Source organism: Phascolarctos cinereus, unplaced genomic scaffold, assembly GCF_003287225.1.
Source record: "Phascolarctos cinereus isolate Bilbo 61053 unplaced genomic scaffold, phaCin_HiC Scaffold_9;HRSCAF=440, whole genome shotgun sequence".
NCBI classification, from domain to species: domain Eukaryota; kingdom Metazoa; phylum Chordata; class Mammalia; order Diprotodontia; family Phascolarctidae; genus Phascolarctos; species Phascolarctos cinereus.
Genome location: NW_027556402.1, coordinates 252,303,710 through 252,442,772, shown reverse-complemented (window position 1 = coordinate 252,442,772; position 139,063 = coordinate 252,303,710). Strand labels below are relative to the sequence as shown.

Sequence of the window (139,063 nt, the reverse complement as noted above, 5' to 3'; positions counted from 1 at the left end):
ACCCTCCAAGCCAAGCAAAGAGAATGTTACAGCAGTCACAGAAGGGGTGGTGGGTTTCGGAGGGCACATGGTGGACTTGGACGATCGCTGGCCTTGGAATCTGAAGCTCAGGGACCATATCTTGGCTTGGCCATTTCTTATCTCTCTATGACCTTGATCTGGCAAGACCCTTGACCTTTGGAGGGTTTTGGTTGGACTAGGTGACCTTCAAGGTGTTCCAGCTTGGACACCAGGTGGTGGTGTGACATGTAGAGTCTGAAGGGAATCCAGTGCTCCAGGGAGGGTCTGGCTGGGGCATGGAGAGGGGCTGTCACAAGAGGTGGTAAATTCCTCAGAGTGCAAACCTATGATAACTCATATTTAAATGTCACTTTCAGGTTTGCAAAACACTTTACATATATCATCTCATTTCATCCTCACAACAACCATGGGAGATAAGTGCTTTTATTATACCCATTTCATAGATGAGGAAACTAAGGTATACAGAAATTAAGCTAAACTACCAAAAGTCATCTAGGTAGTGCAATGGATAGAGAGCTAGACTTTGAGTCCAGAAGACCTGAGTTCAAATCCAGCCTCAGATACTTACTAGCTGTGTGGATCTGGGCAAACCACCTAACTTCTATCTGCCTCAGTTTCCACATCTGTAAAATGGAGATAATAATAGCACCTACCTCTCAGTTAGCATATATAAAGTGCTTTGCAAATCTTAAGGCACTATATAAATGCTAGCTAGCCTAATAATGACTTACCCAAGGTCACCCAGCCAGGAAGTATCTGAGGCCAGATTTGAACTCAGGCCTTCATGACTTATCAGGAATGTCCCACAGACCCAGATGTGAACTGATAGAGATAGAAGGGCCCTCAGCTGTCTCCTGGACAACTCTCCATGCTATGGAGGAGGAAACTGGAATCAAGCATGGGGCGGCAATGACCCAGGTCGCCCAGGCTAGTGAGCATCAGAGGCAGCATTAGAACTCCGCCTCTGAAACCCATACTCTGCATTTTAGGTCAGGGGCAGGGGAGAGAGGCTCATCCTGCAGGTAAGACCACTCCATAGGTTCCCTACAGCTCTGGAATTCTAGGGTTCAAGACTCCCAGGATGCACCAGTTCCATGCTTCTTCTAACCAGATATTTGAAAAGTAAAGCTTTCTTGTTTGCGCTGCCATCATTTCAGGTACCAGTCATTCCCCTTCGCACTCCTCCAGTGAGCTCTCCCTTACCACAAGGAAAAACAGCTAAGAAAAAGCAGTTGATACAGTGACAGTGTATGTGACATTCTGCACCTATAGACCCCCCCCCCCAAATCTTTCACCTAAAATTGATGGGATAGGGCTTCTCCCTTGTCTAAGCTTACCAGGCAGAGTGGCCCGGGACCCTGCCAGCTCCAGGTTAGGAGGCTGCTCCAGGGACTGGATCCTCTCTGAAGAAAAGCCTGGGAAGTCGGATCGAGGCAGCCTGCTGGTGGGACTGTTGCAGTAACCTTCCCCAGAAGATGTGCTGGACTCACTGCTGTGCCTCTGGTAATTCTGAGAGCTGGGGCAGGGGCATCTGCAATGCAAGGTCAAGATTGGGGGGGTTAGAATAGAGGGGGAGGAGAACTTTTCTGAGAACAGGAAAAGATGACCTGCAGTCAGTCAGTCAGTCAACGAGCATTTTATCAAGAAGACTTTAGGTTAATCTAAAAATGAAGAGACAAATAGACCTTTCTCAGGTCCATAGTGTTTAGAGATCAACTGATCTATCCCCCCAATTACTATTTGGGCAAACTGAGGCCCAGAAAGGAGACCAGTAACAATTCCCACCTGTGCAGTGCTTTAAGGCTTACAGAGCACTTTAAAAACCCAGCCTGTGAAGGGAGCAATCCAGCTGTTTCTGAGGCCCAGAGAATCAAAGCAATTTGTGAAAGGCTATATGGTTAAAAGTGGCACAGCTGAGATCTGAACCCAGGCGTTTTGACTCCAAACCCAAGGCTTTTCCCAGTACTCTAGTCAGCCCCTGCTTACATGGTGGGTTGGTGAGAGAAGCTGCTGCTGGAGCATCTCAGGGTGAGCTGAGTCTCCAAGGGGGTCCTAGTGCCCCTCCCCCACCCATTCACCACGAAAGCTTCCCTCCTCACCCTCCTGCAGCGGGGGCATCCTGAATCTGTTCTGCTGGGCCATGTCCTCAGTCACCCGGTGCTTCTGGGAGTCTGAAAGCAGAGTTCATGATGGGGATGACGTGGGGCCCCAGCAGCTCTACCCTGGGGCAGTGGTGGAGGGCAGAGGGGTCTCAGGGCTCTGCGACCAAGGCTAGTGGGGGTGGGGTTGGAGGATGAGCCCCAGAGATGCTGCAGAACACACTTGGAGTTGGTGAGAGAGACCTGGGTTTGAATCCTGCCTCCCTCTGAAACCTACAGCTGTGTGAACCTGGGTAAGTCACTTCCTCCTGTGAGTCCTAGCTTCCTCATCCGGAGGCTAAGACTGTGAAGGTGACAGAGAGAACTCCCAGTCCATGAAAGGCAGATGTAGGGGGATCCACAGGGCAGTCCTGAGTGAGTGTAGCTGGGGGCAGTTTCCAGTGGCCCCTGGCTGGAGGGAAGGCAGGACGGAGAAGCAGATCTAGAGTCTGGGCCCTGAGTTTGAACCCTGGGTCTGCCATTTCCTCCCTGAGTGACCTTGGACAAGTCACTTCCCTTTTCTGGCCTCATTTCCCTCATCTGTCAAATGAGGGACTCAATGGCCTCTGAGGTCTCTTCCAGTTCTAGATCTCTCATCTTATGAGGGGCCACCCTGTGCCCCTCTGGGAAGGTGGTAGAGAGAGAAAGATACCACCACTGGAGTAGGAGGACCTGGCTCAGAATGTCATTTCCGACACTTGGGACCTAAGGTAAGTCATTGACCCTCCCCAGAACCTCAGTTTCCTCATCTCCAAAAAAAAAGAGGGGGTTGGTCTGTGGCATCAAAGATGCTTCCAGGTTGTGAGTGAAAGGAATCAGCCTCTTGGCACTGTGAGTCCAAGTGTGGCCGCTCTCAGAAGCCCCCTTGGGGATCACTCCTCCACAAGAGATCAGCCACCCTACCTTAAACCCTAGTGTTCTATTTCCCACTTTGCCCCAACCTCAGGGCCCACAAGGAGTGTAGGGGGAGAGGGTTTGGGGAGACCAGGTAGAAGGGGCGTTGGCTGAGGCGGGTGGAGCGGCAGAGAGAGCCTGGGCTCTGAAGGAGCTATCCTTCCCTTCATCCATCTTGCCCTTTGAGTCTCTGTACAGTGGGCTGAGACTCCTAAGGAGGAGGGGGAGGGGAAAGGAAGACTGGGACAGAGACGCTGACGTCACCAGGGAGAAGGAGCAGTCCAGGGAGAGGGAGAATGCCCCTGACAAGGACCTATGCAAATTTGTCCCAGGACCTCAAAGCATTTAGCACCTGTGAACCTATTCCTTCTCCTCCTCTGTGCAAAAACAAGAAAGCTTTCTCCCATTTCACAGAAGGAATAAATGAGGCAGAGAGTGTCTAGGTCTCCCCAGGAGGCAGTGCTAAAACTTAACGGTGGAACCCAGGAGACCCATCTTCCAGCCTGGTGCCCATTTTATTCATCTCAAGCTCCCCAGGCCAAGGAGTCAGGCAGGGAGACACTCACTATAGAAGGTGGAGAGGGGCACTGGGGGCTGGGTGTGGAAATCATAGCGTTCAGAGTCCGAGTCGGAGTCGGAGTCCTTTGAGGGCGGGGCTTTCACGTGCAGGGAGGGCTTGGGTGCTGGGAAGAAAACAACAGAGTCAGGAAAGAAAGAGGGGGGAGGCAGATGGGCTAGTGCTTCAGAAAGACCGTTAGATTCAACACCATCCAGTGTGCGTTTATCAAATGCCTGCTGTGAGCCTGGCACTGTGCTGGGCACTGGGGAGACCAAGACAGAATAGAAATGGAAGCCCCCAAGAAGCCTGCGGGTCATTGGTTAGTGGCAAGGACCTGCTGACGTGGTGGGAAAGCATTGCATTTGAGCTCAGGACAAAGGTTCAAACCCAACCTCTGTTCTTACTACCTGTGGGACCTGGGGAAGGCCATCTATCCCCTATGGACTGTGGCTTCCCCAGCTGTAAAATGAGGGGGATGGGCTACCTCTAAGTCCTATGAGAAGAGAGGGGGAAGGTGTGCCAAAGAGGGCGCAGGGAACGTAGACCAAGAGCCAGAAGGGACCTTAGAAGTCACTTGGTTCTCATTTTATAGATGAGGGAACTGGAGTCAAACAACTTGCCCCAGGGCTCACAGGTAACGACTGAGGCAGGATTTGAACCCAGGCCCTTTCCACTGTACCATGAAGAAAGCAAAAGAAGAGAAAGCCAGGAAGGGAATAGGGAGTAGGGAGTGGGAGCCAGGAGGATCGGGAGTTGGTAGGGAGCTGATCGGCTGGTCCACTTGAGTGGTGACATTGCCACAAATGCCCTAGTCAATCAGCACAGTAAGTATTTGCTCTGGGAACAAAAGATTGCCCCTTCATGCCATGAGATGGATACTCTACACTCTCTTCCAGCACCTGGCTCCAGGAGCTGGCTTCCGAGCCCAGGGAAGCCGACGCTTCCTCAGGGACGAACGCTGCCTGCCCCATCCCCAGGCTCCAGCCCTCCAACCTCAAGGGGGATGGAATTCTACCTTCCTCTTTGGGGATGATGATAGAGACCTCCTGGTAGCTATTGTTGCCTCCGAGGGTGGCCGTGGATGTCCGCTGATTATGATTTTCCATGGTTGGGAGTGCTGAGGGTGGCGAGACACATAAGTAGTGGAAAGAGTTTGGGATTAAGAGTCTGAAGGCCTGGCTTCTGGTCTCAGGCTCCAGCCCTCACTAGCTTTGTGACTTTGGGCAAGTTATTTTTGCCTCTGGGCCTCAGTTTACCCAATTTGCTCCAGTGCTGTCAGGGGGTAAGCAGGCTAATCTCATACCCATCCTGGGAGAGCACATTCCTAGGGACTGACAGTGTACAGGACACTTACCATACTTTCCTTTAGCCTTCAGAAAGATGAAAGTCAGAGCAATGAGGGACACCAGGAGGAGAATTCCTAGGATGATGCAGAAGATGAGGAGGAGCTGCTCCCGAAGCTCCTTCTTTTGCATTCCAATGGGCACAAAGGATGCTACAAGCAATAGGTCCCATGTGAGTGAAGAGAAGAATATGTCGAAACTCAGGCCTCAGAGCTGGAAGGGACCCTGGAATGCTGACTGCCGGCCGCGGCTGAAATGGGCCACCCAAGTAGCCCTGGTCCAGAATCTTTATTTGCCTGCAAGGCTCCATCCAGGAGCCACCTTCTCCATGAAGGCTTCCTGGAGCCCCCTGGCTAAAGCTTGCTCCCTCCTCAGGTTAGGGGTTTCTGGGGGTCAGGAGTATTCTTAGTTTTGTCTTTCTCTCTTTAGCACCTGACACCCAGGAGTGTCCCTGAGAGAAGATGCATGCCTCCCCTCCGTTCCCAGCCAGCCCTGGAGATTGGAGATCCCTTCTTGGAAGACTCACCTGTTGTGGGTAACTGAGGACTTGAGGAGGTCTTGGGAATCAGTGACATATTAAAGGTCCGAGAGCCTGGCAGAGAGAGACCAAAGAGAGAACGTTCATGTCAACAACCAAACTGGGGCCCTTGGAGGGGGAAGAGACAGATAACGAAAGGCTGGGAGAATATGGCAGAGGCATGGAGTACGTTGCAGAGAGGATGAGGAGACATCGGGGCTAGGAGGTATGTGGTCTGAGAAGCAGTCCCAAAGAAGGGGTAGCTGGCCTGTCCTCCTCCTTCCGACCCATTCCCACTGCTACTAAGGGATGGCTGAGTGGTGATGGTGGCAGCAGCAGCCATGATTCTACACCTGCTGGCAATGCCTTTGACACTGGGAGGAGGTAAAATGAAGCTGGGGTACAAGGGGATGCTTGGGGTACTCCAGTGAAAAGAACACTGGGCCACAGACCCAGGCCATTCCGTCCCCTGAGGGCCAGCCAGAGTTGTGAGTGGCTCCTCAGCAGGTGAAGTGCAGAAGAATGAATTTCCCACCCCAGCAACACTCTGAGGCCATCTGCTAGGTCACTGGGGCTCCCTGTCTGCGGCAGCAGAGGGAGAACTCTGGCCAAGGAATCAAAGGCCCTTAGGTGTTGCTGTTCTGCCCCCAGCGCCTTCGCCACGGAGATCTCAGCTGGTGTTCCTCACACTGGTGCTTCTCTCCCCACCGAGTCATCCTGGATTTATTCTGCATGAACGTCTGTGTGTACATGTTACTGTCTCTATAGAACGTTAGCTTTTTGAGGGCAGGCACTGCTTCCTTTCTCTCTTTGTATCCCCAAAGCCTAGCATAGTGTCCTGTACCTAGTAGCCCCTGTTTGTTGAGATGAATTTGAATGTACCAATAGATGAAGATTATAGCATCATAGCATCAGAGACACCTGAGGGCACAGCAGAGAGACAGATGGGCCAGAGGACAGACCTGAGCAAACCACGCCAGCATCCTCCTTGTGACCGCAGTCATGGTTTCTCTGGGCCGGGCACTCCCACAGAGAGAGCTCACTCCCAGAGCAATTCACCTCATCCAGGTGGATGGGCCCTTCGCCCTTCTGGAAGTATGAGCCTTCCAGGGCCTCGACAGCCCAACCACAGCCAAGCTGCTTGCACACAACGTTTGCATCCGCCAGGTCCCAGGCATCGTCGCATGCAGTCCCCCAGGAGCCTTTGTCCTTCAACTCTACCCGACCTGCACAGCGATCACCTCCATCCACCAGCCTCACGGCGTGGACCTCTAGAATAGGAGAGAGACCGAGGGAGAGAGAGGGGATGAAGGGAAGGCATAAGGGAAGGGGAGGGGAGGGGAGGGGAGTGGAGGGGAGGGGAGAGAAGGGAAGAAGGAAGGAGAGGAGAAAAAGAGAGATAGACGACCAAGAGTGTGGTCAGCAGGGAGAGATGGAAATAGATACATTGGAAGGTATTTGAGAATCAAGTAAAAGATGGGCAATTGGAGCAGAGAAGTAAACAGAGAGAAAGGGAGAAGCAGATGTGGAGATGGAAGCAATTGGGAGAGTTGAGAAGAAGAGAAAGAAATGGAAAGACAGAAAAAAAGAGCTCATGAGAGAGAATACTTGATTATTCATTTACTAGAGATAATTCCCATCTGTGAGGAGTTCTGGTGAATGAAGTGCATCTCCCACTCTCTCTTCTTTTTTGAACTCCCCTCTCCTCCCCTCCCCTAACCTCCACTCCCCTCCCCTCCTTTCCCTTCCCCTTCCCTCCTCCCCTCCCCTCCTATCCACTCCCCTTCCCACCCCTTGTTGAGCCCGTCCTGAGTAGAGCCCTGATTCCCAAGGTTTGGTACAAAGGGAGCCGCAGAAGCTTTTCTGCCTCTGGGGCGACACGCCCCGTCAGGACGGTGGTGCTGAGGGAGGGTCCTCTCCTCACCTGCACAGTCGACCTTGGCTGATCTCCCGCTGGTGCATGCAGAGGGCTGTACCTGGCATCTTTCCCAGCCTCCCTGGTCGCAGAACACAGGCAGAGGGGAGCCCCAGGTGTCGTTGAGGAACTCACTCCTGTTCCCCACAGGGAGGTGCTCTGGTCTCTCTGGGGCTGGAGTCACAGTAGGCACCACTGGCTCCATCCTCACACAATTCAGCTCCCTGCAGACAGCGAGGCTGGCCCTGTTGCTCCAGAAGTCCTCACAGACAGGCTGCCAGGACCCTGACATCTTGACCTGCACCGCGCCACTGCAAAGGCCAGTCCTATTCACCAGACGGACAGGCTTCTTTCCTGGAAGGAGCACCACATGAGGCACTTGAGTGTTGTGGCTGATCTAAGAGCAGGGCCTTGGTGGGTGGGGGATGGGGCGAAGGTCAAGGCTCAGGACCCTCTCATGGTCTGGGATCTAAAGGGCAGCATGACCTCACAGCCAAGCCACTGGTCTGCAGACAGTACCAGGGATGCTGGATTTGGAATCCGAGCACCTGGGGCCAATTTCCAGCCCTGTCACTACCGTATGACTTTGAACTTTGCCTGTCTTGGCCTCATTTTCCTCATTTGTAAATCGACGCAGTTGATTTTGATAACCCTGAAGGTCAGTTCCAGCTCTAAACTATGGTCCTATCATCCTGTGAATGAATAAATCCAGGAGGGCCTGACATCAGGTCATCTAAACTCTTCTCAACACAATGACCACCCCCAGAACCGAGGCTGAAGCATGCTCTCCACCTCCTGGCAGAGAGGTGAGGGACTCAGGGTGCAATATGAGTCATATATTTTTTGGACATGGACAAAAAGGGAATCTATACTGCATATTTGTTACTAAGGTTTTGTTTTTCTCTCTTTTTATCAATGGGGGAAAGAGAAAAAACAAATTTCTATTCATCAAAAAAATTAATTTAAAAAACTTGAAAGGTGATCTGAGAAAGATCTGAGGGTTTAAGTGGATTGCAAGCTGAAAATACAGCAGCCAAAAAAAGCTAGTGCTGCCTTAGGAGGCAGGACTATCTCCCGACACTAAATCTGGAAGGATGGTGTGTTTAGTTCTAGATACTACAACTTGGGAAGGGTATTGACAAACAGGGGCATTCAGATGCAACTCAAGATGGTGGGAAGCCTTGAGACCAGGCCATTGGAGAATTGGTTGAAGGAGCTGGTAATGCTTAGCCTGGAGAAGAGAAGATTTAGGGGAACATGACCATTTTTTTGAAGTTTTTGAAAAGATGGTGTGTGGTGGAGGGATCTGGCTTGTCCTGCTAGCCTCAGAGGGCAGAGCCAGGAGAATATGTATTTTTTGTGTGTTGTCTTCTTCCCCCCCATACACACTTAGATTGTGAACTCCCTGAGGGCAAAGACTATCTTTCTTTTTCCTATTTGTACCCCCAGTGCTTAGCACAGAGCTGGGCACTTAATAAATGTTTATTGACTATTGGACAATGGGTATAGGTCACAAAGGGACAGATCTTGGCTCCATATAAGAAAACCTTTCCCAAAATTAGAATGGTCCAAAAGTGGAACATGTCATCTATGCCGCAATAGGTAGTGGGTTCTCCATCAATGGGATTTCATTGAGCAAAGGCTTAGATAACCACATGTCAGGTATGCCAGTGAGGAGACCTCTCTGCTCAGGTGCAGGTTAACCTAACTATCCTCAGAGGTCCCTTCCAATTCTGAAATTCTGGGGTTCTTGGACTGGTTACATAACTTGAGCAAGTCACTTTTCCTAAATCAGTGACTCAGTTTCCCCATATGTAAAATAGAAGGGTTGGTCACATGCCCATTACAATGGTCTTCAGTTTTGACATTTTGTGATTCTGTAGAAAATTCATGAACAGCTGACATGTGAAGTGCGAGACATTGAGCTAGGAGAGGTCTGTTGAGGGAGGAATGGATAGGAATGGTGGGTCTGATACTGTGACTTGAAGGGATGAGACCAATGTCTTCCTCCCCAAAGATGCTCTCATACAGTGGCATTTGGGATGCCCCCTAGACCGCCATGTATAAGCCCCACCCCAAATGAGCTGGTTAAGGAGCTCTCCTTGGCCCTCAAGCCACCCCTGAAAGGATGGGTGAAAAGATGCATAATCTCCCACCCACATCATTTCCTGCCTCCTGAACAAAATGTCACAGAGAGACGGGGCTCTTCTGCCCCCCTAGCAACATCCAAACCAGCCATAAACGGCCGCATCTCTAGTGAGGAGCCCTGGGGAGGAGCAGGATACAGGCTTGTCTGAGATGACGATCTCCTGCCAGGTGTGGGTCTCCCCACTTCTCTATCTTTGTTTTCTGGCTAGGAAGCAGCTTTCCCCACACTCCAACCCCTGTCTACCTTGCAGCATTGGTGACTAGGCAAAGCTGGTCTTCAGCACCTTCCAACTCACTTTCAGCCCCTTCCTGATGTCCTACTTCAGATAGATAGCATTTTGATAGAAGGCTCAGACTCCAAGGATTCATTAGATCTCTAACGGTAGCTCTTCAGACACTGGGACAGATTGGTGGAGGGAACCATCCGAGGCAGGGAGCCTTCTCGGTGCTCCCCCAGTCACCCCAAAGGCAGTCACCTACTTCATCTATTTGTGAGGCCAGCCACGTGCCCCTTCCCCCATCCCATTGGCCAGGGCTCTCACCAATATGTGATGTCAAGTTTCCCATGCTGTGGACATTGTCCAGTTTTTCAGATGAGGCAGGAAAGTTCAGAGTGGTCTGGCCTGAAAACAAATACAGAAGCCAAGAAAGGTAAGTGGGGAAAAAAAAGCAAACTATGGTATATGAACGCAATAGAACGTTATTGAGCCACCAGGAACGACAAAGTGGGGAGTTTCAGAGGAAACTGGATGGAGCTCAATGAATGGATGCAGATTAAAAACTGAAAGAGAAATATGGCGTAGTTCAAATCCCCATCCATTAGCTTTATACTGACCAGCGGGTCAGAGATAAAGGCATAGAAAATACAGAAGGGGTCCTTATCTAAGCCCCTCACTCCCAAGAAATGCATTCTTGCTCTAAGGAAAATGAAGAACTGTAAGTGTGTGAAGGGAAGACCTCTGGGGGCTTGTGTCAGGGAGGTCTACACACACACACACACATACACACACTGAAAAAGTGGTGAGGCTTCCTGATATAAAACATGAAGTAGAGATAGAGCCATTTGACGGAGTCACTCATGCTGTTCTTGGGTTTGTGATGGAAGTATATGGCCAGATACATTACGATTTGGGTGTGTCAGAGCCACTTTAAGACTCAGCTCTAGAGCTGAAAGAGACCTCGGACTATGTCTAGTCCAATCTCCTCCTTTTACAGATAAGGAAAATGAGGCTCAGGAATGGCATAGAATCATACGACCATAGACTTAGAATAGGAAGGGGCTTTAGAGGTTATCAAGTCTAACTCTCATTTTTCAAAGGAGGAAACTGAGGCAAAGAATGGTTACGTGACTTTCCCAATGTCACACAGCTAGTAAGTATCTAAGGTCAAATTTGAACTCTGATCCTCTGTCCCCTGATAAAGGGTTCTTTCCATAGTACCACACTTGGCTGGACCCAAAAGAGTATCAGCCTGGGAGGCAGTCTGCAGGGGAGTGCTTCAGGGCTCTCTTCTTGGCCTTGTGCTATTTAATTTTTTTATGTCTACAACTTGGATCAAGACAAAGATGGAAAGTTTGTAGAATTTGCAGATTACACAAAGTTGGGAATGTTACTTACCTAATGCTCTGAATAACAGGCTAGCTCCCAAAAGGTCTTGGTGGGCTAGAATATTGGATTAAATTAAATAAAATCAAACTGAACAGGGATGAATACCAAGTCTTATGTGAGTGAAAAAAGATTCGCTGTTAAGTACAAGATGGGAAAGCTGTGGCAAAGCAGGCCTGCCAGTGAAAAAGATCTGGGAATCTTAGTGGACTGCAAACTCAATGTGAGTTAGCACCATGGTACTACAGTCCCCCGTCCCCCAAAAAACCCCCAAATAACCACTAATGGTTCTTTGTTTGCCTTAAGAGAGAACTAGCCTGGGGAGTTGACCATTCAGCTGTCTTCTCCTCCCAATGAAACATCTGCTATTAGGCTGATTTCTGGGTGTCACATGCAGGAAGGACACTGAGAAGTCAAGAAGCATTTATTAAGCACCTCCTAGGTGCCAAACAAGGTGCTAAGTTCTGGAAACTGGAGAACATCTGAAAGGGGGACCAGGATAGTGAAGGACCTTGAAATCCTGCCCTATTAACATCTGTTGGAGAAACTGGGAATGTATAGTTTGGAGGAAAGAAGGCCCTGAGGAAACGTGAGAGTGAGCTGTCTCTCTAGTCTCTGGAGGACTCTGAATGAGAAAAGGGATTAGCTTTGTACCAGTAACCTCCAGAGGGCAGAACCAGAATCAGTTGGGGGATGGCACAGAGGCAGATGAAGGCTCCATATAAGGGAAAACATGCTAATAATTTCTGTTTTCTGAAAGTGGAGTGGGCTAGGGGGCAGCTCGGCAGCACAGTGGATAAAGCACTGGCCCTGGATTCAGGAGGACCCGAGTTCAAATCTGGCCTCAGACACATAACACTCACTAGCTGTGTGACCCTGGGCAAGTCACTTAACCCCATCGCCTAACACCCCCCCCAAAAAAAAGTGGAGTGGGATGCCGTGGGGCGGGGATCTGCCTCATCAGGGTTCTTCAAGAGAAGGCTGGATGCCCCCTGACCAGTCATATTTTGGAGGGAGATTCTTGTTCAGCATCACATCGGACAAGCTGGCCTCTGATTGGCAGAGCAGATGGGATACTGGACTATGAGTGGATAAAGTGCCTTCACATCTTGCCTCAGATACTGAACAAAACTTGCCCCAGGCAAGTCCCTAAACCTCTCCACGCCTGTTTCCTCGCCTATAAAACAGGGAGCTTTATCCAATTGCTTCTCTCGTCCTTTTCAGCTCTAGATGGATGACCTTAAGAAGGGGAAGGGAGCAAGCATTTATGAGGCACTACTCGTTCCGGGGCTGTGCTAAGCCCTTCCCCAATATTATCTCATTTCATAATCTTAGAACCTCACAGCCTCTTTGCCCCTTGGGTTTCTCATTTGTAAATGAAAGATTTGTACCTGATCGCCTGGGGGCAGGTGTTCTTAACCTTCGTCTGTGAATTTGTTTCTTTTTAAAAAATGATTCCAATATTGGTAGTTCTGTGTATTTTGTTTTGTCTTTAAAAACATTTTTTTTTCTGAGAAGGGCTCCATAAGGCTTCACCAGACTGCCAAAGGGCACATGATAGTCACGTTACAGTCTCTTCCGACTCTAAATCTGTGGTTCTATGCCTTCTCAGTGCCTCAGTTTCCTCATCTGTAATTCCTTTGTAATAATTGTAATTTCTTCAGGTCTCTTCCAACTCTAAATCTATGTCAATCGTTCTAAGAGTCAAACCCTTCTCCCTGCCTGGCTAAGATACTTGGAAGACCGTGGGAAGATAATTTGGTCCCTGGCTGGGCGGGCTATGAGCTTGGGTTTGCTAAAGCAAGAAGAGAGAATAATTCACAGCTAAGGACTGCTATGCCACCTCCTCCCCCTCTCCACACACCACTTTTGTTAACATTTAGGCACATTCATGCACATACACACAGCCCCTCCCCCAGAAGATTTCAACTCAACCCCCCCCCAACGATTCTTCCCACACACCACTGACTCACATTAACGTGCACACCCACATAGTCCTCCCAAGACTTCACACACACCATCAAGAAACACCACCACTTAACGCACATTAATGTGTACACACACACAAACACACACACAGAACCCTCTTATATAGACAGCCTGGGGGCCACTTCATCAACCTGAGAAAAAGCCATTGCAAGTCTAATTGCCAATCCAAGTAGAATCTTGGATTGGCCAGCGTATCTCCCTAAGGCAAAATGAACTCAGGATTCTGAGCACAGAGCTCTCTGTTGCTAATATGATATTCAGAGGGAGAATTCAGATTGCTCCACTTTCTGAGCCTCAGAATCCTGGTTCCCACAGCAACCAGCCCTGCTGCACCAAGGTGGTGTTTCATCTTTCTGGTCCTAACAAGATGAGGGCCAGGATGCCTGACTGCAGTGTATGCATGTGTGTATGTATGTATGTAGTGTGTACTGTATGACACATGTGCACATATGTGTTGTGTCTGTCTCTATACATGTGTGTCAGTGAGTACTTACATATGTTTGTGTATATGTATTATAGGTATGTAAATATATGTATGGATGTGTAATTGTGTATATGAATGATAGTACATATGTGTGGTGAGCATGTGTGAAATGGTGTGTGAATGTTTGTGGTGACTGAACATATGTGTATGTAAGGGTACACGTGGTTAAGTATGGGTTGGTAACTTAGCCAGTGAACAACTACATATTAAGTGCTTTGGGTGTTTAAACTCTTGATAAGTATTTTGATATTGGTAATCCTATGTATTTTGTTTTATGCATTTAAAAACATTTTAGGCCCCCAAACCCAAACAGGGTCATGAAGAGTCAGATGTGACTGAAATGACTAAACCACTATCACATGTGCCAGACACTGTACAAAGAAAGGCAAAAATGTGGCCCTGCCTTCAAGCAGCTCACAGTCTAATGGAGGAGACAACATGCAAAGAAGTCTGCTCATAGAAGTTGCACCCAGAGCAGATGGGAGGCAACCTCAGAGGGAAGGCACCAGCGGAGGTGGGAGGGAGACCGGAAAAGCTGCCTCCTGCCCCACCAAAGGTGATGTTTGAGCTGAGACCTGAGGGAAGCCAGGAAAACTGAGAGGAAGGTGTGAGGAAGGAAAACATCCCTGTGATGGAGGAGAGCCAGCAAAGGCAGGGAGGGAGCCCCTCAGGGTCATAGCGTGTGAGGACCAGCATGTAGCCCTCGGGAGCTAGAAGGGGAGAAGGAATGCAGGGAGCACAGCATAAGAATACCAGCAAGGTAGAAAGGGTTACAAAGGGCTTTAAATGCCCCAAAAGGGAACTTCATATTTTACCCTGGAAGTAATAGGGAGCTACTGAGGTTTATTGAGGAGGGAAGAGTGACATGGTCAGACCTCTGTTTGAAGAAAATCACCTTGGCAAGCTGAATACAGGATGGGTTGGAGAGACAAGGCAGATATCAATTAAAAGGTTAGCAGGCTAATCCTGCTATCACAGTGTAAGTAGAATGGGAGATCAGGGGAATCTTGTTGTTCTAGTACACTGAGATTTCAGTAAAGCATTTATTTGACAAGGTGTCTCCTGCTATCCCTGCAGGCTAGACAGTTAGGTACATTTAACTACTTTATACTTAGGTGGGTTTGACTGAATGACTAAACCCAAACAGTAATGACTGATGGTTTGATGTCACCTTGGAAGGGCATCTCTATTGGAACGCTGCAGGGACTTATGTGTGACCCTGTTCCATTGAACATTTTTATCAAAGATTTAGGCAAAGGCCCAGATGTCCTGCTTATTGAATTTGTAGATGACACAAGGCTGGAGGGCATGGTTATCATGGTTATACAAAAAGGTCTTGGCAGGCTAGAGTGTTGGACTAAATCAAACTGGTGAAATTTCATGGGGAGAGATAGAAAGTCATAGGTGGATTCAAAAAATCAACTTCGCAAGTACAAGATGGGCAAGGCATAGTTAAACAACAGCTCTGGGGACTTCAGGGAACTGAAAGATCAATGACTCAATTGTGTGACATGGCAGTCAACAATGGCTAATGTGATCAATAGATTTCCGTTCAAAGTGGCGTCCAAGTGTCCAAGACTGAAGAGGTGACACTGTGCTCCACAGTGATCAGGTGTCACCTAGGGTATTGTGCTCAGTTCTAGATATTATATTTTAGGAAGAATAACAGTAAGCTGGAGAATCTGTAGGAGGACAGCTGGGGTGGTAAAGGGCCTTGAGATCATGCTATATGAGAACGAGTTGAAAGAACTGGCCTGTTGGGTTAAGAGAAGACTAGGGGTGGGGGTGGGGGGACATAAGAGCAATCTACAGGTATTTGAAGGACTAACACTTGGAACAGGCAACTGGCTAACTGTGGAGCCTAGAGAGAAGAATTAGGAGTAAATGGTGGGAGATGCAGAAGCAGACTTGGAGCCGATGTCAGAAAAAACACCACAGTGATGAGAGCTATCCCAACCAAAGTGGAATAGGGTACCCTGAGAGGTGGTGGGCTCCTTCTCTCTAGAACTCACTAGGCAAAGTCTGAAGGACATCTCATTGGGGATATCATAGTAGGAATTCTTGTTCAAGTTAATGAGGTGCCCTAGACACAGGGTGAAGACTCTGAATATTGACCCAGAGGAGACAGCCCCATGGTGTCCCACAGAGTGTACTCCCTCATGTTTTTGGCAGAGAATAGGGGAAATTTCAGTGACTCACTTATGCTTGGGGGATATGGAATCTGTGAATAGAAGGGAAGCAGCTGCTTGGCCAAGTCCTTTCACTAGTAATAGCTATCTGCCAGAGCAGATGGCCCAGTGGATGGGTACTCAGAGCATGTCTCTGAAAGCCAGAACTCCCGTTCTTCCTGCCTCCATTGCCTGGATGGTCCAATGAGAAGGGAGCCCTCTGACCTTCCCTACCTTTGAGGAAATCCCCAAGTTCAATCGATACCAATCATTTGAGTAATGTTTTCCTAGTACCTTGGATAACTCCTCTAGATAAAGGCCATACCCAGAGTGAGGCACTATGGAACAAGGGACGAAATAAAGGACTGAGTCAGAGCTTCTGGGTCCAAATCCCGGTTCTGCTATTTATTACTCGGATGTGACCTCAGGCAAGCTATTTGTCCTCTCTTGGCCTGTGGTTTCCTCCTCTGTAAAATGAGGGGCGTGGAATAAGTGAGCTTTGAGATCCTTTCTGGCTAAGAATTTATCATTCTGGGTCAGTTCCTTCCCTTGTCTGGACCTCAGTTTCCTGTTCTATAAAATGAAGGGTTTGTACTAGACAGTCTTAAAGGTCCTTTCCACAGTCACTGAAATGGGAATATTGATCTCCCCCACATGTGCCTAGTACTGTTCAGTATACGCATTTGAAGAATCAGAGAAAAGTTGGGCTGCCTGGGACCTGAAAGGTCTTAAAGTTTAGTGACTCAGAGATTAGCAAAGGGAAATTCAAGATAATTCAGCCACGTTCCTCATTTTGACTGAGAGGGAAACTGAGGCCAAGAATGCTAAGCAATCGCCTTACACAGTGAGTAAGGAGCAGAACCAGGATTTGAGCTTGGATCTTCTGATTGAAAATCTGAGGTCTACTCACTGTACCATACTCCCTACAGTACAGAGTTCTCATTTTTAAAAGGAGGAAATTGAGGCCCAGAGAGGGAAAGGGACTTGCCCAAGGTCACACAACAAATTTGCATTTGTGGTTTCCTGAAAAAAAAAATCCTGTTTGGTTAAAGAAGGATGTGGGTGTGTGGCATTTGATACGGACATGCTACACGCATCTGCAACAAGCAGAGATGCTTCTCTGTGCATCTCTTCCCCACGGGAGGTCCTTAATAAGTGTGAATTGAGTCCAATGGGATGAAGCAGCTGGTTACAGCTCCATGCTGCTGAGGTCTGAGTTGGAGCCCTGAGGAAGCTGGGGAGTGTGGCTCTGCTCCAAGGCCGTCCTCCCTGCCTCACTCAAGCCGGCCTGCAAAGGTGTGCTGCTCACCCCAAGGGAGCTGGGAGAGAGCATGGACAAATCTGTCCCCCTTACAGGCCCAGTGATTCTGAGGGCAAGTCTTGTTGGTGCTTCGCATCTGCTAGTCACCCTGGGCAAATCACTTCACCCTGTTTGCCTCAATTTCCTCACCTGTAAAAAAAAGGAGCTGGAGAAGGAAATGACAAACCACTCCAGTATCTTTGCCAAGAAAACCCCAAATGGAGTCACTAAGAGTCAGACACAACTGAAAAATGACTGAACAACAAAAAGCACTTACAGTGGAGGCTGTTGGAAAGAGCTGCGGACTAGCCCTGGGCTCGGGTCCTGGCCATGACGTTAATTCCCTGTTTGACCCTGGACAAGTCATTTCCTTTCTTTGAGCCTTGGTTTTTCCTTCTGTAAAATGAACTAGTCTGACTAAATGATTTCTCAGGTCCTTCCTAGTTCTAACCTTCTGTGCTCTGAGAGAATAGTAGTTACAACAACAACACTTCAAAGTTTGCAAAATGTGTTACAAACATGATCTCCTTTGATCTCCGTAACAATCCTGGGATGTAGTGCTATTCTTATGCCCGCTTTGCAGAGGAAGAAGTTGCAACACCAAGAGGCTAACTGACTTGCCTGGGGTTACATAGCCAGTTAGTTCTAGAGGCTGAATTTGAACTCAGGTCCTAGACTCTAAGTACAGCCTTCTTTCCCACTTGTACTGCGCTGCTGCATTCTGGAGTCCCTATTAGGTATGGCATTCTGTGCTCCATCTTCTAAGGTCCCTTCTAGCTCTGCATTCTGGTTCTAAGTCCTTTACTTTCCAGGCATCCCATGTTTTAAGGTCCCTCTCAGCTTTCACCTTCTATTTTTGAAGGTCCTTCTCAGTGCTGACATTCTACGTGCAAAGCTCCATCCTGCAATTCTAGTATTATATGTTCTAAGATTCCTTCCAGCTCTGAATTTCTATATTCTAATGTCTTTCCCAGATCTCACATTCTCTGTTCTCTGTTCTAAGGTTCTCCCAACTCAAACATTCTATGTTCCAAGTTCCCTCCCAGTTCTAGCATATTAAATTGTGTGTTGTAAGCTCCCTGCCAGCTCTGACACCCTGTTCTATGTTCTTAGGATCCCTCCTCCTTGAGTTTTACCAAACTATCTTCTGGTCCTTATGTTCCCTCCTCTCCCTTCCCCTCAGCTCTGAGATTCTCTCTGAGACTCTCCAACTTCTCCAATATGAATCTTGGCTCGTGAAGGCAGGGCTGTTTCTGTCCTTCCTGCTGCTAATGATGATGGGGATGGTAACAGCTCCTAACAGTGCCCACGCTTCCTGAGAGTTTTGGTGGAGCCTGGTTGGGCAGTCACATGCCTACTTTCCCCAATCTGGACCCAAAGAACCAGATGGCTCCAGAAGGGCATGGTCCAGCAGATGGCCAGTTTCAAGTCTTCTTCACTCAGGTGACTATACCACAGGAGGCCAAACGAGTCTCTCTGTTTCCAGTTTTAATACCACAGTGACAAGAGATCTCTACACTTCTCAGGCTCAAAATATTTTTAGGTGCAGAAAGGAAGAAGAAAAGCTTGTTAGAGTCTCAAAGGGAGAAAGGGAGGGGCTAACAAGTTGCCTATCCCTCCACCTCCTGGCACCTGGGGAGCCCAAGGGAGACCCTTGAATCCTGGTGCCCAATTTGTCAATAAAGATATAAACTGGGGCCACTGACTTTTGATAAACCAGGGAAATCGCTAACATTCCTTCAAATTCCATAAAGTAATCAAGTTAGATATAGAATTCGTTGACATTTTTTAGAATTGTGTTGCAAAATGCTATGATAATAACAGCTAACATTTCTAGAATGCTTTAAGATTTGCAAATGACTTTACATGCATTATCTCATTTGAGATGCTCCCAAACCCTAGGAGAATGGGAGTTCCAGGCAGTGTTAACTCTATTTTATAGATGTAGAAATTGGTTCTAAGAGAAGTAAAACAAGTTCAAAGTCTAGTAAGTATGAGATGTGGATTTAAGCTGAAGTTGGCTTGGCTCCAAGTCCAATAATCTATCATAATGCTGTGCTTCCTCAAGTTAGTCGTGGTATACATAGCACAGAGCAGGCAGTTAGTAAGCGCTGAACTCACTCAGCATGTGATGATGGGGAAGTCGCTTCCCTTCACTAAGGACAACGGGACAAAGACATGGTGATGGGAGAGGGCAGGATGAGAAGGGAACAGGATGGGAAGCAAACTAGTCTGGCTGGCAGGAAGGGGAGGCGGGCAAGTCGAGGCTATAAGAGAGGTTGGCACCCAAATGGGCAGGGCTTAGAGCAACAGGCTTAGAAGTTTCTGCTCTCTTTGGTCGGCTTCTTGTTGATGTGATTTGTTTTTGTATCGCTTTCATTTCCCAGTGTGTCTCAAAGGACCTTATAACCAAGAGGAAAAAAGAGGGGTGGGGAGCAATTCAGGAAACTGAGCCCATTGAAAAAAGCGTAAAGCGTCTGGTATTGTTATTGTTGTTATTGTATTCACCTGGTTGACTCCTACTTACTTTGACTCCATGGTTAGAGCAATGAAAGTCTAGTAAGAAGAAGGTAGGACGTTGAAAGGTTGTCTTTCCTGTTCCTCAGTCCTTAGGAAGGACAGTACTCAAACCTTCTCAGAATGATGGCCACCTACTCTTTTTCAGAAAATCCCCCTTGTTCTTCCGAGGGTCTTTGCTCCTTCGGTCTCCCATGCTGGGAATGGGTACTCTGCTCCCCTGTCCATTACCTACCCAACTATTGGTCTTGGAGTAGGTTAACCCTGAGTTCTAATTCTGCCTCAGACACTTAGCAGCTGTATGAGTTACGTGAGTCACTCAATTTCTCCGTGTTTCCTCATCTATAAAATGAAGGGCTTGGAATTGGTGGCCTCCAAAGCCTGTGATCCCCTAACTCCCTTCAAGACCCAACTCACCTCCTCAATGCAGCCTTTCCTGAGTCTCCACCTCCCCATAAGAGATGATGACCTCTCCCTTCCCTGGAATCCTCCCAGCTCTTTCTCTTCCTTACATCATAGTTATTGGTGTATATGTTCTGTCTGCCTGATAAATTATGGTACCATTAGATTTAGAGGTGATTAGATGGAGAAAGCAACTAGTCTTCCCCTCCTCCTTATTTTACAGATAGGGAAACCGAGGCTCATGGCAGGGAAGTAAATTACTCAAAGTCATATAAGTGGTAAACAATAAAATGCAAAATCCTTAGCTCAATATCTAACATTTCCTCCCTGCCCCACTGGCTCCCACCTCCCTTTCCAGTCTTATTTCATATAATCCCCCTTCACTACTCTCCCTTCAGTTCCCCAGATGAAAAGGGGGAGGGGAAGAAGGAAATAAGTACCTATTATGTGCTAGGTACTGTGCTAAACACTTTATAAATATGACCTCATTTTATCCTCACAGAGATGTGCCGTTATCCCTATTTTACAGTTGGGAAACTGAGGCAGATGTGAAGTGACTTGCTCAGGGTCACACAGCTGGTAAGTGTCTGAGGTAGGATTTGAACTCAAGTCTTCTAGATTCCAGGCCCAATGCTGTGTCCACGGTGCTATCTAGCTGCCTCTAAATAAAACATTCTGTAGCCTCCCTTTGCTGTCTCCACTCGTCTATGGTCTCTGTCTCTGTCTCTCTCTGTCTCTGTCTCCTCACCCAGACGTGTTAGAATCCCTAATTCTCGGGCTACTTCCTACCCAAGGCCTTTCTCTTGCCTCCCTGGGCCTTTTTCTGACTCCTGAAATTACTTGGTGTTACTTTGTAGCACTTGCATGTTTATCTCCTTAGTAGTTTAATCTTCTTGAGCTAGCTCAGGGAGTGTTTTCATTTTTGCCTTTAAAGCCCCGGGGCTTGGCATAGTGCCTCACACATAGAAGGCACTTAATAATTGCTTGGTGAAAGCTTGGCCCCCAAACAAGATATAAGAAGACATCTCTTAATTGAATATGTCAGATTTTTTTTATGATTCTATTGATCATTTACTCGTTATATATTTTTTCATTAAAAAAACTTCATTCTGAGAGTTGACTGTGGGAAGAGGAGAGGAGAGAGACAAGAGAGAATTTAGTTGCTACAAAAACAAAAGATAGCAATAAAATTTTATCTAAATTTTTAAAGAATTGAGCTGCGGGTGCAGCCTCTGTTGGATTGAATATGGCATGTCCCAAGATGTTATTTCTAGAGGTTCCAGGAATGTTGATGATGAGAACACCAGGCTCTCATTCCATAGAGGTGATGAGGCTCAGCCAGAGGCCCAGGAGGGAGTACACTTGTGCTGGACTGGGGGTGGGGGACTGGTTTTAATTCCCAGATGGAATTTCTGGCAGCCAGACAGTGTGGCTATGGTCCCCCTCGGACCCAGAGGCAGATCCCCTGACTTATGCGATCTGCCTCATACTCTGGTGGGCAGTGTGCACAATGAGCTTCCCCCAGACACACACACACCCCTCTACAAAAGTAGGGTGAATTTTCAAGGAAAGTCTACTGTAAATAGTAACATGGTAAAGAAATGTCAACAAATAAAATATTATTATACTGTAACATGACAAAGGAGATGAAGGGAGGGTACTGAAACATTTTTGAAAGGCAGAAAAGAGAACAGAAGGAAATTCAAAAAGAGGAATAAACATGCAGGACATTTCTGAAAGTAACACATAGAATTTAAAATAGGCATTCTTTAAAAAGCAAGGTATAAAATGGCTATTCAAGGCCTCATACACAACCCTCTGTGTTCTACTGCATGTATTTAAAAGTTCTTTTGTGTTTCTTTTAAGTTCAGAATTTTAAAATTACTTTAAAAGGAAAAGGAAAATATAATGAGAGACAGAGAGAGAGAGAGAGAGAGAGAGAGAGAGAGAGAGAGAGAGAGAGAGAGAGAGAGAGAGAGAGAGAGAGAGGATCGATGCTGAATCATTATCTCCTGCCTCTTGGCAGGTAAAGTATGAGATATTCTATTTCCAGGCATGGCCAATGCGTTGATTTGTTTTGCCTGATTATAATTATTTGTTTATAAGAAGGGATCAAGCTAATGGGTAGTAAGAGAGAAGAAGAAAGAAAGAAAGAAAGAAAGAAAGAAAGAAAGAAAGAAAGAAAGAAAGAAAGAAAGAAAGAAAGAAAGAAAGAAAGAAAGAAAGAAAGAAGAGAGAGAGGGAGGGAGGGAGGAGAAGGAAGGAAGGAAGGAAGGAAGGAAGGAAGGAAGGAAGGAAGGAAGGAAAAAAAGAGAAAAAAAGCAAAAGAGAGAGAAGGAGGGAGGAGGAGGGGAGAGAGAGAGAGAGAGAGAGAGAGAGAGGAGAGGGAGGAGGAGGAGAAGGAACACAGAGAAGCAAAGAAAAAATTAAAGGCATGTAAGCAAAATATTTTTTTTAAATACGCAGAAAACAAAAATTATGTCAGAAGGGGACCGAAGTAAACAGAGCAATTTGCTACTCCTTTGTTAAAGTTAATGTACACTTAAAAGTCAAATAGTGCGCAACAAGTTTGTGAGTTTACGTACAATTCTGTCTGCTCTTTGTATATTGGGATGCTTGTGTCTCTTAATTTGTGCCTCTTTGTTTCATAATAAAAAAGAAAACTTGAAAAATAAATGTGAGCAATGATGATGGTCATCAAGAGGTCATCGGGCCCTGGGAAGAGGACAAGGTCCTGAGTTAGAAGAGCTGCCTTTGATTTCTGGTTCTGTCACTTATTGCCTGGGTCTACATCAGCCTCCTTGGGCCTTTATTTCCTCGTCTGTAAAATGAGGAGGTGGGTCTCTGCGCCATTGTCCCTGGTTCCTACCGGTTCTAAGTCCATGAGCCGACAATGGTGGCAATGGTAATGGTGGAGAAGGCAGTTGAAGCCCGTGTCATGGACAGAAGAAATTGCAGAAAGGTTGACCTTAGGGAACCCCAGCCTAGTGATGGACACAGATGATAAAAGCCAATGGGAGGTGGAGCTCAGCACATGACTGTGGGCTATAAATGTGAGCATCTACTAAATATGTTGGCGGCTAGAATGATCCAGCAGATGATCACTATTGTTCTTAGACTGACAGAGGACAATCCCAGTACTATGAATGTAGACCTTAAGATATCCTCAAAAACTCAGTCGATAATCTGTACTGGGAACAGAGGATCCTTGTAGACCCTAACAGTGATTCATAAAAACAAGTCAGTCAGTCAACAAGCATTTATTAAGCACCTACTCTATACCAGGCATTGTGCTAAGCTCTGAGGATACACAGAGAAGCAAGACCGTTCCGGCCTTCAAGCAGCTCACAGGAGACAACGCGTCAACAGCTGAGTAAGTACAAAAATATCTACAGGGTAAACGGGGCAGGGGTGTGAGGAATCTCAGCGAGAAGGCACTGGGGGTGGGGAGGCATAAGACAGGATTTAAGATGAGTCTTGAAAGGAGCCAGAGAAACCTCAAGGAGTTGGGGGTGAGGAGAGAGATGTCTCCGTGCCAAAGACCCCCATCTCCAAATAGATGGAATGAACCCAGTTCCTTGCAGTCTACCCCACACATTGCCTTACTATTAAATCTGTTTTTGTGATCTGTTGACTGGCCCTGATCTCCCAGCTGGCGCCTCGTGCCTTATCGGGCATGATTTTGTCAGCTCACCCTATAATAGAAGGGTTTCACAGATGAGTGAGGGCCTGAAGCATCTGGGGAGGGGAATTCTCAAAGTGGAGGACAGATCCTAGAAGAGACAAGGGTTCTATGGGGGATGGCTGTTCACCTGTGGCTGGGACTAGCTGATCTGTGAGGTTCCTTCTGGCTCAGGGATTCTGGGATTCTCGGATATGAAGGCCACCAGACATAAATGTGGGTCAGTTGTGCTCCCTACTAGCATGGTCCTGCCCATTCAAATGGAGTGTTCTGGACCTAACCACAACAGAGGCACTGGGGTGTAATTGAAAGAGAATTAGTATTGGAGTCAGAGGGCCTGGGTTCAAATCTCATTTCTGGCACTTACTACCCATGTAACTTTGGGTAAATCACCTCCTGAGCCTCAATTTCCTCAGCTGTCAAGGGAGGACAGTTGAACTAGGTGAGTCTCCTAAAGTCTCCTCCAGCTCGAACTATTTCAGACTGTGGGGCATCCAAATGCGCTCTCCCAATCTCTCTCTCTCTCTCTCTCTCTCTCTCTCTCTCTCTCTCTCTCTCTCTCTCTCTCTCCTCTCCCTCTCTCTCTCTCTCTCTCTCTCTCTCTCTCTCTCTCTCTCTCCCTCTCTCTCTCTCTCTCTCTCTCTCTCTCTCTCTCTCTCTCTCTCTCTCTCTCTCTCTCTCTCTCTCTCTCTCTCTCTCTCTCTCTTTCCTTCCCCCTCCCCATCCCCCTTTCACCTCAAAAGACACCTTCCATCTTCTAGGAACTGAGGTTGGAGCCTGTGAAACCCAAGGATAAAATTCCCTAGAGAGGCATGCTGGGAATAGCCCCAAGGCCAGAGCAGGAAGTTGCCCTGCATGGCCTAACACTATTTTGCAGTCCTGCCCCTCCCTTGGTCCACCCACACACAAAAACATCCTGACTCGTGCCTAGATCGTGGGTGGGGGGTGATGGGTGAGGATGAGGTGGCTTATTTCTGAGGGCCCCAGACTCTCCAAATGCTACTTATGCAGTGGTTCCAATAAGTCCTTAGCATGGGCCTACCTTAGAAATCCCCCTGGGGGTGTCAACAATATACTGCAGAGGTGGCACAATGCCAGAAATAAGATGCAGCCAAAGTTTTGTCCTTATGGGCAATAACTCTGGCCCGCCTCTCCCCCTCCAGAGGAGTGCAATCTGAGGCTCCGGGTAGTTCAGGTGAATAAGTAAAGGCACCAGCTGAGGACTCTAAGCTCTCTGACCTCCCACAACTGGCCCACGCCCACGCCCCCAATGTGGCCCAGATACCTGGGATCATCGCTACATGCCCCTCACCCTGCTCAGTGCTCACTGGAGCAGATCTCCTCTCCACGCTCCAGCGGCTTCCTCCCCACCCACCATCCTGAGTCAATTTAACATAGCATGTATTTCTTGAGCCCCCATCGCCCTCAGAACTGCGCCATTCATATTGCAGGTCTTTCACCCAGGGGTGTGAGATGCCCTCCAGAGAGCAGGCTTGGCAAACTCCTATGGTAGCCTCGTATGAGATAAATCATGGCTTACACTGATGGAGGAGCACTTGAAGCCTAGCAAAGCACTCCATATAGATTGTATATCATTTATATATATTATATGACAGTATATATATATATTATTTGTATATTCTATATCATATGTGTGTGTGTGTGTGTGTGTGTGTGTGTGTATTCCAGCATTTAAGTAGAGCTTTAAGGCTTGCAAAGCACTTTGCATGGTTTCTCAGTGATCCTCACAACAACCCGGGGAGAAGGTGCCGTTATCCCCAATTTACAGATAAAGAAACTGAGGCAGATAGAAGTTGAGTGACTTGCCCAGGGTCACACAAGGAAGTGTCTGAGACTAGTTTGAGCTGGAGTCTTGCTGGCTCCAGGCCCAGGATTCTCTCCACGATGCTCTATGCCACTCGGTTTCTTTGGTCATTTGCTGTTCCCCGGCTTCTCCTCACGGTTCATCTGGGGAATGTCACAGAGTCACCTCTTTTCCAGTGGGAATGGGACACAAAACCTAGACTGTTGGATGGTTCTTCTTTGTGTCCATAAGGATCACAATGGGCCCAGCTAAGTATTTGAGAAGAATACTCAGGTACTAGGACCATAGATCTGGAGCTGAAAGGGACCTCAGAGGCAAGCTAGTCCATCCAACCTGTTCATTTTACAGATGAGTAAACTGAGGCCTAAGTGAGACAGCAAGGGAGAGAGGAACAGCTCTAGTACTGGACAGGGGAGTCTAGGTGCCTGGGTTCTTGTCTCAGTGTGGCCAATGACTCACTGTTCGACCATGTGTAAGTCACATATCCTGTCTGAGACTCAGTGTCCTTCTCTGTAAAATGAGAGGTTTGCATCACTAAAATCCCTTCTAGTTTTGACATTCAACATTTTAAGGTCCTTCCTAGCTCTGACAGTCTATGTCCCACACTCTAATTGCTCTTGAGTGGATTCATCTGTGAGGGAATGCTCAGTCTTTGGTCTATTCTTTCTGGACTCACTTTCTTCCCTCCAAGATAAAGGGGTTGGAGAATTAACAACTTAAAAGTCCCTTCCAGCTCTAAATCCATAAAAAGAAGATGCAGTCTGGGCTTGGGGGTCATGGGAATTTGTCTGATTGCTCTTGTGAAGGTTGCCCTACCCTTGCTTGGGGGAAGACTTTTACCAGATCTCTTGGGCACTAGATCCTGACTGCGGTTTTTGGTTTTAAGTTCCTCCTCCTCTGCCCACTGACAACGTTACTTAACAAGATATAGATTTTGAACTGAAAGGGACTTCAGAGGTTATCTAGTAATTTTACAGATGGGGAAATTGAGGCCCAGAGACTTGCCCAAAGTAACAGGACTACACCTGGAACCCAGGTACTCCAAAACCTGTCTGTTTTTCCACTGTGCCACACAACAAGGTATTTTGTGAATTCCAGAGGAGAAGGACAGATGATTCTAGAGAGTTGAACAGAGATGGGGAAAGCAGCACCAAGAATCTCCCCTTAGAGGAGGGATGGAATTCCATTGACCCCTTGCCTGAGACTCCTTCCCATCCCAACTCCAACAGTCCTCCTGCCCTGGTTCTCAAAAATAAAGCCTCTGGGGCATATAGACTCATGGAAAACCCGTAGGATTTCTTGGAGGGCATGGAATCTCATCCACTCATTTTTCACTTGAAGAAATTGATGCTCAAGGAGGTGAAGAGATTTCAATCAAAAAGCAAAAATTAAGTACCTACCATGCACCAAGTCCTGCCAGTTAACAAGTATTTATGAAGTGCTTCCTTTGTGCCAGGCACTGTGCCAAGTGCTGGGAATGCCAAGAAAGGCAAAAACATGGTGTCTGCCATCAAGGAACACATGTTCTATTGATTTGTCCAAGGGCACCCACAACAAAAGAAAGGAGTGGTCTAAACTGCAAACCAGAACATCTGACTCCAAATCCAGAGCCCATTCCACTGCCCAAGTTGGCACGGGATGCGTATGCTTTCTCCTCAATCACTCTCTAACCTTCCTTGCTCTTCACGTGATCTAAGGAGTGAAGAAACAGGGTCAGGGTGAGGCCTCACCAAAATGGCAAAGTTGACAAAATATCTGTTCTGTCCAGCTAACCATCCCTCCACCCATCCATTCATTTATTCATCTATCCATCCATCCATTCACCCATTCATCCATCCATCCATCCATCAATCCATCCATCAATCCATCCATCCATCCATTCATACATTGATTCACGGATCCAGTCGTCCATTCCTTCAACAGCTACATATCAGCCGTTGACTATGCACAGAGCAGACCTTGTCCTGAGTCCTGGGGGAGAGTGAAAGTTCCGGTAAGGCAGGGCCCTTGGCCTCACAGTGCTCACACTCTACAAATCTAATAACAGAAGTTTCATTTCCGCTCCTTTAGGTAAACAAGCATGGTTGTAATTCCCTGGGGAGGGTCTCCAGGAAACTTCCCTTGCCTGGCCTTGCTTTCCAGTTCTTGGGCTTCCATCTTGTTGTTCCAACACAGATGCTTTCCTGCCATTGGGCTCTAGACTTGCCTAGGCTTCAGACTCTTTTCCCAGCTCTGTATGTCCCACAGGATGTACCAAGGGGTGAGTTTCATCACAACCAGTTAGGCTACTGAGAGTCCATATCTAGACAGTGCTTTCAGATTCACTGAGCAAACGTGGTCTGAGCCTCATTGCAACCCTGGGGGGGTGGGGGTGGGAGGATGTCGGTAGTTAGCGATGCAATTAGAGTTATACACATGAGCAAAATGGGGCTCAGAAAGACAAAGGGGACTTGCCCAACATCACACAGCTATTGAGTCTTCTGCCCCCAGACTGATGACTTGTCCATCTACCATGATGGAGTCCAGGAACAGAAATCATGACATCAAAATAGGAGGCAGGATGTGGTGAGTACCATGGGGGTAGGACCAACATCCCTGATAATCTCCCAGGGACAGTCAGGGATTTGGCTAGATGCTCAAGCCAGAAATGGCATATTACCTTCATTTTAGCAAATGGTAAGTGCTCAGAATGAGTAAGGCCCTATCTACTACAGTCTTGTCTCTATTTATGACAAGCACCTACCCACAAGTGTGCCAAGTCAAGCCAACAGCTATTTATTAAGCACCTACTACACTCCAAGTCAAGCCAACAATATTTCTTAAGCTCCACTTGTGAATTAAGCAAAGTCAAGCCAACATTCATTTATTGAGTGCCTACTGCGTGCCGGGCCCTGTGCTAAGCTTTGGGGATACAAAGAAAGAGAAAAACGGTCCTGAATCAAGGAACTCACTATCCATGGGTTGTGTGTTATCTATGCTGTGCTGAATCAATCACAGTGACAGATTCATAGCCTGTCAGAGCCAAAGGGGCTGCTTGGCCCACCATCTTATTTTACAGAGGAGGAAACTGAGGCTCAGAGGAGGAAAGAGACTTGCCTAAGTTCGTGCGAGATTCGATTTCAGGTCATAGGATCACATGCTCATGACTACAGAGTTGGGAAGGGTCTCAGAGGCCATCTAGTTCTACCCTTTCCTTTTGCATAGGAGGAAACTGAAACCCAGAGAGGGGACAGGAAGCAAAGTTGGGGCTCAAACCCCAATGATGTTGGTTGACTGAACACTCGTCGCATTATAGCCTGCTGCCTTCCTCCTCTTCCCCCATGACAGCCAATCTGAAAACCATTTCTGAGGCATCCACCTATAAAGGAGACAGGGCCATTTCATTTTAAAACTCCCTTCAAACCATGGCACCCCTTTCACACAGGAGGTGGAGGCAGCAAAGGGCGGGTCCATAAACAGCTCAACAGCCCACAGGGTCAAGATCCTGCTTTCCCACGCCTAACCACCCACACATACTCCCAGAGAGAGCCCAGAATGCCAGCCAGAACCAGACTGAGGAATGCATTTGGGAACGCCATGGGAAAGTAGAGCAGTCACCAAAGGGCAATGTAGACTATTCTACACATCCTGCCTTCTGCCCTTCCACTGATGAATCCAAAGCTGGCCTGTAAATTCCTTAGCCTGACAGGGAAGGGGCTCCTCACCTTTCTGGCTTTGTTCTACGACGGTCCCTTCACACAGTGGTCAGTCCAACAGAGGCTGGCCAGCCATTTACCAAAATTCCATCTCACACTGCCTTTGCCTAAGAGATGCCCAGAATACATTCCTTCCTCCTCTCTGCCTTGTGGAACCCCTCCTTCTTCTTTCAAAGCCAGCTCAGGCGCCATCTCCTACATGAAGCCTTCCCTGATTCCTCCCAGTTATTAGCACACTCTCTTTTTTGATACTGCTGTATTTACTTGCTGTTGTACATTGTATCCCCCTTCTGAGGGTAAGGACTATTTCTTTGGTTTGTTTGTTGAAGAGAGTTAAGCAGCATCTTCTTAATGTTCCTTAAACAACACTTTTTTAAACTTTTCATGAATTATTTTCTATGGAAAGGGTGCTTTCTAATGTTGATGTCTTCTTTTTCTTCTATAATTCATTAATATTGTTTGTGAAATTTAAATGCAAATGCAAAATTCACAAGTTTTTTAACCCTAATTACAAAGTCCTTTTTATGACTTCTCTTTTCTTATCAGAAAAACACTATTTCTTTTTGTCTAGTGAAAAACACCATAAAAAAATCCTCAACACAACTCCAAAAACAAAAAAATCAAAGGAATCATAGGGTCCTAGATTACAGCTGGAAGCATCATTAGAATTCATGCCATCCCACCCCGCTATTTTACTGAGGAAACTGAGAGTGTAAAGTGGTCAAGGTGTCTCAGGTAGCTAGGCATCAGAAGTGCCCATCTGCCTCCAGAGTCAGTGATCTCTTCACTATGCCACTCTGCACCCTAGGTGGGCATGGCTAAGACTAAGAAAACATTGGGATTTTGAGCTTCGTGTCCATAGAGCTTTATGCACGATAGCCCTGCGAGATGGATGCTGCAAGAATTATTGCTCCCATTTTATAGCAAGACACTGAAAACACCTGTGCAGAATCACAAAGCTAGTAAGTCATAGGGGAGGATTTGAACTCAAATCTTGGGACTTCAAGTGCAGCATGTCCTCCATTGATGTTTTAAAAAATATGTTGTCCTTCTCATAGGGCCATTATTTCCCACCCTCCTTTGGCAGGTTGAGTTGACTCAGTCCTGAGAGGAGCTGGGAAGCACTGATCCCTTTCTCTTGCTTCTCTCTCCCAACTGCGTGGCATCTCAGGGTTTCCCTTCCTACCTGTGAAACAAGGGGCCTGGATAAGATGATCTGGAAAGTTCTAAGTGGACATGTTGTCTTGGTCTAGAGACTTGAGGGCAGGGACCGTTTCATTTTGGAATTTATATCCCCAGCACCCAGGACGGTGTCTAGAGCTTCAGTACTTGTGACTAATTAGGTCCAGAGTCAGAATTTGAACTGGGTACCTCCGACACCAAGTTCAGCCCTTGTCTTACTGAGAACCACAGGACAGCCAGGAAGCACATCTATCAGTAACCATGGCATGTTTTTCCCTGATGCTGGACTCTTCTGACCTGGGCTCAAACCAATAAAAGTATCTTGGAAATAAAGACACCTTAGTCAGTCAATAAACATTAAGCACCTACTATGTGTCAGGTACTTACTAAGTGCTGAGGTCACAAGGAAAGGCAAAAAAACACCCTGCTGTCACAGCTCATGGTCTAATGGGGGAGAGGACACGCAAGCAGCTACAGATAAACAAGATATAGACAGGAGACACTGAGGATCCAGTCAGAGGGAAGGCACGGAGGCTGAGGAGGAGGCTTCTTATACAAGAAGGTAGGATTTTAACTGAGACAAAGGAAGCCGAGGAATGATCCAGTCTAGGGTTCTTACCCTTTTTTGTGCCGGGGACCCCTTGGCCATTCTAGTGAAGCCTCTAGACCTCTTCTTAGAATTGTGTTTTTTTAATGCTTAAAATAAAATGCGCAGGATTACAAAAACGCACAATTATCAAAATGTTAAACAAAAGAAAAGTTCACAGACGCCAAGGTAAGAATCTCTGATCTAGTCTAGCGCCCTCATTTTTATAGATGAGGAAACTGAGGCCCATAGACAGCTCCATTAATTTCAATTGAATCAACATTTATTAAGTGCTTACTATGTGCAGAGCACTGTCCTAGGCACTAAGAGAGATACAAAGCTTAAATGTTTTATTTTTATAGTCTCTATCCCGATGGAGCCGACAGTCCAATAATGATAATAACAACTCACATCTAAACCTCTTTTGCACAATATTTTTTCACACAGCCACCCCATGAGGTAGGTAGCGCAAGTATTTTAAAGATGGGGAAACTGAGGCCATGAGAGGTTAAGTGACTTGCCCATGGTCACACAGATAGTTGATGCCAAGGCAGATTCAAACTAAGATCTTCTGGCCCCTGCCTAGCCCTACCTTGTAGCCCATAAGGCTGATATGTTTGGAAACTTAATAAGAGAGCCACACAGACAAGAAAACACGTGTTGGGCCCTGGCAGGTTCCTGAAGCAGATGGGGAGACAGGGGAGTGCCAGATTGAAGCAACTGATGGGGCTGCATGTGCCTTCTTGAATATCCCAGAGAACTGGGCACTGATCACACTTTGGAACTGAGTCAGAAAGCAGCTCTCCTTCATACACTGAAAGGGACATTTAATGGTTAGGAGAAGCTTGGCTGAGAATCACCATGCTGTTCCCATGAGCAATGGGCCAATGAATCTGAGTATGAACGGAGGGCAGAGGCACTGGGCTGAGAGTCAGGGGGTCTGGTTCTACTACCAAATAGCTGGTCTCTCTCTCTCTCTCTCTCTCTCTCTCTCTCTCTCTCTCTCTCTCTCTCTGTCTGTCTGTCTCTCTGTCTCTGTCTCTCTCTCTCTCTCTCTCCCTCCCTCCCCCCATCTCTCTCTCTGTCTCTGTCTGTCTCTCTGTCTCTGTCTCTGTCTGTCTGTCTGTCTCTCTCAGGCACATAGCCCAACATCTCTGGGCCTCAATTTCTTTCTTTGTAAGGAAAGGTGAAAGGAAAAAGCATTTATTAACCACCTACTATGTGTCGGGCACTGTGATAAGCACTTTACTTATATAATTTGATCCTTGAAAACCCTATGAGGTAGGTGCTGTCATCCCATTTTACAGTTGAGGAAACTGAGGCAGATAGAGGTTAAGTGGCTTGCAAAGGGTCGCACAGCTAGTAAATATCTAAAACAAGATTGAAACTGAGGTCGACTTGAGAAGTCCAGTGCTCACAATCCCAGCCAACTTATTGCTGCTCATGGATGTCCGAAGCCTTCTCTCACCGTCCAGCCCTTTTGTGCCCTGTTCTTCACATCTGGGATGGTGTCCTTCTACTCCCCACCCTGTCCCATCTTTACCCACCGCTTCTAAGCCCACGGCTTCCCTGGTACCTCCAGCCAGAAGTGATCTCTTTGGAGGGGAATTCAGTAGGGGAGGTGGTATCGAATTAGAGCTTGTACTAGAGTTATTTGTGTGATTGTCTTACCAACTCAGTTATAAGATCCATAACGGAACAGTATCTTATTCCATCTTTGTACTCCCAGCACTGAGCACAGGACCCTCTAAAAAAATTTTTTTGGGGGGAGGTTCAGATCCAGTGTAGGGGACTCTTACTACAGGAACTCTTTTTCTTTCTTTCTTTCTTTCTTTCTTTCTTTCTTTCTTTCTTTCTTTCTTTCTTTCTTTCTTTCTTTCTTTCTTTCTTTCCTTCTTTCTTCCTTTCTTTCCTTCTTTCTTCTTCTTTCTTCCTTCTTTTTTTTTTTCTTTCTTCCTTCCTTCTCCTTTTTCCTTTCCTCCCTCTCTCTTCTTCCTTCCTTCCTTTTCCTCTTCCTTTTCCTTCCTTCCTTCCTCTTCCTTCTTTCCTTTCCTTCTTCCACATTCCTTCCTCTCTTTTTCTCTCCTCCTTTCTCCTTCCTCTCTCTTCCTTCCTTCCTTCTTTCCTTCCCTCTCTCTGTCTTGCTTGGACTGAAAGTGTAGTGGCCACTCATGGGCCTGACCTCAATGCTGATTGCTACAGAGTTTTAACCAGCTCCATTTCTCTTGACCTGGGTTGGCTCACCTCTCCACGGCCGGCCTGGAGGCTCAACATATTGGTACTGGGAACACCGAGGGAATGCACTTGGCAATCACCACACCACAGCTCAGAACGCCTGAACTCAAGTAATCCCCCAGCTTTCACTGGGGGTTTGGAGGATGATGCCCTCTCTCAACGCCCTAGGAGGCTGGAAACCCTCTCCGCTGATACCAGGGACAGTTATTCTCTAATCTAGTCTTAGAGAGATGCCTGGGGCGCTGGGAAGTTAAGCTTGCCCCGGAACCAGGGTTTCATAGCTAGGATGCGTCAGAAGCACGACTTGAACCCAGTTCTTCTCAGTTCCAAACTCTCTGTTTGCTCAATGGCCAAAACCTTGCTCCTAAGCAGAGCTTAATTCATTGTATGCTAAACTGGATTTAATTAAATTATTTAACCCCTCCTTCCTCAAGGCATGTGGATTTACCATTTCTTTCTTTTGAGAGCTTCAAAGAAATTCTTAAGTTAAGTGTGAAAAATCAATTACCTAAAAAACAAAGACTTGCTAATTGAAAAAATTCTCTTTTTAGGAAGAGAAAAGTTACCTACCAGGGGCCTCTTACTACACACCTGACCAAATTGACCACATTGCCCGAGCATTACCCTGGGCCTTTTCCCCAACTCCTACACTATCCTATAGGCCACGCCACCCACTCAAATCAAGAGTCAGCCAGTTTGTCTCCCCCCTCCTTTGGCGGTCTATCCCAGTGGCTGTCCCCACAGAGGCCTCAGCTTGGCTTCATGGCCCAGTGGGGCAACTGAAAAGTCACAGTCCAGGAGTTCTCATTTGCCCATGGCTCCTTGTGAATGGCGATAACACCCAGCACCTTGTTAAGCATCTTCATGCTTCAGTTTCCTTATCTGTAAAATGGGAAGAACCAGCTTTATACGATCATGAATTTAGAACTGGAAGGGACCTTAGAGAAGTCCGTCTCCCCAGACCAAAGTAAATATTCTTTTCTAAGTAATAATTAAATATCATCCTGGCTTAATCCAGATTTGCCTTATTGCTATTCCCGAAGCTTTCTCTCCTAAAGACCTAAACCTGTCCACCAAATGCTCGAACAGCAGCTCCAGCGCCCTCCATTTTCAAACAAAGGAAGAGGAGGCAGTAGGAGACTCCAAAATGGAGGACGGAAAACATGGCTACTCATATTAAAAAAAAAAAAATTTCTCCTCCTTTTTCTCCTTCAACTAACTCTGTCCCTCTTCATCACCCCTATGGTCTCCAACCCCTAGTCCTTGGCCCCGGGCCTCTCTCTGGGGGCTTTTGTGGGGCCTCAAGTCCAAATTCATCGAGGACGTGGGACAGACAGCCAATTGTACCAGTACGAGCCTGACTGATGGCAAGTCTGCGGGAACCGGCCCAGAATAAGAGATGAAACAGTGTGACGGGCGTGATAGTCAGACAATCCCCGATTTGTCCCCTGTACATATGAGGCCCCGTACGATGAGTGATGTGTAATGGCTGTTTGTTCTTAAGAGGGTTGCTCTCTTAAGAAGAGATAACACACATGAAAAAAGGTCCAGATAAATCTATCCCATCCCCCTGACAGCCAGCATCACATGTAGAGTTTACTGATGTGGTGGAGAGAACACAGGCTTCCCCTTGCCGCCATTAACTCTCTGGGTTGACTTTGAGTGAGTCACTCTTTTCTGAGGCTTCTATTTCCCAAAGCAGAATAAAGACATTGGACAAGATGTTCTAAGGTCCTTCCCAGCTCTGATATTCTTCAGTCCAGGTTCTCCCAGCTCTAGTATTCTCTGTTCTAAGGTCTTCGTCAGGTCTAGCACTCCCTGTTAACATTTGACATTCTATGTTCTTTCCAAAGGGCCAATTATGAAGCATGCTACCTACCTCCCGATAGAAAGGTGAATAGACTCAAGATACAGAATGAGGCGTTTATTTCTGGGCATGACCAATGCAGGAATCTTGTGTCATTTATCCTTGCATTTTTGTTACAAAGTTTTTATTTTGGGTTTTTTAATATGTATTTTTAATGTAGAGAAATAGAAGGGAAAGAAAATGAACTTGTACACATCATTGAACAAATCAAATCAATATTCTATATACTGAGGTCAATTCCATCTTGGACATTCTATACTCTAGGACCCCAGCCTAGATATCACTTCCAACTGCCCCATATCTCCCCCCTCCCCCATCTCAGAGATGTGGGAGTGAAAGAAATATGACTCCACAGTTAGTCCAAAAGGAAATATTCGGAGCTCAATTCACAGCAATTCTCTCATCTTGCTCTAGGGAAGCAGGGACGAGATTATCAGAGCTGGGGAGGTGTCTACGGTGCCAACTCTAACCTCTCTTGCCAGGCAATTCACCTGGACCCTTAGGGTTCACGATGGCTCAAGAACCCTTGCCAGAAAACACAATTTCTAACACCAATTGCCCTATAAATAATATATTTTCTTCATAGAAGACCCAAAGTCCCAAGGAGTGGGGACAAGGTAACTTTAATTCCATTGATGGGATATTTCTTTTTTTTTTTCCATGAATGAATGAATGAATTTTTCGTTTTCAACACTGCTTTTACGAAATTTTGAGTTCTAAATTCTGCCCCCCCTCTCCACTCCCCCCTCCACGAGATGGCATGCAATCTGGTGTAGGCTATACATGTATGATCATATTAAACATATTTCCACATTAGTCATGTTGTGAAAGAAGAACCAGAACAAAAGGGGAAAACCAAGAGAAAGAAAAAACAAAACAAAACAAAAGGTGAAAATAGTCTGCTTCGATCTGCACTCAGACTCCATAGTTCTTTGTCGATGTGGACAGTGTTTTCCATCATGAGTCTTTTGGAGCTATCTTAGACCGCTGCATTGCTCATGAGAGCTAAGTCTGACAAAGTGGGTCATCACACCATGGTGCCGTCACTGCGCACAGTGTTCTGATGGAATCTTTCTTGACGCCCAACTCTGTGTCAAGTATGGAGATAGATGCTCTTACCCTCGCCTTTCTCCCCAACTGAACCTGGATTTAACCACTGGCTCACGCAAGGTCCTCAGGGCCAGCAAGCTCCGGGGGGTGCCTGGTCATAAGGCTGAGTTTCAGGGGTGACAAAGCTACTGCTGTTCCCTTCCCGGTCACTTCAGATACCCACTAGGCAATGCGGAGCCCCCCACGGGCCCCCAGGCAAAGGCCTAGCAGCTTTCTGGGCTCAGCATTCAATCAGGACAGTTACAAACCTGGGGGAATCTCCAGGCAGATGGCACCGAGTGGGCTGAAGCTCAGGCTTCGAATTCTACCTGACAGAGCCCTAAACTAACCAAGTGAGCTCAGGCTACTCCCCTAACCTCTCTGAGCCTCAGTTTCTTCATATGCAAAGTTGGGGGAAGGGTGATAATCTTACATAGGAGCCAGTAGGAGAGACTGTAAAGGAAATGCCAGAAGGTTTTATTCCACATAGCAAAATCAGCACCAAATACTTCTTACCCAACAAGTCCCAATCACCAACCTCGTTAATGATTATTTTTGCCATTCATCACTCAAGGTTGCTTTATTAGCATAGCAACATATCTGTGAAGTCCTCCACAGTCCTCCTGTCTGCCGGTGTTAACCCCAGCCCGGCTCTAGCCAGGAAGAAAGAGGCTATATTTTCTCCCCAGTTGTCAGAGAAACTGAGGTACCGTTAATACTAACAACACCTATTTCTATATCACCTCGAGGCTTACAAAACACTTTCCTTACAACAGCCTTACAAGGTAAGGAGGGCAAATATTATCACCTCCTCTCCACTTTACAGGTGAGGAAACTGAGTCTCGGAGAGGGTGAGTGGTTTAGCTCGGTCCCGTAAGTAGCTAAGGAGACAAATTAGTCCTGGGTAGTCCCAGTATCAGACATACATTCGCCTGTGGGCCTCCTCTGAGGGAAGCCTCTGTCACTCCTTCTTAGTACTTCCTCATCACTCAGCTATGGCCAATTCTCACTCCAGCCCCATTTGAAAATTTAAATTCAACCGACTCATTTTGAGTGTCTACTAAACAAGGCCAGGAGGTGAGTAGTACCCGGGACACAGAGATGCATAAGAGAGCTCGATCCTTCAGGGTAAAAATACAAATTCAGAATGGAGACCATATGAGTCCAGGCAGGAAAGAGAAATGTCCTCTGGGGGCCAAGGCCCGTTGAGTGGGAAGATGAGGAGTGAATGGTTGGAGGAGAGTAGAGTAATGGAGGACAGAAGGCAGATGACAGCTTCTTAAAGAGCTAGCCAAGACCGAGGTCAGGCATCCGAGGGCTTGGTTACAAATGGTACTACTCAACTCGATACAACATGCCTTTACTGAGTGCCTATTATGCCCTAGGCCCCAAAGGCAGAAGAATCCGGGCCTTCAAGGGCTTACAGTCAACTGGGTGGGTGGATGTTGGGGAAGCAACACACAAATAGATGAATAAATAAATAAATAACTAAACAGCTAACTAACTAACTAAATAAACAAGCAAACAAACAAATAACTGAGTAAATATCTATATCTGTATCTATATATATCATGGAAATAGAAAGTTATTTCAGTACAGAGGGGATGGGGCAACAGGCGAACGTTTATGCCTGGAAGTCTTCCTGGGGGAAGTGGAATGGAGCCACAGATTCCAAGAGATTTGGGGGAGTATGGAAAACCCTCCAGGCATGGGGAGCAGACTGCAAAGGCCGAGGTGGGAGATAGAGTGTATGAACAGCAGCTGCAAGGCCTAGGGCCTCAGTGGGTCCTAATAAATGCTCATTAGATTGGACCAGTTTGGCTTGGCCTGCTATGCCCCCTAACCCAGCAAGGGGGCTGATCAGCCTGTATTAGAGAGCCTGGACGGCATTTTATCACGGAAGTTTCTTCTTCCTAATATGTCATGGAATGGCCAGGGGCTGTTTTCTCTTTTAGTTTTGTTTTCTGTAACTTGTATACACTGGAGGGGCTTCAGACCCGGCTCCCACAGAGAAGCCTGGATTCCCCATTCCTCTCCAGCTGGTGCCTCTCTGTCCCTGCTGCCCATGGACACATGCTGGGGATGCTTCTACCCCAACCTTGTTACACAGGCGTACACACACAACACACACACACACACACACACACACACACACAATTGGCTCCTCTCACAGGACACCTTTCATTTTCTCTTCTCACTCAGAACCCTCCATCCCTCTCCCACCCAAAGTGAAGACACATATTTGGCGAAAACAAACCCCAGGCCTGCAAATCGGATCTGCCCTATCTGCCTCCATCCTGCTATGAATATTGGTCCCTCCTAAGAACAAACTCTTTCTCTCTGACACTTCCTCAAGGGTCACCAAATCCATTAAGCTATCGCTTAAAGCCGGGGCCCAGAGGGACTGTCTTAGAATATCTCCAAGGCTTTTGTCTTGTACTGTGGGAGAAGCAGTGAGCAGGAGGGGCCAGGCAGAACCAGCAGTAACTGGAGAGGCCCCAGGTCTTACCGGCTCAGTGTCCTGGCTCTGATATCTGCCTCTCAGTACCCCTGTGATCCTAGGGCTCAGGCAGGAAAAATCCCCTCACATGCTAGAAGGGTCTGGAGAACCTCTTGACTCCATTTTATAGAGGAAGAACTTGAGGCAGAGAAATGGAGGAGCTGACCGAAGGTCACGAGCCAAAGAAGTGGCAAGGCCAGGATTCCAACCCAAGGCTTTTGACTCTGTGCTGGGCCCCCATGCCATGCTGCCTCTCCATGTTGGAGGCCTCCTCTCCCCGAGGCCCTCCATCATCTCCTCCATCTAGGAGGAGCAAAGAGAAACCTGGATCTTACAGCCAGAGAATTTTAGACCCCATCCTTGTAATTTAGGCCCTGTGTGGCTCAGGCTCTCCCGAACCTCATTAACAGCCCCGAAAATGATGGATTTAGGGGGGACCAGGCTTCCCAACCTACAGCCAGCCATAGTCCACAGCCTATCTATAATCAGACAGACCCTTCACCTTTTGTCCTTTCATATTTTCTCTATCGGCAGGCACTAAAAGTACACCTAACATTCAGTGGGGGCTCATGAAATTTTTCGAAATTAAAAAGAGGTCCTCATGCATGGAAAGGGTGAGCACCATTAGGCTAGAGATGACCACTAGGGTCAGTCAATCAGTTACCAAGTATTTCTTAGGCGCCTACCCTGGGCCAGGTCTGTGCTATAAGCTAGGATGCAAAGACAAAACTGAAACAGTCCCTGCCCTCAAGAAGCTTCTGTTCCAACATGGGAGGCAAGAGATACATATATGAACATATACATGGAGAAGAAAGATAAAGAGAACAAATGCTGTAACAAAAAAGATAATATAAATACTCTCAGATAAGGTACAAAGAATTGTGTAAACCTTCAAGGGGGTTGTTGTTGTTAGCATTTTTACTACTATTGCTATTTGCTGTTACTAGTATTGGCGGGCCCCTCGCAGCTCTGAGCCTCAGGGTCCATGCTGCCCTCCCTGGTCAGGCCAGCTGATGGAAGCTCCCGGCACCCCGCTGTTTCCTCTCCCAGGTTTCTCTCTCCCTTGCCTTTTTTCAACATTTCACTTCTTTCAGCTGTCTTGCATTGCCTTCCTCTCACCTTCGGTATAGCTAGGCCTAATAATAATAGTAATAATAATAATAATAATAATGATAATAGGCAAGGAGCTTCCTCCCATGGAAAGGGGGCAGGACAAGGGTAAGGGACTGGGAGGTTTTGAGGGATGAGAGAGCAAGGTTTCATCTGCCTGTTTCAGCTCGGGGACGGTGATGGAGCCCATCCTAGAAAACTTGTGTTGTCTGAAATGTTTCTTTATTAGGGCAACCGATCTGGCCCCCAAGAAGAATCAAAGCAAGGGCAGCCATCCTCCTGGGGCAGGCGAATGAATCTTTTCCATACCTAAAGATAAATTATCATTCCCTTCTAGGTCCCTAGGTGGCCAGGTTAAGTTCAGACTGGAGATAGTTGTAAGAGGGGCAGGGTAAGGGAAAGTCATTTTTTTGTCTCTTCCTCTTCCCTAAGTCCGCCTTGGGTCTCAGACATCCTGGGGGAGTCCCTGGCCCTTGCCGTGAGCAGGTGGCCCCTTGGTGCTAAGTTGTTGAGGGTCAGCAGTGGGGACGGGGTGTCTGCCAGCCCGTGGCTGATCTGGCACCTCCCCACTGGTTCAGCTCCCATTAGGACTTTGCTAAAGAGACTCTGCCCAGCCTTCCTTCTCCCTGGAGTAGAATGTCATTTCCCAAGAGAAGATACAAAACCCGCTAAAGAGGGAAGTTAGCCACACACGGAGCTTCGAAGCCTCCCTTCTCCCCAGGTCCCTCACAGAGGGGCAGAGGACAGGCTGCGCTGTGACTGTCTAAGGTGGCTCCTGTCCTAGGACGCCCGACAAACCAACCCCATCATCTTATCCTCTGAGAGTCACGAGCAGGGGCACACACAGCTTTGGAGAAAGAGGCGATGGGCGCAAAGGGAGAGAAAACCCGGGAGAATTGGGTACCTGAGATAGCAGCCGTCAGGCAGCCAATGACGGCCATGAGAAGCGGCATGTCTGGTCCCAGCTCAGTCATCCACACCGGCCGGAAAGATGAACCATCCTGAGGGCGATGGGCCCTTCCCTTCCTTCCTCTCCTTCACTCTCTCTGCCTCACTCTTCCTCTTTTTCTCTAGTTGCTTGCTCACTCTCTCTGCCTCAGTCTCTTTCTCATGCCTCTCGCTCTCTGGGCTTGTGGTTTTTTTGGTCTCCAGGAAGCTGAGTTGTTGACATACGGGAACCCCCACTCCGGCACTGCGCAGCTGCCCCAGAGCCCCAAGTGACTTGAGCTGCTCCAGGAGGCGGAGGCCAGGAAGGTGCATGGGGAGAAAGACCCAGGGGAAAAGGAAATATCTGAGTAGGGGGTGACAGAAAGAGAGGGGTTCGGATCCTGCCTCTGCTCCTTACTTGTCAACAGTCAACAGGCCTGTGTTACATGCTTCTTATGGGCCACCTACTGTGTGCTAAATGTGACCACACCCAAGTCATTTCCCCACTTTCAGCCTCCATTTCCACTTCTGAAAAGTGAAGGAGGATCCCAACATCTCTGACCCCTTTTCTCTGCCCCCGGGGGCACCATCCTAGTTCAAGATCCTCCTTCCCGGCCTCCCTCGAGTCCATCCTCCATCCTGCTGCGGGCCATCTTCTTAGAGTGCAGGCCTGACCTTGTCACTCCTTGAGTCAAGAAATTCCCCCGACAGAGCCTCCTTGAGAAGCCCTCCAACCCACCTTTCTATCTCTGTTCTACATTATTCCTCTCCAGTCCAGCCAAACTGGTGTTCTTGATGTTTCTCACACACACACGCTCCATTTCCCACCTCTGCACCTTTGCCCTGGCTGTTTCTAGTGCCTAGAGGGCCCACCTTCCTCACCTCTGCTTCTTAGAGTGTCTTGCTTCCTTCAGCTCAAGGGTCATTTTCTACAAGAAGCCTTTCCTCACCCCACCCTCAGCTTGTGGGGAGTGCCCTCATTCCCCAACCTTCCTTGATTTTATTTTACACATATCCTACAGAAACTTAAATATGTACAAATATGTCTCCATATGCTTCTTGAAGGCAGCAGGAAGTTTCCTCTTTGTTTTTGGGTCCCTAGCACACTGCCTTGCATGCAGTAGGTGCTTAGTAAATGCAGATTGATCGATTACCCTTCTTGTTCTTTATTTTCTGGCTACTGGAGCTATGGGCAGACCCCAGTTTCCCATGACATCCACCGTAACTGAAGGTTGAAGAAGGATGAGGATCCTGGGAAAGGCAGGGAATTCCCAAACTCTCTTGGTGGAGGCAGAGGACACAGTCCACGGCCCTTTTGCCTCAAAGCAGCCAAGAATACTCAAGCTTGAGCTTCCTGTTCGGATCAGTCCATTTGGGCGCAATGGCTGCTGGGAACCAGAAGGGGGCACTTTGTCTCCACGCCTTTGAGCAGAGGGCAATTCCCCAAGTTGGGCAGGGTCCCCCTGCAGTGTCCCCTTACTTTACTCATACAAGCCAGGAGACTGAGCCAGCTCTCTGAGCTTGAACTTCAGTGGGTGGACCACCTTGGAACACGTGTTGGAGTGTGGGAAGGAGGATGCAATTAAAAAGAAAAAAGCCCTAACCTTCTAATTGGGGGCCCTGGGTTCAAGTCTCAGCTCTGCCGCAGTCTCAGGGCAGCCTTGGGCCAGTTTCCTCTGACTGGGGGCCCTGGGTTCAAGTCTCAGCTCTGCCGCAGTCCCAGGGCAGCCTTGGGCCAGTTTCCTCTACTGCCACATGAGAAGTTGGACTATGTTTCTGCTCTGGGATTTGGGAACTCTGCGGATGAGTGTCCCCAAGCTGGGACACCCCCAGGCTTCCCAGGCCCCTACTCCAAAGGCATGGGGGAAGCCCACATCAAACAGTGAGGACAAATGCAGCACGGCCTGTAAGGAATCATGACGTCCTACCTCTGGAGCCAGAAGGGACCTTGAGGGTCATCCAGTCCAACCCCCGAGGCCCAGGGAGGGGATGCACTTTACTACAGTGGAAAGAATGCTGGGCTCTGGAGCGAGGAGATCTGGGTTCAAATCCCCCCTCAGACAGTGACTGCCTGCTGGACCTTGGGCAGCTCTAGCCTCCCTGGGTCTCGGTTCAGACGTCTATCAGAACGAGGGTGTTGGGCCAGACTGAGCTCTCGGGGCCCAATGCTTAGGACTGGGAGTCCAGATTCCCGGGCCATCTTCTTAGCTCTGTCTCCAAGGCATTTCAGAAACGCTCTCCCCACCTCTCCTCCACCTATGACGCAGGGACACCTCCTTTCCAAAGGGCGCCCAAGGAGGTCATCCCGAAGCCAGCTCCTCCCAAGGGCTCCAAGGGCTCAGGACATCATCCCTTTCTTCTTGGTGGTTGATTGATTTTTCTGATATGGCCTTAGTGACCAAGCCCTCAGCTGGCTTCCCATCTCTGACATTGGCGGGTGCTGCCCTCTAATGGACGAGAGCTCAAAACACAGGCCGCAGGAGTGCCCTGAAGGAGAGGAGAGACGGGTGCTGGGTGGGCATTAGGTCACCTATCACCCCTGGGGGCTGCGGGTGGGGCACAATGCCCAGCCAGGGACTCCCAATGCCCGGAACAAGACAAGAAATAGACCAGCTTCTCTTTTCCTACCTCTGGGGGTTGGGTAGCAGATAACACCTCTCTGGGCTCCAGTTTCCCCATCTGCAAGATGGGTACAATCACCTTTGTACTATGTACCTCGTAGGTGCCTAACTGTGAACTGCTTTCTAAACCTTTAAGCACTATAGACATGGGGATCATTAGCACAGAAGACTGTTTTCTCTTTAGGGACAAGTACTTTATATTCCCTTCAACGCCCAGCACAGTGCTCTGTAGGCAGGAACCACTTGTTGGTTGAATTGAATTATTATCAAAAAGAGCTAAGATTTAGATAGCATTTTAAGGTATGCAAAGCATTTCACGTATGTTTTCCTCATTTCATCTGATCAACAGCTGCGTGAAGTAAGTGGTATTATCTTCTCCATTTTAAGGATAAGAAGACTAGGCCTGAGAGAGACTTACCCAAGAGCACCCAGCAAGCAAGTATCTAAGGCAGGATTTGAACCCAGGCCTTCTAACTCCCTGTCCAGCATTCTCTTCACTAAACCCTGTGCCCCTACCCCTTGCTCCATGGTGGGGAGGGTCGGTGCAGTGGGCAAAATGCTGGATTGGTGTCAAAGGACCTGGGTTCCAATCTCTCTGTCACTCATTTTCTGTGTGACTTCAGCCTTCACCTCTCTGGCTCTCATCTGTAAAATGAAGGAGGGCCCTTCCTTTTCTAAATCCTATAACTGATTGGAATCAAACAAGATAAGGAACATAAAATCCTTTGTTTGAATACTATCTTATTTTTCCCCCAGTTATATATTAAGAAAAATTTTTGTCATTCATTTTTACAAGATTTTGAGTTCCTAATTTTTCTTTCTCCCTCCCTCCCCTCCCCTCTTCTGAAAAAGGTAGACAGTTTGATATAGTTTATACATATGCTGTCACGTAAAACATATTTCCACATTCATCACAGTTATGGAAGAAGAAACAGATAAAGAAATAAAACCATGAGAAAGAATAAAAAATAGGCTTCAATCTGCATTCTGAGTCCATCAGTTCTCCTAAAGTCCTTCGGAAACCTCCAGGTACTACAGGAATATCAGCTGTTGTCGTTATTCTAGACCATTCCTGGGATTACCCCCCTCCCACATATTCTCTCCTGGTCCCTCTGTCTCCAGTCTGTTGATCACTCTTTCAACCGGTCCATGTTTGCTCAGCCCAATTTGGCTCCCCCGGATTCTAGCTGACATCTTCTAAAGCATTTCCACATACGTGATCTCATTCAATACTCATGTGAGAAAATCAGCTCCGTGCTATTTTATACGCTTTGCAATTTGAAACAGCTTGGCCCAACAGATGCAAATCACAGAATTACAGATTCTGAGAGCTGGAAGGAGCCATTAAGTTCAATCTATATACAACATGAATTCCCATTATAACACGTCGAGCAACAGCCACATAGACACTGCCTGAAGAAATCAGGTGGGAAGAAGCCCCCATGCTTTCCAGCAGCCATTCCCTCGCTGGACAGCTCTCCCTGTAGGCCACCCCCCCCCCAAATCCAGCCTCACTTGGCCTTTTGGCAGCTCCCACGTGGAGCCTGGTTCTACCCTCTAGAGCCAGTGTGAGCTGGCTTCTGCGTGTCAGCCCCTCGAGTCCTTCGAGGCCCTGAGCAGATCCCTTCCAAATCTTCTCTTCTCTAGGCTAAACTTGCCAGTTCTTGATGCTATTCTCATAAGACACAAATTTCAGTCCTTTCACCACTGTGGTCATGCTGCTCTGGGGCAGTTAGGTGGCCAAGTGGACAGGGCCCCAGGCTGGAAATCAGAAAGACCTGAATTCAAACCTGGCCTCAGACACATACTAGCTGTGTAACCCTGGGCAAGTCACTGTTTGCCTCAGTTTCCTCATCTGTAAAATGGGGATAATTATAGCACCTACCTCACAGGACTGTGAGGATCAAAAGAGAATAATAATTGTAAAGCACTTACAACGTGCCAGGCATATAGCAAGCACTGCTTCATATACAGCAAATGTGAAGAATGATAAGAATGATATTATTATTCTCCACAAACCATGGTACCCAGAATTGAACATAATGCATCAGATGTGGTCTGACAACAGCAGCATTCAGTGGGGCTATCACAGGGGTATGCTGGTAAATGTTTAACAACTAGCTCTCTGGAGGGGAGGGAAATGCGTGAGAAGCATACTTTTAAGTTTAATTATGCTACACTATAAACTATAATGGTCATAAATAACTTAATTGTTTATAATTAATTTGATTAGTAATTTAACCATAACTTATAAGCATAAGTTTTATTACCATTTTCTCCATCACTTTCCAAGTCTACGCATCAATAAAGGAAAAAAACCAAGCCCCAACATGTAGCATTTGCTGATTTTTGTGATGTAAGTGCCCACATTGAAAATTTAACAATCATTTTTGTTATCACTTCCCTATTCCTGGAAGCTGCATCTTCTTAATTCAGCCCCAAATCAAATGAACTTTTTGGCTGCCACATTCTACTGCTGACTCATCTGGGGCTTATAAGTCACTAAAACCCCCTAGGTTTTTTTCAGAACCACGGCTGCCTAAGCAGGTCCCTCCTAACATGTACTTGCGAAGTTGACTTTCTCATGCCCAAGTGTAAGACTTTGCATTTATCCCTCTTGAATTCCATCTTATTCAATTCAGCCCCATGCTTTGGACTCAAGAACCTTTTAGACCCACTATGTCAGCCGTCCCTCTTCATGAGGATCATTCCATCTATGCCTTTACCCAAGTCATACTAAAAATGTTAATCGGCGAAGGACCAAGCACAAGTCTCTAGGACTGATTGGTTGGTTTTTGTCATTCTTTTTTTTTTTTTTAGCTAGGCAATGGGGTTAAGTGACTTGCCCAGGGTCACACAGCTAGTAAGCGTTCTGTGTCTGAGGCTTGAACTCAGGTCCTCCTGAATCCAGGGCCGGTCCTCTACTCACTGCGCCACCTCACTGCCCCTTTTGTCATTCATTCTTAAAGAGGACAAAAATCACCTCACCGTGTTGGAGTCAAGGTACAGCGTGTGCTACTGTGGCTGATCAGACCCATATGAACTCTAAACGCTCTACCACAGGTCAGGTACAAATAGTCCCCTCGAACATTTGGAGTGGAGATGGCTTTAGATCTGTGCACCTCACATTTCTTTTCAGCTACTGCAATTCTGCTTTGCTCACAGAGAGTAGCACCTTCTTCAACGTGGGCATGCCATGCTAGGTGGTCCCGTGCCAGTGTCTGTCATATCACACAATCTATGCTAAAGTTCTTCTGAATTTCCCCATCATTTTCACCAAGCCAGTCTTGATATTTGCAAGTGTTCTGACCCAGATGAGTAAAGGTGCTTCTGTACACCAAATCTCTGAAAGCTGCCCCCTCTTTTTCTCCTCCACTGTTGCCAACCATGTGTTGACTCAGCTTCCTCTCCAAGTTAGCAACAACCACTTCACTCCGAGAAATGCTCTCCTCTGTCGACACTGAGTCTTTTGCTAGTTGTTGCCTTAGGGCCACCATTTTTGTGGAATGCAGATATTTAGCTTGGAGAGGATAAGTCTATGATCAGTCTGGCACTTTGCATCACATGTTGCTTTCAATACTCTCACATCTTGTCTGTCTCTTCTCCTTACAATGACATAGTCTATTAAATGTCAGTGTTTGCTGCAATGAAGTTTTATTTCAGTTAGGTAAATGGAAGACAGTGTTGGTGATGAGGTCATGAGACAAACAAGTCCTCAATAGTAAGTGACTATTGTTTCTGGCTGTGTTCCTCCTAAGGAATGTCTCATAGTCTGTGCATACTCTGGCATTAAAGGCACCCAGAATTATAAGTTTGTCTTCTCTTCTTTTGGCACATTGATTATGAGGGTCTCCAGGTCTTCATAAAATTTTGCCTTGACCTCATCAGGGCTCATCATGGTGGGAGCATAGGCACTGACGATGGTGGTGTGGAGCTTTCCTGTAAGTGGCGATTACATTTTTGTGAACCTGTTGTTCATTCCTTTTGGGAGGCATACAAGCTTGTAGACTAGATTAGTTTTGATTGCAAAACCTACACCAGCTTCAGGGCACTTCCCATCACTGCGAACACTCCAGGAAAATGTGCATCCAAATCCAACTTTGTCAAGATAGCCTTCATTTGCCAGCCTTTTTTCACTCAGGGCTGCTATTAGATGTGATGCCTGCTAAGTTCTCTAGCAACAAGAGCTATTTGTTTTTCGGTCTACTGGATTTCATATTATCCATAAGAATGCACATATTTCTTTGCAAAAGTTTTTGTACTTTTTTGTGTGTTTTGACCACAGGGTGGGATCCCCACCTGCCATGGTGATCAGGTCAGGGTTGGGTAAGCAGACAATTTTCAGGGCACCTTTTCTAGCCCTAGCCATTCCTCACACCAGGAGATGAGCAGTATGAGCCTTAAAAGGCTTCTCAGACACCCAGGGGGCTGCCTAATCCCACTGTTGCTTCCAGTGAGAAGATGATCCTATGGCTTGGGCTACCTGGGTGCAGGGGTGTGACTACAGTCCTAGTGTATCTGCATCTGCTTTTTCATCACTTACCTGTCACCACATGACTTTGAGGTAGGAAAATAAATTGTAAAATGGTGCGAGTGATGACTTTTGATCCATGCATAAATTGGATTTAAGTAAGGCAGAGTTGCACAAAGTTGTTGGCATCAAAGTCCAGCGGCAAGACAAAAGTCAAGATGACTGGTGATGGCTCAGAATGTAGTGGATGACCTTGGTATTTTTGATTTCTAAGCACTCCACATCACCTTCTTCAGCCACTTTCCTGTCCGGTGGAACAAATTGTTCTCATCCACGTGTTCCAATGGGGTGGGTGGGTGGGGAATCTTCACATGCTTGGGGTAAACACACACCCCTAATGCACCAAAGGGTTTGAGACTAACCTTCAATCTGGTTTAGCCTGTCCGCCAAGATGATTTTATTGGGATGTGGCTGCTGTGCATGAGACAGCTTCTTGGAGACACAGGTAAGAGTTGGGTGAATCAAGTGGACATAAAAGGTGGAAAGCACCCTACATCCTAGTCCTTAGGACACTCTGCTGGAGACCTCTTTCCATGCTGACACTGAAGCATTAACTGACAGTCTTTGAGATGGATAACATCAAACCAGCTTTGAACCTACCTGCTCTGTTTAATATCACTCCATCTTCTTGGCAGTAACACTGTGAGATGTTTTATCAAAAGCTTTGGGCCATGGAAGAGCTCAAAAAAGGATTTTGAGAAGCAAATAAGAGAAGTAGAGGAAAAACTGGAAAGAGAAATGAGAGTGATGCAAGAACATAATGAAAAAACAAGTCAACAGCTTGCTAGAGGAGATGCAAAAAATCCTGAAGAAAATAACACCTTAAAAAATAGACTAATCCAAATGGCAAAAGAGGTCCAAAAAAGCCAGTGAGGAGAAGAATGCCTTAAAAAGGAGAATTGGCCAAGTGGATAAGGAAGTCCAAAAGCTCACTGAAGAAAATACTTTCTTAAAAATTAGAATGGAACAAATAGGAGCTAGTGACTTTTATGAGAAATCAAGACATTGTAAAACAAAACCAAAAGAATGAAAAAATAGAAGACAATGTGAAATATCTCATTGGAAAAACAACTGACCTGGAAAATAGATCCAGGAGAGATGATTTTAAAATTATTGGACTACTTGAAAGCCATGATCAAAAAAAGAGCCTAGACATCATCTTTCAAGAAATTATGAAGGAAAACTGCCTTGATATTCTAGAACCAGAGGGTAAAATAGATATTGAAAGAATCCACCCACCACCTCTTGAAAGAGATCCCCAAAGGAAAACTCCTAGGAATATTGTAGCCAAATTCCAGAGTTCTCAGGTCAAGGAGAAAATATTGCAAGCAGCCAGAAAGAAACAATTCAAGTATTGTAGAAACACAATCAGGGTAACATAAGATTTAGCAGCTTCTATATTAAGGGACTGGAGAGCTTGGAATATAATATTCTGAAGGGCAAAAAAGATAGGATTACAGCCAAGAATCACCTACCCAGCAAAACTGAGTATAATCCTTCAGGGGGAAAAAATGGATATTCAGTGAAATAGAGGACTTTCAAGCATTCTTGATGAAAAGATCAGAGCTGAATAGAAAATTTGACTTTCAAACACAAGACTCAAGAGAAGCATGAAGAAGGGCAGCCAGGTGGTGCAGTGGATAGAGCACCGGCCCTGGATTCAGGAGGACCTGAGTTAAAATCTGGCCTCAGACACGTAACACTTACTAGCTGTGTGACCCTGGGCAAGTCACTTAACCCCATTGCCTAACCAAAAAAAAAAGGGGGGGGAGAGAGAGAGAGAGGGAAGCATGAAGAGGTAAACAGGAAAGAGAAGTAATAAAGGACTTATTAAGGTTGAACTATTTACATTCCTGCATGGGAAGATGATATTTACAACTCATGAAACCTTTATCAGTATTAGGGTAGTTGGAGAGGGAAAAATTGTATGCATGTATGGAGAGAGAGAGAGAGAGAGAGAGAGAGAGAGAGAGAGAGAGAGAGAGAGAGAGAGAGAGATACATAGATGGCACAGGGTGAGTTGAAGATGAAGGAGTGATATAAGGAGAACAAATTAGGAGTGAGAGAGGATTATACTGGGAGAAGGAGAAAGGGAGAGGTAGAACTGGGTCAATTATCTCACATGAAACAAACAAGAAAAGGCTTTTATAGTAGAGGGGAAGTGGGGGAAGGTGAGAGGGAATGAGTGAATCTTATTCTCAACAGATTTGGCATAAGGAGGGAATAACATACACACTCAATTGGGTATGGAAATCTATCTTACCCTACAGGAAAATAGGGGGGAGAGGGATAAGGGGGGGGCAGGGAGGATGATAGAAGGGAGGACAGATTAGGGGAGGGGGTAGTCAGAAGGAAACACTTCTGAGGAGGGACAGAGTCAAAAGAGAATAGAATAAATGGGGGCAGGATAGGATGAAGGGAAATATAGTTAGTCATGACTACTACGGAAGTGTTTTGCATGACTACACATATATAACCTGTATCGAGTTGCTTGCCTTCTCAATGAGGGTGGGTGGTGAGGGAGGGATGGACAAAATTTGGAACCCAAAGTTTTAAAAACAAATGTTAAAAATTGTTTTCACATGCAACTGGGAAATAAGATATATAGGCAATGGGGCATAGAAATCTATCCTGCCTTATAGGAAAATAGAAGGGGAAGGGGGCAAGAAAAGGGGGAGGAGATAGAAAGGAGGGCAAATTAGGGGAAGGGGTATTCAGAATGCATGCTGTCTTGGGGTGGGGGGAGGGACAAGATGGGGAGAAAATTTGGAACTCAAAATCTTGTGGAAGTGAATGTTGAAAACTAAAAATAAATAAATTAATAAAAAAGTTTTGATAAAATCTGGGTAAACCATGCCCATAGCATTCTCCTCAAGGAAAACCTCTCTCCACTTACAAGTAATCTCATTCCATCCCATTGTCTCCAGTAGATTATCTCCTCTAATAAACCTACTCTCTCACTTAGCTTCAATTCAAACAGTGTTTACTGACTGTTAATGATTCCACACATGCCCATCTCTTCCCCATTCTCAAAAACCCTCAGTAGATCCAGCCACCCTGGCTAGCTATTGTCCCATACCTCTCATCCCCCACATCCAATATGATGCCATGGCTTGTCCATTCCACCTTAGCAGCATCTCGCCTATATCCCCCCTCCTTTCCTCTGATACTGCCAGCATCCTGGTGCAAGCCCTCATCACCACACACCTGGACTATGGCAATAAGGACCCTGTTGGGAGTTTGCATGCCTCCAGTCTCTTCCACTTCAATCAATCTTCCTTTTAGGCACTGGAGTGATTTTCCTAAAGTGCACCTCTCTTCCCATTAAACTCCAATGGCTCCCTATTGCCTCCAGGATCAAATATAAAATGCTCTGTTTGGTGTTCAAAGCCCTTCATAACCTGGCCCCTTCCTACCTTTCCAGTCTTCTTAAGTCTTACCCCAACATCTCCTAAGATCCAGTGACACTGGTCTCCTGGCTCCAACTCCTGATTCTGGGCATTTTTACTGGCCATCTCCCAGGCCTGGAAGATTCTTTCTCCTCTTCTCTACCTCCTGGCTTCCTCAATTCTTAGCTAAAATCCCATCTCCTCCAAGAAGCCTTTCCAGATCACCTCTCCCAATAGTGCCTTCTCTCTGGGATTACCTCCAATTCATCCTGCATATATCATGTTTATTCAGAGTTGTCTGCCTGTTGCCCACTCCCCACCCCACCTTAGACTGTGAGCAGAGACTGTCTCTGGTTGTATCCTCAGCACAGTGCTGCATACATTAGGTGCTTAACACATGATAATAAAGCAAAGACCTTTACACATGTTATCTCTGTTGATTCACTACCCTGGGAGGTAAGTGCTATTATTATTATTCCAGCTTCACAGATGAGGAAATTGAGGTTAAGTGACTTGCCGGAGTCTGAGGCTATGGCCCAGTGTTCTATCTACTGCACCACCTTCATTCACTGGTGGTGTAAACCTGTCCAAAAAAGAAATGAGGTCAGTCTGGCATGACTTTCTCTTGATGAAGCCGTGCTGACTCTAGGTAATAATCACCACTTCCCTTTTTTAGACAATTATCAACCAGCTCTCTGATGAGCCAGTCTAGCTCGTTCCTAGCCAGGAATCAAAGTCAAGTTCACTGACCTATAATTCACAGACTGCTCTCTTCCCTTTTTTGAAAATTGTGCCATTTGCCTTTCTCTAAACTGTGTGTTCGTTGCGCTGACCTCATTGTTTCATGCCTGTGAACCCTGGACAGTTTCCATCTTCCATTTTGAATCACTTCCATCTGAATTGTCTGAAGAAGATTCTGAAGATCGCCTGGCAAGATAAGGTACTGGACACTGAGGTCTTTTCTTGAGCTGAACTGACCAGCCTTCAAATTCTACTGCAGAGAGCAAAACTCTGATGGGCTGGCCATGTGATTTGAATGCCAACATACATTTGCCTAAAAGACTATTTTATGGAGAACTCACAAGGCAAGAGCTCACAGGGAGGTCAGAAGAAGCAATACAAGGACGCTCTCAAGGTCTCTCTAAAGAACTTTGGAGGGGCAGCTAGGTGGCACAGTGGATAGAACACCGGCTCTGGAGCCAGGAGGACCTGAGTTCAAATCCAGCCTCAGACACATAACACTCACTAGCTGTGACTCTGGGCAAGTCACTTAACCCCAATTGCCTCATTGAAAAAAAAAACAACTTTGGAGACATGAGAGACACTGGCACAGGACTGCCCAACATGGTGTGCCAGCATCAGAGAAGACATTGTGCTCTTTGAGCAAAGCAGAAGTAGCTCAAAAGAAACATAAGATGTGCACATTTAGAGACATCTCCACCTCAGATGTTCATATGGACAGATGTTTGTGCCTGACCTGTGGTAGAGCCTTCTGAGCTCTAGTGGCCTGATCAGCCACAGTCGGAGTCGGACACCCAGTACCTTGACCCCAGCCTAGTGATGTCATTTTGGTCCTCTTCGAGAAGGAAGGACAGCAGCCTTCTTAATGCACAGTGCCCCCCCTCCCCTTCCACCTTCCGCCACGTCTTCCTCTTCAGCTTAAGGCATACCCATGCAGAGCCATGAGGATTAAACTACCAAGGCTCATGGATGCTGCGAGGTCAAATTTGCCTCTGCATTCAGAACCCCAGTTTTTCTTATGTGTTGCCTAAAGCTTGGGTATTCGTGTGCAGATGTTTGAGGACAGAGGTTTTACTGCTGGCTTGTTTCTGGGATTTTGTCTCTGGAGAATCCCTGGGTGTCTCAAACGACATTCTTTTTCATTTGCAGCAACACTCTAAGGTAGGGGTTCTTAACCTGGGGTCTGTAAATTTGTTTTTAAGAAATATTTTGAAAACTATTTCAATAGAATTGGCTTCCTTTGTAATCCAACATATTTTAATTTTTGCATTTAAAAACTGTTATTCTGCAAAGGGGTCCCTGAGCTTCACCAGACAGACTGCCTAAGGGAACCACGATACGAAAAAGGCACCAACATTTGCCTATGTTATGGAAAGTGGGTATAGACAGTCTTCTCCTGCCCCCTTTTATTTTAAAGCCTTTCTATTAGATTAGATTTGTGAAACACTGGTCAAATGCACTCTTATCAGCCTTCCTTAGGAGCCCACAATCTCTGCCTAAGATCAGTTATCTCAATGCTCACACAAGGTCACAGCTAAAGTAAAGTTCCCCTGTTTTTTGCTGCCACCAGTGCCAGAAACCCATCAAACCTCCCAGAGCCCACAGCAACTGCTATTCCAACCTCTTCTCTCATGCCCTGACAGAATCAATTGAAGGCTAGAGCCAGGCACAGAAACCCTGGGTCCAGGTGATAGTGGCTATCTGCCCCTAGAGGATGCAGCTGGGTCCAGTGTGGGAACCTGTCTATGCAGGGTCACTGAACCCCCGGGTTTTAGTCAGCTTGTGCATGAGTGTATTGTGTGTGTGTGTGTGTGTGTGTGTGTGTGTGTGTGTGTGAGAGTGTATGTGTGTGTGAGAGTGTGTCTGTGTGTGTGTCTATGTGTGTGTGAGTGTGTGTGTGTGTTCACGTGGTGGGGGAGTGGAGGTGGAGCCAATTTCTACAGTCCTCTGATCAGCCAGGCATTTGATTCAATTCAGTGCCTTCCTAAGATATTTCTCATTCCCTGGGAGAGTGATGGGGCGCTGTCTGTCTCTTCTCACCTTGGATGGGATTGAACTGATTGTTTTTTAAAAATCCATCCTCTATTTCATGTCTGTCTGTGCTCTGAATATTGAGCAGGAAGCTGGTTCACAGCTGGTTGCTCTAATTAATTAGCTTGATTACATTTAATACGGTTGCAGTTGGGGCCTCTTGAACTCAATTTACAAGCTATAGGCAAACACAGTCTGAGAGCTAGATGGTGCTTCATTGCTGAAAGCCCAGACCATCTTAACAAATTGTGCTCCTTCCATGCACAACACACAGCAGGGAGCAGATAGGTGGAATATGGATGATTTATTCTGGGAATTCTAACTCAAAAGGAACTGGACCACACTTCTCTCATGCTGATGGGTTAGTCATTCAGTCAATAAACATTTATTAAGACCCTACTAGGGCAGCTAGGAGGTGAAATGGATAGAGTGCTGGGCCTGGAGTCAGGAAGACTCATCTTACTTGGTTCAAACCTGGTCTCAGACACTTACTGGCTGTGTGACCCTGGGCAAGTCATTTAACTCTGTTTGCCTCAGTTTCCTCATCTATAAAATGAGCTGGAGAAAGAAATGGCAAACTACACCAGGATGTTTGCAAAGAAACCCCAAATGGAGTCACAAAGAGTCAGATGCAACTAAAACCAACTGAACAAGTACCTCCTATGTGCCAGGCGCTCTGTCCTTCTGGTTCCTTCCCTCCCCTCCCCTCCCCTCTCCTTCTCTTCCTTTCCTTCTCATAGAATGTCAGTGTTGGAAAGCACATGTGCAAAGCACTTTGCAAAGCACTATATAAATGCTAGCTATTGCTGTCCCTGTTGTTGTTATCACTATCATTATTACCTCAGGGCCCAGCTGGTCCCACACACACCCATAGAAGTATTCCTATAACATCCTCAACAAGGGAGTAACCAGCTTTTGCTTGAAACCCCCCAACGCCACAGTGTTGGGAAACCCACCACCTCTCAGAGTTGCCCAATCCATTTCTAGATGCTTGGATTGCTAGGAATGTCTTTTTGACATCAAGCCTAAATTCATCTCTCTCTGCCTTTCCCTCACTGTTTCCTGTTCTCACCCATTCACATCATACACAACCTTCCAGGGACCTCTCCAATGTCATCTCCTTCCAGAGTCTTCCCTGGTCTTCAGAAAAGCTCTGCCTTGTCCTGGGCTCCACAAAGATGTTTGGTCCCTCAGGCCCTTCTCTCAAGCCCTGTTGTTGCTGCTGCTGCTAATGCTGGTCATTCATTTTCAAAGAAGACATCATAATATTGATGAGTGATGTTTCAACTTGTGTGTGAGTTGGACTTAAGTGAGGCAGAGTAGCACAAAGTTGTCAGCTTCACTCTCTCTTCCAGAGTCATCGAAATCCAGTGGAAGACAAAAGTCAAGATGGCTGGGATGCAGCAGATGACCTTGGCATCATCAGTGCCTGCCCCCACCACCACACCTGGAAAACTGGGACCTCATCGCTCAGCTGACATTGGTGTCTCACAACAACCTCTTCAATACAAGTCCAGGGGTCTTTTCTCAGTACTCTTTCTTCTTGAACTCGCTGCAGCATTGGATGTAACTGACCACTCCCTCCTTCTGGGTACTCTATGTATGGGTTTTCATGACTCTACCACTCCCATTCAGTCTCCTTTGCCCGATCGTCACCCATATCCAAACCCCTAACTGGTGTCGTATCCGACAGCTTCCTCCTTAGCAGTCTTCTCTCTCAGTATACACTCTTTCAGTGAGTTCATCCACTCCCAAGGAGGTCTTTATTCAGATGACTCCCAGATCTATGGATCCAACCGTAGCCTCTCTCCTGAATCCCATTCTTTCATTGTCGACTGCCTACTAGACATTCTAAACTAGAGATCCTGCAGATATCTCAAACTTAACACATCTGAAACCAAACTCATTTCACTCAATTCATTAAACTCCAAGGTACCCCTAGACTTCCAGTGTCCCAGGATAGCAATCTCTGCCAAACTCCCCTGTTTCTGATGAAGGCTCCCCTATCCATGGTGTACTGGATAGAGAACTGTTTTAGAAGCCAGAGAACCTGGGTTCAAATCTTGGCCCTTCCACTTACTACCTGTCTAACCTTGGGCAAGTCTCTTACACTCCTGGGGCTGTTTTTTCATCCCTAAAAAGAGGGGGTTGGACTTGGCCTTTGAGTCCATGATCCCATGATACTCCCAGCCCCCAAATCAATAACCCCCAGTCATCCTTGTCTCTTCCCTTCCCTGTACCCTCATAGCCAGCAGTCATCAGGTTTTGTCCATCTCGCCCCATACACCCCCTACAGCCATCCCCTTTCCTACCCTCACATGGCCATTCTGATCACCTCTTGCCTGGACTATAACAGCCTCTTATCTGCCTCTTCTCTCTCCCCTCCTCCCTTCTCTCGTCCACCCTCTGAGCACCTGCCAAAATAAGCTTCCTAAGGCACTTCACTCTCCTACCCAAAATCGTTCCACGGCTCTCCATGACCCACATGACTGAGTGAACTCCTGGTTGGCATTTATGTCCCTTTCCAGGCTGGCCCTGTTCTCTCTCATGCTATTCTCCTTAGGACTCGATGCTCCCCAGACCCAGCACTCCATCTGTCACTAGGCTGTACTTGCCAGACTGGGATTCCCTCCTCTCTGAATCCTTGGATTCCTTTAGGAAGTCTTCTGTGATTCTCTCCTTTCTCAATATAGAATATGCACATAGCTACCATGTTCATTTAGACACAAGTTCTATTCTTCCCTCCCCCCACCACAATCAGCTCCCTTTTACAGCCTCTTGCCGGCTTCCCTGCCTTATTCAGGACAACCCTCTTTTTCACCCCTTTCAAGCCCTGCATCCATAATCAAATCAATACTACCATTACTAGGAGTGCTGGTCTTGGAGTCAGGAAGACTTGGGTTTGAATCCTACCTCAGACATTTACTAGCTGTGTGTCTCTGGGCAAGTCACTTATCTGCCCTCTAAGCCTCAGTTTTCTCATCTGTAAAATGGGGATAATAAAAGCACCTACTCCCAGTGTTGTTGTGAAGATCAAATGATGTATTTGTAAAGCACTTTGCAAACCTTAATATGCTATATAAATGCCAACTATCATGATTGCTCTCGGGAAAAGCATGTCAATCTACCCCCCTAGGACTCCAGTCACATATTCCTGTGGCTTCCTAGACCAAAACACCCCATTCAGGCCACTACTCTCTCCTCCAGGTGATGTCTTTCTTGATTAGAAAGTAAAATCCTTGGAGCAGAGGCTCAGTTTTGTATCTGTGTCCTAGGCTCTTAGCACAGGGCTTGGCACACAGGGAGTGCTTAATAAATGCTTTATCATTCATTTGTTCTTTGAGGGCAAGGGACTGTTTCATTTTTATCTTTGTATGTTCCTGGAACATTGATGTGTTTAATGAATACTAGTTGAATTGCCTTGAGTGGTCATTATTTATGTCCTTGTCTTGTCTCTCCAGCAGAACTACTTGAGGACTGAACTTGTTTCTTACTCATCATCAACTCAATTCACAGGATCCTAGGATTTAGAACTGGAAGAGTTCTAGAAGAAGGAGGAAGAAGAAGAAGAACTGGAAGAAACCTAAGAGAGGTTTCCTAAGGGAATTCCCTCATTTTACAAAGATTGGCCGCTAGATGACGCTGCAATAGATAAAGCACAAGCCCTGGAAAGAGGAGGATCTGAGTTCAAATCAGACCTTAGACACTTACCAGTAAGTGTATAACCTTGGGCAAGTCACTGAACCCTGTTTGCCCCAGTTTCTTCCTCTAAAATAAGCTGGAGAAGGAAATGGCAAACCACTCCAGTATCTTTGCCAAGAAAACCCCAAATGGGGTCATGGAGGGTCGGACATGCCTGAAACAACTCAGCAGCAACGTTTTACAAAGAAGGTAACTGAGGCGCAGAGAGTAACTTACCCAATGTTGCAGAATTGATAAGTCACAAGCCCAGGATACTACCCTGGTCTTTGGACACCAAATCCAGTGACTTTTTCTGTACACTGTCCTAGACATGGTATCTCATTGAAATGAGATCACACTTGTAAAGCACAGTACCTGGTGTGTAAAAGGTACTTAAGAAATGCTTATTCCCAACCCCTCCTCCCCCACCTCATTCAAGTCAATAAATACTGATTAAAGGCTTTTTTGCACAAGGCACTCCGGGGGATACAAGGATGTTTCATCTTGTTTCCCCTTCTGTAGGGAGCCTAGAAGCCCTGCGAAGAGCACCTAGTAATAGCTATTGAAATGAATATCTTCCTGCCATAGCATCAGAGGCTTTAGGGCTGGATGGGACTTTAGGGATTGTCCAGTCCAACCTTCTTAATTTACTGGGGAGGAAACTGAGGCTGAGACTAACGGGATGGGACTGATTTGAAGCCATTAAAGGAGCAGCTGGAAGTAAGACCCTTCTGGAGATATTGTCTTATGTGTGACCAGTATTCTCTCCCTAAACAGGTACTACAGCTTAAGGACATCAATGCGATGGAGAGACACCAAAGAGGGTGACCAGGATGCCCTGTTAAAGGAACCAGGCATGTTTAACCTGCAGAAGAAAAGTCTGGGGTGGGGGAATGGAGAAGGGGAGGAATAAGATGGTTGCCTTTAAATATTTGAAGGGCTGCTATAGGGAGGAGGATCAGATGTATTCTGTCCTCAGTTCCAGGGGATGGAACCAGGAGGAATGGATGAACATCACAAGATGACCAGTTCAGGCAGAATGTCAGGGAAAACTTCTAAATGTTTGTTGTTGAATCATTTTTCAGTTGGGTTCAGACTTTTGGTGACCCCTTTTGGGGTTTTCTTGGCAAAGATCCTGGTTTGCCAATTCCTTCTCCAGTTCATTTTACAGATGAGGAAACTGAGGCAAAGAGGGTGAAGTGAATTGCCTGGGGTCATGCAGCTAGTAAACTTTTGAGGCCAGATTTGAACTCTGGAAGACGAGTCTTCCAGGCTCAGTGCTCTACCCACTGCACCACCTCCTGCTCTCCTAACAATGAGAGCTGTCCAAAATGGGCTGCCTGGAATAGGGGGTGGGTTCCTGGTCCTTTGGAGGTCTTCCTGGAGGACCAACCACTCGTAATCATGTGATAAAGGTGATTCCTTTGGTATGTGTGTTGGGCTAGATGCCCCTGAGGTCCTTTGCCACCCTCCAGTTCTGAGATTCTGTAACTCACGGCTTGAGCACCCAGCCTTGCTCTGAGTAGCTGGCAGACCTGTAATACTCACATGGCATTTTACGTGCACTACCTCATTGGATCCTCACAGCTCCCTGTGCCTTTGCATTTACAGGTGAGGAAACAGGCTCCCAGGAGCACCCAGCTTTTCTAAGTGCTAGAGCTGAGACTCAGGTCCAGAGCTTCCAACTCATCTTCCTGGCCCTGGGATCTCAGCAATCACCTGGGCCCTCCCGCCCTCCCCAGTGCCCACTTATTTCACAAAGGAGGAAATTGAAAAATCAGAGACAGGAAGCGATTTGCTCAAAATCACAAAGCTTTGACAGCAGGGGCCAAACTTAGCTCCTTCTCTCTTAATTAACCCTCTTTCCATTACGCCACACTCTTCCTCAAAAAGAAAGTTTGAGAAACCCACGGCTCCCTGATTTCCTCTCTCCCCTCTTAGTGCCTAACATAAGGCTAAACACACAGTCAGGGCATAGGATTTGAAAGGGGCGTTAGAGATTATCGGGTTCCAACCCACCATTTTACAGATAGGGAAATTGAGGCCCCAAGAAGGGAAGAAACATGCCTGAGGTTACACAGCTAGCAAATGGCTGAAGCAGAGCCCTCGGATTCCAGGGATACCTGCTCATTTTCATTGTGTGGGGTGGTGATTTGGGGAGAAATGAAAATGAATGAGGATAATTTGGCTTCCTAGCTCTTTGCAGCTGGGGAATGGGTGGGGGAGGAAGGGGGAAGCTGGGCAGGAAGGATTTAGAAGGCTGTATAGCACAGCACTGCTGGTCTTCGACTTTCATTTCTCGTAAGAGAATATCACGTGATGATAGTGGTCTGGGAGAGAAAGGGGAAGTGAGGAGAACACGGGGATAGAGAGTCTAGAGGGTCATAAAGTCATAGAGCTCAAGAGACAGTCCGGGGAGTGACCAGGGGGGAATCTAGACCGGGCTACAGGGATGGGGAGAAGAAAGAGGTGACAGAGAAGGAAGGAAGACAGACCGAGTGGGTGGGCTTGGGCCCAGAGCAGAGAGAAAGCCCCTGAGAAGGACTGTTAGACTAGAGGTGGGTGGGTGAGTATTTGGGTGGGAGAAACAGAAACGGAAAGGAGAGCTTTGGGGAGCAGGTGGAGGACAGAAAGAGTGCGAGAAGAGAGGAGGGAGAAAAGAGGGAAGAGGGAGGTGGGGGAAGGGAAAGGTGAAGAGAGGAGAGGAGAAGGGAAGCAGGGGGAAAGAAAGAGTGGGAAGAAGAGGGGAAGGAAGGGGAAGAGAGAAAAGCTGGTTAGAGGTGTTTAAGGTGAGGCAGAGAAGGGGCAGAAAGCCAGACTGAAGGATGAAAGGCTAGAAAGAAGTCAGTGGAGTGATGGATGGGGACGGAGTGCCTGGGGAGCAGAGGCCCCTTCTGGGCCCCAGCCAGAGGAGCCGCGGCCGAGTGGTCCAGGGACGGCGGCGGGCCGCCTGCACTGCGGTGCTCCTGGCTGAGATGCTGGAGCGAGCTGCCTTCTTTGCCATCTCCTCCAACCTCGTGCTCTACCTCAACAGTTTCAACTTCAACTGGGACGGTGAACAGGCAACTCGGGCTGCGCTGGTCTTTTTGGGGGCTTCCTACCTCCTGTCCCCCATTGGGGGGTGGCTGGCAGACGTCTACCTGGGCCGTTATGCCACCATCATCACCAGCCTCTTTCTCTATTTGGTCACCTCCTGTCTGTTGCCCATCACGGCCTTCTATGATGGCCGGAAGGCCTTCTGTGGGGAGATGCCCTCCTCCATCATCCAGCCTGGCTGCCCCACCGAGGACTGCCAAAGGGAGTCTCCCAGCCCCTACTGTGCCCCGACTATGTACGGGGGGCTTCTGCTGCTGGCCCTGGGCATCAGTTCAGTCAAGGCTAACCTCACATCTTTTGGTGCTGACCAGGTGAGTAGAATGTGCAGGGTCACAGTTGGGTTTGGGGGAAGCAGGAGACCAACTCCGTGGTCCATGGCCTATGTTTACTGAACATTTCTAGGAGATGTGGAAGGAAAGCAGCAGTCACCTGTGCCCCCAAGGCCTCCAGGCCCAGTGGCCTGGCACACTGAGTTGAGTTTGACCCACTCCACAGGAGAGACCAAGACAACGGTGGCCAGGTCTTAGTGATGTCAAGAACCTCTGGGGCTGGGGCTGTTTAGACCCCGCTGTGGAGTGGGAGGAGGTGAGAGATACTTGTTAAAAGGCTGAATTAGAGAGCCTCCTCAGGAGGGTATCAGTCCCACACCCACCTGCATCTTTGGGGTCCAAAGAAAAACTGGAAATGGTACACCCTGCAAAAAAGTGTTTTGTCTTCTCTGTGACATCTTTGTGGGGCTTCGGAGGAATGACTAAATGGGAGAATGTCCAGAAGTGGGCGGCCAGGACAATGAAGCATTCCAAGTCCAGGCCAAATGGGGGTCAGTGAAAAGAGCTGAAGAACAAGAGAGGACAGAGGGGAGATAGGAGTGTTGACCTCAAGGGCTCCAAGGGCTGGCCTACAAAGATGGGCAGACTTATTCTGCTTGGCCCCCAAAGCAAAACCTGAGCATCAGGAGGGGAAGTTGCAGCAAGGTGAACTTGGGCTAGAGGTCAAGAGGAAATTCTTGGTCATTGGAAATTCCTCAGTCCAAAAATGGAAATGGACTGCCGGGGGTCAGCAGGCCCCCTTGCCCTCACTGTGGGGTTTCGGGCCAACAGAAGATGCCCGTTTGCTGGGTATGTTTACAGAGATGTTTGTTCAGATACAAGTTGTGTTGGACAATCTCAGAAGCCCCTTCCAGCTCTGAAGGTCTGGGATTCTCTGAAAGGATGTTGCTTGAGAGCGGGGTTTGGTTCAGGTGGACTGGCCCAGCGATGCTAAGCAAGCTGGGGGGCCGTCCTCATAGCTCCCTCCCAGATCCCCTCTTCTGGGTTCTAAGGTCCTCCCTGCTCAGACAGTCCATGTTCTAAGGTCCTTCTGGCTCCAATATTTTGCTCTAGTTCTGACATACTGCATTCTAAGGTCTTCCCAGCTCAGACATCCTCTATGTTATGGTCCTTCTGGCCCTAGTATTTTGGGTTCTGAAGTACCCCCCATCTCTGAGGACTCTCCCCACTCTGACAGTCTGCAAGTTTCTATGTATTGTGTGATACAAAAGAGACAGAGACAGAGAGAGAGACAGGGAGAGAGAGAGAGAGACAAAGAGGGAGACAGAGAGAGAGATAAAGATAGAGAGACAGAGAGAGACAGAGACAGAGACAGAGAGAGAGAGAGAGAGAGAGAGAGAGAGAGAGAGAGAGAGAGAGAGAGAGAGAGACGGAGACAGAGAAAGAGAGAGAGATAGAGAGACAGAGAGAGAGACAGAAAGAGATAGAGACAAAAAGGGAGACAGAGAGAGAGATAGAAAGGTAGAGAGACAGAGAGAGAGAGAAAGAGACAGAGACAGAAAGAGATAGAGACAGAGAGGGAGACAGAGATAGAAAGATAGAGAGACAGAGAGAGACAGAGACAGAGAGAGACAGAGAGAGAGAGAGAGAGAGAAGAGAGAGAAAGATAGAGAGATAGAGAGACAGAGACAGAGAGAGGAGAGAGAGAGAGAGAGAGAGAGAGAGAGAGAGAGAGAGAGAGAGAGTTAGAAAGATAGAGAGATAGAGAGACAGAGAGAGAGATGGAGACAGAGAGAAAGAGAGAGATAGAGAGACAGAGAGAGAGAGACAGAAAGAGATAGAGACAAAAAGGGAGACACAGAGAGAGATAGAGAGAAAGAGAGGCAGAGAGAGAGATAGAGAAAAAGATAGAGAGAGAGAGACAGAGAGACAGAGACAGAGAGAGATAGAAAGATAGAGAGACAGAGAGAGAGAGGGAAAGAGACAGAGAGACAGAGAGAGAGAGAAAGAGATAGAGACAGAGAGGGAGACAGAGAGAGATAGAAAGATAGAGAGACAGAGAGAGATAGAGATAGAGAGAAAGATAGAGAGATAGAGAGACAGAGACAGAGAGAGGGAGAGACAGAAAGAGATAGAGACAAAGAGGGAGACAGAGAGAGAGAGAGAGAGAGAGAGAGAGAGAGAGAGAGAGAGAGAGAGAGAGAACATGAGAAGACATCCTGAGCTCAGAGATGAGCTGTATCAGAGGTCAGTGTGGTAAGAATCACTTTGTCAGACTCCTGGAGCAAAGCCAAAGACAGGAAGGAGGAAGTATTGAACAAAGATGGATATTCTGAAGCCTTGGCTTCCAGGCCCGGAACACTCAGCATGCCCAGAACTCTTCTGTTAAGTCAAGAGAGGGGGGGGGGGACCAGTAAAATTTCCCCAGTAGTCAGACCCTATAAATTCTAGTTCTCTCCTCTGCCATTAGTGCTTTGCTGTGTAGCTCTGGGTGAGTTGCTCCCTTTTTCTGGGCCACGGGAGACCCACTAGGCTATGACGTGCTAGATAATAGCAACCTGTCTCTCTGAGATAAGAACGGGGTTGAAGGAAAGGGCTAGGGTCTTCCCCCTTCTGAACTGGCTCAGGAATATCAGGAAGTAGTCTTCGGCAGCATAGAGATTTTAGAGGTGAACCAATAGGCCTGAAGACCTGTTGCAAATATGGCCCCAGCTTTTGAATGGAATAATTATTAGTGTGCATCAGTGTAACAATGGGTCCACTCCAGGAAGGTGGGGGAAGTGAGAACTGGGAGACTCACCCTCTCTCACTAGAGGTCCATCTGGGATCATTCAAGCTCAGCTCAGCCCTAGGGAAGCTTGACCTCTAAAGAGAGAGGTCTGGCTCTTTCTTGGTCTCTGGCTCCTGAGCCTGTGCCCGGGGAAATCACTCAAGTTTGCTTCATATCCAGGCTTTCCCCAAAAGGGAGGTAAAAGATACTCAATATACAATATAAGTCAGGTATAGGACAACTACTTTTTCACAAATACAAGACTGCTTATAACACAAAAGATTCATAAGTACACATCGACCAAGACTTAAATGGGGGAGAAGGGAATAAGCATTTATAGGACGCCTACTCTGTGCCAGGCATTATGCTAAGCACTTTGTACATACCATCTCGTCTGATCCTCACAACAACCCTGTGAGGTAGATACTGTTATTATTCCCATTTTACAGTTGAGGAGACTGAGGAAGACAAGTTAAATGACTTGCCCAGGGTCCCACAGCTAGTGCCTCAGGCACATTTGAACTCAGATCTTCCTGACTCCAGGTCCAATGTTTTATCCACTGTGCCACTCAAATGCCTCAAAACGTGATTCAGTAAAACAAGATACCATAACCTCTAATGCCTATACAGCAACCTATATACTTTTCTGGGAGGCTGATAATTACAATATTAAAACAACAAACACTTAATTAGATTGGTGAATAGACATTTCACTTTGATCTCATCTCAGTGTTACTGCCCAAATCCCTTAAAGTCCATGTCTTTTAGCGAGGCTATGGATGGCCATCTTCTCCTCTAAAGAGCATTGTAGTAGTTACAGGAAGCATCTCACCTAGCATGTCCAGCACTGAATGAGGGACCCGGGAGCTCCTTGAACCCAAGAAGTTGCCTCCCAGGCTGGAAACCTCCATCTGTGGCTCACTGTTTGGTCACCTATGTGCAGGGAAAGAAACACAAAGTGGAAGAGGCATTTCGGGCCTCTAATTCTCCACTCAGGCTCACCTAGCTCACATGCACTGCCAAGAACATGCTCTGGCTACCATATGTGAGCAATGGCCATAGGCGCTCCTCTCCCCCATGAGTGGTGAGAAAGAGAAGGGAAGAAGGGAGAGAGAAAGGGAAGGATAGATGAGATAGAAATGAGAGGAGGGAGAGAGACAGAGATGAACAAACTGAGAGAGAGAAGGGAGGGAGGGATAGAAGAGAGAGAAATGAAGGGAAGATGGAGAGACAGAGCGAGAGAAGGGAGGGAGAGAGAGGGAGAGATAGAAGAGAGAGAAATTAAGGGAGGAATGGGGAGAGAGAGAAGGAGAGAGAGAGAGAGAGAAGGGAGGGAGGGAGGAATAGAAGAGATAGAAATGAAAGGAAAGCTGGAGAGGGAGAGACAGACAGACACAGAGAGACAGAAACAGAAAGAGACAGAGAGAGATAGAGAGGAGAGATAGAGACAGAGAGAGGAGAGAATCCTACTTTCTGGAGGAAAGAACAAGAAAACAAGAGCAGAAATTCTCCCTTCATTTAAAATCTTCTGAGCGGGTTGCTCAATGCAGCCCTTACTGCTGTCACAAGACTGAGGGACCCAGAAGAAGGCTGCTTAGTCAGCCCAAAGCACGTGTTCTTCAACGCTATGTCACATATGTCACATGCGGCACTGGAAATTGGCAGGAGAGAATATGGAATTTGAGTGTGACCTCAGGGGACATCTAACCCAGTCTGTGCCTGACCGAGCAACCCTTCTGCAGCACATTCACTTGAAGAGCTCCACTGAAGAGAAATCCACCATCCCCCAAAGCAGCCCAGTCCCCTCTGCGCTGCTTCTGAGGAGCAGCCCGTTCTTCCTAACAGCCAGCCTAAATCTGCCTCTTTTCACACTCTCCTTTACTGTCTTCTGGGGCCAGGCAGAACAATGCTGATCCTTCTTCCAAAGGACAGTCCTTCAGATACTTGAAGACAGCAATCACATCCCTTCCAAGTCTTCTCTTCTCTGGGCTAAATATCCTTGGTTCCTCCTATGATCTGTTTAGGACCTTATAGACCTGGGCCTGTTCCTGGCCACCTTCTTCAACTGTTCCCCCAGCTCTTTCCTGTCTTTCTGAAAATAGTGTCTAGAACGGAAGTCATTCCAGAGCTATTAGCTAGATTCTCTCTGGATGGATCCAACCTGCAGTCTGGCACTGAATGTCCCTGGGTAGTTTAAACCAAACCCAAGGACTTAAGCAAATCTCTAAGGAATTATGAATCTGTAACCAGTGGTGGCAGGTATTAGCCTAAAAGTTCTATCAGAGACCAATTCAAGAGCCAGTGGGAAAAGAGAGAGTGGGACTTTGGGGATCAGAGCTGGGAGGGACCTTGAAGACTATCTAGGCCAAACCTGTCATTGTGCAGATGGGGACACTGGAGCTCAGAAAAAGAAAGGACTTGCTTACGTACCAATGCAAATACTAGTGTTAATAACAGTATTTCTAGAGTTGTTTAGATTTGATAAAGCTTTTTCCTCATTATAACCTAGTGAGGCATGGTGCAAGTTTTGCATGAAATTTGAGGAAGTCAGACCATAATCAGTGGTTGGAAGAATGATAACTGTCATTTTTGTGGTGCTAGAGTGTTTACGGAGTGGGAGTGAACCAGTCTGGGGTTCACCGAGGCAAGCATATGCTGATGATCACCATTGCCATGTGCCGCCATCAGCCCTGGGCTTTGGGGATGTTGGGAATCTGTCCAGCGCAGAAGCAATTTCTCCTCTTCTTATAGCCTACGGAGGGGGTGGCTCATGCTGACTCAGTTACCAAGAATTTTCAACATAGTCCTCTGGTCACCAGGGGCAATCGAGGATCCCAGAGCACAAGTGTTTTTCTGTTGAGACAGACCCTACATCCCTCCCCATGGAAACCGAGCTTGCCTCCTCGGCTCCTTGTGAGGCACACCCAGTGCAGCAGAACACGGCCCCCTCTGGGCATCCCCACTATACTTCTACAGCCCTTTTTCTCCCAACCACCCTCTGAAGTAGAAAGTGCAAAGACCGATTTTATAGAGGAGCCAATGAGGTCCAGGGCAGTGAAGCAATGTAACAGAAGTCACACAGGCAAGTGTCAGAGAGAGGATGCAGGTAGCTGGGACTTCGAGGCCAACACACTTCCCCATGCATCAGTGCTTCCCTTGTGGGCAGATTTGATCATCCCAATGGCCCAAACACCCTGAGGATGTGTTTTAGGGGAAACAACTGAAGACTTGGAGTCAGAAGCCCTGGGATCTAATCTTGGCTCCAGCAGTGATCAGCTGCGCAAGTCATTTCCCTTCCAGATCTCAGCTTCCTCATTTCTTAAATGGAGATAACAAGACAATGCTTTCACTGGGTTGCTGTAGGTCAAGGGGCTATAGTATTAGAAGTGTACCAGCTCTCAGCAGCAGCAGGGTCCCCATAATCTAGTCTTAGGGAGCAAAAGGATCCATGTTCTTTATGGAGGGATCTTCCTAAGAGTCTGAAAAGGTGGGGCAGTAGAAAGGTTGTAGGAAGGCTGGTATTAATAGCTGGACACAGTCACGTACTCAGAAGAGGAAGTTGGTCAGATAAGAACTAAGGGATGTGGCCCATGCCCTCCTCTCTGGCATAGGAAGGTACCTGCATGTAGCAGTGTCAAGATAACAGGCGACACAGTGGACAGAGCACCTGACCTAGAGTCAGGAAGGACTAAGTTTGAATCCGGCCTCAGACAAATACTAGCTGTGTGACCCTGAGGAAATGACTTACCCTCTCTTAGCCTCAGTTCCATCATCTACAAAATGGGGATAATCACAGGACCGCCTTCCCAGGGTGCTTGTGGGAATTGAGTGAGACAATATTTGTAGAGAGAGCTATCAAGGTGTTACCTGTTATAACAGCTGACATTTCAGTACAGGCTTTCCTACATGATCTCCTTGGAGATTCGTAACCGTATAAGGGGGGTCTTGCAGAGATTCTTAGCCTGGGTTTGCAGATGACGAAGGAGGCCCAGGGAGATTAAATGGTTTGCTTATGCACAGTGTATAGACAGTAGGTGTCAGAGGTAGGATTTGAACTCAGATCTTCTCACCTCCAGGTGCCAGATGTGGAGGTGCTACATAAATACTTTCCTAGTCTCCACGATATCACAAGGAACAAAGGTTGGAGGCGTGCAAGCTGGAGATGGGGGCTTCAAACTCTGTGAACTCCCACCCCCTCACATCTGCCTCCCTCGCTCTCTGGTAGGTGATGGACCTCGGCCGAGATGCCACCCGATGCTTTTTCAACTGGTTTTATTGGAGCATCAACCTGGGTGCGGTTCTGTCCCTGTTCCTGGTGGCCTTCATCCAGCAGAATATCAGTTTCCTGGTGGGCTACATCATCCCTGTGGCATGTGTTGGCCTCGCCCTGTCCGTCTTTCTCTGTGCAGGCCCTATTTTCATCACCAAGCCCCCCACGGGCAGCCAAGTGTCCTCCATGCTGAAGCTTGCCTTCCGAAAGTGCTGTCCTCAATGCTGCCTCTGTTTAGTCAGGTAAGGTGATCATTCCAGCAGCGATGATGAAGGTGGTGATGCCAAGGACCGCAGGATCGTAGCTGGAAGGGACCTCTGAGACCATCTAGTGTGACCTCCTTCGCTGGAAAGTGAGACCCGGGGAGCAGAAGGGACTCATGAGATCATAGACAGAGCTGGGAGGTACTTCTGAGGCTCTCTCAGACAAATCCCTTATTTGACAGAGGAAACCAAGTCCCAGAAAGGTTAAGCAACATACTAGGATAAGAATCAATCAACTGACAAGCATTTATTAAAGCACCTGCCATGTGCCAGACTCTGGGAATACAAAGACAGAAAGTGCAACTGTCTCAGCTCTCAAGGGCTGCCTGAATACAATGTATTCATAGTTCCTAGTCTGAAGTGTTTGGGATCTTATCTATCTAAATACTTCCCTGAAACATGGGCCAATCCAGAGTCCCTTTGGTGCTGGTGGAACCATTACAAATATATACATATACAAAAATAAACACAAGATCAATTTAAATTGATGTGGGTGGGCCCTAGCAGCTGGGGGCAGGGGGTGGGAGGCAGGAATCAGGAAAAGCCTCATGTATGTAGAAGGTGGTGACTGAACAGAGTTTTGAGGGAAACTAAGAGTTCTAAGGGGCACAGGTAAAGAAAAAATGAATTCTAGGCAGGGAGGACAGGCACAGATACCCAGGATGGGGAGTCATGTGTGAGGAGCAGAGAAAGCCAGTTTTGTTAAGCAGCAGGAAAGCAGTCTGTGTGAATCCGGAATGGTGGGTTAGAGCCAGGTTGGGAAGAGCTTTAAAGAGGAATCTGTCATTGACACTAGTGGCGATAGTGAACCACTGGATTTTATTGAAAAACTGGAAAATTGACAGTCATGTGAAAAATAGATTAAAAGTGGGGGAGGCAAGGAGACCAGTAAGGCAGCCATTGCAACAATCTAGGTAAGAAATAGTGAGGGTCTGAACAAGGGCGATGCCTATGTGAGTAGGGAGAAGGGAGATGTTTGTGAAGGTAGAAGTGCCAACATTGGATATATGCAGTGAGAGTGAAGAGTTGAAGATGGATGAGGTTGGGAACCTGGATGACTGAAGGACAGTGATGCCTTCAACAGAAACAGGAAACTTCAGGAAGGGATGGATACTTGGCAGGTAGATCTGGGGGCAGATGTCGTGAATTCTGTTGTGGAAACGTTGAGTTTGAGGTACCAGTGGGACATCCAACAAGCAGTCGCTCATATGGGAATGAAGCTCAGGAGAAAAGATGGTGGTGGTACATTAAATTTCATCTCCTACTTCCACACCTTTGTACAAATTCCGATGCCTGGAATGCACTCTCTCTTCACCTCTGCCTCTTACAATCCCCAGATCCCTTCAAAGCTCAGGTCCAGTGCCACCTCCTACACAAGGCCCATTCTGATACTTTCAGTCGATACCCCATCTTTAAAATACATATATTTTATATTTACTTATACGTGTTCGCGTGGTTTTCCTCCAGTAGACTGTAAGTCCTTGAAGGCAGGGACTGTTTTATTTTTGTCATTGAATCCTTCACACCTAGCACAGCACCTGGCACCTTGTAGACATTTAATAAATGTTTGCTGAATGAATGAATGGTGAGGATGAGGATGGGGAAGGGATGATGGAGATGGAGATGATGACTACTGCACACGGCTGCCCTTATAGACCCTCACAAGATGAGCTGCCTGGCAGGTTGTCCTTCTGGAGTACTTCCCACCACGAAGATGTAACCAACTTCCGGGTGCTGGTGAGGATCTTACCAGTGATGCTAACCCTGGTGCCTTACTGGATGGTGTATTTCCAGGTGAGCGTCCCCCATCCTCTTCCTCCTCTGCTGGGGAGCTCAGCACCTGTGTCTCCCCCGAGGGCCAGCTTTCAAGACAGAGTCCAGGGGTATGCGCAGGGCAGGAATGGGAGAGGCCAGGCAGTTCACTAGACAGTCTGGAATGTCCGATGCGGATGGTGACTGACATATCCTTACTCTTCACGAGTCACTGGATGCCAACGAAATGCTTTCATCTCCACTTTGTTTTATCCTTCAGCAATCCCATGGTGGGGGTTATTGTTGGTGGTGGTGGTCAATCGTTTTCAGTTATGTCTGACTCTCCGTGAGAGGCTTTGTTGGCAGAGATACTGGAGTGGTTTGCCATTTCCTTCTGTAGCTTATTTAACAGATGAGGATACTGAGGCAAACAGGGTTAAGGGACTTGCCCAGGGTCACACAGCTAAGAAGTGACTGAGGCTGGATTTGAACTCAGAGGGATGAGTCTTCCTGACTCCACACTCTGCGTTGTGCCGTGATGAGGGGTCGGGCATATATAACATCCTTTTTGAGAGCCAAGGCTCTGCTACAAACTGACTTGGGGGGGGGCATCTAGTCTGCTCCATACCTGAAAAAAATCCACCCTTCAATGTCCTTGACAAGAGGTCATTTATCCTTGGCCCTCCAGTGAAAGGGAAACTCACTAGTTCCCAAGACAGCTACCCACTCCATTTCTGGACAGCTGTAATCATTAAGAAGGTTTTCCCAATAACAGGCTGGCATTGGCCTCTGCACCTTCTACCCATTACTTCCCCTAGAGCAATGGAACAAGTCTAGTCTCTCCATACATGACGGGCCTGCAAATACTTGAAGATGGTCATCCTATCTCCCAAGTCTTCTCTTCCTCCCGCTAAAGGGCCCCAGTTCCTTCAATCGATTCTCATGTGACTTAGACTCAAGGCCCTTCACCACGCCCATGGCTCTCCTCTGGATACTCATCACCTCAGTAATGCTTTTCCTAAAATGTGTTGCCCAAAGCTAAATACAATATGTGCTCCAGATGGAGTCTGATCAGAGGCTGGCTTAGTGGGACGGTTGCCTCTTTTTTTTCTGGTTTTGGCTGCCACTTTCGGTTGCTGACTCATTTTGAGCTTGTGGTCCACTAAACCCCCCAGATCTTTTTCACAGGAGCTATCGTCTGGCCATGCATTCTCTACCTTGTACCTGTAAAGTTAATGTTTTGAACAAGTGTGAGATTTTACATTTATTCCTATAAACTTGTATCATATTTGATTCAGCCTAATCTCCTAGCTTGTCAAGATCCCTTTTGTCTATACATTCTGTCATTCAGTGTATAAGCTGTTCCTTCCGGCTTTGAGCCATGGCCCAATTTAATGGCTATGCCCTCAATGTCTTCATCTAAGTCATGGATAAACGTGATAAATGGCATAAGATCCCTGGGGCCCTCCACTGCAGACTTCTCTTTCCCTTAAGTTTCTCCTCTATAAAATGAAGGGGTTAGATTGGTGATCTCTTAAGCTCCCTTTCAGCACTACATAAATCCCTGAGATTAGGAGACAAAGGGCCAGAGACATTCTTCAGCTCATTTTACAGATAAGGAAACTGAGGCAAACTCATGAAACAAGTTGGAGGCAGAACTAGAAAGAGACTCAGGACCCCAGACTTCTCTCACAGTGTTCTTTCTGCTCCACTGCCCCCCCATTCATTTTTTGAACTTTTGAGTTTCAAATTCTCTCCCCCCCCCAATTCCTTGAGAAGGCAAGCAATTTGACGTAGATTATAAATGAGCAGTCATGCAAAACTTTCCATGTTAGCCATGCTTCAAAGGAAAAAGTAGACCAAAATAAATAAACAAAACCCAGCAATAATAAAGGAATTTTAAGTAGTCTGCTTCAATCTGCATTCAGACTCTATCAGTTTTTTTCTCTGGAGATGGATACCATTTTTCATCACAAGTCCTTCCGAATTGTTTTAGATCATTGTATTACTTAGAATAGCTAAGTCATTCATAGCTGATCATCATACAATATTGCTGCTACTATATAAAGTGGTGTGGTTCTACTCATTTCACTTTGCATCACTTTGCAGTCTTCCCAGGTTTTTCTAAAGCCATCCTACTCATAACTTTACACAATATTATTCCATCACAATCATATACCACAACTTGCTCAGTCATTCCCCAGTTGAAGGGCATCCCCTCAATTTCCAATTCTCAGCCATCATAAAAAGAACTGCTATGAATATTTTTGTATGTATTGGTCCTTTTCCTTTTTCTTTGATCTCTTTGGGGTACAAACCTAGTAGTGGTTTTGCTGAATCAAAGGATATGCACAGATTTATAGCCTTTTGGGCACAGTTCCAAATTGCTCTTCATAGTGGTTGGATCAGTTCACAACTCCACCAACAGTGCACTAGCATCCTTATTTTTACACATCCCTTCCAACATTTGTCATTTTTATTTTCTGTCATATTAGCCAATCTGATTGGTTTGAGGTATTACCTCAGGGCTGTTTTAATTTGCATTTGTCTAATCAATAGGGATTTAAAGCAGAAATGTATATTCATATGACTATAAGTAGCTTTGATTTCTATTTCCGAAAACTGCCTGTTCATTTTCTTTGATCATTTATCAATTGGAGAATGACTTGAATTGGGGCAGGTAGGTGACACAGTGGATAGAGCACTGGCCCTGAATTCAGAAGGACCTGAGTTCAAATCCAGCCTCAGACACCTAACACTTACTAGCTGTGTGACCCTTGGCAAGTCACTTAACCCCATTGCCTAGCCAAAAAAAACCCAAACAAACAAACCCAAAAAAGAGAATGACTTGTATTCTTATAAATTTAGTTCAAGCCTCTATATGGTTGAGAACTGAGGCCTTTATCAGAGAAACCACCTGTAAAAAATTTCCCCAGCTTCCTGCTTTTCCTTGTAATCTTGGCTGCATTGATTTTATTGTGTAAAACCTTTTTAATTTGATATAATCAAAATTATCCATTTTACATTCCATGATGCTTTCTATCTCTTGTCTGGTCATACATAAATTTGGCAGTAAAAAATATTCTGTGCTACCCTAATTTGCTTATGATATAATCCTTTGTGTCTAACTCATGTACCCATTTTGACCTTATCTTGGTGTGAGATATTGGTCTATACCTAGTTTCTACCAAACTGCTTTCCAGTTTTCCCAGCATTTTTTGTCCAATAGTGATTTCTTGTCCCAAAATCTTGGCTTTTGGGGTTTGTCATACACTAGATTACTATGGTCACTTACTACTGTGCGTTGTGTACCTAATCTATTCCATTCTCAGCTAGTACCAAACTGTTCTTCCTAGGACTTGGAAACATCCTCTTGACTCCTCGTGAATCTGTGGAAATCTGCTACCCTGACTCCTAGCCTGTCTCTGTCTCTACCCTAGATGCAGTCCACTTACGTCCTCCAGGGCTTGCACCTCCAAATCCCACATATTTTCCAGACCCACTCGGACAATAGCAGCAACAGTAGCAGCAAGCTTTCCCAGGACAGTAGCAGCTACAGGGTGAGACAAAGTCCTATCCTTTTGGGGGCAGCTGGCCCTGGAGTCAGGAGGACCTGAGTTCAAATCCGGCCTCAGACACATGAACACTTACTAGCTGTGTGACCCTGGGCAAGTCACTTAACCTCATTGCCTAGTCAAAAATTAAAAAAAAAGTAAGTCCTATCCTTTCTAACCGACCCTCCTCCTCCCCTCCCAAGACCAGGAACTGAAACAGCATTGCCTTGACCCATCACCAGCTCCCTAAGGCTTCTGGGAGACAGGAAGTGAGCTTAGGTCAGCAAATAGCCTGGGTCAATTCCTGTAACTCCACAAGAGGGGCAGTGTGCAGGGGTGGGGGATAGGGTGCAGAGGTAGCAGAACTGGGAGGTCCGGTAGGACATGAATACCAGAGCAGAGAACATCGAAGGTTAGAGCTGAGAAGGCCCTTAGAACATGGAAAGTCAAATCTGAAAGGAATCACGGAACACCGAATGTCAGCACTAGATAGAAAGAACCTTGGATATATTTCAAAATGGAACATTAGAGTTGAAAGGGGCTTTCAGAATGCTAGGGCTGGGAGGGACCTTAGAACACAGAATGCCAGAGCATCCCCAGACGTTAGAAATGAGAGCACAGAATGCTAGAATTAAAAGAGGCCTCCGAGACCATCTAGTCCAGTCAGTCTCAGACTGTGGCTAGGGAGAGGGTCTCCTGGGGGTCCCCAAGGTCAAAACTGTTTTCATAATAATACTAAGATGCTTTCATTTCTAATATGGTAAATATTGGTAGACAGAACTCACACAAACCAAAGCTCTTTGGAGGGGTCTGCAGAAAGTTTTGAGAGTATAAAGGGGTCCTCAGACCAGAAAGTTTGAGAACTGAGCTAAGTCCTCCCTAGCACACAGCCTGTTCATTCTCCCGCTGAGGATGCTCAGAAATGGCCAGTCAGTTCAACTCATAGGAACATCTCCCCTTTCTCCAGTGCTCTGATGGGTACAAAGCCCTTCCTCCTGCCTACCCTGTAGGGGGCATTAATAACCCCATTTTACTTATGATGAAACAAACAGCCCAGAGAGGCCAAGTACTTTGCAAAGTTCGTACAGCTGATAAGCGCATGGGCCAGGACAGACTCAGGTCTCGATTCCAAAATCCATCGTTCTTTCTAGGGAAATTCTCCACCCTTCCCCTGGCCCCGCCCCAAATTTATTCTTCACATTCTGTGAACAGAGCCCTTTACGGGGCACAGGGAAGGCACAGAGCTAGAGCGAGCCTTAGCTCCAGGCTGGACCCTGGGACTCCCAGGAAGCATCTGCTCAGCTCCCCACTTGTGTCTGCCTTCTTCCCCTCTTCCCTCTCTGAGAACCTAGCGGTTGCTGGCAGGTGGGGGTCCTATACTGGGTCAGGGCACCCTGAACCTCCCCTAACCGGTAACCTGAGCTGGTGTCCTCTATCTGGGCAATGACTGGTTGAGAGCACCCCCCCCCCCGCTGTGCTCCTCTGTCCCAGATACCTGGGGACGTCCCATCAGCTCGTGCAGTGGCCCTGACCCAATCCCCCAGCCGCCACCCTCTGCTTCTCAGGCACCACGATAGGTGCTGATCTGGTTCCCTCCTTCCCAGTTTCCAGAAGCCTGGCTCCTTTTGGCCAACGTGGTCGTGGTCCTGATTCTGGTGCCCCTGAAGGACCGCGTCCTCGATCCATTCCTGCAGCGGCGGAAGCTACTCCCCTCACTCCTCCAGAAGATGGCCCTGGGCATGTTCTTTGGCTTCACCTCCGTCATTGCGGCAGGTCATTCTAGGGGATGGGGGGTGGGGGCCCTACTGAGCACAGGGGACGATAGCCCAACAGCCCCCGTGGAGTGCGGGGGAGCTGAGGCCCGATCTAGTCGTCAAAGGCAGAGATAGAGGTTGTTCTGTGCCGGTGATAAAAGCCCTAGTGCTAAATCAGACACACCTCAGTGGGAAAGATGAAGCTGCTAATCCTTGTGCCAGAGCACACTGTGCCAGAACTGGACAGGACCTTAGAACATGGAGCATAGAATGCCAGGGCGGAATAGGAGTTTAGATGATGGGCCACAGAATTTCAATCCTAGAAAGGCTTATGGAACACAGAACACAGCACGTCAGAGCTGAGAGAGACCTCAGAACCCAGAACACAGAATGTCACAGAAGCCATTTAGGGCCCTAAAATACAGAATGTCAGTGAAACGGTGCCATCTTAGGACATATAAGATAGCACGCTGTAGCTACAAGGGACCTTGGAACACAGAATGTCAGAGCTGGAAGGGTCCTTCTCAGGCATCCAACCCGACTCCTTCTTCAACATAGCAGAAACCTGACTTGCCCAGAGTCATACCTAAGGATGACAAAGTTGGGATTCAAACCCAGGCTTCCTGATTGCTAGTGGAGGGGGCTGCCCCTTACGCTACACTCTCCTCTCATGACACGATCAGTCCATGGGCACAGACCCTTGCCCTGTTGGGGCAGGCCTGTGCTGTGGGGTTCTGCCCACTGGTGGGTAAATTAGCATTGCAGATGATGAGGCTGTGAGGCTGTGGCCCCTGGCCCCTGAGCTTCTCAACCCTGGTGACTCCCCAACAGGCGTCCTGGAGACCAAGAGGCTCCAGTACATTCACCGTAACGAGACAGTGACTCAGCGCATCGGACAAGATGTGTACTTTGCAGCACCCATGTATATCTGGTGGCAGATCCCTCAGTATCTCCTCATTGGCATCAGTGAGATCTTTGCCAGCATCCCAGGTACCATGGTGATCCTCCTTCATCCTTTCCCCAGACAAGACCAGGAGCCTATCAGGGTCTGTGCATGGGCATCGAAGGGTGGATGGTGGGATGGTAGGTGCCTTGGATGGATGACTCAGTGTGAATCCAAAAGAGGCCAGAAAGGCTCCCCACCTAGGGACTGCTGACTGAAACCAGAGGCCCAGAAACTTTGGAAGCTTTTTTCTGTCCCAACACAAAAAAAGGGGCTCTCCCTGCAACCCCTGCTTTCTCAAAGAAAGAACCACTGAATCTCAGAATCGGAAGTGACCTCACTGGGAGGGCCAAATCCTATCTCCAATACACCCAACAATTACTCCTCCAGCTACCATCTGGAGATCTCCAAGGAGAGAAAATTCACCACCTATTCCATCTGGGGATAGTTGTCAGGCAGTTTCACCTTGTGCTGCACTCTAATCTGCCCCTCAGGCACTTCCACCTGGCAGGGTAGAAAGAAATCCGAGGTGGCCACCTGAAAACAAGCAGGCATGGTCTCAGGGAGACTGTGTAAGGTGTCTGTCATGATAGGCAAAGCGAGGAGCAGGTCAGGGTTGGTGGGGAGTGGCATGCAGGCACCAGGTGAAGCCATCGTGCTTCCCCAAGGAGCTTCCCTGGGTCCAACAGGGAGAACGTCCTCGTACAGAGCCAGACCCAAAGTCTTTCCCTGCACCCTCTGTGCTCCCAACATGGGCCGGCCCCATTCTAGCTCAGTCAGCTGGGGGAGTACAAAGGCCTGGACCTTCTCCAGAACAGAACCAGGCCGTCCTCCGAGGCTCCATGACCCAGGTCTCTGCTCTGGCCCTGAAATATGGTTCCTCTCCCTCTTCTCCAGAGCCGAGCCTGGAAGCAGTGAGGGAGGTGGGCAGGCATAGCGCTTTCGTTTTAAGGGAGAAGCCCATTCCTAGCATCTGTGGCCTGGGCTTGGGGTTTCCTTCCTGCCCACCCTCCAGCTGCCCTAGCCTGCTCACATCTGTGGCCCTCTCTCTCTCCCAGGTCTGGAGTTTGCCTACTCAGAAGCCCCCCGATCTATGCAGGGAGCCATCATGGGCATCTTCTACTTCCTGTCTGGGGTCGGCTCGATTCTAGGCTCCGGCCTGGTGGCTTTGCTGTCCCTCCCAGAAGGGGGCTGGCTGCACTGTCCCATGGATTATGGTATGTGTATGTGTATGTGTATGTGTGTGTGTGTGTGTGGGGGGGGTGAATGGGAAGGGGGTCCATGAATAAACTTAGAGGTTAGGGCAGTTAAAGTGCCCTGCCTATTCTATCCCCTTAGAACCCCAATGCCCCAGACGTGAAGGATCAGATGCCCTTGCATGTAGCGTTAGTGTTACAGTGACAATCATCAGTCCAGAGTCTCTGGTCCAAACTCCTCAGATGGGAAACTGAGGCCCCATAAACAAGAAGTGCTTGCTCCATCCCACAGTGAGGGAGCCACAGAGTCAGGGCCCCAACCCTGCTCCTCCAGCCATATGGTAAAATGTGACACTTTCCCCCCAACCTCACCACCCCTCACCCCCGCCAGGCATCTGGTATTCAAAAGGGAAGGCGATGAGCCGGGCATCCATCATCCAACCCAAAGGAATCCCCTTTTCTTGGGGAAGAGGGGGAGACCAGACTGACCCCTGGGGCGAGAGGCAGTGATGCTGGAGCCCCTGATGCCCAGGATTCGGTGGCCAAGTTCACTCAGCCCTTCAAAGGGTGTGAGGATCAGTCAGGGAGCAGCCCCACATTTTGCCTACCCCGAGGGGGAACCCAGGGAAGTTTGAAGGCTTGTGGGTGCCGTCAAGAGAGATCTGAACCTGGGTCCCCTGCCTCTGCTGGTCCCTCTTGGGCTCTGGAGGGCAGGGGCAGGGAGCCTCACGCGCTCAGTCTTCTCTGCCTCGCAGGAAACATCAACAATTGTCGGATGGACTTTTATTTCTTCCTGCTGGCCGGTATCCAGGCTGCCACTGCCCTCCTCTTCCTCTGGATCGCCAACCGGTATGAGCGGTCAGCGCCCACTCCAGTCGGCCGTCCCGAGAAAGAGGGCAGCTGAGGGAGGGCTCCGAGGGCCAGGGCCAGGCCCCCACCACAGGCGACAACCACAAGGGACAGGCCTCGCTGCCTCGCGGCTCCGATTTCCTTTCCATTTTATTTTGTACCCAATGTAAGAATAAAACATTTGTCATAAATAATGGGGCACCAGCCCTTCCTCACCCCACAGCAATGACATGGAGAGTGGCGGGGTGGGGAGCCAGGGCCTTGGTGGGGGGGGTGGCAGGCAGGGAGATGGGAGGACTCGGGTCAGCTCCCACAAGAGAAATGTCTGCAGCTGGGAAAGGGTGTTCTCTGACTCCCGCCCCCAGGACTGTGGGCCCAATGGCCTCGGCTGGGCATCAGAGCCAAGGGGCTGGAGGTCAGGAGCTGCCCCGGATCCTCTCCATGTAGCTTCTCAGCTCATCAGGGTCCCTCAGCCCCATGTCCTCACACACCCAGCGGATGTCATCCTCCCCGGCCACCAAAATGGACTGCACTGCAGGGGCCGGAGGCTCCTCAGGGGGCCGGGCCGGGGGCGCCGCTGCAAAGGTCACAAACTCTACCCGCTTCCTTCGGCTCCCGGGCTCCTTCCGGGGCAGGGTGGTCCCCAGAGGTGGGGTAGGATCCAGACTGCCTCCTCCCCCTCCCCCCCCTTCCTCACAGTGGCAGCCTCCCTCCCCTGGGGCAGGGGGGGCTGGGCTCGGGGGCCTCTCCTCCCGGGGGGGTCGCCGGTCCAGCTGCCGGCTCAGCTCCTCCTGATCTGTCCCCAGCCAGACCCAGTTGTGGGGCTGGGGGGAAGTGGGGCCCCCAGAGGCTGGGGCATCAGGGGGCTCTTTGCGCTGGTATCGCAGCACAAAGACCACACCATTAACAAGGAAAATGAAGATGGCCAGGCAGAAGATGCTGAGCAGGGCATAGAGGCCCAGCTCCAGGTCCGTCACCCTCTGAGGGGCCCTCACCATCTCCTCCTCCTCCTCCTCCTCCTGCTCCTCCTCCTGCTCCTCCCCGAGGTCCTCTGGACGCTCAAACTTGCTCCTCAGTCCCCCCTCGCCCCCTGGCCCCTGCCACCTCCCCCCTCCCCCATTGCTCTCAGTGACCGGGGGAGCAGAGGCGATTGGGGGGACCTGCTCGTGCTGCTGAGGGGGCATGGGGGGCGCCCCCAGCCAGACCGTGGCAGAGGCCAGCGGGGGCCGGTGTTTACCTCGGCGGCAGGACTCTGGGGAGTGCAGCCCCACCTGCAGGGGCATCCCCTCATTGACCCCTCCACTCACCAGCCCCCCAAAGAAGACCCCTCGCTCCCTGCCAGGGACCGCTGAGGAGAAGGCTCCCGGCTCCTCAGTGGAAACTGTCAGGGCCAAGTCCCTGTGGTCAAACAGCTCTGCTGGAGCCAGGGTGTGGTCCGAGAAGGCCAGCCACAGGGAGAAGGCGACTTCCTACAGGGCCACGGGGGAGGGAGACACCGCGCAATGGGAGACCAGAGACACACACGCAGACACACAGTTACCACCCACATGGACACATACATAGAGACCCACACGAAAGAGGCAAGAGACGAGATAACAGAGAAGCAAACAGCGGAGAGAGAGACGACTACGTTAATCGCCTATCGGCCTTCAGCCCCCTCCTTTACACTCCAGAGGGGGCCCAGGGCCAGGGGCTAACCTGAGCATTTTTCTTTTCACAGTCACTAAAGGGCCTCCCTCTCCCCCCACTACCTCCACCCCTCTAGACTCCATCCTTCTCTCTCTGGAGCCCCTGATCCTGTCTGATTTGGGGGAGGTTGACCCTACCCATCCATGCACCCATCTCCCGCCCTGGACTTCACCTGTTTCAAGCCGGGTGGAGCCGTGTGTGCCCAACATGTTGCAGTGATCTCCCCCGGGTGGGCGGTGCCCCGGCTCAATGCCAATGAAATGGTCATGACTGGCTGGGCCCGAAGTTCCAGCACAGAGACCTTTTCATCTGTCACAGATAGAGTCTGTTCTCCAAGGATGGAGTCGGAGAGTGGAGAGCGTACCTAAGGCAAGAAGAAGAGCTGAAGGGGGAGGGAGAGCCTTCCTGGAAGGGCTCTACCCCACGGCCCCCTGATCCCCTGGGCACTGTTCCTCTTGCCCCATTCTCCCCACGCTCCTTCTCACCTCCAGGGAAGTAACCCCTGGCTCCCGTCCAACCAGCACACTGCCACCCTCCAGTGTGGCCACTCGGGGGTCCTGGACACGGGCATGGGGTCCCACGAGGCGAGACACGTCCATCAGCCAGTCAGGGCCCAGGAGATAAGTAAGATGGCGGCCTCCATCCTGAGGGTGGGCCACGAAAGGGACGAGGAACCGGACACCAGCACGCTGGTACTGCAGCCGGCAGCTCCGGGCCCGCCGGTCGGCCTCCTCACCCCCTTCCTCAGGCTCGGCGGGGGCCCTACCCAGCCAAGGACAAAGCGGTCAGTGCAGGAGGGCGGCCCGGAACGCCCCTCTCTGGCCCACACCACAGGCCCCTCTTCAATCGGACTAGGCTGTCCATTCTAGGACAACCCCTACCCAGCCCCTGGATAGTATCTACTCCTGCCCATTAATCCACACTGACTCTGCTCCCTGCTCCTGAGGGGTGACACAGAAGAATCCAGAGGTCTGTGAGCTTGAACACTTGATAACTCCATTTCTTTGGATTGCTGTGTAGTTTTAATTTATGCCTTTAAAAAACATGGTTCTGAAATTTGGAACTCTGCCCAAAGGGCTACAAAACTGTGCATACCCTTTGACCCAGCACTAGCACTTCTGAGGCTCTATCCCAAAGAGATCAAACAAATGGGAAAAGGACCCACATGTACAAAAATATTCATAGCAGCTCTTTGTGTGGTGGCAAAGAAGTGGACATTGAGAGGATGCCCATCCATTGGGGAATGGCTGAGCAAGCTGTGGTATATAAATGTAATGGAATACTATTGTGCTGTAAGAAATGATGAACAGGGTGACTTCAGAAAAACCTGGAAAGACTTGTATGGTCTGATGCTGAGTGAAGTGAGCAGAACCAAGAGAACGTTGTACACCATAACAGCCACGTTGTGCAATGACTAAGATTGTTAAACTGAACCCTTCTCAGCATTATGAGGATCTAAGACATCTCCAGAGGCCTCAGGATGGAAAATGCTGTCCACATCCAAAGAAAGAACTATGGAAGTCGAATCGCTATCACTTATTTTTACCTTCTGTTGAGTTTTGTATCATCTTTCTGATGGTTCCTCCTGTTGGTTTTAATTCTTACTTACAACTTCACTAATGTGAAAACATGTTTAATAGGAATGTAAATGTAAAGCCTATATCAGATTGTGCGGCTGTCTTGGGGAGGGTGGGGGGGAGGAAGGGGCAGAAAAATTTTCAACTCAAAAGCATGTGGAAGTGATTGTTGATAAATCAAAATAAATTAATAAAATTTTTAAAAAAGTAAAAAAAATAAAATTTTTTTGTACATGTAGAAAAAAAATAAAAATATAATGTTAAAAAAAACCAACAACATGGTTCTGAAAAGGGGTCCCTCAGTTTCACCAGACTGCCCAAGGGCTCCAGGACACACAAAAAAGGTGAAGAATCCTGAAGTTACAGGATCACAAGATCAAGGAGTTCAGAGACAGAGAGTATCTTAGACATCATGACCTAGTACAAAGCTTGAGGAAAGTGAAGCCCAGCACTTTGCCCAAGGTCACCCTTAAACTTGGCCTTGCTAACAGTGATGGAAAGAGCCTGGGGAACTTCCACAAGAAGTCACCATGTTGGTAAAGGCTCTAGAGGACAGAGGATCATAGCTAAAAAGGACCTCGGGGTCCATCTGGACCACTGGCAGAGCCAGCATTCCGGAGGGGTCAGAATATGGACACAAGCCCCTTGTGGCTGCCCAAGAACGGCTCTCCTATTCAAGAATGGAGAGTCACAAAACAGGGAAAAGATCTCCACCAGCTCCTTCTGACTGAGGGGCAGAAGGGAGGGAGTTATTTTGGTGAATGCCATCTTGCCCTCCCATGCCAGCACAGTCAGTCCCATCCAGAGGCCCTCCTCCCCAGCTCCTGGCCCTCATGCCATATCCTGGAAACTTCTCTGGTAAGATGCCACCTCCTCTCTTCTCCCCCAGTGTCTACACTGCAGAGACAGCTGGCCAACCCAACCCAACCCGAGCCCTGAAAGGCCCTGGCTAGCCATGTTCTGAACTCACCCATTGGCCGGCCCAGGAACCCTCCAGCCTCGGATTTGTTCCAGGGTGGTATCCGTCATCTCAATTCGCAGTGGCAACAGCGGAGTCCACACGGTGACCCGGAGTGAGGCCCGGAGCCGGCGCCACCAGAAATCCACCCGGACCCCCCGGGCCCCCTGGCTCTCCTTGCCTTCCACAAACACCTCATCACAGGCCTCTGACACCTGGAGGGAGGCAGAGGGCTCAGGAGGGCAGCGCGTACCTGGGCAGGTAGCTGCGAGGAGGTGTTTCATTGAGGGCAGACCAAATGGTGAGGGTCCGTCGGATCAGAGAATGAGAACTGCAAGCGAAAGGCTGCCTCACCTAACCTAATTTCACAGAAGAGAGGAAGTGACCTGACCAAGGTCACAATTCAAAGACTCAGGGCTGGAAGGAATGTCAGAAACCAGCCAATCCAACCCCTTCTTTTTTCAGAGGGGAGCAAGGACAGAGCATAGGGAAAGGGACTTCCCCCAGGAAGGGCTTGGAAGCAGGAAGACCCGGGTTCAAATCCTGCCTCTGACACTTACTAGCTGGTTGGCTCTAGGCAAGTCACTCAATCTGTCTGCCTTGGTCTCCTCTACTGTAAAACGAGGGCGTCAGACTCAATGGTCTAGCTCTACATCTGTCATCCCCTGGAAAGAACCTCAGAGACCACCTTCGGAGGAGGAAACGCAGGCTCTGGGCGGAGGAGAGGAAGGTGACTACACTCCCAGTGGGGGAGACCAGCTTCCGACCCAGGACTGCCGACTCCAAATACACCACCCTCTTTCCACCACACTGAAATCCACTTTGATTTTCCCCCGATGTGTCTGGTGTATCTTGTGTCTCCAGACTTCTCTTCCTGATTCCATTTCACCTGGCCTGGGTTCCCTGAGCGCACACACACTGGCTGGGGGGGCTTTGGAGAGGAGTCTGAGGAGCAGGCAGAAAGACCATGAAGACCAATGCGGGATGAAACATTGACTGTAGTTAGCAAATAAAGAGTCGGCCCTATTACCGAATCATTATTTTTGTGGTTGTTATCGACTTCTGGCCTGTTCTCTCCCCAGAGCTGGGTCCTAATCCATACCACTGAGAGCACAAGGCCTTTCATCTGGCTCTCCATACTTGGCCTACTCAGTGTCTGGACAGGATCTAGACAAAAAGGTCCTGACACCAGAGAAGCCTAAATGAAAAGGAGTTAAGAGGCCTTATGGTCCAACCCCTTCATTTTACAGTTGAGGAAACTGAGGCCTGAAAATGTTAATTGGTTTGACCAAGGTCTCATGGAAAATGAAGCAAGCACTTGAACTCGGGTCTTCCGATGCCAAACCCAAACGCCGGTCATTGTGTACAGTGTTCTATGAAGCTGAGCTGGAGGAACTGGGGTTGGGTGGCTGGTAGAAGAAGGAGTCTTCTCAGGGAGGTCTTACTAGCTGCCCTCAAGGGATCAGCTCGGTGCGCTTGACCGTAGTAGGTAGAACCAGCAGCAATGGGGAAGATGCCAGGAAAGGCTTCCTCGGAGCTCTCTGAGGGTAGAATCAGCGGCCTTGGGAGGCAGCGCACTCCCCATTTGGAGAGCAGAGTCTGAACGACGAGCCCTTGCAGGGAGGGTCCTGGGGGATTCCATCCGGGAGAAGCTTTCCCTCTGAATGGGGCAAGAGCCTCAATTCTGGGTAGGCTCAGAGAGCCGGCCATGGGTAGAAGAGGCAGGGGCAGGGACAGGCAGGGGCCGACAGGGGGACACATGCCGCTCACCTGCAGGACTTGAGTGTTGGCCGACTCACAGCCCACCAGCTCGGTGACCTCTGCCACAGCTCCCCCCAGCTCCACGGTGACCAGGCGTATGGGTACTCTTTGAGGAATGCCAGTCAGGGGGGCGGTGTTTACCAGCTCCTCGGTCTGCGAGGCAGGGAGGGGGTTAGGTCACCCACTGGTGCTCCTCAATTCAAGGTTTTTCCCTAGGGCTCAACACACCCCTGATGCCATCTTGGCAACCGTGCGGGGGCCTAACACTGAATTCTGGTTACTTGGCACACACTGGCACTGACTCCTGAGCTCTCCTAGAATAGTCGCCAGGAAACCCACACCCTGCAGATGCCTGGTGTACATCTTCTCTTTCTCGTATTCTAGGATCATGAGAAGCCCCAGGGACCTTCCTGGTATATCCTTGGGCCAGGAAGAGGGTGACGCTCAAGGTCTCAAGGTGGTGGCTGTGAATAGGCAACCCCACCCTAACCCGCCCCATGGTCTGTTACCTTTGCCATGGGCACAAGGGCCCGGATGCCCCGCTCAGAGACCAGGATCTCCCACACCATCTTATCCTTCTTGGCCTCAGGGACCTGGCTCGGGTATTCCAGCTGCCACGTGACCGGACGGGTGGACGATGAGGCCCCTGTACCGTTCTCCACGGCAAAGTCCACCCATAGGAACTCTGAGAATCCAGGGAGGCTTACAGGAGGAGGAGAAGAGTCATGCCAGTGAAGGGAAGGGATCCGGGAAACCACCCTGTCCCTCTTCCCCTTCCTGGATTCTCCATTCTTCCCCTCATTCATATCTCCTTCCTCACACCAGCCCCCAGCCCCCCTGTTTTCCTCCAGTCCCCTAAAAGAACACCATAAAACAACAGCAGCCCACCCTGCCACCTCTAGAACTGGCCCTTCCTCCTCTGGTCAGCCTTTCCTCCTATCTCTAAAGAAGTGGCTGTCCCCTACAAAAAGTACCCTTAATCTGATCTTCCCCAGTGGACTGGCCCCACTCTGGTCCCCCTTCTCCCTCTAATATTTAATCATGCCCATCTACTGGCTCCTTTCCTGCTGCCTTCAAACTCACTCAAGTCTCCGCCATCCTTTACAGACCTTCAGTAGACCTTCCCATCCCCATTTGCTATCACCCGGTATGTCTTTCACCTCTCAAAGTCCTCGAAAGAGTCATCTCGACCGGCCTCTCTCTTTCTCTCCTCCCAAGCTCTCTCTAATTTGGCTTTCACCTAACCACTCAGCTAAGATTCTTCCTCCAAAGTCATCACAGATCTCTGGACAGCCAGCTCCAGTGGATTTCTCAGGCTGCGTCTTTCTTGACCTTCCTGCAGCCTATAACACCATTGTCCACCTCCTCCTCCTCCTCTTCCTCCCTGGGTTGTCAGGACCCTGCTCTCTCTCGTTCTCTCCTACCTGCCTGACCTCTCCTCAGACACCATTTCTGGATCGTCATGTGGGTGTGTTCACAGACTCTTCCTGACAATCTTATTTTCCTCTCTAGGCTCTCAGCTCTTACAGATTCACAATTCTCCTCGCCATGCAGGGGATACCCAGATCTACAGAGCCCACCTTGGTCTCTGTCTTGAGCGCCAGTGCCCAGTCACTAGTCGCTTGTTGGACTTTTCAAACTAGGGGTTATCCCAAACTCCCTATGTCTGAAACAAAACTTGGGACCTTTGGCCTCCCACACCCCAAGCCTCTGTCCCTCTTCCAAGCTTTCCTGCTCTTGTCAAAGGCACCACCGCCCTTCCACTCACACAGATTTTCAGCCTTGGCATTCTCTTGGGCTCCCCACTCACTCCGCATGTCTGGTCTGTTGTCACATCTTGCCATTTTTACCTACACAACGTTCACTCCCACAGCCGCCATCTTAATTCAGACCCTCATGACCACTTGCCTAGACTGTTAGCCTCCTGACTGCCCTCCTTGCCTCACATCTCTCCCCACTCAATTCGCCTTCTAAGTGGCTGCCAAAGGGATTTTTTTACAGTGCCAGTTTGACCATGTTACCCTTCTCCCCACTCAGTCAACTTCAGTGCTCCCTACTCCCTCCAGATATAAACTCCTCTCTTGGGCATTTAAAGCTCTTTCCAGCCCTAGCCCTTCCAACCTTTTCCAGTCTTCCAACATATAAATCCTCCTTACAAACTCCATGGCCAAGCCACACTGGCCTGCTTGCTCTGTCTCCCACCTCCAAGTCTTTGCATTGGCTGTTCTCCATGCCTGTAATGTACTCCCTTCACCCGTCTCCTGGAATCACCAGCTTCCTTCAAGGCTCAACTCCCACCTTCGAGGAAAGGCCTTTCCTGACTCCCCCAGCTGCTACTGTCTTCCCTCCCCAAAACGAATCATCTGGTACAAATTTTGTATGTAATTATTCACACAGGAACGTGAGCTCCATCGGGGAGGAACAGTATCTCTCTTGTCTTGGTACCCCAGCACCGCGCCTGGGACGCAGGCCGTATGGATGGAGGGGGCCAGTCCTACCTGGTGTCTGACCACTTAGGCCCAGTGGCTTGGCAGGTGACAAGCACCGTGTGATGCTTGGAGCCTTTTAATTTTTCCAGTTTGGCCATCCATAGGGAGGGGTGAGCAGGACGGGCGGCTGTCACCTGGAGCCCCTTCTTGACCTTGATCCTGGAGATGGCAATCAGAGTCACTTACCTGTGTTGGTGATAACAGGAGCTAAGTCCAGAGCTAGGCATCTCAAAAGGATGGGAGTAGGTGGGAAATTGGGAACACAGCCCTCCTCCTCGAGGGGTTAATGGTTTGAGGAGGGAGAGAGGAAAAGTCTTAGGAGACCTTTGTGGACCAGCCCACAAATGAGAGCAATATATGCACAAAAATCTGTTGCACTATCACCACTGAGTATTGGAATTGGGGGTGCAGTGGGGCAGGGAGACAGTCATGGAACCCCAGAATGTCTGAGCTGGAGGAGACCTCTGAACATAGCACAGAGAATGCCAAAGGGAAGAAGCCACGCCATGGCTGGGCTGCAGACCTTACAACACAGAACATCCGAGCTGGGAGGGACCTCGGAACACAGATTTTCAGAGATGAAAGGGACCTGAGAACACAGGCATAGGAGTCCAGACTGCTTCCAAGTCAGCCAGTACGAACTTGCCGTGGGCCCCCAATCTCTGCCTACACACTCTCACTTGGGGATCCCATCGGCTGGTTTTTGAGACTGGGGAAGCTGGTACAGAGAAGTGGGATGGGGGTGTCCCAGGAGACTCACCAGAGCATTAGGGAGTTATCAGGAAAGTCGTGACTCAGCAGGATGGTAGCATTGAAGAACTGCCCAGGCCTCACGGCAGCATCGGATACTCGAAGGCGGACGGCGTCATCCAGGGGCACCTCTTGCTGGCGAGGGGGATCAGCCTGCTGGATCTCTACCCACCCCACAGGGAGCGGTTGATCTGGGGGAATCCCTTCCCCGGCTGGAGCACATTGGCCGGGGTCCTCTGCTGCTGGCTCCAAGGTGTAGGCCAGCTCAGCCTTGGTGGTGGCGATGCTGAAGAACCAGTGCCGCGGGAACTCCATCTCTACCACGCAAGCACCCAGGGATGGCTGGAGAAATGTGAGAGGAAACCTCAGTCTTTGAGCCAGATCCCGGCTTTGGGAGACCCAATCATCCCAAAGGCGACTGAGTCCCGGCACAGCCTTCACCTCACCCAACGTACCAAAATGACCTATAATCTCACCTGAGCCTCCTTTCTACTAGATCCGTCCCCCCATCATAGCCTTCCTTCAGTGGATGAGGGACCCTAATCCCTCTCCTACTGCTCATTCGTTCATTCCTCCCCTCCCTAAAATGACCCCTGCCCCCACTACATTTCTGCCATCCCCTGAGACTTCCCCCAGCTCCACACTAGGATGTGGTCAGGGTGCCCTACTCACTTGGAAGCGACAGGCCTGGTGTATAGTGCCCAGAGGGTGGATGGCATGGAGCCGGGCACAGGGCAGATTTCGGGGGCCAGGCTGCCAGTCCTGCCCTTTGAGGTAGAAGAGGACCCGCGCGTGGGGGTCCAGTGGTGTGAGTATGGTCTCCACTGACACAGCCCGAACATCCCAGGCTGCAAGCAGACCACTGGGCTCCGTGGTCCAGGCTGGCACAGCCTGGAGGGTGGAAAGAAGAGACGGAGCCAGACGTTGGCACCACAACAGAAGGGACAGGATCTTAGGGAGCCACAAAGAACTTAAGAAGGTATCTGGCCCAACAGGAGGAAAGTGAGGTCCACAGACAAGGGACTCACCCAAGGTCACAAAGAGGCAAGATTTGAACCCAGGTTCTCTTTCTCCAAGTTCGATACGTTTCCACTGTGCGACACATCTCCATTTCTCCTGCTAAATGGGGAGGGTCGGAAGCCCCCCCTGCTGGGGCCTGGGCTCTGGGAGCCTCTCTCCGCTCGTGGCTCCCCCCTCCCTAGCTTGCCCCTGGGGGCAGCCCCCTTACCTTCTGGGTAGTGAAGGGCGGGTAGGATGCCCGGAGAAGGGGCAGGGCTGCAGGTCGGGGCTGGAGGAGCAGGAAGGTCTCAGAACGGGAGGCCAGTGAGGAGTTGACAGGAGGATAGCGTCCAATCTGCTGTAGGCGGAAATACTCTGGGGCATCTAAGAGTTCCAGTGTGGCTGGCAGGTAGACAGGGTCAGGCAGCTCAGTGTCCCCGCTCCCTGAAAGGGGAAAGAGCAGAGAGGACAGACAGAGGCTGAGCAGGGTGGGGGCAGAGGAGGCCACTGGGCCATGTGAGCAGAGAGGCCTTCCCAAGTGGAAGCCTGGACTTAGTTCAGAATCACAGAATCGTAGCGCCTGAGGGGCCTTACCAGGCATCTCGTACAAGCCACACCCGAGCCAGAGGTCCGCCTGTAACAGCCTGTGTTGTCAGTTTGCAGTGACGGGGAACTCACTACTTCCCTAGACAATCCACTCAGGTTAGACCTAAGGGCAGCGGGGTTAGGCATGAGGGGCCCTTGGGCCACACTTCTTCTCCCAGTCTGACGTCCAGACTGTTCCATCCTTGTCCCTTATAACTCATTGTGTTCCTCCCTCCATGTCCCATGCTGCTTCCCTGAGCTTCCCTTCTTCTGGCTGACCTGGGAAGGCAAGATTAGTGTGGCTCCTGAGATCTTGTGGGACCCTTCTCCTCGGAAATTACAACGATTGCCATCTCTGTAGGGCCTTCTTCACAACCCCTCCCACTCCCGTTAGGGAGGCAGTGAAATCATTATTATTATCTCCATTTATCAGACAAGGAAACAGGCTCAGAACAGGGCAAGAACTAAGGGGACGTGGGCGAGATTCAGGAGCAAGGGATTATCAAGAACACCCTCTCCCTTGAGGCTGGGGATGCCTGCCCTTCTAGAAGGTGGGACTGGCAAGAACATAGGGTCGCAAGACCCGACTTTTAGTTCTGGCTAGACAAGGGAGGCATGGCTTGACATTAGCGCATCTGGGGGGAAAAAACCCTGGGGGTCTTAGTGGACCGCAAACTCAACGCTCATCAAGAATGGGATATGGCACCCAAAAAGATGACGTAATTTAAGGCTGCCTTACGAAAGGCCTGGAGCCCAGGACTAGGGAGACGGGAGTCCTGCCATCCTCTGCCCTGGTCAGACCTCATCATGGGGAGCCGGAGAATGTCCAAGGGAGGGCAGCCAGGAGGTGGAACGGCTTTGAGTCCAGGCCATGTTTGCATGGGTTTGGCCAGAAAGGAAGACTTGGGGGAAACAATAACTGACTTTGAGTATCTGAAGGATCGTCACTTTGTTCTATGTGGTGCCGGAGGAGGTGATGGGGAACTATGGCTCGAAGTGACAAAGGGGGAAACTGAGGCCTGATGTCAGGAAAAACTTCCTCATGATGTGAGCTTTCCGAAGCAGGTGGAAGGTGGAAGATTTCAGGTAAAGTCTAGATGCTGCCCCCCCCCCCACCAGCCCTTTCAGGGATTTGGCTACAAGGGAATCCTTGTTCAGGGTCAGGCTGGGCCAGAAGGCTGCATGGGCAGCTTTTTCTGAGCCTCAACTTTCCTGTCTGTAAAGAGGGGATAATAACACCTGCCACCCCTGCCTCCAGGGTGAGTGGTGGGGCGGACCCAATGCCAGGGGGCCTGATGCATGGCCTGCCCAAGTGCCAGGGTCTGGAAGGAGGGGAGCAGGTGGCTGAAAGATGCCACCTCTTGATCTCAGTGCCCTCCAAGGAGGGCGGCCCTGTCTGGGATGGCGTGCCTGGGCCTGAGAACTTGCCCTCCCTTTCTCCCTGCTCCAGGCCCGGCAGCCAAGTGTGTAACAGGTGGATGGTCCTGTAGAGGCCCCTCTGCCCCTCCCTCCTCCCTCCCAGCCAGCTGCATTTCCCAGCTTTGGATGAGGAGCTTCCAACCCCACCCCCTAGACCTCCTGCTCCCTCCCCAGCTGGTGTTAACTCCGACCAGGTTACTCTCCACGTTTCCCATCTGCCCCGGAACGGGATCATCCTGCTGAGTTCCCTGGGGAAGGCTCGAGGACCTCCAGCCACAGCTCTGCCCTCCTCATCACGTCATATCGAGAAACAGAGTCGATATTCCCTGCCCCATCCACAAAGACATCATGGTCCCTCAGGGAGGAAGGGGCTCTCCCCAGTACATCTGAGCTTCCCCAAGTAGCAATTTACAGGGCAGGCAATCACAGGCTTCTAAACTGCTTTACCTCATTTGTCTAACAGGTGGGTGGTGGCCTCCTCCTCCCTGAAGGTGATATTCACCCTCTTTCTTGCCTTCCTTCCTACTAGGAAGCAAAGGACCAGTGAAGACAGAGTGGAAGGGCTCCTGAGGGGAATGACTGCTGTCCCACGGGCCCTCCCAGGAGCGGAAGGCACAAGAGACCAGCTATTGGAGGCAGGGGCAGAATCCAGCGGATGCTCCCTCCACAGAAAATGTAGGGGGAGGGGGACATCCAGGAGCTAGGGCCCTTGGAAGGACACTGAGCAGCCCAGACCAACGTATTTGCCTAGGGTGAAAGCTGAGAAAGAAGTCAGAGATACCCGCGGCATCTGGGAAAAGAAGGGTCAGACCCCAGAAGCCTGAGACATCTGGGGGAAAGAAAGGTTGGACCCAAAGGCCAGAAGTATCTGAGGGAGCGAATGATCAGACCCCCAAAGGAAAAGAATAATAGGACCCCTGGAGCACAGAAATGTCTGGGGAAAAGAATGATGACTTCCAGAGGCCAGAGGTGTCCCGGGGAAAGAAGGAGGCGGACCCCTAGAGGCCAGAGATGTGTGGGGAAGAAGCACGATCGGACCCCTGGGGGCCAGGTGTTGTCTGGGGGGAAAATGATCGGATCCCCGGAGGCAGAGGTATCTAGGAGAGAAGACAGATCGGACCTCTGGAGGCCAGAGGTCCCAGGGAAGGAAGAAGGCTGCCCTAGACTCGGGGGTCCCAGGGGGTCTCGAGTGGGGAGGGAAGGTGCAGCAGTCAGGTACCCCGGTGTCAGGGGGTTGGGTCAAGGTATAGATGCAAAGGAGATGGGGGAGCAGTGCTGCTGCTCAGCCCCGAAGCCGAGATTCGTCCTCTGGGGCCTCCCGCCCCAGCAGCCCGCGGCAGCCCGCCGAGGGCTCCCCCATTCCGCCCCAGGGGCCCCCCTCACCTCGCACAGTCTTCAGCGCGAGCAGGGCCACCCAGAGGCAGCCGAGCCCGGGGCGCCCGGGGCCCCGCGGAGGAACGCTTCGGGGGCTGCCGGCGCCCATGCTCCCGGCACAGGCTTCAGGGGGCGCCGCTCCGGCCGCCAGGCATGCCCAGACCGCGGTGCCCGCGCTGCCCGCCTGGCCCCGTAGCCCCGGCGCCGCTGCTGCTCCGAGTCGACCAGACAATGGAGCCTGAGCAGGCGGGAGGCGGGGGAGGGACTCAGCCAGGGACGCCCCGCCCCCGACCCGCCGGGTCTTAGCGCCGGGCGCAGCGCCAGCCGCGGGCACAGGGTCCTGGCTCCTCCCCGCCCCCGGCCCCCGCCCGTCGGGGGCCCTGTTCAGGGAGGGGAAACCTACAAGGGTGGGAGGGGGGAGTGGGGGGGAAGGAAACCGACACGAGGGAGGGGAGGGGAGGGGGGAGGGGACCGAGGAGCTGATCCAGGCTTGGGACCGCGGCTTGGGGCGCAGACCCTGGGGACCTCGAGATCGAGGGAGAGAGGGGAGTGTGTGTGTGTGTGTACACAAATGTGTGTGCGCTAGGAGAGCACCTGGAGAGGGAAGGCTTGTCCTAGACGTGTGTGTGTGTGTTCTGGGAGGGAAACATTTAGGGGGGTGCACAAATGTGTGTGCAAGAGTGTAGGAGAGAGCATGGGAGAGGAGGCTTGTCCCGGGAAGGGGGTGTGTGTGTAAGAGCGCTAAAAAAGAATATGGGGGGAGGGAACTTTAGTCCCAGGAGGAGGCAGGGGGATAGAAGGGGAGAAGGGCGGTGCAGTACCTGGAGAGGGAAGGCTCGGGGTGTGTGTGTGTGTGTGTGTGTGTGTGTGTGTGTACCAATGTGTGCGTAAGAGCGCTAAAAGAGAATATAGGAGGGAACGTTTGTCACAGGCCTTGGCGGGGGATAAAGGGGGGGGGGAAGGGCTGTGCAGTACCTGGAGACGGAAGGCGTAGGGTGTGTGTGTGTGTACAAATGTGTGCGTAAGAGCGCGGAGAGAACGTTTGTCCCAGGCGGAGGGGGGCGTAGAAGGGAGGGAAGGGCGGTGCAGTAGCTGGAGAGGGAAGGCTTAGGGGTGTGCTTGTTCTAGCTGTGTGTATAGAGAGTAAATGGAAGGACTTGTCCCGAGTGTGTGTGCGTGCTAGGAAGGGAGCATGGGGGGGAAATGTACAAATGTGTGTGCAAGAGCGATAAAAGAGAATACAGGAGGAAACGCTTGTCCCAGGCAGGTGGGAGGGGAGGAAGGGTGGTGCAGTACCTGGAGAGGGGAGGTGGGGGGCGGAGCGCACTTTTGGGAGGTGGCAGGAGGGAAGTTTTGTCCCAGGTAGGGATGTGTTCCTGTACACATTGGGAGGGGGAAGCATCTGGGGAGGGAAGGCTGGGCCCGCCAGGTCAGCCAGCCTGCTGGACTGCTTCCCACCGAGTCCTCAATCTTTCTCGGCCCCAATCCAGGAACCCCCCCCCAACCACCTTTTGTATTGCGCAGGCGCAGGCGCGCGGGGATGAGACGGTCCGGGTGCGCCCCTCCGCGCTAGAGCTCGTTCGTTGGCCGCCGCCGGCTGCGGCAGTCCCTGCCCGGCGCCCTTCTCTAAGCTCCCCCTGGTGGCAGCGGTCGGAACTATTTGGAGTTTCTGCCCCTCTCCCCCTCCCTGGCAATAAGCCTCCCGGCACCCCCAGCTGTGAAAGGAGGAAAATTCAAACCAGGAAAAGGAGAGGTGGGGGTAAGTTAGGAAATCACAAGCAACTCAGAGACTTTGATTAAACATGTTTTATATGGAACAAGATAAAATAGCGTGCATTTATTTTTTAATTTAAAACCCAAAGAGCTTCAATAAAAATAGAGATCACTTGCAGCTGATGCCTCATCAATCCCTGGGCATTTTCCTTCAGGGCACTGTCAGACTGCAGCCCTAACCTGCGCTGGGCCCCCTCACCAGGCTTCATGGCAGAAGCTGCCACTCTCCCCTTGCCCTCACCTCTCCCAGACTCCCGGGTTAGTCACAGGCCTCCTAGCTGGGCAGTGATGCTGGAGGGGAGGGTAACAAGGCAGCTGGTTTCAGGCTGCTATCCCGGTTCTCCTGAAAGAAGAGTTGGGAGCTGGGGGGCGGGGGGGCAGTGTCCAAAATCCCAAGTGGGTTCTGATGGATCCACACCATGGGGCACTTACTCCTTACAGGCCCAGGGGCACTCAATAACCACCAGAACAGACTGGAGAGGCTGCAATACTCCCTAGCTCGCTCAGCGGGGGCTCTTTGGTTGGCATGGTGTCAGGATTCTGGGAGGCTCCTCCTTTCTGGACACCATAATACACATTCCTAACGTACAGCAGGCAAGAAGCAGGCACTGCTGGCTTGATTGAAGGCACTTGTCACAGATTTTACACCCATCCCGGCCCCAAATCTGAATCCCTAAGACCTCAGGGGCTTCTGATTCCAGCCCTCCTCAAGGGACCAGCTCATGTTTCCTCCCCACCAGGTGGCAGTGCACAGGACACATGGGGCTGCCTGCAGGGCATGGGCCAGGAGGGCCAAAGGGAAGCAAGGAAGGGGTCAAAAGCGAGAGGGGCCAGGGGCACCGAAGGCTGGGGTCCCGGGACAGCAGAGAGAAAGAGGCGGGGCATGCTGCACTGAGGCCCGTCCATGCCACTCGTGTCTGGAGGTCTCTGTGAAGGCCATGGCAGTGGTATGTTTTAAGGGTAGGAACGGGAGATGGAGAATGGTCAGACCCTCTCCCAACTCTCCATGGCCCTGCTGGGCTAAGCTTCAGGAACCAATACAACAGAGACCCTCTTAGAAAGAAGGGCCCTGGAGAGGGCAAGAGGGATGGGCAGAGAGCAGGGGAGTCAGCCTTCATCTCCTGGCTGGGGGCAGGCGGAGGGCTCCGGGATCCAGAAGCAGCTCAGCTCTTTGGTGTGATGACACCGGCAGTGACATCCAGGGCTCCTTCGCCTCCGCCCCACACCCCCTCACTCCTCAGCGCTGCGGGTCACCTTGGCGGCTCTGCGCTGCCTCCAGCGGAGCTCTTCCACCTGCCTCTCCAGGCCCCGAACTTTGGCCTCCAGTTGGGCTCCCGAGGCCCGGCTGCCGGTCAGCCGGCTTAGCAGGGCGTACAGGGTCAGCAGCCCCAGCAGCATCAGGGCCCTGATGGAAGGGTCTGGCACAGACCTGACCACGGCCACGAAGCCCACGAGGAAGATGACCAGCTTCAGGCCCCACAGGATGCGGCCCAGCAGAGCCAACAGCAAGCCCAGGAGCAGCGCCAGCACCCAGTAGGCAACGAGGGACCCCACTCCCCACAGGAGGAAGCTCTGTACTTGGCCAGGGCTGAGCTTCAAGCCTTGGGTAAGGTGGTCACCTAGGAGAGGGGGACAGTTAGAGCATTAGCAGAACCCACAGAGAGAGAGTGCCAACAACATGGGGGGGGAAGTTTCTGTCTCCCTCCCCCAAGGAAGAGAAGAACCCCGTTCATGCAGAGGAGAAGCTACCCGTCCCTCAAGGAGTACGCCTATTATTCCAGCCAACCTAGGCCTGGAACCCGCCCCCAGGGCAGCCAGAGGCAGGAGAAGTATCCAAGTGCTTGGAAGCAGAGCTCTGGAACACTCCCACGCCAACCTGCCTCACCCCCTCCAGAATGGCAGAAGCTAGGCCCCTGCTGTCCGGCCTGGCCTACCCAGCCAGTCCTCCCCCTCCTTACCATTCAGCCCCATGGCATTCAGGAGCTGTGCAGAGATCCCAGAGAGAGCGAAGAAAGCCACGGAGATGGCAGAGGAGATGGCCCACAGAGCTTGAGACACGGTCTAGGAGAGAGGAGAGCAGCAGGGCGGATGTGGGGATCGGCTGTGCCTCTCCCCTCCCAGAGGCAGGACCAAAGGAAAGCTCAGGGGCTTTGGGTTCCATCGGCAATAGTTCTAGCTACCTTGAGATGGGGGCCCCCAGACTCAGAGGGCGACTCTCCCAGGATCCAGCTCTATCTACCGAAGGATTTCTTAAGCAGAGCGAGGGGTCTCAAGGGCTCCGTGGAGGAAAGGTCAGAGGTCCGTGAACTTGGCCAGGGCAATAACGACATCTTTATTTTCGCAGACCTCTAGCTGAAATGTAGCATTTCCCTCTTCAATGTTCAAAGCGGGCCACAAACCATAGTAGCATCAGGCTTCATTGGGCTGACTGCCCAAGGGCCAGGACCCGACGGAGGTAGGTGAAGGACCCCTGCCCTAATGTGGGATGATGCCATGCATCCCTCTAGTCTGCCACCAAGGAGGCTCTGGGATGCCAGACCAGTTGCAGCTTGGCTGACGGGCAACAGGTGTAGGAACAAAGGCCTTATTTTATATCTACCAGCACTATAACTGAGGTCATCATGGGCCTGCCTTCTCCCCATGAGAGGGACTCTGGAGGCTTAGGAGGTCATGCCAGTCAAGAACTTCTGAATTTGAAATAGCTAAGCACTCAATGAGCAGGCCTTCTGTTAATATTTACACCATTAACCGATGTTATCAGCCCAGTGTAACTATCCTAGGCATGGACTCCATTTGAGAAAATCTAAATCCTCAGCCCCAAGCCCTCACATCAAATCACTCTTCTCCACCAAGAAAGTGAAGTCTTCGGGTCACAGTCAGATAAACATCAGACTTGACAGGTAAGTAGACTAGTCCAGTGCTCTTCTCCTGCCTTCTTCCCTTAGAGAAGGGAAGGAACCAGGAATGATGAAGGTGGAGCCTGCACCCACTGGGACAGACAACATCAGCTGAAGGGTGGGCTTACACAGACCTGCTGAGCCCCTCTCATGGCATGTGTTCTGAACCCAGAAGCGATGGCTGTAACCTTAACTGGACCTGCCATCCAGTTGCCCCTCTTTGCTCACCAAGCCAGGAAATCTCATCCTTACCTCAGTCACGACATGCATGATCTCGGGCCCGATCCAGGCGTCCATGGTCTCCCGAATAGCTGACCCTGTTTGGGACAGGAAATCAGCTGGGGGGTCCCTCTTCTGCTGTTTTCTGGAATGGAAGTCTTGTTGGCAGCTTGCCATGTGCAGGACAAGGAGGGCCATGAAGGCCACCAAGAGTGCTTTGGGCATAATTCGACCCATCATGAATCCACTGTCCAAGCCCAGCATGGCTCTACCTGCGAAGAAGAAGAAGAAGAGAAGAAGAAGAAGAAGAAGAAGAAGAAGAAGAAGAAGAAGAGGAAGAAGAGGAAGAAGAAGAAGAAGAAGAGGAAGAAGAAGACATTATTATAGATTTGGTCTCTAGAACCCTGTAGAAGTCTTCTCTTCCTCTCTGATGTTTAGCCAGGTGGGCTTACAGACCAAACCCTGATTCTGGAAAAAGACCAGATGCCTGCTGGAAAGGATTCTCAATGAAGAGCATGGGGCCTTGCACTGGAGCCGTATACATGTGCCAGCTAATTCATGGCTCCTCTTTCCCACCTTTCTTTACCCACTGTTGACAACCAACACTACTCAGACAGTGCACAGTGCTAAATTCTGGAGGGGAAAATGCCCTCAGGGAGGTACCTGCCCTCAGGGAGCTCTGAGTCAGGAGTGGGGGGAGGGGTAAGGAAGAAGATGACACCTACACAATGTCTATAACACAAAATGCTACCTAAACCTAGTGCTGCTCAGGGGCCAAGAGTGAGGGGGGCCTCAAGAAGACAGGACATGAGCCTTAAAGGGTAATGGAGACAACTCGTGAGGCATTCCAGGAATGAAGAACAGAGTGCCAACAGCACGGAGGCAGAGGCACTGAGTCCTTGGCTGGCCCTGAGCTGACCTGGGCACAGCGTGGGATAAGGACACAGAGGTGGAGCGGTGTGAGCTCCAGTCATTTCAGTCAGGTCTGATTGACTCTCCGTGACCCCATCTGGAGTCTTCTTGGCAAAGACACTGGAGTGGTTTGCCATTTCCTTCTCTAGCTCATTTTACAGATGAGGCAAGCAGAGTGAAGTGACTTGCTCAGGAAGACAGAGCTAGTGTCTGAGGCCACATCTGAACTCAGGAAGAGGAGTCTTCCTGACTCCAGACCTAGCACTCTGTCCACTGTTCCACCCACCTGCCCTAGAGGGCCTTGAGTACCAAGCTAAGGAGTTCAAACTTGACTTGATTTAATAGAAGGCTATTGCAAAATTCTGGACAGAGATCAGCCAAGTTGAGGCGGGCTGGCAACGATAAGAGATAGTTTAGAGCAGAAGGGCTTCTTAGAAAGCCACGACAGATGGTAATCAACCAGGAGCATTTTTTAACAAGGGTGCCACCGAACCGGCGACAGCGACACATACACATTCCAGACTAGCACATACAGCCAGGGAAGAATCAGGGAACAAAAGCTGGGGCACAAAGAGTATGAAGAATAGCAAAAAGAGCAGACCCAGCCCCTGGGTCCAAGTCCTGGCTGTCACTTACACCTGTCCAACCTCAGGCCAGGCACTTAGCCTCCATGGGGTGGACTCAATGGCCTCGAAGGCTTCTCCAGCTCAACCTCCTCGGCCCAATCAGTCAGAAATTGCCTCCCAAGAACACAGTAGGCCAGATACTACAGTTATTACTATCCTTATTTTACAGATGAGGAAACTGAGGCTCAGAGAAATGATTCGGCCAGAGAAACACAACTGGCAAAAGGCAAGATTTGAACCCAGGGCTTCCTGACTCTCCTCTCAGCATGTCTAAAACTTGGTCCATGTGCCTCAAAGGTTAAGTGGGGCAGCAGATACAATAAGCATGAGGAGTCAGAGGCTGTGAGGGATGACAGAAATTCTCCAGTGTTGTCTGACCCCCCCCCACCCCAGAGGCTAAGGAAAGGAAAGGCCAGAAAGCAGAATGTGGTGAGCTCTCCAGCACCCAGAGTATTCAAGAGCAGAAACTGGAAGCTAGGGGTGATTCACTGAAAGACTTTGGGCCTTGACTCCCCGCCCCAAGCACAGTGTCGGGGGCAAAAAGCACAAAGGACGGCAATCTGTGGGGTGAGGGGGAGCCATGCAAAGGCCTGGAGGTCAGCGCTAGGTCTGCAGCAGCTCTCCTGGAATGCCCAACAGGAACCAGGCAGCCCTCTTCTTCCTCTTCTTCTTCCAGGGGCATGAGGGAGGGAGCCACAAAGGGAACCTGTGTGCTCCAGGGTGTTTCCATGATTCACCTGATACTGAGAGAGGGAGGGACAGCCAAGTTTGCTCGGTTGCCATGGAACTCAAACAATTAGATGGAAATCTCAGCCCAGGAGTGCAGAGAGGAGGGGAAGAAATTGTTTCCCATCTTTCCTGGCTTTGAAGGAAGAGAATCCAGGATGGCCCAGGAACTGCTCTTGCCTCTCCTGCCCGAGGAAGTGATCTCGGGCCTGGGAACAGCTGCTCAAAAAGCAGCCCATGAAGGGGAAGTTGTACTGAGAAAGCCTTTGATTTCGCTGTGTGCCAGGGACAGACGGCCACTGGCTGCCAACACCCAGAAACGGAGGTAAGCCAAAGGCGGCAGCATCTGGGTCACAACAAAGTCAGGAACTTGCAGAGGAGGACTGGGAGCTTGAGTTAAGAACCAGTCTCATAGCCCCCTCCAAGAATGATGGAACAGATGTCACCTCCTCCACTTTGGAAGGTCAGTATGGGCTCAGCCCACAGGATCAGCCGCAGCTTCTAGGGCAGCTGCAGGCATGGAAAGATGTCTGCTAATAGCACCTCCTCTGACACGCCGGCTGCTCCCCATTCTGTCCCCTTCAGCAGCCCCAAGAAACAACCCCTTCCACAACATCCTCAAGCTGTCTGACCATTCCGGTCTAGCCCAGTCTCCTCCTAGGGACACCTAGAGGCAGGAAACATCTGGCAGGAGCTGCTGGCTGCGGTGCCCCACCACCCAAAGAGCCTGTCAGACCTCCTTAAGGACAAGATGCACAGCTTACAGTGCCTCGGGCTCATCTGGAGCACCCAGCCCTGGGCACAGAAGAAACTCAGTGTCTGTCGCTGAATGAGAAAACCTTTAAACTGGGAGGGACCATAGAGCTCCTTGGGTCTCTCTTATTTAGGAGAGAAGATCTGAGCCAGCAGAAAGTCAGAATGGAGGAAGGGAAAGGAAGACCGGGTTCCAGACCCTCTTCCATCACATGGTAGATATGGGGTCCTGAGGCCCATTTAACCTCTCACCAAGGCAGGCAGCTGCACTGGTAGAAGGAGTTCTTTCATCCATTAGTTCCTGATGCCAATGGAATCACGGAACCAGTGTCCATCCTATCCAATTTACAGAAGAGAAAACAAAGGCTCAGAGACAAAAAGGCTCGTCAGGATCAGGCAGGTTTATTTCTTTTCTACCCTGTGTGACAAGGGAGTGGAAGGGATGACAGGAATGGAGTGCTGGGGAATGCATCAACATCCCCGCAAAGGGCAAACGTTTTTTAAAAAGCTTCCTGTGCAGCAGAGCTCGGACCTGCATTCCAGCCTCTAACTCCTAGCCGGGGGCTGCCCCCGCAGACATAATCCCAGCCCAGCAGAAGCTAGAGACTTTACAAGTTCAAACAAAGGTCCACAAAACAATAGACTGCCAACCAAGATATGTGAAAGCCAAGTCTCCCAAGGCCTGAAGTACAAGGCTTGGAGTTCCTGGTTTTGTGTAGGGGGAGTATGAGGAGGCAGGTGCTTCCCTGGGGTCAGAAGGCGAGTGTCTCATTTGCTCCTCAGCAGAGGGAAGGTTCTAAATTCTTCAGCAGAGGCATTCAGGGCGGGCAGGGTGGGGCAGCCCAGCCCATCCAGATGCCCCCAGTTCCTTCTTTCTGAATTCTGAGTCACTCACTAGACGTCGGTTAAGGTCCTTTACTTGTTGCCCTCTGCTGGTTATGGCTGCCTGCTTCCCTTCAGGAGATGCTCGCAGGGCAGTTGGAGAACTCAGACAGCTTGCAGCTGGACCAGTAAGGGTGAGAATGAAGAGGAGCCAGGGAGGGGCTGAGGTGAAGGGAGGGAGAGCTATTACTATACAGCTAAACGCAAGCTCTTGGAGGGCAGGGAGTACTCCTTGTCTCAGCATCCCCAGCGCCAGACACCTACTGGGTACTTAATAAATGCTGGCTGAATTGAACTAAATCCAAATGCTACTTAAATGAGGTAAAAAGCCATTATCTGGGGCAGCTAAGGGGGGGAAGTGCATAGAGCACTAGCGGCCTGGAGTCGGGAAGACTCATCCTCCGAGTTCAAATCCAGCCTCAGACACTTACTAGCTGTATGACCCTGGACAAGTCACTCAGCCCTGTTTGCCTCAGTTACCTCATCTGTAAAATGAGTTGGAGAAGGAAATGGCAAACCACTCCAGTATCTTTGCCAAGAAAACCCCAAAAGGGACCAGGAATAGTGGGACACGACAGAAAAACTACTGAACAAGAAGAACAACAAGCCATCAGGTCAAAGCCAGATCGGAGTCTTAACAGCTCCTTGGGTGGTGCAACGGCCCGGACGACAAGAGTTCGGATCCCAGCCCCACCCCACCCCCACTCATCACCTGTAGGAATCACAGCCTGTCACTTATCCTAGGGGCTGCAGTGGCCCCGAACTGAGAGTTTTCCAGCCCCAGGGCTCCAGTCCAATGAACCAGTTACCACCCCGCTCCTCCGACACAGCCGCAAACGGCTTGCCCAAGGTCACAAGCTCTGAGAGGCCGAGCGGGCTGGGGGCGTGGCCATTGCTACCTGGGGGCAGATGCCTTCGCAGGCTCCTACCGTGCACAGCACGGGCTTCGAGCCCGGCCCACCCCACCCCACCCCACCCCCCAGGTCCCGGCCGCCTGGGCCGGTCAGCTCACCCCCTGACAGCTGCTCTCTGGCAGCTGTCGCGGGGGAAGGCCCCGGCAGCCTCCCCAGGGACCGGAGCAGCGACCAGAGCTATATTCGCCCTCGGGGCTCGCTGCCAGAGCCTGCCGGGCGGCGCCTCCGGCGGGGCAGGGAACGCAGGCTGGGCCCGGCGGGCGGGAGACCCCCGTGGGGGCGCCTCCCGAGGGCGCGGGGCTGCGGGGAACGCCGGGCCGGGGCGCCGGCCGCGCGCCCCGCCCTCGCTCAGCTCCCTCCCTCCGCAGGAGAAGCGCTCCGCGGGGCGCCGAGGTTGCCTGGAAACGCCGCCCCCGGTTGCCTAGCAACGGGTCCCCTCTCTCGCCCTTCCCGGTCCCCCGACCCGCCCCAGCTTCGCTTCAACAGACCCCCGCGGCTCCCCGCTCCGCACACGTGAGCCCGCACGGCCACGGTGGCCGCGTGTCTCGCCCTCCCAGCCCGAGACGGCCCTCCCCGCCTCAGTTCGGACTCACTGGCGCCTGCGATGTCGGCCCTTCACGTGGGGATCCGCTATAAGCGCACCGCGGCCGGCCTCGGCGCCTCAACTCGGGAGCCTCAATTACTATCTGCGCCTGCGCGCTGCGGGAGGCGAGGGAAAGCCGCCCGCCCCAGAGCGGAGCAGCGTGCGCGTGCGCTCGGAGCCGAAAAGTCTCCACTAGTCAATAGCTCTCCTTACGACCACATCCCCAGCCCCGGAGCGCCGCAACTTGGCGCATGCGTCATGGCCGGTTCCAAAAAAAAAAAATTCAGGAGCGCTCAGAGTCCCTCCCCCTCCCCAGGCTGGGAGGCTGGCGCATGCGCCCTGCGCGGTCAAGTCCCAGCCCACAAACCGCTTCTTCACCTCCTTGCCTTCCCTGTACCTCCATTCAAAGGGACAGTCAGTTCTGCTGTAAGGCGCGAATTTGTTCCAACTTGATGGCCACGTCAGGCTAGCCCAGCGCCGAGCATTTGGCGTTTGCTCGCGGCCGAGTTTGCCCCCGAGAAGCGGCGAGAACGGCGAAATCGGCCTCGAGCCTGTGCCCCAGCCTGCTCGGAGCACGCAGGCGCAGACCGCCCGCAGCCGTCTGAGGGGCTCTCCTCGGAGGACCGTCTCCCCGCAAAAGGCCCGTCCCTCGCCCCTGGCCCGGCCATGTCCAAGCGCCCCGGCTCCAAGCTGCCCGGCGGCGGCAAGAAGAAAGCGCTGAGCATCGAGGAGAAGCTGGACATCATCGAGCGCTTTGAAGGCAACGAGAGGACGTGCGACATCTCCCGCGCCACGGGCCTCAAGGAGTCCACGCTGCGCACCATCCGCGACAACGCGGTGAAGATCAAGGAGACGTCCCGCACGGGCAGCGGCACGAGAGCCGCCAAGGCCACCCGCGCGCGGCCCAAGGAGATCGAGGAGATGGAGCGGCTGCTGAGCCTGTGGATGGAGGACGAGAGGTCGGGCGCCACCTTCCTGACGGCCAAGGGCAAGGCGCTGTCCATCTACGCCGACTTGAAGCGCAAGTCGCCCAACCCCGGCGACGTGGCGCCCTTCCGGGCGAGCTGCGGCTGGTTCAGCGGCTTCAAGCACCGCTACAACTTCCAGAGCCTGCAGCTGCTGGGCGAGGCGGCCAGCGCGCAGCTCAAGGCGGCCAAGGAGCTGCCGGCGCTCATCCAGAAGCTGGTCAAGGACGAGGGCTACACGCTCGACCAGATCTTCAACTTCGACGAGACGGGCCTCTACTACAAGCGTATGCCTCGGCGCACCTACATCTCCAAGGCGGAGAAGCACGGCCCCGGGCCGAAGGCGGCCAAGGACCGAGTCACCGTGATGGTCGGGGCCAACGCCAGCGGAGACCTGAAGCTGAAGCCCGTCGTGGTGTATCGCGCGGCCAACCCGCAGGCCCTGAGAGGCATCGTGAAAGCCAGCCTCGGCGTTCATTACCGCTATAGCAAGAAAGGATGGATGACCGCCCAGATCTGCGTCGACATCTTTGCCGACTTCTTCCCCGTTTTAGAGGATTATTGCAAGAAAAAGAACCTGGCTTTTAAGATTCTCATAATTATTGACAATGCACCAAGCCATCCCCTGACCATAGCTGAACTCAACCCGAATGTCAAATTCGTCTTTTTGCCTCCAGAAACCACCTCCCTGATTCAGCCCCTTGGGCAAGGGGTGATAGCTCTGTTTAAGGCTTACTACCTGAGGCGAACATTTAAGATGCTACTAGCAGCCACGGGAGGTGAGAATGCAGAAACTGTTCTAGAATTCTGGAATAGATTTAACATCAAAATGGCCATCGATATCATCGTTGAAGCCTGGAACGACGTCACCAAAGAGTGCCTGCATCGTGTGTGGAAGAAAATGCTCCCGGACTTGATTCATGACTTTAAAGGATTTGAACCTTCGGATCAGTTAAAGAAAATCAAAGCAAGCTGTGTTGATTTGGCAAAACAAGTTGGATTTGAGGGGATCAAGAAAGAGGACGTGGATGAGCTTCTAGAGTCTCCCCCTGATCACCTAACCACCGAAGACACGCCACAACTTGCTGCCGAAGGGCAGGCGGAGGCAGAAGATGATGAAGATGACGACAGCCAGAAGGCTACCCCGAGGCAGCTTGACACGTCACAGTTATCAGATGTTTTAGGTGTCATTGAAAAGCAGCTGCAATGGCTTGAAGAGAACGACTATAATGCTGAACGCAGCAGAATAGTGGCTAGGGGCATCCGGACCAATTTGGAACCATACCGGCGTCTTCAGTATGAAAGGAGGAGGCTAGCGAAGCAGCAGCAATTGTATGTATATTTTAAGCCAGTACAGAGGAAACAGGAAGTCAATGCCCCGACCGCATCTGGCGGTCCAACTTCTCGTCTGCCTTTGGATAACCCTCCTTCCACCACTTCGACATAATTCACAGGCTGCAGCCCTTCGGCTCTAACCCACTTCAACAGGCAGACTTCGGGTCTTTTTCCAGGTGAAGTGCTATTTAACATGTATGAAACCGTGCTACCATTTAAAAAATTATGTTTCTATTTTTTTTAACGTGTTATTTACAGAGCCTTTGAGTGTGGTACCCTGACTCCTTTTCCCCCATAAGCCCTGTGGCTTGATGGCTCGATTTTGCATAGGAAGGCGGGTTTTTAGGAACAGGTGGATTGAGTTATTGCATAACTGGCTGTATCTTATTAAGTGGCTCCTACGTGAGGACCCCGAGTCGGGGGGACGTCGAGATAAAACAATGGACAAATCAGCACGCATTTATGAAGTGTGCTTACTAAGAGCCAGGCACTGTGCCAAGCCCTGGAATACAGAGAAAAAGAGTTGTCCCTGCCCTCATGGAGCTTACAGACTTTTAAAAAAGAACTCTGATTGGTGTGCCTTGTCTTTAAGCCTTCTCATGTCCGCCTCCCAGTAAAAAGGAGACTTTTAATTAAAACCAGTCCACAGTCTGAGGTTCTGTCCCGGAAAAGCCCACCATACTCTACAGCCACAGAACCAGCCTCTCTGTGGAGGGAAGGAAGGTGTCTTTCCTCACCTGCTTCTATTCCCAGGCAGAGACGCGCCATTACAATTGTTTTACCAGGTTCCTAGTTTCTTCCAGAAACATTATAGATAATGTTACTGTATCTCGTAGAATCAGTGGAATCTTGGAGTGACAGTTTGCCATTGGATGGGGAGGCAGAGTTTAAATGTGATTCTGGAGTTACTGGAAATAGCGATGGCTGAAGCCAGGGTCGGGAGAAAAGGATTAAGAACTTATTTCTTAGGAGAACTGAAGGGAAAGGGTGGGAAGGGGAGAAGGGGAGGGACAGAAGTCAGAATTTGCTGATTAAAAAAAAAAATTTAATTAAAAAAAAAAGAAATTTCATCTTCCAGGAACTCTGTGCTTCCCTTTGAATCAACAAGCATTTATTAGAAGTTTGCAGTGTATGTGCCAGGCCCTGTGCTGGCTTTGGAGCCAGGAAGATAAAAACAAAGCAGCCCCTGTCCTCAAGGAGCTTAGAGTCTGCCTCCCACTGGGGAGTCAGGTAAACAGATAAGTAAATACAATCTATGTACGAAGTAAAAAGAAGTATTTTGGGGGGATGGGGGGGGAGGGCACTAATCATCCAGAAAGGTCTCAAGTAGGAAGTGGCTTGGGCTGAGCCTTGAAGGCAGGTAAGGAGGCAAAAGTGAGGAGTGAAAGTGCACCAAGCTTGCCTTGTGCCAAGGTCTGGCAGTGAGAAGTAACCAGCTCTAGAGCTGACAGAAGCCCCAGAAGCCACAGCTCTGCCTCATCAATTCACACATTGTAGGGAGGGAACCTGATGCCCAGAGGAGTTAGGCAACTACCTCCAAGACAAACAGGAAAGCAGCAGAGGCGGTCATTGAATCCAGGTCCTTGGATTCCAGACCTACACTGCGTCCTGTGAAATGTTACAGTCCTGACACAATGATGGATTCAGTGCAGATTAAGACATATCTTTTTAGGCCAAGGCCAAATTGTTTTGACTAAGCATATTTGTTACAAAGGTTTTGTTTTTCTTTCTTGGGAGGGGGGCAATTTGGAAGTGGGAGGTAGAAAAGATATATTTTTAATTGACAAAAAATAAATTCAATTTTAGAAAGATATTATGGGGAAAACTACCAGGAAAAATGGTGATCTATTTGTCAGAAAATAGATTTAGCTCAGCATTTGTACCACATTCCACGATAAGTTCCAAATGGATACTTGACCTAAATGTAAAAGTAACATCAGGAAAAAAAAATCAGTAAATCAAAGGAGGTACCTTTCACAATTATAGATAAGGAAATCCTGAACTATACAAGGGGTAGAGCTGTTCCCAAGAGGTACAATGGAAGGGAAAAAACCCTGGAAATTAACCTTTATCTCGGGAGGAAACAGGAAAAGAATTCATGAGGAAAGATTTTAATAGGCATGCCCGAGAGAAAGCAAATGGTGGGACTGTGTTTCCAGAACTAAGTCAGCTCTTATGGTTAAAGGTAACTCTGTGAGCTTTCTCACAGCAGACGTAGTATAAATAGTTTTTGGTATATTTGTTTTTATTGTTGATTACTCTGCTAATAAATTTTACAGCCAGCAACTTTGATTATTATTTCAGTCTAGAAGATTAAGAGATTTGACAGAGATGATCAAGAGCTCTTAAGAAAAGGGTGAGAGATCACTTGATGATGTAATTGATATGAAAGATGTGGTAAATGTATTTGTGTGACATGTACACTTTGACCTTCTCCCCTAGGGCCAGGTAGGTACATCTCTCCTACTTCAGGAGTTTGTATCTCTTTTCTTTGCCAACGGTTTGAGCCCCACCAGCTCTGTTTGCCTCATTTTGGGGGCTAGTGACTAGCACCCCAGTTCCACTTAACCAGTTAATACTGATTGGCTTTTACAGAGATATTTACTTTAAAGATACAGCAAGAGTAAACACAGGATAAGTATTTCCCCACCACCCAGCGGCATAATAACCACGCTCCTCCTAGACTCCTAACTTAGCTCCAGTTACTGCATAATACCAAGAGAATGTCCAAAGGTGGCACAGATGCCAGATGAGTCTTGTTGAGCTGGGGTTCTGATGCCAGGCTGGGTAACACCTGGGCTGGATTCCAACATGCAATGCATAGATTCCTCTAACTCTCACTCTTGACCTTGATAAGAGGCTCTACTCTCTTTACCGAGAACAGAAAAGAAGAAACAAGCAGGCCAAGGAGACCTCAATTCTCAGGGACCATATAGTCTCAAAGAAGAGGACGGGAGGCCTCATGGCCCTTCCCTTGATCCCATGGTATCACTCTCTTGATGAGAGTCACAGAATATCTCCAGGAACGGAGCAAAAATGAGCCAAAGTACTGACTCAGGCTTTTTTGAAGACACCAACATTTCCAGATACAAAACCAACAAAGCAAGACTCTTCCCAACCACGTGGCTGGTCAACTGGAGCCAGCTGCAGAACATCCACACCTGCTCCAGTCTCAAAGTACGTCCATGTGAAGGTGATCACGACTCTCTGAGGAGCAGGCTCCAAGCCTCTTCACTTGGAAAGGCCCCATTTCAGGCAGCCTGAGGGTTTGCCAGATCTCAGTTACACTTGCAACTTTAGGACCTTCTTGTTTTACTGAAAAAAATGGAGGCCATTGGAAGGGATCTCCTTCCTGTCACATTCTCTTCATCTCATCACCCACTCTCTCCTCCCCCCACCAGTCTCTACAAAGACATCCCTCTTGCCAACGTCAACACCTCTGTTTTTGTGATAGATGCCATCCCTTCGTGTCTTCTCCTGAAGACTGAATCCTCAATCCTCACCCCACCCCGCAATCTTCAGCCTCACCCTGTCAGTTGGTATACAGGGGAAATTTAATTGGAGATAATCTCAGAGGGGAAACACTAGCCTTGAGGGAGTGTCACTCTTCAAGCTTTAGCAATCTGGCTTTCCACCTCAACTCACATTGTTCTAGCTAAAATTACCAACTGCCAAATTCCATGGTCTTTTCTCCGTCCTCATCCTTGTCTTAACCCATCAGCTGCATTTGAGGTGTTTAATCAACTTTATCTTCTGGAAACTGGCCACTCTTTTCTGATTAACCTCCACTGATGGGGTGCTTGAGTGCCTATACTCTGGTTCTTGAGGGGCCCTAAACCTCTCAAACCGCATCACTGCCTATCTGAGCACTCCTCAACCTCCTTTGCTAATTCTTCACCCTAACGACTGTGCTATCCCACATCGCCCAATGTGGGTGTTCCCCAGCTCTGTCCTGGGTCCTGAGGCAGCTGGTAGTATAGTGGCTAGAGTTCTGGGCCTAGAATCACTAAGACCCGAGTTCAAAACCAGCCTCAGAAACTTACTATCTCTGTGACCCTGGGCAAGTCACTTAACTTGAGTCAGTTTTGTAAAATGGGGATAGTAATAGCATCTACCTCCCAGGGTTGCTGTGAGCATCAAATGAGACCTTTGTAAAGCATTCTGCCCTGTGCCTGGCACATGGTTGGAACTAGATAAATGCTTATCCCCTTCCCCTCTTCTCTTTTCCCTCTGCCGGGGGTTCTCAAGCTTTTCTGTGCTGAGAACTCCTTTGGAAGTCCGGTGAAGACTATGGATCCCTTCTCAGAAAACCATCTTCTGCATGAAGCCTTTCCTGACCCTCCCGACCTTGGCCCCCCTCCTAAACTAGCTTGTGTTTAAGTACTTTGTATACGTGTTTGTATTTGTCCACTTTGTATTGATGCTGTCTATATTTTTATATGTACTTCTCTCCCCATTAGTGTAAGCCACTACTCCCTTTAAGAGTAGCGATTATTTCACACTTTGTGCTTGTCCTCCCAACACCTCACATAGTAGGTTTTTAACAAAAACCTGTTGATTGACTGAAAAATAAAAACAGGGTAAGAATAAATAAGGAAAATGAACTCAAGACACAGAGAGAGTTTGGAGAAAGGTGATTTTTCCCACCTAGGCTATCTGTGAGGTAGAACCTAAATCCTTGTCACCCACTCATTCATTCATTCATTCATTCATTCATTCATTCATTCATTCATTCATTCAACAAGCATTTTTTAGGGCCTGCTATGACCCAGGCACTAGGCTAAATGCTGGGGATAAAGAAGTGCAAAGAAAACAATGGCAATCTTCAGAAGGCAGAAGGTTAAGCTCTCCTGGGGGAGACCCCAAAGTACATTCACACGCCCAAAGAAACCTTCAGTCTCTACCGAGCAAACATAAAGTCATTTCTGAGGGCATTCTACCTCTCCTTCAGTAGTGCTTGGACTGGGCTTTGAGGAAAGGCAAGAAAACAGAGACAGACATGGGGAGAGAGGGTGTCCCACATATTTCGAATAGCCTGAACATGCCAGAAGCCAAGAATAAGAAGTAGGACAGTTCACTTGGAGCTTGGCCGTCATTTAGCACTGGCCTCATTTACCTTGGGGCGCCTAGGCGCAACAGCGGATACAGTGTCAGTACTGGAGTCAGGAAGACCCGAGTTCAAATCCGGCCTCAAACACTTACTAGCTGTGTGACCCTAGTCAAGTCACTTCACCCTGTTGGTTTCAATTTCCTCATCTGAAAATGAACTAGAGAAGGAAATGGCCAACCCCTCCAGTATCTCTGCCAAGAAAACCCCAAATGGGGTTGGACACAACAACAAAACAATATTTATAGGAAATCAATGGCCTGGCCTCCCCAAAAGTGAGCTCACATGGTCCGGGTCCAGTCCTGAAGCCTGACTCCAAAAAGGTGATTATTTCTCTTTGGCTCATTAATGACCTCTAGGTACTCCAAGAAAATCTCTGGTATACTCCAGGAGAGTTTGTGTCTAGGTTTCACCAAAGCCAGGAAACATGGCTCCTGGCTCCTCAGGAGATCTCAAAATGGCATGGGTGTCCGCTTTGGGACAGATTTTATTTCACCCTCACCAAAACTACAGACCACCCAAAGAATCCACAGACCTAGGGAACAAACAAAGCAATCCGACCACCCACCCACTCCTCCAGGATGGGAGCTGAACTGTTTGCCATCAGAGCAACCCTCTGATGTGACTGGAAGTTCTTCTTTGCCATAGAAGCCTACATAGAGTCCCAAGGGAAACATGCTTCAGGGGCTTTCGAGCAAGCATCCCCTTGCCATCAGACGTGCCCTGCCCACGTAGCTCACAGTAATCGTGCCAAGTGGGTCATGGCAAGGTCCAGATCTCTTCCCCCGAGTCATGGCCTTATTCCTTCCGTTGTGGGAAGCATGTTGGTGACTCTGTCCCTTCTCCAGGGGTTCCCCGTTTTACTGCCAAGATCACATATCCAATCCTGCTTGGCTTTTAACGTCCTGGATCACCAAGTCCCTTCCTCTTCTTCCAGGCTTCTTACACCCTTCCACATATTCTTCATCTGGCCATTTTCTTCCTGTGCAACACTCCCAACTCTCCCAGCTGGCTGTCCCTGGGGTCTGCAATGCTCTTCCTCCTCATCTCCGCCTCCTGGCTTCCTTCAAGTCTCAGCCAAAATGCCAACTTCTACACGAAGCCTTCCCTAGGCCTCAATGCTTGTGTCTTCCCTCTGAGCTCACCTCCAAGTTATCCTGTCTGTAGCTCATCTGCACATAGTTGTTTCCCTGCTGTTTCCCCCATTAGTCTGTGAGCTCCTTGAGGGCAGAGAATGTCTTTTACTTTTCTTTTTATCCCCAGAGCTAAGCACAGGGAATGCAGCAGGCACTTAATAAATACTCGAGGTTTGGCTTGACTTCCCCAAGAAGCAAACCATTAAAGAAATCTCCCTCTGGCCAGGGGTTCCTTACCTAGAGACCCCACCCACCCATCCAAGGGCCTATGGACAGATTTCTGGTGGAGTCTACCAGCTTGTGTTTCTAATATATTGACAACTGAATTTCAGTATAATTGGTTTCCTTTGTAATCCTAGGTATTTTGTTTAATTCACTTATATCATTCTGAGAAGTGGTCCATGGGTTTCATCAGACTGCTAAAAGGGTCCATAACACAAAGACAGGGTAAGAACCCCTACTCTCAAGAGCTGATGGTGGAACTCTCCAACTTCGGACCTGCTGAACCTGGAAATCTCAAACGTGGTGTTACCGATGGGATAAGCCCCGGGGTCAAGCGGGCACACCTTGGCCATGTGCTTCTCCCGGAGATCTCTCAGGGGCCTGGCTGCTACCATTCCTAGAGCTGGGAAAGTCTTCTCTCGAGCTGCTTGGGCAAGAACATGCTGATCTCCTGGGCCTTCCTTGGCCCCCACATCAGCCATTTTCAGTTGGGAGGTGAAGGAGGAAGATTCTGTCTCCTCTCGACCTCCAGAATACCCGCCCATTCAGCTGAGCACTGCTCTGTTTTCTGAACTGGGGAAACTAGTCTATCAGCTCTCTTTTTTGAACCAGAGAGGAGAGAGTGTTCCAGCAAAAGCCAATCTTCACAAATCCCTGTCAGACAATTACCTTGGAGGCAGCCCAGGTCTCGGAAGCCCAGTGAATAGTTCTGAGTGTTTTCTCAGCAAGCCCTGTTGACATTCCATGGGGAGGGGCCCCTCAGATGCCACAGGAGTTCAAGCTGCTTTTTGTCATGGGAGGTCTAAGGAAGTCTATGGACCCCTCTTCTGCAAAATGTTTTTAAATGCATAAAACAAGACAGGATTACAGAGGAAACCAAGTATGATGAAATAAAATTATCATTTTTTTAAACCACACAAATTTACAGACCCCTGCTCTAAACTCCTGCCCTATAATGTCATTGAGTTGAGTGGGGAAACTCATTAGACTGAACCTGACTGCTTGGATGAATCCCCCTACACGATATTATTGTAGTCATTCTCTCGTTCATGCGTTTTGGCATTGTTTCATACAAGTCTTCCTAGCTTTGTCTGAATCTATCATAACCACTATTTCTACTATGCAATACTATTCTATCACATTAAAATACCATGCAATTCATTCATTCAGCAAATTTAGTAAGTGCAACATGGAGCATACATTCCCCCAAACAACAGGCAACTACTTTATTTCCAGCTTTTTACTATCATAAAAAAAGTAAGAAGCTGTAGTCTACAGAAGGACCCAAGACATACACAGGGAAGTCATTATGGGAACATTTGCAGAGGGGGAGATCAGGGCAGGCCTCCCAGAGGAGGCACACCTGAAATGGTGGTGAGGAGGGAGTGCGTTCTGGGTGTGGGGCACTGTATTTAGGAGGTGGAGAGGAAATTCAGAGAAGAGCTAGGAGACTGACCTGGACAGATCATAAGGTCTAGGAAGGTCAGGAACATGAAATGACAAGAAAGGGCCCACCCAAAGAGGGCCTTAAAGACCAGGCTTGGCATTTCTGTTTTTCTTAGAAGCCATAGGAAGCCAATGAATATTTTGGAGGGGTAGAGTGATACAGTCACAAATATGTCTCAGTAAGATGATTTTGGTGGTTACTCAGGGGGGTCAACAGGCATTTATTAAGTACTTACTATGCATGAGGCAGCTGGGTGGCACCACAGTGTGAGAGTGTGTTTGGCCTGGAGTCTGGAAGACTTCAGACACTTCTTAGCTATATGACCTTGGTCAAGTCACTTAACCTGTCTGCCTCAGTTTCCTCATCTCTAAAATGGGGGTGATAATACTAGTACCACCTTCCAGGGGCATTGTTAAGGGTCAGATGAGATAATACACACAAAGTGTTTTTACAAACCTTAAAGTATATATAAATGCTAGCTATTACTGCCAGGCCCTATGTTGGAAGCACCTGTGTGGAGGATGTGGGCCAGAAGTTATTAATATAATGGTCACTTTTTTCTTTCTGTAATAAGAATAATTTTGCTGAATATTTTGTCTCCTCCCCTCCTGAGAACTGTACCCTGCCTCTCTCTCAGAGCCTCCTCTACATCTGTGGTCCAGCCCATTCTTCTTGGCCTCACCTTCACTCCACATCCAGGGCTATGCTGTAAAGAGTCTACTCCTGCCCTTCACTGTCCACAATTTGTGGAGAAAAGAGAGTTTGGGCTACAAACCCAGCCAGATCTCTTCCCTCTTTCATCCATTCATTGTCCTCCTCCCAGATTCGTCTCTAAATGTCCTAGGAATGACTCTGCCCAGTTGTGTCTCTTGCTCAATTTTCGGTACCTTGTTTTCCCACTACTTTTGATGTTTTATGTGGCCAGACTATTCACAGTCTTCCACCACACTTCTTCATAGGACTTTACAGATGGGATCATGGTCTAAGCCGGTCGCCCGCAACCAGATTGTACACCGAATGGAGAGGCGTGAAATAACTTATGACATGGGCGAGGTGGAGTAGAATTACTGCCTCAGTTTATTCATCTGAGGGCACAGAATATATAGGGAAGATCTAGCCTAACTTCAAAGAGTCCTCCCCGTGAGATACTCCCCAGAACATCTGCTGAGGATGTGGCAATCATGAATTTCCTCCTTATCAGGGTTCCTAGATTGGGCTGTAGATTCCAAGGTTTTCCCAGGCGCCTTGGCGCCACCTGCATAGAGGAGTGAATATGTAAATCTAAGGTTCAAAGAGTGAGAAGGAATGTCTCAGGGACCTCCTAATCAGGAAGGAGTTGGAGAGCCTTACCACTTAACCAGTGAGCCCTTTTGGGTAAAAGCCTGGGCAGAGGTCAAACCCTTATCAGACTCTTAAGATCGGCCCTCAACATGAGCCAGGCCTGTTCTTGGCCTCCACGTGTCTCTGCTTGGCAAGGGAATCAAGCATTCGTTGACTATGGCAACATCTCTTCGACAGGGCAATTGAATTCTATTCATCGAAGGCCCATGGGAGCAGAGGGCATCCTTGATGCAGACAAGAAGAAGGCTTTCCCTGTTTCCTTTACAGTCACAGAAATGACCAGCAAATACAGGAGAGGCTCCTGTGATGCCTATCGTTTCTCGTTGCTAAAGAAGGATTTGATTTGGTTGAGCCAAATGCCACCTTATGGCTCTCCACCAAGTGGTCCCCACATACAACAAAATCCTCAAAAGATGTAATGACATGGATGATTTGGGTTGATGAACCTTCCAAATTTAGCATAAAGCAAGACCAAGCAGGGAGATGGATCAATGCCAAAGGCATCAGCCACGGTCCTGGAGAGGGGAGCCAGTCAGCTCCTAGTCAGGCAACAAAGAAGCACTTCCTGTGTGCCAGGCACAGGATCCTCTAGAGACGACGAGGTCTTCTGGGTCTGTCCGTGTTCTGAGGATAACATTGGGCTGGCTGGGAAAAGGGAAAGGGGAAGGAATAAAAATTTACGTAATGTCTACCACGTACCAGGCACTGTGCGAAGAGCTTTTCACAAGTACCATTTCGTTTGGTTCCCTACAACAGCCCCGGGAGGTAGGTGCTATTATTATCCCCATTTTACAGGTGAGAAAACTGAGGCAGACCTTGGTTAAGTGACTTGCCCAGAGTCACACAGCCAGGAAGTATCTCAGACTGAATTTAAACCCAGGTCCTCTTGACTCCAGGCCCAGCGTTCCATCAGCTCTGGCACATTCGTCTCTTAAGATCCCTAATCAACCAAGAGAATCAGGTTTAACTAGTCATGCTGAAAAAGCTCAGTGGATGAAGAATGCCTTTTTTTTAGATCCCAGAATTTAGGGCAATGCTTGCTACTTGTCCAGACTCTGATATATACTCAGATGGATATGTCACGGAGCTAGTTTACGAGTATGTGTGCATATATGTAAATGCATATGCATACAGACACATACACAATACCTGTGGTTACTCATGTCACACACATATATAAACATAAACACATCTGTGTATGTAAAAACCTATTCCTTTTTTCTCTCTGGACCCCATTTCTCCTTCATATACCCGTCTGTAATGTTGTTCCTTCTGCGGTGTGTGTGTGATGACTGAAATCCTAAGAATGAATGGGGTCACTGGGGAAAGAGTGTAGAGAGAGAAGAGAAGGCACATACCCTCTGAGGTCCGTTCAGCTCTAAATCATACGAGTCCCAGCCCCCGATCGCAGGAATCGCCCGAGATCATTCAGCTAGTAAGCGGCAGGGCTGTGGCTCCTGAACGCAAATTCAGCGCTCTTCTACTTGCTCCATAGATAGCACCAGCCCTAGCCTTTCTCGCTCTCGGGCTCCCTCCCCAGTTTCCTGCAGCCTCTAGGCCATCTACAACGCCCTTTAAGCCAACCTTGCCATAAAGAACTGATGATCTTATCTGCATTCTGCTACCCAGCAGCCAGCCCACCTCTCCAACTCTGTATCACTGCCCTCCCAGCTTGGAAACCTTGGGTCTGCCATCGGACCCCTCTGGTTCCATCTTTCCCTGCATCCTACATGTCACCGAGTCCGGTGAGGCAGCTCAGGCCACAGGAGACTTGTGGGACTCAATCCTGCATTTGACACTTATCTGTGAGCTTGTACTCGCTTGGCAGGAAAACAGGGACAATGGCTGTGCTTGCCTCCCCCCGGTAGCTGTTGGGGGTCTTCTGAATCTTGATCGGCTTCAAGGTCCAGCTCTTGTCCCTTCCTCTAGGAAGCTTTCCTGGATCCTCCTAGCTTGTCACAGCACTCTTCCCCTTGGCTCAAAGTGACCTCAGAAGCCTCTATCCCTTTCCTTTCACACAGGCAGAAAACTAAGGCCTAGGAAGGGGAAAAGACTTACCCAAGGTCACACATATGAGAAACATCTGGTCACGGGATCGGTAGGTTTAGGTCCAGAAGGGACCTTTGGAGGCATTGAGTCCAACCCCTCATTTTAGACGTGGGGAAACTAAGGCACAGAGAGGTTACTGGTGACCTGCCCAGGACTGTCTGAGGGAAGATTCAAACCCAGCTCTCTTTCTGCCGTACCAAGATGCAGCCTGAGCTTAAACGTTTTGCAAACACTTTGCACATCATGTCCCCCAGGGAACTGATGGATTGTAAAGCCTAGAAGGCAGAGGTGGGTTTGCTGGTGCCCGGCACACTGCGGAGCATGAAGACAGGTGCTAACATAGTCTTTACCCAGGCATGCCAGCAAGCATTTAGTAAGCAGCTACTTCGCGCGTGCCAGGCACTGGGCTGTCATCCCCTGAATGTGATACGAAAACCTATTAAAGGTATTATGTGCTCCGTAGTGGGGGCATTATTCCCCTCCCCGGCCTCAGTTTACCCATCAGTAAAGGGGGAGGGAGGCGGTCTGGGTGGTGTCTGAGGTCCTGAGCTGCTCCACCTCTGTGGTCCTGTATCTTTAGACTTAAAACTAGAAGGGCTCATCCAGGCCAAGCCCGTCACAAGACGCCCCGCGCAGGTCCAAACAAATCGAGTAAGTTAGGGACACAGCTCCTTCAGAGGCCAAGGCCCGTGATACCAAATCTCGCGATCTTTCAGCCTCTCCGTAATCCTCCCGGGAATTGGTCGCGTCCTAGTCCCTCTATATCATGGGAAATGTAGTTCCTGAGTCCATGTTCTTCCGGAAGAAACCGAGCGCTCTCCGGAAAGTCCGGATGGGGGCGGGAGGGCTCCTTCCGGGTCCGTTGCATGCCGGGAAGCGCCCGTTTCCGTTAGTTGCCCCAGGATCCCGCGCGCGACGGGTTCCCCCACGTGAAGCCCCGCGCTCCCGGCCCTTCTCTTTCCCCCTCTCCCTCCTGGAACCGGAACCGGCAAAACTCCGGGAGAGGGGGAGAACCGGAAGTAGAGGCCGCGGCCCCGGAAAAAGAGCCCGGCGGGAAGGGAGCCCCAGCGCGACGGCGGCGGTGGCGGAGGTGGCGGTGGCGCCATGTCCCTCATCTGCTCCAGTGAGTAGTGGCCTCCGGCGCCGTTCCCGGCCGGGCGGCCCTCCCGCCCACCGCGGCCTCAGTAACATGGGTCAGGGAGGGTTGGACGCGGTGCCCCCGGGGGCGCGTCAGCGGCCTGGAGTTCGGTCCGTCAGTCAGCAAGCATTTATTAAGTGCCGACGGCGCTCTGCCCTAGGGCGCGAGGGCACGACCCCGGGCGCCCGTGCCCTCCGGGAGCTGCCAGCCTCGGGGGCGCGCACGGGCCGGGGGGGGGGGGTCTTTATTTCCTTCAGCGCCCGGAGGGCGCGCAGTAGGCGTGCTCACCCCCCCTGCTGCGTGGCGAGCTGGGGGAGGGGCCGGAAGGTGGGGTCTGGGGGCGGAGGGCTCGAGGTGCCCTTTCCCCTCCTGACCCCGGAGTTTCCGCTTCCATGGGGGGGGCTGGCCTCAGGACTTCCCCTGCCCCCCGCTGCCCCGGGGAGCCCCAGACCTTCCCTTCTGGATGCTTTAATTCAGCAGACACTTGTCAGGTGGTGCCCCAGGGCAGGAGGAGGCCGGGGTGACCCTCCGAGGTGGGGCAGTGGGTAGAGCACCGGCCCTAGAGTCAGGCGGGCCTGAGTGCACATGCGGCCTCAGACCCTTACGAGCTGTGTGGCCCTGGGCAAGTGACTTCGCCCCGATTGCCTCAAAGAAACCCTCTTCCAGGGTTTCCGACATTCCAACTTCTCGTTGATCCTCTCCGCCCTTTAAGGGGTGGGTGCCGCGCTCCCCTTTCACAGACGAGGAGAGAGGCACCCAGAGAGGCTGCATGGGTTGCCCGGGGTGACACAGCAGCGGCTGAGAGTTCAAAGCCCAGAGCTCTTTCTGCTTCTCCTCAGTGTTTCACAAGCTCAGGTGACTCTATTACGTGAGGATTGCACTGGACAGGTACAGGCTGACGGGAGGTTAGCGAATGCTCAGGGAGTGTCCTTGGGAAAGGGAGATGCCAGCACCGAGCTCCGGGCAGCTGGCGTCTGACGTGGTCCGTGGCCCCTCGTGGGCAGGCTTTCCTGCTCCTGCTTGGGAAGGGGGCGAGGCGCCTCGCCTGTTGTAAGCACTCAGTAAATCCGCGTGGAGGGGGCCGTTGGCCCGGGGCCCTCTTCTGTCACATCGCTCATGAGTCCTCTTTCTTTACAGTCTCCAACGAGGTGCCAGAGCACCCCTGTGTATCCCCTGTCTCCAACCACGTGTATGAGCGGAGGCTTATCGAGAAGTATATCGCAGAGAATGGCACCGACCCCATCAACAACCAGCCTCTGTCTGAGGAGCAGCTCATTGACATCAAAGGTGCCTCCTCCCCCAGGGTCTGCCCATCCCAGCGTCCGGGGGGCCAGGGTTCCAGTAGGGAGTGGATCTGAGGAGGATGCCAGCAGCATCCTTGAGGAAAAGCCAAGAGAAAAAGGGACCAGAAGGGAGAAGTCACGGGGGGGGGGGGTAGACTTTCCTGGAAATTTATCAAGAACCTCTCTCTCTGTCTCTTGGATAGTTGCCCACCCCATCCGGCCCAAGCCACCATCTGCCACGAGCATCCCGGCCATCCTGAAAGCCTTGCAAGACGAATGGGTGAGAGCACCGAGGGAAAACATCCTCTCTCCAGTGCAGGGCAGCGGGTGCGAGGTTGTACGTGGGCTGGGGACGAGGACAGCCGAAGAGCTGCTCACTAGTGGGGAAGGCGGTGAAATATGGCAGTTCTGTCATGAGGAGCCCAGTTTTTGTTTTTCACGTGTGTGAGTTAGACTGGGTAGAGAGGGATCGGGGTTGTAAAAGTGACCTTGTCGGCTTACTCCAGCTGTGCCCTTTGGTACAAGGGGGCTGTGTGGAAAAGGAGGGCTTCTTGTTTCTTGGGTGCCCCCAGATGTTGTGACAAGGTGGGAGCATCATAGCCCCCCCCAAACGGAGACAAGCAGGGGTCAGCTCCTCTGAGCAGAGGTCCCAGAAATCCTTGATAGTGACTTCTGCCTGCTGCTGAACCTGGAGGGGTGTGGCCGAACTGGGCTGGGGGCACTGTGGGAAGGACCCGCGCAGGCTGTCCCCAAGTCTCTACGTCAGCTTCCCTCGATTTGTGTTAATCATCCTCTCACCCTCTTTGTGGTGCTGTGTCAGCCACAGATGTGGCCTGGCCTGGCCTCGGGCCAGCTGCTTCTGCTCTCATCCCAGCCCCTTTGTCCCCAAGGACGCGGTCATGCTCCACAGCTTCACACTGCGCCAGCAGCTGCAGACCACCCGCCAGGAGCTGTCACACGCGCTCTATCAGCATGATGCTGCCTGCCGTGTCATTGCCCGTCTCACGAAGGAGGTCACTGCTGCCCGAGAGGCTCTGGCCACCCTCAAGCCCCAGGCTGGTCTCATTGTCCCCCAGGCCGTGCCCAGCTCCCAGCCTAGCGTGGTGGTGAGTGTCTCGGTCCGACTGCTCCACTTAATCAGGACTGTGTGTGCCCACAGTGAGTCCTGATGGGCCTCCTGCCTGTCTAGGCCTCACTTTGGGCCTCCTCTCAGTCTTGCTCTTTTTTCCTCTAGGGTGCTGGTGAGCCAATGGATTTGGGAGAGCTGGTTGGAATGACCCCCGAGATTATCCAGAAGGTAGATACCTTGACTCCCCGTTTTAAACATGGCAGAGTTTCCATGTCTTCAGCCTTCGCCTCCCTTCTCCCGTCCCTGACAGCTGCCTGGATAAAGGCTTTGTGTCCGAGTGTCAGACTGAGCCCAAGTCCCTTTATTGTCTCTGAGTCTGGAGAAGGATGTGGGTGGTGATCCTGTCACTGACAGTACCGTGGGGTGAGCAGTGGGGTCTCTAGCCTGGTTTTCATCGTCCTTTGCTCTCCTCTCCAGCTTCAAGACAAAGCAACAGTGCTCACCACGGAGCGTAAAAAGGTAAGTCCTGCACCTAGGAGGATTTGGGCAGTACCTTGGAGGGAGAGAGCTCAGGAGGGACCTTTGTCTCCACTCACCAGCATTGCTCTGGGGCTGTTCTTTTTGTCAGAGGGGGAAGACAGTGCCGGAGGAGCTGGTGAAGCCGGAGGAGCTCAGCAAATATCGGCAGGTGGCATCTCATGTGGTGAGTGGCACGCCTCAAAGCTGGACCCCAGGGCCCTTTTGTGGTATTGCTTATGACCCCTGAGAACCGAATCTTCTCTGCTTCCGCTCATCTCCAGTCCTCAAGTAGAAGGTCCTCCTCCTTCGTGCCCATCTCTCCTTTTAGAGAGACGGAATGCTGGTGTCCTGGTGGAAATATTCCAGGGCCCTGGAATGGAGGCATCAAGTGATCAGGGTGGGAGGGACTTTTTCTTTCAGAAGAGTGGTCTGAACATTCCTTTTCTCTACTCAGTTCAGACTGCCTCTTTCACTTGGTAAGGTCCCTGCCGAGAGCAGAGTGAGAAATTCCTGACTTTTAGTAAAGGAGAGTGTTTGGAGGGAGATAAGTCAGTGCAGGCTTTGAGTTGGGGGCCCTGAAGGGGAAGCAGAAGCCACACCTGTCCCCCCAGCCTAGGATCAGGCTCTAGCTCCAGGGATGACCTCAGTGAAAATTGGGTTGGTGAGCCACCCTTCTCTCCATAAAGGGGCTGCACAGTGCCAGCATCCCAGGAATCCTTGCCTTGGACCTCTGCCCCTCGGACACCAACAAGATCCTCACTGGTAAGTGATGAGGCCACACTCCTTGGTGTGGCCTGCCTGGCAAAAGGAAAGACATGCCGTGGCTGGGTCTTGCCCCCCTTCATTCTACCTAGGGGCCCCTAGGGCATCATCAAACGGGGTGAGGAAGGGTGTCCTGGGGCCCTTCCTGACAGCTTCTTGAATGTGGGTCATTCTCAGGAGGGGCGGATAAAAACGTTGTCGTCTTTGACAAGAGTTCAGAGCAGATCCTGGCCACGCTCAAAGGCCACGCCAAGAAGGTCACCAGCGTGGTGTTCCACCCATCCCAGGTAAGGCTGTTGCCTTTTGATATCTCTTGGGAGCAGCTTTGTAGGCCTTGGTCACTTGGAGCCAGTGGTCACCAGGCTGCCTGAGTTGGTATGCAGGTCAGAGGTCAGAGTGGTTGCCCTTTCCCTTAGTGACCCTTCAGTGGCCTGGGTTGACTTGGAGGCTCTCAGACCTGGTAGGACCTTCAGCTCTCTCATTTGGCAAGTGGGAAAATAAGCCTGAGTTGGGAGAGGAGTTGTTGAGGTCCCACGAGCATTCCCCGTGACCAAGTCTTAGTGTGCCCGTCACGCTCCCGGGGAACGTTTTAAAGGCTCGAGAGGCCAAACTCCAAGAGGAAACATCCTCGTCTCATCACACATGGGAGAAAGTAACAGTTGTGCTCTTTCTGCTGGGCCCTCTTTGGTGCAGTGGTCATCTGGGTCGGCCCTGCTGTGCGGCCTCAGTGGGCCCACCCATGAACGAAGCTGCTCGGTGCTCTAGAGCGTCCTGACCTCTGTCAGAGGGCTGATTAATGGACGCCACAGCTAGGAGGCAATGTCGTTGGTGCAGGAAGAGCTCTGGGTTCAAATTCTGCCTCCTCTTGCTTCCTGGGTCGCTCTGGGCGAGTTGCATCACCTCTGGGCCTCAGCTTCCTCACAAGTAAAATGGGCTTGGAGGAGGTGAGCTCAGGGACCCTGTAGCTTTAGTTTGATGGGCCTGGTGTCACTGAGTGTGCTGATGCTTGTCCCTAGTTCTTTGATTTGACTCATGGCTGCTGTCTCTGTTTAGAAGTTGAGGGGGCAGCTGGGTGACACAGTGGATAGAGCACTGGCCCTGGAGTCAGGAGGACCTGAGTTCAAATCCGGCCTCAGACACATAACACAACTAGCTGTGTGGCTCTGGGCAAGTCACTTAACCCTAACTGCCTCACCAGAAAAATGTTGATTGTGGAATTTGGGTCCTTTAAACTAAGAGCAGTGGTTGGGGGGTCTAGTGGACTCCGAAGCTGGTCTGGTCTCCTTGAGGTCTGTTGTACCCAGCCTGTGGGAAGGATCATCAATCACCTTTCATCAAAATGTGTCCTGTTCTGGGAAAACCAATGAAACGTATTCACTTCCTCTACGTTGGCCTGCCCTTCCCTACCGCTGCCGCTAGGTGGCAGTGTGATGACCTGCTGAGTCCATTGTACCCACCACCATCTATACTGAGCGCAGACCTGGGCTCTGGGGGTGCTTCCAGCACATATAGTAGCATCTGCACAGGAGGGGGCCACCCATGGTCCTGGGGAGTGTGGGGAGGCAGAGAGGACAGCAATAGTTTGGCCAGACGTAAGACGTGTGAAGGGGAGGAGAATGAACTAAGGCTGGGAAATAGTGGGAGCAATATTGCTGAGGAACTTGGGAGCTGACCCTTTATTTGGTGGGCATCGGGCATCCCCTGGTGGCATCTGCCTAGTGGTAGGGTGAGAGCAGCAAGTCAGGAAGATCCTTCGGGCAGCAGCATGAAGACCAGAAAAGCAGGAGGCAGGAAGGATGCCCAAAACACTCCCCAAACCTGAGGAAAGACACAGGTCCTTTTTTAAAGGGGTGAGCCAGTGAGCAAAATTAGGAGTGGTGGAGACGGGGCCCCAGACTTGTGGCCATCCCTGGTTTCCGTTCATTGTTGTCTCGTGTTTTATCTGTCTTGTTCATTTCTAATTTCTTGTCTCTTTTTCTTCCTCCCCAGGATCTCGTGTTTTCTGCCTCCCCGGATGCCACCATCCGCATTTGGTCGGTCCCCAACGCCTCTTGTGTGCAAGTTGTCCGGGCCCACGAGAGTGCCGTGACAGGCCTCAGTCTTCATGCCACGGGCGATTACCTCCTGAGCTCTTCTGATGATCAGGTGAGTGCCTCTTCCGAGTCATATGACCATGAAGAACCAGAGCCTTGCCTTTTGGGGGGACGTTACATCATGGAGCCCCCTCTGTCTCCGTGGTACTTGTGTTCTCCAGGGGGCGGCTGCACCCCCACACTGCCGTCTTTGCTTGTCTTTAGTACTGGGCCTTCTCGGACATCCAGACGGGACGAGTGCTCACCAAGGTCACTGATGAGACTTCCGCTTGCGGTGAGTGGCCCAGAAGGCCTGCCAGTTCCTCTCCTCCCCCTTCATCAGGGTCAGGCAGGCACGGACCTGGCTTGTCTTCCTTTCCTCCTACAGCTCTCACGTGTGCTCAGTTCCATCCTGATGGGCTCATTTTTGGGACAGGGACCATGGACTCTCAAATCAAGATCTGGGACCTGAAGGTAGGCGGGAGGCCTGAAGTCCGCTGCTGTTTGAGCAGCATTATTTGGTGTGCTTGGCAGCCATGGCAGGTGGAGAGATGGCTGCGGCGACCCTTCTGTTGCATACAGGGGGTGCCTCGCCTGTGCAGGCCTCCCTTGCCATGCCTCTTCGGTCCCTCCTGTGGTCAGAGCCCAAGAAGTACCTGTAGCTAACTTGTCTTCTCTTCTCCAACTGCAGGAACGCACCAACGTGGCCAATTTCCCTGGACACTCTGGCCCCATCACCAGCATCGCCTTCTCAGAGAATGGTTATTATTTGGCTACGGCGGCCGATGATTCATCTGTCAAACTCTGGGATCTTCGCAAACTCAAGAATTTCAAGACACTGCAGCTGGATAACAACTTTGAGGTGGGTGGGTGGGTGACTTTGTCCCTGCCTTGAGCTCGATCCTGGATCCACTCTCTGTTCATCCATCATCCCCGGCCTGGGATCCCCTGCCCTCTAAGCCTGATTCTCTCCCTATTTCTCTGTGGCAGGTGAAGTCACTGATCTTCGACCAGAGTGGCACATACTTGGCCCTGGGAGGCACTGATGTTCAGATTTACATCTGCAAACAGTGGACGGAAATCCTCCACTTCACAGGTAGGAAGTTCATCATTCTCCAAGGCCCCTGGGTGTATGGAGGATGGGCTGGAGTGGGGTCACCCCAGAGACAGGGAGAGTGCCGGGAAGGCCCCCTCGAGGCCAGGCCCTGCTTACAGGGCACATCCTCTGGGTGCAGAGAAGGGGCAATTCTGAGAGCTTCACAGAGGTAGAGACGGCTGGCTCGTCTGGGTCCGCCACACTTCTCTGTGCTCCGCTCTCTATTGCTTCTCCCAGCTCAGTGACAGCCCGTCGCAGGAAGTCCTGATGAAAATATCTTGTGTCTGCCCCTGACCCCCTTGGACGTGTAGGTCTCTGGGTCAGACTGCTTCTCGGAAGAGTCAGGCCGGCTCTTCTTTGTCCGTAGTTGCTTTCCTGTTGCCTCCTCCATTAGATTGTGAGCTCCTTGAGGGCGGGGCTCTTCTTGCTTTTCTTTGCTGCCTGGTGCACAGAAGGTGTTTAATAAGTGCTCATTGACAATTCACGGCTCCACCAACAATGCATGAGTGTGTCTGTCTCTCTACAGCCCCTCCAGCACCGACCGTTCCTGCCATCGGCGGTCCCGGTTTGCTGGGGTGAGGTGAAAGCTTAGGGTTGGTTGGTTTGCATTGAGAGCCCTTTGCCCGCCTCCTTTGGCCGCTCATCCGCAGGGCAGTGGCTTTTGGTCTTACTCTCTTGAGCTGGCTTCCTCTGCGTCTTGGATACGACCCTTGTGGGGATTATTGGGTGCAGAGATTTTTCACGTCCACACTTCTGGAGGTCAGAGTGCGTGGCTTGGGGTGTGCTGGCCCTGCTCTTGTGGAGCACTTCTAGAGGTGAGGCCTGTGTTCTGAGCCCACCAGTGTTAATGGGCTTCTTCTCTCCCCTCAGAGCACAGTGGCCTGACCACGGGGGTGGCCTTTGGGCACCACGCCAAGTTTATCGCTTCGACAGGCATGGACAGGAGCCTCAAGTTCTACAGCCTGTAGGCCCGTCCCCTCCGGAGCAACCGAGGCCTTGTCTCCGTAGTGGTTAGCGTTAGGGGTGGGGGGTGGGGAGGGGAGAGACTGAGGGGAGGGGGGAGGAATTTGGGAAGGGACACTCACTTGATTTCACTCTGGTCTGAATGGTGGCCTCGGCCAGTGTTGATGTCCTAGAGGCGTGGGCTGCCACCTCCGGGCACCCGCAGTGACGATGGATCGGGTTGCCGTGATGAGCCGTTGCCCTGGAGGCGCCACAGAAGGGGTTTGGGGACCCAGAGCTTCCCTTTTAAATAGCAGTGATTTGGGACTCTCGGCCCGTTCCGCAGCCAGTTTGCTTTGGCTCCTGGGGGAGGCTGAGCAGAGGGGGAAGGGCGCAGGAACTCGTGCAGGTTTTTGTAAGCAGCGATCTAGTTTCATTAAAAAAAATAAACGAATGTTTTCTTGTGTCTCTCTGAAGCTGAAACACTTGTTAGAAAGTCTCTGAGCTTCCCTTGGAGAGAGAGAGAGGGAGGGCTGTTAGCAGCACAGAGGTGTTTGTCGTGGTCGGGGGCACTTGTTCGCTTCCCAAGCATTGAGGGAGTGGTCCTGGGGCTTCTGGGGATGGCCTTCGATAGACGTGCGACCACCATGGCCAGTTCCCTGGCTCTGGGCCTCCTTTCCTGCCCCATTGTGAGCACAGAATCAGAGCTGGAGGGGGCTTCCCTGACCAGGAGGTCTGAGCCATGCCTCATGGGAATATGCTGTGGCTTCATCCGGCCAGTGACCGTCCAGCTCTGCTCAAAGGCTTCCCAGGAGAGGATGCCACGCACACACACACCACACACACACACACACACACGCACTCAATGCTCACACACTCCTCTCCTCCTCCCCCCCTTCACATCCAGAGTCTCTCCTCCCTGTAACAGCACCTTAGCTAGTGGAAGGCAGCTGTCGTGTTCCCCCAAAGAGCCCAGGCCTACCTTGTAGGTGACCCAAGCCAACCATCGTGTGTAAGAACTGTGCCTGACTGCCCAGGAGGAGTTTGGCGATAAAGAGGTGCTTTTTCTGAGAGGGCCCGAGACGTCTGTCTTCGGGAGCCTTGGTAAGAAATCTCAGGTTACATCTTAGTCCCGTCGCTCAGTACGTAGAGCCTGGGATGGGTTGGCTGGGCCCATGCAGCCAGTCAGTGTTCGAGGTGGCATTCGAACTTGGTTCCTGCCCTTTGCACTCTGGAGATGCCTTTCCAACATTCCCTGGGAATCTGTGACCAGGCCCTGCAGGCCGGGATGGCTCTGAATGCTGGTGCTTTGGGATCAAGCCCTTATTCCTGAGCGGTCTCTCTTCCAATCCCTGCAGTGAGCCGCATCCTACTTTTCTACACTTTGAACCACCCAAGGAAATAAGTAGCCCACTGATTGTAAATATTTGTCTAGGGCCTCTTAAGGCTTGCAGAGCAGTGGATCTGTGTCATCATTAGGTTCTCACGAGAGCACAATGATGTAGGCGCTATAATTAGGCCACGCAATAGAGAAAATGGCTGGGGTTGCTCGGCAGGGACTCGCCCAGAGTCACAAAGCTCCTGAACGTTGGGGCAATACTGGAACCTGAGGCTTCCTGGCTCCCCAGCCCAGTGCACTCACTCTCTGCCAACCCCCCTAGATGCTTCAGAACAGCCGGCCTTTACATAGTGCCTGGGATCTTCTCAGCCCTGTGAGACAGGTGCTATTATTCCCAGTTTGAAATGGAGACTGAGTGTAGGTGACTTGCCGAGCTCAACTGGGAAGTGTCTCAGGCAGGATATGACCTCCGGTCTTCCTGACCCAAGCCTAGCACTCCACCACCCAGCTGCCCGATGAATGGTCTTCACCAATCTCACCCTAGCTGGGCTTTGGGTCACAAACTCTGACCATCCTTGTGCACTGCTCTGTGCTTCTTGGCAGATATTCAGGCCCCTTAAGAGACATCAGGGTTTTGTCTTGGCCGTTTGTACCGAGGAGGGCAGGGGTCCCCCACACCTAGGAATCAGTGCAGGCTCTGGGGGTCCTCTGACTGAAGCCTCGGAGAGATCCTTTCTTTGTGGGTCCATTTTGGTCAAAATAGCCTCCTTCGGCCTCATCCAGGCTCCACGCAGGAAACTGCATCCGTTGCTCCTCAGCTGTGCCCCTCACCTTCACCTTCCCATCCATCCTTGGGCCTGACCTGGGTTCCGAATCTCAAGCCAGCACCTCTGGGGGTTATTGGCCCCAAAATGCCCACAAGAGGGCAACAGGCCTACACGCCAGAATCTGAGCCCGGGTTGCTGCTTCCCAGGCTGCCGGGCTCCTTAGCGGGCCCGACAGCCCCAAACCTGGTCGCGAGGGCCCCCCAGCCTCCCCAGGCAGCACATTGCACTTCAGAATAGCCCCGGAGCCCAGACCAGCCTCTCCCCCCTCACCGATGGCTCCTTAAACGCCCTGCTGTGTCCACCCCACCCAGCCCTCAGGCCCTGCTACTTGCTGCTCCTCTGGTCCTGAGGGGGGTCACACTCTCTGGGCCTCACCTTCCTCAGAAGCCAGATGAGGTCACAGCACACAACCTCCGAGGTGCTTTCCAGCCCCGAGATCTGGGCTTCCCAACATCCCCCCGGATCCTTCCAGGCCCCCTAACCAGTTCTGATAGCCCTACAGACACTCTCCAGTTTCCCAGTACCATTTCTTTGTTTTTGGCTTTTTTGCCTTTTTGGTGAGGCGATTGGGGTTAAGTGACTTGTCCGGGGTCACACAGCTAATGCCAAGTGTGTGAAGTCAGCTTTGACCTCAGGTCCTTTCTGACTCCATGGCCGGAGCTCTATCCTCTATGCCACCTAGCTGCCCCACCCAATGCCATTTCAAAGCACAGCACCCAGAATTGGACCAGAGATATGGGCTGACCAGCACAGGGTCCAGCAGGAGAGCCATTGCCTCATTTCTCCCTAGCTGGCACAGTGGATAGAGTTCCAGGCCTGGAGTCAGAAAGACCTGAGTCCAAATCCAGCTTCAGACACTTACTAGCTGTGTGACCTTGAGCAAGTCACTTAACCTTTTATTACTGAAGCTATTGCCTTGGGGAAATGTTTTATTAATTCTCTGGTAAACTACCCTTTGGGCACTAGGGCACCAGGCCTGGAGTCTTACCAATTTCAAATTTGGCCTCAGACACTTATCAGCTGTGTGACCCTGGGCAAGTCACTTCACCCTGTTTGCCTCAGTTTCCTCATCTGTCAAATGAGCTGGAGAAGGAATGGCAAACCTTTCCAAGAAAACCCCAAACGGGGCCACAAAGAGTCAGAAAAGAGTGAAAATGACTGAATAGCACTTACTACTATCCGGCCTGAGACCACAGCATTTTTGCTTACCCCATCATAGTGTCGGCTCTGAGCCTGCAGTCCACTGATACCCACAGATCATCTTCTTGGGAGAAACTCGTCTGACCCAACATCCTTCATCTTGTCTGTAGGTTCCAAACAAATCGACTTCACAAGTGAAGGTTTTTGTGAGCAGCGATCCTTACACTTTCCACAACAGGAGCTGGACTGAGGCCTTCATCTGGCCCCCCAAGACAAAGGCTTACACTTGTTGATACCCTTTCTCACTGGGTGTTTCTCCTCTTTTCTTCCCCCATGCCTCTTTCCCCTCCCACCCCACCTTCACCCCATGGGCATCATTTCATTCCTGTTTGGCCAAAAAGAATTAATTTGTAGTTTAATTATTCTACTTACAGATGGATTTAGAACTGATGGGACTTCAGGTCATTTAATCTAACTCCATTTTACACTTGAGGAAACTGAGGTACAGAGGAGAAGGAAGGGGACAAGCATTTATTAAGCACCTACTAAGGGCACTGTGCTCAGCACTTTACAAATAGGATCTCATTGGATTACATAAAGGAAAAAATTCCCACAGGAGAGGACCTGAGTTCAAATCCCTTCTCTGATGCTTCTTCTGTAATCTTGGGCAAATCATGCAGCCTCCTGGGTCTGTTTCCCCATCTGTAAAACGGGGAGCTGGAGAGAGACCTTTGAGCACTAGATCTGTGAGCTTGTGGCCGTATTTAATACAAAGCAAAGTCAAGGTAGCAAGCAAATGGGGGCATTTGAACCCAGATCCCCCAGCTTCCTCACTGTACTGGCCACGTCTAGCTTATCTGTAAAAAGTGGGGTTTGCAGTCGAGGCTGGGAGGCTGGCCCCCAGAGGCAGGCCAGGGCTGTGGTTGTTGGGGGGCTGGAGAAGAGGTTTCCCAAGGTGCCCCTGTACCCTTGCCCAAGAAAAGAGAGCAAAGAAAACGCTGAAGCTCGCCCTTCCCCTCCCCAGTGGAAGGCCCTGGTGGTTTTTTCCTCCCCTCTCTACTCTTGGCAAACAAAGATTATCACCTCCATCTCTCCTGGCAGCTGTTTACTTTATTCTGTGGTGGCTTAATAACACCAGAAGGTGTGGAGCAATGAGGCTGAGGCAGGGACAGGATGCTCATCAGCCTGCCCCCTCCCACCAGAGTCAAGGCTGATGCCTCCCCCAGCCGCACCTAGGGCAGGGTGAAGGGCCGGTGCCCTAGGGTGCTGGCATTCAGGGGAACTCATCCTCACCATGGCAATCTGGATAATGCAGACGTTGTTATGGTCCCAGGCCTCCATCCCTCCCATACCCCTGCTCCCACACCCACCCCACTTTGCTAGATTTAGCCGTGCTGCTGCTCACTCTCCCCTGCCGAGGCTGCTCTTGCGTCCTGGTCACAGTCCCAGCCCCAAAGCCAAGGCTGCCTTCCCTCAAAGGCTGACTGTGAGCACGAGACTTCCCAGCCCCGGGGCAGTCCCAGAGCCCACCCAGTCTTCCCTTTCTCCCCATCTCTCCTTCCAGCCTAGTTCAGTCAACGAGCATTTATTATGTGCCTACTGCATAGGCAGAAATGAAATAATCCCTGATAAGAAGAGCTTAACGTGTCTGAGAAGCTACGGTTACAGTCTATCTGCTCTGCTATCTATCTGGCCGAGAGACCGCCAACCTCAGTCAGGACTCCCACTTATGGGTAATAAGAGCTAGCATTTTCATAGAAGCGGAAGGCTAGCAAAGTAGAGCCTCATTTGATCCTCACAACAACCCTGGGGGGCTGGGGAGGTGCTGCCATGATCCCCATTTTACAGAGGGGGAAACTGAGGCAGACAGAGGCTGACTCGTCCAGGATCACAGAGTTGGCAAGTGTCTGAGGCTGAATTTGAACTCGGGTCTTCCTGACTCCAGGTCCCATCCCCGGTGGCAATTTATGCCGCATGGTCATCAGTCAGAAGCAAAAGCAGGCTAGGCAGTTTGCCAGGCGAGCTAGAGGAGGGGTAGGGTGGGGGAAGGACACTAGAGGCCTCTTTTCTCCATTGGCGACCTCGCCCTGCTACAGTCCCAGCTTTGAGCCTGTCGGCTGCCCCGCAACTGTTAGGAGATAGAACATGGGCTAGAATCAGTCATCGTGTCTCCACAAGGCCTGGCCCAGAGGCGGGGGCAGTGTCAGCAAGGGCTTGCTGACTGACTGGTGGTAGCAGCTGAGTGTGGAGGCTGAAGGCATTTGGATCCCTTTCCTAGCTGTGTGACCTTGGGTAGTCACTTAACCACTCTGTTCAGCATCGGTATCTTTAATGAGGAAGGGGCACGGGGAAAGGACCAACCGCACCTGAGGTTCTGGTACCTCCCAAGGCTGTTATCAGCCATCAAGTTAGATGGTGCCTACACAGGCGAGCTTGTTGTGTTAAATGTCAGCTACTACCTAAGAGACAAACTAGTTTTGTACACTGGGAAACATGCCAGGCCCAGGCAGCTAAATTCATCTGAAACACTCATTAAATAAGGGCTCTAGTTTCCCAAAGTGTCCGCCCACCCCCAAACAGCCCTGGAAGGGAGAGTCCTGGTACAATTCCAATTTTATAGATAAGAAACCGAGACCCAGTGATGGAAGGATGTGCCAGCAATCTTGGCCGCCTCCAGAGCCAGGCTTCTGCTGCCCAAATCGGAGAAAGCTACACATTCTTGGTAAACTGAGGACTCAGATCCTCAGACTGCATTTCTGGAAGGACTAATGGCATGAGCTTTCCCCACACCCACCGGTTAGTCCAAACTTTCAGGACAGTCTTCATGACGGTTCCCAGGTTTGCCTGGCTGGGTGGGAAGAGCAGAGTTCGGATTCTGCCACTTACTCCCTGCATGACTTGGGCCAGGCCCCTTTGAGCCTTAGTTTTCCCTCCAGGGAGAGGAAGGGGCTGGACTAGAGGGTCCAGAAGGTGCCTCTCAGCTCCCGGGGGCTTTGGAGAACAGCATTGCTAGGTTTTCCCGTACAGCCAGGCTCAGCTCATTGCTTCCAACCCGATGGCCAACGAGGGCTGCTCTTACTGCACTTGAATCACCCCGCACCTCCCCATCAGCCTAAGCTGGCTCTCATCCTCTGAGCCACGTGGGCACGGCCACCTTCACAAGGAGCCCCCCGGGCCACGTCCACTTTAGTCAGCCCGGCCTTTTAGATGTGGCTCTCCTATTTATTCCTCTACTCAGTCTCTTCTCCTGGCCCCAGGGTACAGCCCCTCCCCTCTCCCACCCAGTTTCATACAAGACTCCTGTCACAGAGGCCCTCTGGGTCACCACTGTTCCCACAAGCTGCTTTTAGGACCCACTGCCATCAGCCGGCTGAGGCACCATGATATGACAACCCCAATGGGGGCCAGAAAAAGGAGGAGAGATCTTTGAGAACGGGATCTGGGACAGTCAGTGCAAAAGCAGCAGCCCACGTTCTTCAAAGCTGCTCCCTCCTCCCCAAGAGGCACCATCCCACAGAGGACCGGAGCCCCAGACAAACGCCCCACCAGATAGTCCCAGCAGCCTTGTCAGAGAGGCAGAGATGAAGGAGGATGACCGGAGGAAAGTCACTTCTCTCACACGGGGCAGAGCTGACACTCCAGTGGGGTCTGCTTGAAGCCCACACCCCGTTTTACCATACATGGTACCCACCCAGACTCTGACGACCCTGCATAATGGGAGATGTCGGTGGGAGTTAGGAACTCGAGGTGGTGGCCGACAATGGCCGATAGCCTGGAAGGCAGGTACAGCCAAGAGCTCTCCTGTAGCCTGTGTGGGCAGAAAGGATGGCCCTGGCATCATGGGCACAGTGCAGCCTCCTCTCCATTTCTGTGAGCTAATTTTGTGCCAGCCCCAAGTATGGCTCTAGATCAATCCTGGCTATAAGAAAAGCCTGTTAGAAGAAAATCCTCCTTGCCTGTAGGCTTTTTTGGTTTAGGGGAGGGTCTCAATCATTGGCAGCCCCAGGACCACTTCACCTTGCATTCTGGGAACACTGCAAGCAAACCTTTCTATCCTGGGAGCTCTGTGCTCCAAATGGTCTCAGGACTGACCTTGGTTCAGGCAAAGTCTTGGCCAGAGCAGCTCCAGTGCTTTGGGGTAGGGGTTGGAGATGAATGGTAGGGGAAGTAGAGGCAGTTTCTTTTTGAAAGACCCAAATTGGTGTTCAAGAAAAGAACAACAGGGCAGCCAGGTGGCGCAGTGGAGAGAGCACCAGCCCTGAATTCAGGAGGACCAGAGTTCAAATCTGGCCTCAGACACATAACACTTACTAGCTGTGTGACCCTGGGCAAGTCACTTAACCCCATTGCCTAGCAAAAGAAAAAAGTAAAGAAAAGAAAAGAACAACAATTTTAGCTGAGACAAAATAGAGGGAAGACTAGCAGGCAGGGCATCTCACAGTGGATCACATACTGGACCAGAACCAGAGCCCTTAAAACAATCTCGTAAGGTGCCACAGACGGGGCAGTCCTCTCAAATCAGGGTCTTTGCCAGCTCCCAAGTCAGAACAGGACACCGTCGGTGCAAAACATCAACATTCAGATTTATTGACACATACTCTGCTCTGCTCTTGAGCCTTCTGGCTCCTTCCAAGGAGCGCTGCCACCACCAGCAAGACGGCGATGACCACCAGAGAGAAGGTCACCCACAGCAGAGGTTTCAGGGTCATGTTCCAGGAGGATCTTTCTGGAAGAAGGGGCTCCAAGACATTGGGCCGCAAGACAGCAGATCTTTCCTTGGAGGGTGAAGCTATAGCATTCATAAGCAACAGGCAGTCAAAACTATGAAGACTCAGCACCATCCTGAGATGTGAGCCAAAGGAACCCAGAGCAGCCTGACTAGGCCAGTCATCAGGGTCCATGTCAAATGTAGACCGAGGTCATGGGGAAGCTGTAACCCTCTCATCTGAGGGGAATCTTTTGCCCAGGTTACATCCCGGGAGCACTTCTTGACCCAACGGGACATATACATACGTCTATGTACCCCCCCCCCCATACACCCCAGCCCTCCAACACGCACCTTTATTCTGCAAATTAATCTTCTGTTCGCTAGAATTCCCAAATCCCACTGGTCCTGGAGAACCCACAATGTCCTGGACTCCTTCCATGTAACTGTGGCCATCTACAAAGCGCCGCTGCTCTGTTGAAAACGAAGCCAGAGGGGCTATGTTGCATATGCCTCCAAGATTAGGGTAGCATCCCAGCAGGGCAGTCTTGTATTCTACGAATGGAGGGAAGGGAGGGACAGACGTGCAAACCAGGTGACCTGGTACTCATGCCCAAGAAGGAGATGCCAACTCCCCCCCAAAAGACCCCAAATCTAAAAACTCACTTGTAGTCCCTGGGTGACATACAGCCCTGCAAGTCTCTGTCTCAGAAGGATAGCAGGCAGAAGCACTACAGAAGAAGTAAACCTGGACCAAGGGAGAAGGAGGGGAAAACAAAAAACAAATCAGGCATCCGTCCAAGTCAATTCACCATGACTGGTGGCTACCATTGGCGTCAACCCCCTGTAATCGAAGCAGAGGTTAAAGGTCCTGCAGGGACCATCTCTCTCCCTCTCCCTCTCCTGTTTTCGGATGCCACAATTGTATTAGTGTTTTAATGGATCGCAGTTGACTGCTAACCTCCTTAAATATAACACGTCCAGCCCAACATAAGCCTACAAAGAACAGGCTCTTATTTGACGAATAGACACAAATATAGGATAGTCTACACTGCAAGCCATACTAGAGCAACTTCTAATGGTACCCCTAAGCGGTTTGGTAGTCTTCCACTATGAATTGTGGAGGGTATTTGACTACCATGGTTTCATTCTCTGCTTAGAGACAGAGTTCTGAGGAAAGGGTGGCACACTGATTAATGTTGCATTCCTCGAGGCCCACTTCTCAGGAATATGACTCCAGGACTTATCCTCCTCTCTGTAATCCCTTCCTACTCATTCATCTGTCACCCTAAACTGGGCCCTCACCATCTTCTGTAATGGCCTCCTAACTGGTCTCTCTGCTCACTGCAATCCATCCTCCACATGGCTGCCAGAGGGGGTTTGTGAGGCACATGGCTCTGATCATATCACCCCTTCCTTGTTTGGTAAGTTCCAGTGACTTCTATTGCATTCTGTTATTTCTGTAGCAGAGGGACAGATTCCTGCTTAGCCTTTAAATCCCTTCACACTGCCTCCTCCCTGCCTTTGTAGTCTTCATATACCTCTCCCTCTCATCATATTCTATGATCCAGCCATCCTGGCTGTTCCGTCTCCTATCTCTGTCCCTTCAGTCCTCGAAAGCAGCCTTTCCTCCCCTCTGTTCAGAACTGAGCTGTGGTCCTTACCGGTCCACTGAGAGCCCTCTGGGAGACCGAGTCAACAAAGGTAAAGGTGGAAACAACAAAACGCTGATAATGAGTTGAGAAAGGGTGATCTGATGTACCCTCCATAGGTGCCAACCGGGTCTTATAGCCATCTCCAGCAAATGGGCATCTAGGAGAGATATCAGTGAGATGTCAGCTGTGCCCTGCTGGGAAGTCAGGCCCTGTCCAGAGCAGGCCGCCAAGTAGCCACTCACCCATCAAACAGAAGAGGCCACTGAGGTTCCTTGATGGGATTGCTGCTGGGGGTAGCCCAGCAGTGATGCAGAACCAGCACCAGGTTGGGGTCTTTTCTCCCGAGGAGTCGCACCTCTACGTGTATGGCTTCCCGAAGCATCTTGAAGATGGGGTAGTCCTCCACGTGGTAGTAGGACCTGTACTTCTGATCTATGGTCGGGAGAGGAGGGAGGTCGTCCTGTGAGCCTTCAGGCACAGACGCTGGTAAAAAAGGGTCTGGGGATGGTAGGACAGAGGTCTCTTTACCTCTGGCAATTCGGAGCTCAAGATGCAATGGGCCAGACCCGAGCACAGGAGCAGGTGGTGGCCGCAGAAAGACCTCCATCTGGAGGGGCAGGAAGCTGCTGGCATTGTAGATGCAGCGCACATGGAGACTGCAGCGGGGTGAAAAGGTATGGACTAGGTTAGTTGTCAGAAGATGTAGCCTCAGGGCGGCCTGGCGCTTTTTTTACCAAGCAAAGCCAAATTCACGTTGGCCCAAGAAGCTGGGATACTGCTGATGGATGTAAGCCATCTGGCAAAAGAATGTTACGTTATTTGTTTTGTCGTGGCTTTTTTTTTTTTGGTTAGGCAATTGGGGTTAAGTGACTTGCCCAGAGTCATACAGCTAGTGAGTGTTGTGTCCAAGGCCAGATTAGAACTCAGGTCCTCCTGACTCCAGGACCGGTGCTCTATCCATTGCACAAGAATGTTACTTTAAAGTAAAAAACTAGAGCTCGTCAATAAAGCTGACGGTCTTCCCTAGCAAGGAAGCACACCTCCTTTCTGAGAAGTGGTAGACTACAGGGAGAGAACAGGGCATACATCCCTCAAACAAGACAAAAACATCATCCATGACTGATTCTATGTTATTGAAAGGGTGGGTTTGCTAGTCACTGGAAAATGAACACATGCCTCAGTTAAATAACAACAGGACCCAAGAATACCTGGAGTAGGTGCGAGACCAGCATCCAGTGAGATCTCCTAGTGCATGTCTCTAACTCACTAGATTCTGCCCCAAAAGCACAATGGGCCTAGAATTGAAAGACCTGAGTTCAAGTCTGGCCTCAGACACTCCTAAATGTGTGTCTATTGGGCAAGTCATTTAACTTCTTGTTTGCCTCAATTTCCTCATCTGTAAAATGAGGATAATAACAGCACCTACCTCCCAGATTTGTTGTGAAAAATCAAATGAGATAATATTTAATCTCTCCAGCTACCTCGAGTTAAGCCCCAAGGAGCCAAGATGAATAAGGAGAGAACGGAGTTCATTCAACAGAGAGGAAATGGAGGCTCCGAGGGGAACGTATTTGTCCAAAGTCTCATAGGCAGGAAGTGTAGGAGCTGGGATTCCAAGTTCTGATCAGACTCAGTGACTACTTACCATGATGTCCTAGTACTTACGGGCAAGGGGACAAGTCTTAGGAGGAAGTCACAAGCAGATGAGAACCCCCAACCCCAAGATCTACTGACATTTGTTTACCAAGACCTCCAACAGCCACTATGTCCTGGGTCTAGGACCTCCTGTCCTCCCTTGTGGAATTAGGATGGACAGAACAGAGGTCACTCCTCCTTGTTTGCCATCCTTCCCGGACCAGACTTTGGGGAAGGAGTCCATCTTTTCTTCACTCCCAAGTGAACGTCCCTTTTCTGCTCCCACCCCCATCCCCCCCATTTTTACTCCTCTGGGGAGTATGGCCTGAGAGATATTCTGGCCTCCAATTAATTCGGGGATGAGACTAGCTCACATTTAAATAGCGCCTTAAAGCTTGACTGCCCTACTCTCATGAGCATCTACAAAGGAGGGGCCATTATCCCCATTTTATATGGGGGCCCCCAAAAGGACTCAGGCCTAGGACTATATAACTTTGAAGTTACGCTCTTATTTCTAGCCCTTATTAACTTGGTAGTGACAGGGCCCAGTAAGCTAGCAGTAATGAGGCATGGACAGAATAGCCTTCCTCAAGTATTTGAGGGGCTGTTACAAAGAAGGGCTAAATGATCACTAGCACCTATTACATACCAGGCACTCTGCAAAGCACTTTGCAAATTCTTCTTGTTCGATTTTCAGAATGAACTTGGGAGGTTCATGCTATTATCACAGATGAGGGAATTGAGACAGAGGTTAAGTGACTTGCCCAGGGTCACGTAGCTAGTAAGTATCCAAGGCTGGATTTGAACCCAGGTCTGGTGCTTTATCCACTGAGCCACCCAGCTGCCCCAATGTGATTTGCTCTTGGTGGTCAAGGGTTTCAGACTAATGGGTTGAAGTCTGTTTCTTGTAGAAGAGGGAAGATACCAACCATCAGAACTGACAAAGAGCAGGAAGTTCATTATCACTAGCTGATCTTCAATTTATTGGCGACGTCAAAGGGATTAAGGTTCAGGCATGGACACTTCTAGTCTCATTTCTGCAGGATTGTCGCCAGCTTGGTCGCAAGTTCACAGATCTAATGTTGGAAGGGACCTTAAGAGACTTATCTCCTTCATTTTACAAATGGGGAAAACTGAGGCACTAAGCAGGTAAGTGATTTATCTAAGGTCCCACAGGTGGTAAGAGGAAGAGACAGGATTTGAACCCAACTCGCTGGACTCTATAGAGACAATAGTGGGTCAAGCTGCTTCTCCCAATGTTATAGTCCTCCATACCACCATTCCTGGGCTCATCCTCTCAGCTAGACTGTAAGCCCCTTGAAGGCCAGGACTGACCTTTATCACTAGAGCACCAAGCAGGTTAACTCTTAGAGAAGAGAGAAGCCAAGGCATCCTATGTAGTAGCTCTCTAGAAGGACAGATGAGGCTCCTGTGCTCAGTGGAGGCAGGTGTCCTTGCCACCTCTGAATACTTAGGACCTAGCCCAGCAGTGGTAAGAGACTCGTTACCTCCAAGAAGCGGAGGTCTTCTACAGATGCAGGGTCTTGCTAACACATAGGCCCCGAGCCTTGATGAGAGAATCTTCTCCGACACCATCCCTGCCTCCCCTCTGGAGGGTTTTCGGGGCAGGATCTGTACCTTTGGCTTCCTGTGCCTGTTCCAGAATATTTCTTTAATACTGAAACCAGAGCCATTTGCTACACAAAGCAGATGCCTTACTTTCAGATTAAGACTTTTGCTTATTACTAGTTTCTCAGCAATGAAAATCTCCCGACCAAAGCTCTTACATGGCTTCTGCTGACCAAGCCCAGATAACCTATCTTTATGCTAAAAGGAGGCCTCCTTTTCCCCTGCCACTGTCTCCCATCACTCTCAATTCCCCTGTAAGGGCCTGCCTATGATGTAGTGCAAAGGACACTGTTGCATGCTGAAGGCCAAAATTCTCATCCTGGCCTTTTTCTGTAACCTTGGACAACTTGTTTTACTTCTCTGGGAACCGGATCATTGACTCTAATCTCCCGTACTGCACAGATGAAGAAACCCAGTGCCCTGCCCAGCTCCAAAGCCTGCAGATTGGTGCCCAAACATCCCATGTCCTCTACTCACAGGAAGGTGCTGTCCCGAGTGATGGCGCCTGCTGGCCCCGTCTGGACATCAATGTCCGACACCAGTTGGTTTTCATAGACGAGCTGATTGTTGGCCAGCTGGGGCAGGGGAGACAGAAGCTAGATGAGTACCTTCTCCCCATGGGACACAGTAGCCAGGTCACCCCTAGGGAGCCATGCCTGCCCCTTACCTGGATGGTGGTACCACACTGGGTGACTGGAAAATGGAAAACCACAAAGTTTCCTGTCCTCTGAGTTGGGGTGCAGCCACCTGAGGCATAGGCTAGCTTGATGTTCTGGAGACCAACTTGCTTTTCAGAGGTGGTATTCTGGGAGACCACCAGGACGAAGTGGCCATCTTCAAAACACTGGACAGTGGCTGGGACAGGGGGCCAGATGGCCAAGGCAAGTTAGTGTCAAGGGATGTCCAGGGGCTCAGAAGCTAAACTCTAGTCTTTGCTCTGCTAGTAAATAACTGTTGGACTTTGGCCCAAGGCATGCAGCTTCTTCACACCTCATTTTCAGCATCTTCAGAGTGAAGAGGCATGAGCACTCGGGTCCTTCCCTAGAACTTAATCCCTCCAAGGCCTGGCATACTGAGAAATTCTTGGGGGCTGGCGGGTCTTCTAGACCATTCCTTTCAATCTCTGGAACACCCCTTTTCTTCCTGTTCACCCAACTACTAATACCTTCTCCAAATACCTATATATCATTTATTAACTTTATATTTATGCTGTATATGTTTACGTTATTTGTTATCATTAGTAAGCTCGCTGGTTAGGAAGGCCCGCATCATTCTTTGTGTCTATGTGCCCAGGGCCTAGTGCTGAGGAAGCATTTAATAAAAACAGCCAATCGCTTAGGGATGTGATGTACCTGTA

At 50.0% G+C, this 139,063-nt stretch overlaps 6 protein-coding genes and 2 long non-coding RNA genes across 12 annotated transcripts in view; 3 read left to right on the top strand and 5 right to left on the bottom strand.

Moving 5' to 3' along the window:
• LOC110200690 (uncharacterized) overlaps positions 1–8,364 on the top strand; it is a 29,353-nt gene extending 20,989 nt beyond the window's left edge. The window contains exons 4-5 of the long non-coding RNA XR_002322301.2: positions 1–5,127; positions 5,385–8,364. The exon at positions 1–5,127 is cut by the window's left edge and continues 603 nt beyond it. This is a non-coding gene — a long non-coding RNA (uncharacterized LOC110200690). The remainder of the gene's footprint in view (positions 5,128–5,384) is intronic.
• The window catches only part of CD6 (CD6 molecule), a 46,247-nt gene extending 5,279 nt beyond the window's left edge, over positions 1–40,968 (bottom strand). Inside the window, 11 exon segments of the mRNA XM_020976086.2 lie at positions 1,359–1,535; positions 1,538–1,552; positions 2,121–2,192; positions 3,620–3,736; positions 4,628–4,729; positions 4,967–5,107; positions 5,482–5,547; positions 6,435–6,743; positions 7,397–7,741; positions 10,078–10,158; positions 40,675–40,968. Of these exon segments, the coding sequence (XP_020831745.2) occupies positions 1,359–1,535; positions 1,538–1,552; positions 2,121–2,192; positions 3,620–3,736; positions 4,628–4,729; positions 4,967–5,107; positions 5,482–5,547; positions 6,435–6,743; positions 7,397–7,741; positions 10,078–10,158; positions 40,675–40,744 (1,495 nt within the window). The 5' untranslated portion in view covers positions 40,745–40,968.
• A 19,047-nt stretch (positions 40,969–60,015) lies between these two features.
• Positions 60,016–78,601, top strand: SLC15A3 (solute carrier family 15 member 3). 2 transcript variants are annotated; one of them, XM_020976062.2, is made up of 8 exons: positions 60,017–61,098; positions 68,052–68,338; positions 70,015–70,153; positions 73,552–73,671; positions 75,270–75,438; positions 76,251–76,409; positions 77,421–77,579; positions 78,314–78,601. In XM_020976062.2, the coding sequence occupies exons 1-8, from the start codon at positions 60,547–60,549 to the stop codon at positions 78,460–78,462; spliced, it is 1,734 nt and encodes a 577-aa protein (XP_020831721.1). In that variant the 5' UTR covers positions 60,017–60,546; the 3' UTR covers positions 78,463–78,601. The 2 variants fall into 2 exon arrangements, with proteins under 2 accessions (XP_020831722.1, XP_020831721.1); XM_020976063.2 differs by lacking the exon at positions 73,552–73,671 and having other exon boundaries at positions 60,016–61,098.
• On the bottom strand, positions 78,540–92,255 carry TMEM132A (transmembrane protein 132A). 2 transcript variants are annotated; one of them, XM_020976059.2, is made up of 11 exons: positions 92,018–92,255; positions 88,860–89,074; positions 88,304–88,522; positions 87,642–87,973; positions 86,891–87,040; positions 84,902–85,094; positions 84,402–84,545; positions 82,644–82,846; positions 80,582–80,858; positions 80,269–80,460; positions 78,540–79,876 (listed from the first exon to the last, which is right to left on the bottom strand). In XM_020976059.2, exons 1-11 carry the CDS (start codon positions 92,115–92,117, stop codon positions 78,824–78,826), a joined length of 3,078 nt encoding a protein of 1,025 aa, XP_020831718.1. In that variant the 5' UTR covers positions 92,118–92,255; the 3' UTR covers positions 78,540–78,823. The 2 variants fall into 2 exon arrangements, with proteins under 2 accessions (XP_020831718.1, XP_020831719.1); XM_020976060.2 differs by lacking the exon at positions 92,018–92,255 and adding an exon at positions 89,225–89,626.
• A 1,544-nt stretch (positions 92,256–93,799) lies between these two features.
• On the bottom strand, positions 93,800–102,696 carry TMEM109 (transmembrane protein 109). 2 transcript variants are annotated; one of them, XM_078148461.1, is made up of 5 exons: positions 102,612–102,696; positions 102,195–102,213; positions 96,931–97,165; positions 95,740–95,842; positions 93,800–95,400 (listed from the first exon to the last, which is right to left on the bottom strand). In XM_078148461.1, exons 1-5 carry the CDS (start codon positions 102,694–102,696, stop codon positions 95,012–95,014), a joined length of 831 nt encoding a protein of 276 aa, XP_078004587.1. In that variant the 3' UTR covers positions 93,800–95,011. The 2 variants fall into 2 exon arrangements, with proteins under 2 accessions (XP_078004587.1, XP_020831766.1); XM_020976107.2 differs by lacking the exons at positions 102,195–102,213; positions 102,612–102,696 and adding an exon at positions 102,304–102,469 and having other exon boundaries at positions 96,931–97,169.
• Positions 102,697–112,270: 9,574 nt separating this feature from the next.
• Positions 112,271–116,876, bottom strand: LOC144455301 (uncharacterized). Its single transcript, XR_013484033.1, has 2 exons — positions 115,905–116,876; positions 112,271–114,491 (listed from the first exon to the last, which is right to left on the bottom strand). It is a non-coding gene; the product is annotated as an uncharacterized LOC144455301 (long non-coding RNA).
• A 21-nt stretch (positions 116,877–116,897) lies between these two features.
• On the top strand, positions 116,898–125,230 carry PRPF19 (pre-mRNA processing factor 19). Its single transcript, XM_020976114.2, has 15 exons — positions 116,898–117,018; positions 118,171–118,320; positions 118,520–118,596; positions 119,207–119,422; positions 119,551–119,613; positions 119,863–119,904; positions 120,014–120,088; positions 120,591–120,666; positions 120,844–120,953; positions 122,656–122,811; positions 122,964–123,033; positions 123,127–123,212; positions 123,430–123,600; positions 123,729–123,834; positions 124,705–125,230. The coding sequence occupies exons 1-15, from the start codon at positions 117,000–117,002 to the stop codon at positions 124,800–124,802; spliced, it is 1,515 nt and encodes a 504-aa protein (XP_020831773.1). The 5' UTR covers positions 116,898–116,999; the 3' UTR covers positions 124,803–125,230.
• A 7,414-nt stretch (positions 125,231–132,644) lies between these two features.
• Positions 132,645–139,063, bottom strand: part of ZP1 (zona pellucida glycoprotein 1) — a 9,730-nt gene continuing 3,311 nt past the window's right edge. The window contains exons 4-12 of one of the 2 annotated variants that reach the window (XM_078148324.1): positions 139,059–139,063; positions 138,374–138,561; positions 138,184–138,281; positions 134,971–135,098; positions 134,685–134,874; positions 134,452–134,599; positions 133,454–133,535; positions 133,142–133,342; positions 132,645–132,871 (exon numbers count right to left, since the gene is read on the bottom strand). The exon at positions 139,059–139,063 is cut by the window's right edge and continues 139 nt beyond it. In XM_078148324.1, coding sequence (XP_078004450.1) covers positions 132,654–132,871; positions 133,142–133,342; positions 133,454–133,535; positions 134,452–134,599; positions 134,685–134,874; positions 134,971–135,098; positions 138,184–138,281; positions 138,374–138,561; positions 139,059–139,063 — 1,258 coding nt within the window. In that variant the 3' untranslated portion in view covers positions 132,645–132,653. The remainder of the gene's footprint in view (positions 132,872–133,141; positions 133,343–133,453; positions 133,536–134,451; positions 134,600–134,684; positions 134,875–134,970; positions 135,099–138,183; positions 138,282–138,373; positions 138,562–139,058) is intronic. The other variant, XM_020976145.2, reaches the window with a different exon arrangement.

Coding starts and splice junctions, on each gene's coding strand:
- SLC15A3 (XM_020976062.2), top strand. CDS start 60,547: ATGGATGGGGACGGAGTGCCTGGGGAGCAGAGGCCCCTTCTGGGCCCC. Junction 68,339..70,014: donor TGCTGCCTCTGTTTAGTCAG/GTAAGGTGATCA, acceptor CTGCCCTTATAG/ACCCTCACAAGATGAGCTGC. Junction 73,672..75,269: donor AGGACAGTAGCAGCTACAGG/GTGAGACAAAGT, acceptor CCTCCTTCCCAG/TTTCCAGAAGCCTGGCTCCT.
- TMEM132A (XM_020976059.2), bottom strand. CDS start 92,117: ATGGGCGCCGGCAGCCCCCGAAGCGTTCCTCCGCGGGGCCCCGGGCGC. Junction 87,041..87,641: donor GATAACTCCCTAATGCTCTG/GTGAGTCTCCTG, acceptor TGCCATCTCCAG/GATCAAGGTCAAGAAGGGGC. Junction 85,095..86,890: donor CCTAAGTGGTCAGACACCAG/GTAGGACTGGCC, acceptor TCCTCCTGTAAG/CCTCCCTGGATTCTCAGAGT.
- TMEM109 (XM_078148461.1), bottom strand. CDS start 102,696: ATGGAGGTACAGGGAAGGCAAGGAGGTGAAGAAGCGGTTTGTGGGCTG. Junction 95,843..96,930: donor TCATGCATGTCGTGACTGAG/GTAAGGATGAGA, acceptor CCTCTCTCCTAG/ACCGTGTCTCAAGCTCTGTG. Junction 95,401..95,739: donor GAATGCCATGGGGCTGAATG/GTAAGGAGGGGG, acceptor CCCCTCTCCTAG/GTGACCACCTTACCCAAGGC.
- PRPF19 (XM_020976114.2), top strand. Junction 119,423..119,550: donor GCTCCCAGCCTAGCGTGGTG/GTGAGTGTCTCG, acceptor TTTTTCCTCTAG/GGTGCTGGTGAGCCAATGGA. Junction 120,667..120,843: donor CACCAACAAGATCCTCACTG/GTAAGTGATGAG, acceptor GGTCATTCTCAG/GAGGGGCGGATAAAAACGTT.